The sequence below is a fragment of the Zingiber officinale genome, chromosome 7A (assembly GCF_018446385.1).
Source record: "Zingiber officinale cultivar Zhangliang chromosome 7A, Zo_v1.1, whole genome shotgun sequence".
NCBI classification, from domain to species: domain Eukaryota; kingdom Viridiplantae; phylum Streptophyta; class Magnoliopsida; order Zingiberales; family Zingiberaceae; genus Zingiber; species Zingiber officinale.
In genome coordinates, this window is record NC_055998.1 from 31941054 (window position 1) to 32085232 (window position 144179).

Genomic DNA, 144179 nt, shown 5'->3' on the forward strand with positions numbered 1-144179 from the left:
CAAGAGGTACCCGCCTCTAGTATAGATCGAGCTAAATGACCTCTGTGTCGAAGTGCTCGTCCCGCGTAAAAATCTGAAATAGATCCCTCGTCGAGACACCGTCTCGAATCAAAGTCCTGTACCAATCAATATATATTTTTATTTAGCTAAAATTCATAAGAATTTAAATAGCTAAATAAAATCGACGAGACTAAATTAGGGAAAACCCTAATCAACATAACCATTTGCTTACCTAAATTAAATTCAACAATTGACTAGGGTTAATTGTCTTAACCCTAATCGTTCCATTAGATTAATTTTTTACCAAACCAATCTACAACAAGGATCCATTACCTTACACCATACCTAAATCTCAAATCTCTGCTCTTGATCCGCAGCCAAAGAGGTGCTGTTGGAAGGCATGCTGCCGGAACCAAGACAACACCACAGAACCGAATCTCCCTGCTGAAATCCTTCATATTGATCAAATCAATTTGAGTTCAATAAATGAGATCACAAAACAAGCAACAACCCATCTTACAACCTAATCTTACCTCACTGTTAACCATCGGATCAAGCAGAAGGTCACTGATGTGATCGAGCGGCGCCCAACAGAAGCAAGGCAAATCACAACAATTGCCACGTTTGCTCAGATCAGATCGGAGAAGAAGAATAGGACACTCGACGGCAAGGTCAAGTCTGGGTTGAATCTACAGCCGAAAAAGGGCAAGAAGGCCTCGCGACTGCTGGGATGACGGCGGTGGCGGCATCAGGGACAGGCGACGCAAGAGGAACTAGGGCACAGAGAGAGGAAAGACTCGAGCACTCCCGTGATGGTCGGCGCCGTGTTGGCATTTTGTGCAATGGCGGCACGCTGCAGATCTAGGGCACCGCAGAGTGAAGAAAAGGGGTCGGCGTGTCGCATGCTCCGGGAGGAGAGGGAGTCGGCCGGCTCTTGCTCCGGTGTTGGCGAGGAGGGAGAGAGGAAATGCGTCGGGGAGAGGCAGCTCTCGGGGGAAGAAGAAGAATTGGGAAGAGGTGTGGCGCCGGTTAGAAAGAAGAAAGAAAAAAAAATAGTTAGGGCAGATCGGCGTGAATAAATAGAAAAGGAAATAAAAAGGAAAATAAAAAGAAAAGGAAAAATCTAACTTTTCCTCGTTAAAATGGGGTAGCTTAAACAGGCTTTTCCGGGGCCCATTTTTATCCCCATTAACTCGTCCGTACGAGCTCCGAAAAATTTCCGAAATTTTTTCAAAAATTTCGAAAAATTCCCCTTATTATTTTCTCTATTTTTTTCGGTATTTTACAAATAATCTCTCCCTTTTTTATTATGGCAACCTGGTTCAAAGTTAAGTAAAACATAACAATAATGTAAAGAACTTAAGCATGAGCATAAGTAAAGCAATTGAGATAATTATGAAATACAATTGATACAATTTAAAAAAAAACTCCCCCTTATGCTCCCCTTTAAAATTATGCTTCATGTTTAACGCTTAACATTACCTTTTATCTTTCTCTCCCCCTTTGATATATATCAAAAACAAGTACGAACTTAAAGAGAAAATTAATTTGTAAAGATAGTGAAAATTCTAATCTCTTTCATAATTATAACATTAAGCTCCCCCTGAATTAAAAAAATTTAGTTTTGAAAGAGATTTAAAACACTTACTTAAGTATTTAGCAAAAAAACTTTGTAAAAACATTAAGTACTTAATTAGCTTTAAAAAGATTTTATAAAATTTTCAAAAACTTTAAAGCTTAAGCAGTGTAATTATCTTTAAAAAGATTTTGATAAAAGCCTTTTAAAAAATTTAACTAAATACTTTAGCTTTTGAAAGGATTTTAAAAAAAAAATAGCTTAACTTTTAAAAGGATTTTCTTAAAATGTTTAACTAAATACTTATCTTTTAAAAGGATTTTTAAAAAATTTAAATACTTAGCTTTTGAAAGATTTTCTTAAAAAAATTTAACTAAATACTTAGCTATATCAAAACTTAGTTAAGTACTTAGCTTTTTGAAAAAAACTTAATTAAGTCCATAAAAACTTAGTAAAAATTGTGTTTTTCAAGATACAAATATTTGAACTTCCTTTTTCAAATAAAATATTTAAAGCTACTTTTCAAAAATAGTTTAAACTTTCTTTTCAAAAATTGTTAAATTTTCTTTTCAAAAATAGTTAAAATTTTAAAACTTAATTTCCAAAAAAACTTGAAAGGATATTTGAGACTTAAAAAAAACTTTGAAAAAATATTTAATCCAAATAAAATTTAGTACCTTAACTCCTTTCACTCCCCCTTGAATAATGCCCCCAAAAAATAATTAAGTGCTTTAGGGTCCTAGAGTCCAAGCATGAGAGTTCAAAGTAAAAGAAAAAAATCTTTAAAATAGATATCTACTTTCCTTAAACAAGTGTCTAACCTTTAGCTACTAGTTGTTTACCATGAGATAAAGCTTTCACTTGGTTAGTCAAGTTAAGCAAGTATTCTAGTTAGATTGACTAAAGTGGATAACTTAACTTGACTAATTTAATTTGATATTTGTTGTCTAGACTTATGTTGATGCACAGACATAAGTATACTGAAGTCCAGGCAGTACCCTATGTATCTCACTCCATTCTAAGTTTTTTTCATATACAAGCAAGGTATTCCTAGTATGCTTGTGAGATGCTCTAGCTGAAACCTATGGGTACATGCTTTCTAGGGGTAGATACCTATGCTATGTCCAATCTTTTAAAAATACTAGTAAAATTGAGAATTTTGAATAAAGTAATTTTTCCTAGAATTTTAAAACCAAGATGATTAAAAAAATCATAACTTTTGGAAAAGTAATACTATAAAAGAAATAATTTTGAATTTTTTTAGAATCTATTCTACTAAGCACATACCTAATTGTCTTTTAAGTGCACTGAACTCAAGTTCAGGTAAGGGTTTTATGAAAATGTCAGCTAGGTTTGACTTAGATTCAACATAATCAAGTACAATATCACCCTTAGCTATAAAATGATCCCTTACAAAGTGATGTTTGACTTCTATGTATTTAGTCCTTGAGTGGTGGATTGAATTTTTAGTTAAATTGATGGAGCTTATGTTATCAATTGAAATTTTTATATTTTTATATTCTAATTGATAATCTTTTAAAGTGTGCATCATCCGTAGTAATTAAGATGCACATTCTCCCATGGATATGTACTCTGCTTCAGTAGTGGATAAGATAACATAATGTTGCTTTCTACTTGACTAGCTTATTAGACACTGACCTAGAAATTGACAGCTTCCACTTGTACTTTTTTTTTTTTTATCTAGTTTGCACCTAATATAGTTTGAGTCAGAGTACCCAACTAAGTAAAACGTGCTAGTCCTAGGGTACCAAAGTCCTACACTTAGGGTTCCCTTAATGTATCTAAGTATTCTTTTTTACATTAGTTAAATGTGATTCTTTTGCATAAGATTAGTACCTAGCACACATACCTACTGCAAATAAAATATCAAGTCAACTTACAGTTAGGTATAATAGACTTTCTATTGCACTTCTATAATATTTTAAGTCTACTGATTTTTCTTCTAAATCATAGTCAATTTTAACATTAGTTGTCATTGGGGGTATTTATATTTTTAAAATTTTCCATTCCAAATTTTTTAATTAATTCCTTAATATATTTTGTTTGAAAGACATAAATTTCTTCTTCTTTTTTTGTTTTATTTGTAAGCCTAAGAAAAAAAATTAAGTTCTCCTACTAGGCTCATTTCAAATTCACTTTCCATTAATTTGGTAAATTCTTTTAAAAATTTAGTATTGGTTTGTAAAGCCCGAAAAAAAATTCCCAAATTTATTTTAGAAATATTCTAGGATTTTTCTGGAATTTTTAGATATTTTTCCGGAATTTTCCGAGTAGCGGAAGTAGCAAAAAGAAATATAAGCGTAAAACGGCCTAGGCGGGGATTGAACCCGAGACCTATGATTTAGAGGGACAATGTCATAACCAGTTGACCCAGCAGGGCTGTGCTGAAAGAGGAGGGGAACGATTATATTTAAGTTGGGTTTAGCCGAATTAACCACTTAATATAAATAGAAGGTTTAAGTGGGTTTGGTTTATTTTTGCTTGGTTCGACAACCTTCTCCCTCTCCAAACCCTCAACGCCGACGCCACCCTCTCCTCTCCCTCACGCACGGCACACCAAGCCCCAAGGTCCCTAGGGCCATCTTCCGGCGACGACTCCTACACGAAAGAGGCTCTCCTCCGCGAGAGGAACGCGAAGACGTGAGCGGATCGTCGAGAGGACCACCTCCACCGGAGTTCTAGCGAATAGAATCGTAAGAAATTACGATTAGAAGGTAAGAAACCCCTCACCTGCGGTATAATAGCTCCGTTCGTTTATATGCATTAGTTATTAGCTATATGTGTAGTTTCCGGCACCTAGGATGTGTTTTAACCCTTCTCGAAGATTAGGAATTTAGTTAGCACCTTTAGATGGGCCGGACACGTTTATTCTCCTTCAGTTGGAGATCATAGACGCGGTTGGGTGCCTAGAGGTGTCTTTCCTAATGCAGAGAGGGGTTGAAGCACACCAAGTGTTCGAAAAAGGGGTTAGTTTAGCTAATTACCCTTCAGTTATGTTTATTAGCCCAGTTAAATGCATTAGTAGCATTTAAATTAGTAACTTTGCTCACTACAGCTTATATGGGACTATGGTCCAATGGGTAGGCTCCCACAGTCGCCTCTAGGTTCAGATAACCTAGCTCTAGGTTCAGATAACCTAGAATCAGCATGTTATATCAGTTAGCTAAAGATATTAGTATTTTATTTTCAGTGGCACTGTACTGGATTAGATATCCATTGGGTGGACTCCCACAGTCGTCCCTAGGTTCAGACAACCTAGTAAACCCCGCTAAATTCGGGACTTGCAACCCCGGGTCTAGTAGGGATGCGCGCACAGCAAGTACAGTTGCCGGGCCCAACAACATGTTTATTATTTTCACTTATTATGTATTAGTTTCAAACTCAAAATCAGATATGCTAGTGGAGTTTGTTTCAGCTACAACTTTAGTTCCAGTTAGCTTAACTTATGATTAGCTTAGTGTTATTACTTGCTATGCCATGATTCCAGTGTATATGCCATGCTTATATGTTATGCCATTAGATTTCAAGATGCCATGGTTTAGCTTTTCAGTGCATGTTTTCAAATAGCATGATTTAAATCCATGATTGCATCGTTGCATGTTTTGTGAGGTAGATGGTTTCTTACTAAGCTTTAAGCTTACAGATTCTATTTTTCCTTATACTGCAGATAAGGGTAAAGGAAAGATGGACTAGCGGAGGCTGGAGGGCAATGCGAAGATGGTGTGTGTGGCAGAACTGGAATGAAAGATCTTAGGGATCTAACGAGCTTCATTTATACATTAGAACTCTTTAGCATTTACTTTCAGCACTTTCAGTTTATTAGTTTGATACTGTCGTTTTCATGCACGTTAAGTTGTTAAAATGTGTTTTAGTGAGTGAAATGCCATGAACCAGTTTAGAATTGCCACTACCTGTTATTAGAATAGTTTATTATGCAGTAGGTAGTTGTTGGATTGTATTTTGGCACACCGAGTCCGAAATCGAGTTCGGCGAAATCGAGACCGATCGGTCTCGGACCGATCGGTGCGATGGATCGGTCGGTAGGCCGACCGATCCGAGATCTGATATCAGATCTTCCTCACGGATCGGTCGACCGACCGATCCAAAGACGATAAGCCTCAAGAGATTTTGAGTACCGGATCGGTCACCGGCCGATCCGGCTATACTGGATCGGCGCCGATCCGACCTCGCTGGATCGGTGCCGGCCGATCCGACGCAAGATGCGAACCCAGATTACGCGGGTTTAAGGATCGGTCGGCCGACCGATCCAAACGATGGCAAAAGCCAAGCGATCGGTCTCGGCCGTCGGGCACTCTGGATCGATGCGTCAGACCGATCCGGCCAGAATGTAAGCAATGAAGCTTGAGGATCGGACGCAGACCGATCCGGGTCTTGTGACCGTACAAGATGTCGATGATCGATGCGTAGGCGATTAGTGTATAAGAATCAATTAGTTAGCAAAATTTTAATTAGCCCGACTTTCCGCGATATAGCTTAGCGATTGTAGCGATTCGCCTTACGACTTAGTACCCGTAAGGCGGTCGTTCTGAGTGGTATCGAGCCGTGTTCCATACTTCCTACACACACATCAGCATTGTACCTGCAGCTCCCAAGTAAGGATACCTCTACTCTCCTTAATGTTCTTGTTTATAGCTACAGTTCATGTTATATGTTTCTTGCTTATAATTACAGTTCATGTTATATGCTTGTGCTTGTTAGTACATGGTAGTTTAATCATGATATCGTAAATTTTATAACTGTGATAGTATTAGTTATACATATGTTCTCTATGTCATTAGAAATGGCACGAGGACGCCCAAAAAAAGGGCACTAGCCGATGAGCCCCAAAGAAGAGGCGGGCGGTTCGGTGCCTCCTCCGGATCTTCTGACGATTAGTGGCTCGATTCTGAATGAGCAATGACAGAAATAGCCACCTTAAAGGCTAATCGGTGAGAATACCCCCACCACCGGAGCCAAACCCGGCGACTCCAGAGTTTTAGAGGTTCCACCACCGACTGCGGCACCGGCCCAGCAGCGGTGAGCCAAGGAAGGAAGCCTATCGATCCAATGGCTGAAGCCAGAGAACTTCTCGGGCACTAGTGAACCATGGGATGCACAAGCATGGTTCAAAACACTGGAGAGCACGATGGAGCTTCTGGATGGCCAGAACACGAGAAGGTGAAGTGTGCCTCCTTATGCCTGACAGGAGACGCACGCATGTGGTGGGAAAGAATCAGAGCGCCCAGTGAACCAGATGTCATGGGGGACTTGAGAAGGAATTCTTTGAGGAGTTCTTTCACATGCGGGTTACAAACCGCCACTACGACGAGTTCACGGAGTTTCGTCAGGGCAACCTTTCGGTGGAGGAAGCCGTGAAGAAATTCAACAGGTTGGCTCGTCTATGTCCAGAGTTAGTCAGCACAGAGAAGGAACGAGTCCGGTTGATGCTCAAGATGCTGAGGCCCGAGATCGCAGTGAACGTGGCTGGTGGCATCCATAGGCCACAAACCACGGAGGAGCTAGTGAGCAGTGCCTTGACCACAGAGCATTACCAGAACAGCATGAAGCAACAGAAGCAAGTCTCCTCAGAGTTCAAAGGCCAAGGAAGCTCTCACACTCAGAAACAGCAGGGCCACAGCTCCAACTGGAAAGGGAACTCCAACAACAAGCGCAAATCAGGGAGTGACTCAAAAGGAGGACCATCTAGCAAGCGACCCAGTTATCCAAAGTGTGTCACTTGTGGGAAATTCCACCCAGGGGTTTGTCGCAAGGGCACACGAGGATGCTTTGAATGTGGACAAGAAGGGCACATGGCCAAGCAGTGCCCGAGCAAGACCAGTCTTCCTCAGCCACAGCAGATTCCGTATGCAGGCCAGCCAGCTCAGTTACATCAGATGCAGGCCGCTCTAGAAGGTCCACTTATCAGCCAGGGCAGATTAGAAGCCCCTCCAGCTTTAGCGAATGCGAGGATCTACGCACTCACCAGAGAGGACGTAGCCAATGCCTCGACGGTTGTCACAGGTCAGATTAGCATTTTTCAGTATAGTGCTACTGTTCTATTTGATACTGGGGCAACCCATTCATATATAGCCAGGATGTTCTCCGAAAAATTAGAGGTACCTCCAGAGATACTCAGCGGTCAGTTTTTGACGACGCTACCTTCAGGAGAGATCATGGCGTCCACGCACTGGCTCAGAGCAGTGTCGGTCATTATAGCAGACAGGGAGCTCTTTTGCGATCTGATAGTGCTAGAAATGACCGACTATGACATTATCTTCGGAATGGACTTTTTGGTCAAATACGGTGCCTCTATCGAGTGCCGTAAACAGAAAGTCACGTTCCAACCTGAAGCGGAAGCACAGTTCGAATTCGTCGGGGAACCAAGGAGAAAGGCCAAGAGGTTTCTCTCAGCTATGAAGGCACAGAAGTTACTGGATTCAGGATGCACGGGATTCCTAGCACACGTAGTCAGCACCAGTCGGGACAGGGACCAACAGCTAGCAGAGGTCCGAGTCGTTTGTGACTACCCAGCAGTCTTCCCTGAAGAGCTACCAGGCTTAGCACCAGACAGGGAGATGGAATTTGAGATAGAGCTTATTCCCGGCACAAATCCAATTTCCAAGGCACCATACCGCATGGCTCCAGCAGAACTGAAGGAACTTCAGGAGCAATTACAGGAGCTGCTTGACAAGGGTTTCATACGCCCGAGTCACTCACCATGGGGAGCGCCTGTGTTGTTCGTGAAGAAGAAGGATGGAAGCATGCGACTGTGCATAGACTACAGATCACTGAACCAGGTCACAATCAAAAACAGGTATCCTCTTCCCAGAATAGATGACCTATTCGATCAGCTGAAGGGGGCATCAGTGTTCTCTAAGGTAGATCTCAGATCAGGTTATCATCAAGTAAAGGTTAAAGAAGGGGATATACCAAAGACAGCATTCAGAACCAGATACGGACACTACGAGTTCGTGGTCATGCCCTTTGGCGTGACCAATGCTCCAGCTACATTCATGGATCTCATGAACAGAGTATTCAGGGAGTATTTAGATAAGTTTGTTATTGTGTTTATCGATGACATTCTTATCTACTCAGGAACTCAGGAAGAACATGCAGAGCACCTGAAACTAGTATTGCAGACACTTCAGCAGAACCAGCTTTACGCCAAGTTCACGAAATGCGAATTTTGGCTAGAAGGTGTCCTTTCCGGGTCACATCATCTCAAAGGATGGTATTATGGTGGATCCCAAGATAGAAGCGATAAATCGAAGTACCAAGAACGCGGTGAAATCGGGAGCTTTACGGGATTAGCGAGGATATTACAGAAGTTTGTAGAGGATTTCTCCAGGTAGCCTCCCCACCGATGACTCTTACCGTAAAGAACAGAAATTCCGGTGGGACGGAGGATTGAGAAGCGGCTTCAATGAGCTAAAAAGGAGATTGACCAGTGCTCTATTTTGGCTCGCGGTGACACCAGCTTTGACATCTATAGTGATGCCTCTAAGTTGGGACTAGGAGCAGTACTGATGCAAAACGGCAAGGTGATCGCCTATGCCTCCAGACAACTCAAGGATTATGAGAAGAATTACCCTACTCATGACCTTGAGCTTGCAGCAGTCGTCTTCTCTCTCAAAATTTGGAGACATTACTTATATGGAACTCAGTGCAGAGTGTATACAGATCATCAGAGTCTGAAGTACTTCTTCACTCAGAAGGATCTGAATATGCGACAGCGCAGATGGCTTGAGCTGGTCAAGGACTACGATATAGACATCCTCTACCATCCAGGGAAAGCCAATAAGGTAGCAGATGCACTTAGCAGGAAATCCAGTGCTACCTTATTGTCTCTTCAGCCATGTCGCCGCCCCTCAGAAGGAGATCGTGGATTTCGGTCTCGAGCTCATCGTGGGACAGCTCTCTACTATGACCTTAGAGTCTACCTTGCTTGGTGATATTCAGTCAGCTCAGGATCAGGACCCTGAAATTCAGAAAATCAAGCAAGGGCTAGCAGAATCAGAAAGTGGAGAGTTCAGAGTGTCCGATAGCGGGGTGTTGTATTTTGGCGACAGACTCTGTGTTCCAGATCGGGAGGAGCTACGGAGACAGATTTTAGATGAGGCTCACAGGACTCCCTATGCGATGCATCCAGGCTCCACCAAAATGTATCAAGACCTGAAGAAGCGTTTTTGGTGGCCCGGGATGAAGCGAGACATCGCCAGATATGTTAGCATCTGCCTCACCTGTCAGAGGGTCAAGGCAGAACATCAGCGACCAGGAGTTCTGCAGCCTATACAGATTCCAGAATGGAAGTGGGAGGATATCTCCATGGATTTCATAGTGGGACTACCCAGAACCACGAATGGTTTTGACGCCATCTGGGTAATAGTTGACAGGTTGACTAAATCAGCCCACTTTCTAGCTATCAAGATATCCTACTCCATGGAGAAGCTAGCTCAGTTGTATCTCCAGGAGATCGTCAGACTACATGGAGTCCCACGAACCATCATTTCAGACAGAGACAGCAGATTTACATCACACTTCTGGAAGTGTGTTCAGTCAGCTATGGGCACCCAGTTAAAATTCAGCACAGCTTTCCATCCTCAGACAGATGGTCAGACGGAGCGAGTAAATCAGGTACTCGAAGATATGCTCCGAGCTTGTGCCCTAGATTTCAAGGGAAGTTGGTGCAAATATCTGAGTCTAGCAGAATTTGCATACAACAACAGTTATCAGGCCACTATCGGCATGGCACCTTATGAGGCACTCTATGGGCGGAGGTGCAGATCACCAATCTGCTAGTATGAGAGTGGTGAACAGAAGGAACTAGAACTTCAGACAGATCTAGTAGCAGACACCATACAGCAGATTCGCCAGAGGATAGAGACAGCACAGAGCCGTCAGAAGAGCTATGCTGATACACGACGCAGACCCCTAGAGTTCTCAGTTGGGGATACAGTTTTCCTCAGAGTAGCTCCCATGAAGGGAGTCATGCGTTTCGGGAAGAAGGGCAAGCTAGCTCCCAGATATGTGGGACCATACCTTATCACGAAGAGAGTGGGCAAGGTAGCATATGAGCTAGAGCTACCTCAGGAGATGTCAGCGGTCCACAACGTATTCCATGTCTCCATGCTGAAGAAGCATATTCCAGACGCCACCCAGGTGATTGAGCCCCAGTTGGTGATGATCTTAGCTATGACAGTCGGCCTATTCAGATAATAGACCGAGCAGTAAAGAAATTACGGAACAAGGAAGTACCATTAGTTAAAGTCAGCTGGCAAAATCACACAGCAGCAGAGGCGACTTGGGAGACAGAGGCCAGCATGAGACAGAAGTACCCAGAATTGTTTTAAGTTCGGGGACGAACTTTTTATAAGGTATGGGGGATTGTAAAGCCCGAAAAAATTCCCAAATTTATTTTAGAAATATTCTAGGATTTTTCTGGAATTTTTAGATATTTTTCCGGAATTTTCCGAGTAGCGGAAGTAGCAAAAAGAAATATAAGCGTAAAACGGCCTAGGCGGGGATTGAACCCGAGACCTATGATTTAGAGGGACAATGTCATAACCAGTTGACCCAGCAGGGCTGTGCTGAAAGAGGAGGGGAACGATTATATTTAAGTTGGGTTTAGCTGAATTAACCACTTAATATAAATAGAAGGTTTAAGTGGGTTTGGTTTATTTTTGCTTGGTTCGACAACCTTCTCCCTCTCCAAACCCTCAACGCCGACGCCACCCTCTCCTCTCCCTCACGCACGGCACACCAAGCCCCAAGGTCCCTAGGGCCATCTTCCGGCGACGACTCCTACACGAAAGAGGCTCTCCTCCGCGAGAGGAACGCGAAGACGTGAGCGGATCGTCGAGAGGACCACCTCCACCGGAGTTCTAGCGAATAGAATCGTAAGAAATTACGATTAGAAGGTAAGAAACCCCTCACCTGCGGTATAATAGCTCCGTTCGTTTATATGCATTAGTTATTAGCTATATGTGTAGTTTCCGGCACCTAGGATGTGTTTTAACCCTTCTCGAAGATTAGGAATTTAGTTAGCACCTTTAGATGGGCCGGACACGTTTATTCTCCTTCAGTTGGAGATCATAGACGCGGTTGGGTGCCTAGAGGTGTCTTTCCTAATGCAGAGAGGGGTTGAAGCACACCAAGTGTTCGAAAAAGGGGTTAGTTTAGCTAATTACCCTTCAGTTATGTTTATTAGCCCAGTTAAATGCATTAGTAGCATTTAAATTAGTAACTTTGCTCACTACAGCTTATATGGGACTATGGTCCAATGGGTAGGCTCCCACATCGCCTCTAGGTTCAGATAACCTAGCTCTAGGTTCGGATAACCTAGAATCAGCATGTTATATCGGTTAGCTAAAGATATTAGTATTTTATTTTCAGTGTATCGGATTAGATATCCATTGGGTTGGACTCCCATCGTCGTCCCTAGGTTCGACCTAGTAAACCTCCTAAATTCGGGACTTGCAACCGGGTCTAGTAGGGATGCGCACACAGCACCAAAGCAAGATGTTTATTATTTTCACTTATTATGTATTAGTTTCAAACTCAAAATCAGATATGCTAGTGGAGTTTGTTTTCGTTACAACTTTAGTTCAGTTAGCTTAACTTATGATTAGCTTAGTGTTATTACTTGCTATGCCATGATTCCAGTGTATATGCCATGCTTATATGTTATGCCATTAGATTTCAAGATGCCATGGTTTAGCTTTTCAGTGCATGTTTTCAAATAGCATGATTTAAATCCATGATTGCATCGTTGCATGTTTTTGTGAGGTAGATGGTTTCTTACTAAGCTTTAAGCTTACAGATTCTATTTTCCTTATACTGCAGATAAGGGTAAAGGAAAGATGGACTAGCAGAGGAAGCTGGAGGGCAATGCGAAGATGGTGTGTGTGGCAGAACTGGAATGAAAGATCTTAGGGATCTAACGAGCTTCATTTATACATTAGAACTCTTTAGCATTTACTTTCAGCACTTTCAGTTTATTAGTTTGATACTGTCGTTTTCATGCACGTTAAGTTGTTAAAATGTGTTTTAGTGAGTGAAATGCCATGAACCAGTTTAGAATTGCCACTACCTGTTATTAGAATAGTTTATTATGCAGTAGGTAGTTGTTGGATTGTATTTTGGCACACCGAGTCCTCAAATCGTAGTTCCCGGCGAATCGAGACATCGGTCTCGGACCGCATCGATCGCTGCTCGATGCCCTTGGATCGGTCCACCGACCGATCCGAGATGAATCTGATAACAGATCCTCCGGATCGATCGGTAGACCGATCCGACGATCTGATAAGCCTCGAAGAGATTAGGTACCGGATCGGTCGTGACCGATCCGATCCAGTGGATCGGTCTGCCGACCGATCCAGCCGCTGGATCGGTCCGCCGACCGATCCAGGACAACGATGGCGAACCCGATCAGGTTTAATGGATCGGTCACCGACCGATCCAGTGCAACAAGATAGCACGAAGCCCGATCGGTCTGACCGATCAGGCACTCTGGATCGATCAGACCGATCCACCAGAATGTACAATGAAGCCAGATCGGACGCAGACCGATCCGGTCTTGTGACCGTACATGTCAGATGAGATCGATGCCTGTAAGGCGATTAGTGTATAAGAATCAATTAGTTAGCAAAAATTTTAATTAGCCCAGCTTTCCGCGCAGTATAGCTTAGCAGTATTGTAGCGATTCGCCTTACAGCTTAGTACCCAGAAGGCGGGTCGTTACATGGTTAAGCCAAAAATTATGTCATCTATATAAATTTGAGCTATAAAAATATCTTTTTCTAAGATTTTAATAAATAAAGTTTGATCTATTTAACTTTGGTTAAACCCCTTGGATGTTAGGTAGGTTGATAGTCATTCATACTAGACCCTAGGTACTTATTTTAGTCCATATAAGAATTTTTTTTAACCTAAAGACATAGTTTGGGTGGTCTAAATCCTCAAATCCTTGGGGTTGATTCACATAAACTTATTCTTCGATGAACACATTTAGGAATACGGATTTTACATCCATTTGGTATAACTTGAATTTTTTATGTGTTGCATAGGCTAGCAGCATTCTGATGGATTCAAGTCTAGCCACATGTACATATGTTTCATCATAATCTAACCCTGCTACTTGGCTGAACCCTTTTGCTACTAGTCTAGCCTTGTTTCCTACTATTTCTCCCTTATCATCTAGTTTATTTTTAAATACCCACTTAGTATCAATTATGGATTTACTTGTGGGTTTAGGTACAAATTCCCAGATTTGGTTTCTTTTAAATTTAGCTAGTTCCTCTTACATCGCAATTATCCAGTCTGGGTCAGGTAGAGCTTCTTCTATAGTCTTGGGTTTAATTTTAGAAATTAGAGCTATTTGACTTAGGTTTCTATATGATGATAGAGTTTGAACTCCTAGGGTTGGATCACCCAAATTTGGTCAGATGGGTGATTGAAACTTATTCTAGAAGGTCTTATCTTAGGATCAACAATTGGTTCTTATGATTTTCTTGGTTCAGGTCTAATTTCATCATCTTCTATATTTCTTATAACTAGATTATTTTCTTTGATTAAGTCAGGTAGGTTATTTTCTTCATTAAAAATTACATTCATTATTTCTTCAACTTTTAGGGTATTTTTGTTATAAATTCCATAGGCCTTACTTGTTGTAGAGTACCTTAAAAAGATTCCTGTTGTTGATTTTGATGTAAATTTATCTAAATAATCTTTAGTGTTTAGTATGCGTACTTTACACCCAAAAAATTTTAGATAATCTAAGTTAGGAATTTTCCGATAGAGGTATGGAAGTGCTTAGGGAAACAAGGTATTGAATGACTTACAAAATTATTTAACATGATATTGAAAACGAAAAGAATGCCTGATCAATGGAGGATAAGTACTCTAGTTCCTTTATATAAGAACAAGGGATACATACAAAATTGTGCAAACTATAGGGGTATTAAACTAATGAGTCATACTATGAAACTTTGGGAAAAAATAATATAAAAAAGATTAAGGAAGGAAACCATAGTGACAGAAAATCAATTTGGGTTCATGCCTGCAAGGTCGACAATAGAAGCTATACATCTCCTTAGACAATTAATTGAAAAATATCAGGAGCAAAAATAAGATCTACACATGGTATTCATTGACTTAGAAAAAGCTTATGATAGAGTCCCAAGAGAAATTATATGGAGAATTTTAGAAAAGAGAGGTGTTAGCGTAACATATATTGAACTAATTAAGGATATGTATGAGGATGTAACGACCAGAGTAAAGACTTCAGGCGGAGTAACTGAAGCATTTCCAATAAAGATAGGGTTGCATCAAGGATCAACCCTAAGTCCCTATCTTTTTACACTAATTATGGACGAACTCACTGCGCACATTCAAGACACAGTACCGTGGTGCATGTTGTTTGCAGATGATATTATTTTGGTAGATGAGACACATGAAGGAGTAAATGCTAAGCTAGAATCTTGGAGGGAAACACTAGAAGGGAAAGGTTTTAAACTTAGTAGATTAAAGACAGAATATATGGAATTTAAGTTTAGCAATATTAGAAGTAATGAAACAATTGTTAAGATAGGAGAGGACGAGTTGCTCGGAACCGAGAGATTTAAATATTTAGGATCATTTTTACAAAATGATGGAGGGATTGAGAGAGACGTCTTACATAGAATACAAGCAGGATGGGTGAAATGGAGGGGAGCGTCGGGTGTTTTATGTGACCGTAAAGTACCTCTTAAACTTAAAGTTAAGTTCTATAAAATCGTTGTTAGACCTGCTATGTTATATGGAGCTGAATGTTGGGCTATGACTCGAGCACATGAGCATAAGATGAGAGTTGCAGAGATGAGGATGTTAAGGTAGATGTGTGGACATACGAAGATGGACAAAATAAGGAATGAGAGCATTAGAGAGAAAGTCGGAGTTGCATTTATTGAGGACAAACTCCGAGAGACACGTTTAAGATGGTACGGACATATACTTAGACAACCAATAAATGCTCCAGTCAGGCGATGTGAAACTATGATAAACATGCATATCATACGAGGAAGAGGAAGACCAAAAAAGATTTGGTTAGCAACAATAAAACAAGATAAAATTTATTTAAATATAGATGATGATATAATAGGAGATAGAGCTCAATGGCGTAAAAGGATTCATACAGCCGACCCCACCTAGTGGGAAAAGGCTTGGTTGTTGTTGTTGTTGTTGTAAGTTAGGAATTTTATTGTAGTATATTTCATATACAGTTTTATTTTGAAATTTATTGATTAATATTCTATTTTGAATATAACATGTCGTATTTATTGCTTCAACCCAGAATTGGTTACTTAGGTTATATTCATTTAACATGATTCTAGTGGCCTCTTGTAAAGTTCTATTTTTTCGTTCTACTAGACCATTTTGTTGAGGTGTTCTAGGATATAAAAATTTATGATTGTATCCATTAGTTTGACAAAATTCGTTAAACCTATGATTTTCAAATTCCCCTCTATGGTCACTTCTAATTCTTTTGATTTTGATATCTTTTTCATTTTCTATTAACTTGCAAAAAGTCTTAAAGATCTCAAGAGTTTCATCTTTGGTTTTTAGAAATTTTACCCAAGTAAATCTTGAGTAATCATCAATTATGACTAAGCAGTATTAATTTTTGCTTAGTGACTAGGCTTCATGTGAATTATATAGGTCTAAGTGTAGGAGCTCAAGTATTGAGTTAGTTCGATTCAGGTTTGTTGACTTGTGGGTTGACTTAATTTGTTTACCATATTGACAAGCATTATAGATTGTATTTTCTAAATTTTTTTAATTTGGGTAGACCTCTAACTAAACTATTTTGATTCATTTTTGAAATGAGTCTGATATAAGTGTGACCCAATTTTTTGTGCCACAATTTAGTCTTCTCTTATTATGTTAAAAGACACTTGAGTGTGGAGGTTGGTAGGTTTATTGTGTAGATATTCTTTTTCCTAATTTCCTTAAGTGTAATTTTAGGATTTTCAATATTTTTAATTAAGAACTCAAAATTTGAAAACGTTACTAAGAATCCAAAGTCACACAGTTGACTTATGTTAAGTAAGTTAAAATTAAATTTATCAACCAATAGAATTTTTTGAATAACAAAATCAGAATTTAGTTCGATATTACCTGTTCTGATTACCTTAAGGGTGCGTTTAGTTCAAGTTATCATGTATAATCTTGGTTATGTGATTATTAGGTAATCACATAACCAAGGTTATGGGGAATAAAATATAACCAATTGTTGTTTGGTTCAATTTAGGTAATGCAACAAAAACTTGTTTGTTTGAAGGTTTTAATAAATACCTAGTTTAATATTTTACTATATTACCTTCAGTTACACAACTAACTATACATAATAATAATAATAATAATAATAATTATTATTATTATTTAAACTCTACATTTTTTTTCACTTTTTCTTTAGTTTTATATATTTTTTTATTTTGTCTTTTTTTATGTTTTGTATTTTTTATTTTTTTAAAGTTTTTTTACTTTTTTTATTTTAAAGGTTTTTTATATTTTTTACGTGTTTTTTGTTTTTTAGAATTGTTTATGTTTTTTACATTTTTTATATTTAATGTTTTTTTAACATTTTTATTATTATTTTTTTACTTTTTTTTAAAAAAATTTTAAATATTTTTTTACGTTTTTTCCTATTTTTTTATTTTTTTTAATTTTTTTTCTCATTTTTAAAATGTTTTTTTTCCATTTTTTAATTTTTTTATATTTTAAAGTTTTTTTACATTTTTTTTATTTTTTAATGTTTTTTTTATATTTTTCATTTTTTTCTTTACGTTTCTCATTTTTGTCACATTTTTCTCTTATTAGAGGGTATTTTGGGTAAAAAAATTCATTAACCCCGGAATCAAGGAAAACCTCAGTTTTCTGAGATTTTTCGATTCCTAGTTGTATGCCCCTTTTGCTGACGTGTCGGACATGGACATTACTCGGGAATCATCGATTACCTAAATCAAACAGGGTTTTTGTTGATAACCTTGGATGGATAACCAAGGTTATCAAGAATAACCCCCAACCAAACGCACCCTAAGTGTTCCATCGTTACCGAACTCAACTGACCCTAGGTTTTTGAATTTTAGCTTGGTGAACTTCAATCGGTCTCCAATCATGTGTCTAGAGCATCCATTGGTCCAAATCATTATATTCCTACACATAAAGTATCGAGTTGGACCAATTTAAAAGGATTGTAAGATAGATTGATTGAGTTTAACCCCTTAGTCTTCATCTCACCCAATCTAGATTGTCAATCATGTTATATCTATGAGTGATAATGAGATGGTTGATTGAGTTTCACTTAAGTTCGATTTAATTTTAATTTTAGTTAATTTTAAGTTTGATTAATTGATTGATTTTGATTGAGTTAATTGATTGAGTTTGATTTAGGTTAATTGATTAATTTTAATTTAAGTTAATTGATTAAGTTTGAATTAGGTTAATTGATTAATTTTAGTTTACGTTAATTGATTAATTTTAAATTAGTTTTATTGATTAATTGATTAAGTTTGAATTATGTTAATTGATTAAGTTTGAATTAGGTTAATTGATTAATTTTAGTTTAAGTTAATTGATTAAGTTTGAATTAGGTTTATTGATTAATTTTAGTTTAAGTTAATTGATTAAGTTTGAATTAGGTTAATTGATTAGTGTATAACTATTTTTTACCTAAGTCCATCTCACCCTTTTCTAGATTGTCAATCAGGGAACTTTATAGATTTTTGTGAGATAGTTAATTTTATCTTCAATTTAGATTAACATCTAAGGATTGATTTACATTTGAGTTAGACTAAGGTTTAACAGTTAGTCAATTAAATATTTATTTTAATAATTGACTTCCAGAATATGGCGAGGCATTAGATTTTCTTGGGTATTGGATCATCAACCACTCCTAGACAAAGCCTTTTAAAGAAATTTTCCTTTCTGAAAATCTTAGGTATAACTAATCAAGTGTGAATCAAATCTAAGTCCTTTTCTACCCTAGTCAAAGCATATATAAAAGAGTAAAGAAAACATCAAACAAGTCTATCTAATGATAAAAATTATCTTCCTATTGGTCCCCCTTGGATCATAACCTCAATAAGGTCTATCAAGGTAGTGGATTTGATCCTTGGAGATCCAATATTGACTAAGTCCAACTTAATTAATTAGGTTAAGACTTGGGGACCCATGGTTGGACTATTCTTCTATTTATTCGATTAATAAGAGATAAATACGATTTAAATTTGTGTTTAGCCTTATACCCAAGTCCGGATTGATTGTATACGACTCTTTGTTTTCCAAGAATCGGATCAAGATTCTTGGAACCCAATGTGAACCGTTCCAATGTATCATTCAGTTCCTTGACTTGACTTTTCAGACTGAAATTTTCTTCCTCAAGTTATTGGACTTGAGTTGAAGTTCCAGTTTGAATGGATTCAGTCAAGGAGCTTGGGTTAGTCATTTCCTTAAGGGTTGTTACCTGCTTTAGGAGTGACTTGACTCAAATGTTGGATTTGGCTAACTTGCGCATGAGATAATTTATTAAGTTATGTAGTTTATCTATTTGAGAAGAACTTACAATGTGGTTAAGCCCTTCAAAAGTATATATGGATCCGTGGCTTCTCTCGGATTCGATTTCTGACTCGCTCTCGATTTCAGATTCGTCGACTTGTTCTTAGGCCGTAAGTGCGAGGAAGCTCATTTGTTCGACATCTTCATTAGAATCTTTTGAAGAGGATTCATCCCACGTCGCCTGCAGTGCCTTCTTCTTCTTCCGATGCTTCTTCATTTCTTTCTAGTTTAGACAGTTAGCTTTGATGTGTTCCTTTTTGTTGCAGCCGTAGCAAGTTACTTCAGTCTTAGCTTTTGAACTCGGTTGCACTATTTTTGACCGGATCACCTTCTTGATCCCCTTTTTGGTGAATCCTTTCTTCTTCTTGTAGAGTTTTCATACAAGGTTGACGAGCTCGACAGTGATCTCGTCGTCGTCATCTTCTGAGTCCAGTTCATCTTCGGACTCTGGTTCGATCCAGTGCTTTACTCTTGGTTCCCGCATTTTAATTGTACTTGTGACCAAAGTAATACCTTTCTCAACCGGCAGTGCATTAGTCTGTTCGTGAAGTTCAAATTTGAAAAATAATTCGTCTAATTTAATTTGTGAAAGACCCTTAGATATTTTGTAAGGATCTATCATGGATGCCCACAAAGTATTCCTCGAAAAAGTATTCAGCGCGTACCTGATTACGTCGCGATTCTCCATTCTTTGTCCGATCTTATGGAGGCCGTTTAGCAGATCTTGGATTCGGACATGGAGTTGGCTTACTTATTCACCTTCCTACATTTTTATATTATATAGTTTATTTAATATCAAATCACGCTTACTTACCTTGGTGTCGGAAGTGTTGGAGGATCTTGCGGCCGGCTTGAAGGGGGGTTGGATAGACGGCGCCCCCAAATCACTCGCTTTCTACGTATTTGTTAGTTGCGCAGCGGAATACAAATAATACAAACACAAATACGAAAGCTAAATAGAAATACAAAGAACAAGAAAGAGCAAGCAAACCAACACACGTCGATTTACGTGGTTCGGAGATAAAGCTCGTACTCCACGGCATGTCCGTAAGGTGGACGATCCCTATCCGTCGGTGGATTACTCCCCGGAAGACCTCCGGCTAGCTCAAACCTCCTTGTGGGTGGAGAAACCTCACCACAAACTCACCAAGACCTCTTGGACACAAGGGAAACTCTTGAGCACTTAGTGACTACTAATTAGGCTTTAACCAAGTCTAATTTCGTCACCTTGGCCGACCATACCAAACTCCTTCTTATAGAGCTTGGAACAAATCAGCAACCTGATTTGCCAGTTACCAGTCGACTGGTCCATGCACCAGTCGACTGGTGCCAGCCCAACGGCTCTCTCAACGGCTCTTTGCTACAGTGCATCAGTCGACTGGTCCATGCACCAGTCGACTGCTACAGTACCGCTACAGTAAAACCCTAAAACTAGGATTTTACTCCGAGTAGAATCTCTCATGCACTCGTACCCTCACGACTCATTTTACTCTTCTTTGCAACTTTGACCTCTTGCCTTCAAGGTTACTTCCTTTGGCTCTCGTCCCTCAGATGCATCCAAGCCCGCGGCTCGTCCCCAATGCCATCCTTTGCGTATGCCTCGAAGTTGCTTCCCTCGGCCCTTGTCCTCGCTGCCTTGTCCACGGTCCCACGGATGCTCCATCCTTCACCGGACCCGAAGACGTCAACCTGAGTCACATGTGTCACCTGCAGTCCTGCACAACTCAAGTACACATATCAAATAACGAGGGCGATCCTAACTTAAACTCTTTGCCCAAACACCAAAACACATGGTCCCACGGACCATTGGGATTGCTCCAACAATCTCCCCCTTTTTGGTGTTTGACAATACGTTTAAGTTAGGGAAAACAAATAGCAAATAAACATGCTAATACAATGGACTTACGATGTCAAGGCTACACACTTGGACTTACAACGCCGAATGTACTTACGTTGCCAAGACTACACACTTGGACTTACACCGCCGAATGGAATTACGATGGTAAGACTATACACTTGGACTTACAACGCCGAATGGACTTACGTTGCTAAGGCTACACACTTGGCAACCACCGAAACAAAATGTAAACATGCATTGGAACCTATCCCAAGGCTCCCCCTACACCTAAGCTCCCCAATGAGCTAGGATTTTCCCACAGGAATTTTTAAGAACCTATCACAAGGCTCCCCCTACGCAAAGGCACTTAAGGTTTTCCCAACTAAACTTTACTTCTCCCCCTTTGCCTAACATCCAAAAAAAATTCTCTAACAATATCCCAATTGTTGAAAACTTATCATCCAAACTGACCCTAAACTCATGTATTTATCCCCCATGGATCCCATACATCTAAACGAGTTGACATGGTCAAGAACAGCACTGAAAAACAACATCAGGCTGGTATCAGTTGACTTCCCAAAGTACCAGTCGACTGCCCCCTTCGATGTAACCTTACAGAACCATTCTGTGATCGAAAAACACTGTTACCAGTCGACTGATGTTGGTACCAGTCGACTGGTGTCATCAAAATGAGCTTACAGAAACATTCTGTGCTCAAAAATACTGTTACCAGTCGACTGGTATCTGCACCAGTCGACTGGCACCATATTTCTGTAAAAATCAACCTTTTCAGGCCAACTTCAGAAATGTACCAGAAATTCCCTAGACCTCCAAAAATTCTCAAATTTTGTGGAGAGGTCTATTATACCCTTATCTACTTGGGAAAAATATATTACAAAATGTATCTATTACCAATCCCAAGATTAACACAAAATTCAAAACTAGCTAAATGGTTCAATTGAACCTTGACCTAAAGTCCTAGTTTTGGCTTCCTTTTGATGTATTTGCCCATACCAACCCACAATACATCCCTAGCATTGGTTTATATGGCATCTATACATCCAAAACCAAATATCATGTAATATGACCCCAAATGTCATATTTCTTGCATGAAACATAACCCAATTGTGCCAAAATCCTAGGTTTGAGACTCAAGTCCGTCTCCAAACCATTTGGCACACTCCATGGCTCCTCTAGACTCCCAAGTAGTACCCACCTGAGATCTATTTGTCATGGATCCCAATTTGACTCTTTGAGCTCCCCCTAGAGTTCTTAACCTTAGCCACCTCCTTAGGTGACTCATCTATTGTGGCTAAACCACAATGATGACCCTTAGAAGATCTCCTTATCTTCTTGACCTTGGACACATCATCCTTGCCATAATCATATAGAACCCTAGCATATTTCTTTTTATTGGCCTTGGATGACTCTCCCTTGCCCTTATCACATGTCACCCTAGTACATGGTCTCCTTTTGACCTTGGAGGGACTATATCGGTATCCCACGCCCGATCTATCATTGTTGGGTCTTTGACTACCCAACACCATATTTAATCCTTTAGATCCAATAGTGAATCTCTTAAGAAATTTCTCCAAATTATCAAGCTTTGACTTCAAAGCTTGATTCTCTCTCTAGGTTCCTAACCCCTGAGTCAACATGTACACCTTGGACATTCCTAGACCTACCCTTTCTAGGCATGTGTCTCCCCTTCTTGGGATTAATGCCTTGGTTCTCTATTACCTTCTTCTCCTTAGGTAATGAGAATTTAACTTGACTAGGTCTATCATGCATAGGTCTCCTAGGGTTTTGATCGACATTTACCCTATTCCTATCAAGATATCTAAAACCAAAATTTTTCATTGCTACATAATGATAATCATTATCTTTTCTAGCATGCATGGGAACATAAGAATTTGAATTTGAATTACGATTCAAATTAGGGTATACCTCCCTTACCCTTGAAGCTCCCCTTTGACTCAAGCTCCTCTTCTTCTTCTCCTCCCATTTCTTTAAATGTGCAAGCTTCTTGATTTCCATCTTCTTGGGGCATTTGGTGTGGTAGTGTCCCTTCTCCCTGGCAATTGTAGCAAATGATCTTCCTTGTCCTACTTTTGCTTCTTGAGCTTTTCCTAGCATGGGATTTGTTAGATGAAAATTTTTTAAAAGCTCTTCTCATTTTTCTTACCATATACGCCTCTTGGTCGCTATCCATTGAGGCGCTTGATTCTTCGGAGTCGGAGGATGGTGGGGATGAAGACTTCTTCTTCTTACCCTTTCCCTTATTTGCCACAAGGGCTACTCCTCTTGATCTATTTGCTTCTCCTTCTAAACCTTCAACCCTTGTTTCGTGAAGCTCCATTGTTGAGAATAATTCATCTAGAGAACTCTTCTCTAGATCCTTTGAAATGTAGAATGAATCTACAATGGAGCTCCATGTCGAGTTTCTTGGGAAAGCATTGATGGCTTTCATTATGATGTCTCGGTTGGAGAGTTTCTCACCTACACTTGTTAGTCCACTTAAAATTTCTTTAATTTTAGCATGAAGTGTAGATACCTTATCTCTCTTCTCAAGCTTTACATTGTTGAGTTGAGTTCGGAGAAGATCTCTTCTTGCCAATTTAGCCTCGGATGTGCCTTCATGAAGCTCCACTAGCTTTTCCCATAACTCCTTGGCGCTTGAGTAGGTTCCCACCCTTGTTACTTCTTGTTGGGGAAGAACATTTAGTAGATGATGGATGACTTTCGAATTCGCTAAATGTTCTTCCCTTTGCTTCTTGCTCCACCTTGTTTTCTCAAGTATTTTATTGTCTTGATCCCTAGGCACTTCGAAACCATTTTCCATGATTAGCATAATATCAAAATCGATTTCGAAGAATACCTCCATTCTCTTCTTCCACCAAGAGAAGTCCCCTTCAAATTTGGGCGGATGAATGTTTGAGCCGGCCATTTGATGATGTTGTTCTTCTTGGTGATTAGTCCGTTGAAGAGCGTCCTTGCTCTGATACCACTTGTTGGAGGATCTTGCGGCCGACTTGAAGGGGGGTTGGATAGACGGCGCCCCCAAATCACTCGCTTTCTACGTATTTGTTAGTTGCGCAGCGGAATACAAATAATACAAACACAAATACGAAAGCTAAATATAAATACAAAGAACAAGAAAGAGCAAGCAAACTAACACGCGCCGATTTATGTGGTTCAGAGATAAAGCTCCTACTCCACAGCGCGTCCGTAAGGTGGACGATCCCTATCCGTCGGTGGATTACTCCCCGGAAGACCTCCGGCTAGCTCAAACCTCCTTGTGGGTGGAGAAACCTCACCACAAACTCACCAAGACCTCTTGGACACAAGGGAAACTCTTGAGTACTTAGTGACTACTAATTAGGCTTTAACCAAGTCTAATTTCGTCACCTTGGCCGGCCATACCAAACTCCTTCTTATAGAGTTTGGAACAAATCAGCAACCTGATTTGCCCGTTACCAGTCGACTGGCCCATGCACCAATCGACTGGTGCCAGCCCAACGACTCTCTCAACGACTCTTTGCTACAGTGCATCAGTAGACTGGTCCATGCACCAGTCGACTGCTACAGTACCGCTACAGTAAAACCCTAAAACTAGGATTTTACTCCGAGTACAATCTCTCATGCACTCGTACCCTCACGACTCATTTGACTCTTCTTTGCAGCTTTGACCTCTTGCCTTCAAGCTTACTTCCTTTGGCTCTCGTCTCTCAGATGCATCCAAGCTCGTGGCTCGTCCCCAATGCCATCCTTCGTGTATGCCTCGAAGTTGCTTCCCTCGGCCCTTGTCCTCGTTGCCTTGTCCATGGTCCCTCGGATGCTCCATCCTTCACCGGACCCGAAGCCGTCAACCTGAGTCACATGTGTCACCTGCAGTCCTGCACAACTCAAGTACACATATCAAATAACGAGGGCGATCCTAACTTAAACTCTTTGCCCAAACACCAAAATACATGGTCCCACGGACCATTGGGATTGCTCCAACAGGAAGTACCTTCATGCAGTTCGATTAGCTTCTCCCATAAGTCCTTGACGCTTGTAAATGGGTCAACTCGGTTCAGCTCTTCTTTGGTTAGTCCGCGTTATAGAGTGCATGTTGCTTTGGCGTCGACCTTGATCTTCTTCATCAGATTTGTATCCCAGTTCTCGCATGATACTAATTTTTCAGTGCCGTTAAGTGGGAGCACGAGGCCTGTTTGGATGATCATCCATATCTCAACTTGTGTCTTGAGGTGGTACTCCATTCGACCCTTCCAGTAGCTGAAATCTTCGCTGGATAAAAGTGGAGGGCGTGTAGTGCTATGTTGGTGTAGTTAGTACTAATGGGCTAACTCAAGTTTTGATGAATGACAAAGTAAGTTAAGTTAGGTTTATTGTGATCTAACAATCTGACTGAGTGTGCAGGAGAAATCCAACTAGGTCAACGAGCCGACCAGATAGCTGATACGAAGTCCAGCTAGGTCGATGGATCGACCGGATAGCTGGCACGAAGTCTAGCTAGGTCGACGGGCAACCCGGATAGCTGGCATGAAGTCCAGCTAGGTTGATGGGTCGATTGGATAGCTGGCACGAAGTCCAACTAGGTCGACGGGCTGACCAGATAGCAGACATGAAGTCCATATTGGTCGATGGGCTGACCGGATGTTTGGCAAAAGTTAAATAAAGGTAAGTCACTGGAGGAGAGTGACTCTGTGAGGACGAGGGACAGTAAGCGTCGATCCAGTTTAAGTCCATTTGGGATCCCTACACTGAGACCTTGACTAGTTTCTGGTCCTGGGAGGACAGGACTAATTATTACTATTCATATTTATGCTAACACTTGTCTTGTTAGTTATTTTGACTAACACATGTTTGCAGGGCAAGGAAGTAAGCAAGAAAGCAATATTGCCTTTGGGTGAGTAGTACATGAAGGTGCCTTCCATGGCTATGAAAGACACCTCAGTACTGTTCATAGAAGACGCCTTCCATGGCTATGAAAGGCACCCTCAATAGGATAATTTTTAGAATTGATCACAGATAAGTACCGGTTTGATCGGGATAGAGTTTGCCTTATTGAAGGCGCCTTCCATGCTTATGGGAGGTGCCCTTCAAGCCCTTTATAAGGCAGTCTCAAGTAGGCACTTGATCATCAAGTACATACGAGCTACTACACGTGCATTGAAGCTTCCGATTGCTTCCAGTTCCTGCTGCGACTCTACTATGAAGCAGTAAGCCCGACGACTGCTCCAAGGAGTTCTGATCGCGCTTGGCAGACAGACATCAAGTGCCTCATTCCAATTCCTAAAAAGTGTTGGTAATATCTGTGTTTATACTTAATAACTATAAAAGGACAAGTGCAGTATATTGCACTTGACCTAACTTCTCTTGTACTCGATTCTTTCTTTCGGGGTTATCAAAAGAGGTTTTTTAGTGGATTGCCCATCGATAGGTCTCCGGGACCTGAGTCTTGTAGTAGGAGTCGCCGAAGGCTTCGAACCAAGTAAAAACCGCTTGTGTTCTTCTCGTGTTTCTTTTCTTTTATTTCTTACTTTCCGCTGCATACTCGTGTTTTCAAAAGTCGAAAAAGAAGTATTTTTGAAAATCACGTGATTCACCCCCCCTCCCCCTCTCACGTATGTCACGATCCAACATGCTATACCCTTCTTGGTGGGCCATTTAAGAAATAAATCTTGCACACAAAAAAATAATGAAACTTATTCTAAAACTTAGTCTTAGATTAATAGTGTGGGAGATAAAGAAATTACTCGAGTAATATTGCACAAGTTTTAAGGAAAATATTAAAATAATAATAAAAAATATTATGACAAAATTTTGTTAAATGCAAAATTTCACAAATTCTAACTAATGATGAAAAAATAAAAGTGAATTTTTTGAAAAAGAAATTTAGAGGGAAAAGCGTAAAAATATTTTTTTTTAAACAAACACGATATATAATTTTCTTTTTCAAAAAAGGACTCCCTACTCGATTGGTGGTTTCACCAATTCAGAGCGACCTAACTTTGATACCAATTATAAGATCGATGTGCGCTAGATGAGAGGGGGGGGGGGGTGAATAGCGCTCGTGGTTTTTTCACGTTTCAGAAAACTCGATCGCGTAAGAGTTCGTGCAGCGGAAATGAAAGGAAGCGAACAGTAAGCAACTAGAAAGAAAATCAAGCTAACATCTTTGGTTTTACTTGGTTCGGAGCTTATACCGACTCTTACTCCAAGGCCTGCGATCGTTGATCGCTTTTGTTGGGCAATTACTATAAGTTCAGAAACACTTTACAAAGACAACAAATACAAGTACTGAAATTAATAATAAAGTTTATCGACAATAAAGAATTAGCAGTTCGTCAATTATCAGAGTAGCATTTGGATGTCGTCATTTATCTCGATGCAGCACATAAGGAAGCAGAAGATGTTCCTTGTGTGTTGTACCGAGACAAACGACGACGTCCAAACGCAGCTCTGACAATCGACGAACTGCTAATTCTTTGTTGTCGGTAAACTTTATTGTTAATTTCAGTACTTGTATTTGTTGTCTTTGTAAAGTGTTTCCAAACTTATAGTGATTGCCCAACGAAAGCGATCAACGATCGCAGACCTTGGAGTATGAGTTCTCACAGGCTCCGAACCAAGTAAAACCAAAGGTGTTAGTTTGGTTTTCTTTCTGGTTGCTTACTATTTGCTTCCTTTCATTTCCGCTGCATGAACTCTTACGCGATCGAGTTTTTTGAAATGCGAAAAATCCACAAACGCTTTTCACCCCTTCTAGCGCACATCGATCCTACATCTTCCACTAGGAAGAAGAAGAGATGTGATACCACTGGCAGCCACGTTTAACACAATTTCTCCCTTCGATTTCAAGGCTACTGATAGTGTCTTCCATATGAACAATTTTCGAGTTCCTCTATAATCGTAAACAAAGAACATTCCACCTTTATTTGAATTTACTTGGTTCAGAGCTTATGACGACTCCTACTCCAAGGCCTGCGATCGTTGATTGCTTTCGTTGGGCAATCACTATAAGTTCGGAAACACTTTACAAAGACAGCAAATACAAGTACTGAAATTAACAATAAAATTTACCGACAACAAAGAATTAGTAGTTGGTCAATTGGTAGAGTAGCATTTGGATGTCGTCATTTATCTCGGTGCAGCACACAAGGAAGCAGAAGATGTTCAGTTTCAGTGTTTGTATGTTTGTACCAAAGCTGTTGGTCAAACCCCATTTTATAGCCGAGGTAGACCTAATCTAGATCCACTGATCTCGGGATCAGTCTTTGACTCGACTATGATTAATCGACCAATCCAGGTGTTTGGTCGACCTGAACCTTCTGAACCTACCTAGCTTCGACACAGACATACAGACATCGAAACTGAACATCTTCTGCTTCCTTGTGTGCTGCACCGAGACAAACGACGACGTCCAAACGCTGCTCTGACAATCGACGAACTGCTAATTCTTTGTTGTCGGTAAACTTTATTGTTAATTTTAGTACTTGTATTTGCTGTCTTTGTAAAGTGTTTCCGAGCTTATAGTGATTGTCCAACGAAAGTGATCAACGATTGCGAGCCTTGGAGTATGAGTCATCACAGGCTCCAAACCAAGTAAAACCAAAGGTGTTAGTTTGGTTTTCTTTCTGGTTGCTTACTGTTCACTTCCTTTCATTTCCGCTGCACGAACTCTTACACGATTAAGTTTTTTGAAACATGAAAAAGTCACAAGCGCTATTCACCCCCTCTAGTGCACATCGATCTTACATCTTCCACCAGGAAGAAAAAGAGATGTGATACCACTGGCAGCCATGTTTAACACAATTTCTCCCTTCGATTTCAAGGCTGCTGATAGTGTATTCCATATGAATGTTTTTCCAGTACCTCCATAATCGTAAACAAAGAACATTCCACCCTTATTTGAATCAACTACACCCATCACCATGTCATATACACGACGTTGCTCAAAGTTTAAATTTTTCAATAGATAATCATATTCTTCTAATAAAACTCTTCTATCAAAACACAACTAATCTTCATGAAGACTGCAAATATTGATCACTGGGAAATGACATTGATTGGAAATCATGTAGACTCTTTCCACAACTACGCAAAAGTTTTTCGATTTCCACCAATGCATAATTCTTAATTTCCTCATCATTTAATTGTAATTCTGTGAAAGAAACAATGACGTTAACATTTTTTTTAAAAACTTCTATAAAATAAAAGTTAGATTAATACCTAGTTATTATCTTGGTGTTTCAAAAAGTTTTGTTGTCGGTATAAAATATCATTTAATAAGTATGTCCAGCAGGACTCCCAAACTAATTCGGGTCGTCGATTGATGCAGTCCGAAGACAATAGCCTAGTAAAAAGCACTCTCTTTGATTGTGTTGAAACCCATTGACTTGCCTCGACAATGCCATCAATGTACTCCTTGTCATCGTTTAACAATCCTAATCCATAGCAAGCATTACGAAAGGACTACTGATACTGAATACTATTTACGAAAGATATGTCATCGTAGCATTTTGCACCACAGATAATGTTTAATAAACATCTTAGATAGTATAAATTCCCACATCCAAGAGGAACTAAAAAAATATGTCCAATTGAAAATCTTCATTTCCATAGAACCCATTCACGTATATCTTATTTCCAGACAAATTTCATTGGAAATTGAGCATATGTCAATTCTCTTGTCTTGGGATATTTTTTTATTGGCTTCAAACCAAGATAAAAACATGCTTTGATTATTAGTAGGACGATTAGGAACATTATTAACCTGATCCAAATTAGAAAATATAACATTTTGTTCGTTCAGAAGATGAAAGCTCAATCGCTCAACTGGTGGATCTCTGCATTGAATATCAAATCCAAAATTCTCCAAGAACCCTCACACGAGGAAATATATCTACAATCATAATACATATTAACTTTGTCAACATGCTTTATCCGAGTTCTCTTTATTATCACTCTGATAAAATGATGCAGTCACATAGTTGTGCCCCTTATTTATATACTTGAACAAATACTTGATGGCTCGAGATTGGTTACACCATTCAACATTCATATGAGCGCCATAAGGAATTAATAAATAATGATTATGGGGAACGACATATCTATTGTCCAGATTAATACTATTTTTAAGAATAGTTACCCCATTCTCTCTATACTTATAGATTGTGTATTCATCCTCATCTATTGATGTGACGTCAATATATTTTCTTGGAAAATACTTTGTGCAAGGATCATTTGACATGTATGGAGAATGCTTTCTTGCTTCACCACATGGGCCATGAATCATGAAGTGATGCATAGCGGTATAATAAACTGGATCCTCCTTCTCATTGGGAATTTCAGTCGAAATAATATCATCTATTACCTCTGCTCCTAGAAATTTGTCTTCTTTATGGAGAAAAAAATAGAATGTGTGCATGAGGCAATTCCTTCTAAAATTCTACTATATATAACTAAAATAAAATTAATAAATAATTTTTGAAATTATTATAAAAAATAGTCATCTATAAATCAAGATAAAAAATATTTATAATTTGATGCATGAAAATCAAAATTATTACCTACTTGAACATTACCAAAAATTTTATTCATACGAATATCTTTGATCAAGCCATCCCGTTTAACTTTGAATATTCTGCACACAATATCAGGACGATATTCAGGCTTCAAACCCCTAAACTCGACAAATCTTACAATTTCAGATCATTTGGGGTTACATGTAAAAGTTGTAAACAAATCTGGATATCTAAACCATTTACATATAACCATCGCATCTTGATTGTGAATCATGTATCTAGAGCCCTTGTAGTAAAAGAAGATGACAATATAATTCATTTTCCTTGTGTAGATGTATCGATCTGTTTCCCCATGCAAAAGAGCATCATGAAGGCCTTTGTACATTTTATATCGTAGTTTCTTTCGATGCATCTTGATATACGTCAACCTTATAGATTCAATCATTGTGTATGCATCAACAACAAATTTCTAGAAAAGTCTTCTGGAACACAGAATTGTCGATGACTCATGTGTTAGATCCTGTGGTAGTTTTGATGTGATCAACCAAGTTGGTTAGGTCCTGCTTTGTGTTTGATCCCTGTGTCTGAATGTGCAGGAGCTTAGGAGCACAGGAAGTCGAGCGGAAGACGCAGCTAGTGAAAAGGACGACACAGGAAGGGAGCCGACGGGCTCGGTGCGTCCGAAGGACGAGAGAGCTATGGAAGAGTACTCCGGTGGGCGTGAAGAGCGTGCGCGACGTTCGAGGGACGTTAAGTCAGGACAGAAGGCTGCTCGAGGAGAAGACCGGGAATTGGGTTCGGGTGAGCCCTATTCCGGTTGGCCACAATCACCCAAAAGATCGGAGCGTCGGAAGCTGAAGAAAGCAAGCTGAAATTTGAGCTGCTAGCTTGGAGGCGCCTTTAGGCTTGTTGAAGGTGCCTCCAGCTTGAAGGCGCCTTCAGCCTTGTTGAAGGCGCCTTCAATGGGACAAACTGACCATTTCGAGCTGCGGATAAAGTTTTATCCGCTCACCCCTTGGAGGCGCCTTGGACCCCTATTGGAGGCGCCTTGGGCCTTCGAGATCAGATTTCCAGAGGCTATTTAAAGGCCCCTGGAGCTAGGAATTTAGAACAAACTTCTACATTCAACTCTGTAAGCATTTCCTAGCAGTAGTTCTGAGCCATTAGAGTGTAAAAGACTTCTCCGCCTTCAGCAACGGAATATTTTCTTAGTGCGCTTTCTTACTGCCCTGGATTAACAACCCTCTTGGTTGTAACCAGGTTAAATTCGGTTTCTGTTTTAATTTCTGCCTTTATTTTATTTACTATTGCATTAATTGAGTTGAAAGAACGAGGAGGGTAGTTTTATTTTTGTTTTCAGCAATTCACCCCCCTCTTGCCGGCCTCCGCTGCACCTACAATTGGTATCAGAGTCTGATCGCCTTAGAAGGACTAATCGCCAACTGAAGCACTACGATCAAGACGATGGCCGGAGCGAACATCCATCCCCCGAAGTTCGACAAAGATTTCGCTAAATGGAAGAGAAAAATGGAGGTATTCTTTAAAACAGACTTTGATATTTTAATTGTTATGAAATATGGTTTTGCAGCTCCTAAAGACAAAGAAGAAAACACGTGGAGTAAGAAGGAGCGAGCCGATTTCGTCGCCAACGAAAAAGCTGAATTCCACCTCCTCAGTGTTCTGTCACCTCAGGAGATAAGTCGGATCGGAAGCTACGACTCAGCGAAAGATCTCTGGGAGAAATTCCTGGAGCTTCACAAAGGTACTTCTGAAGCGAAGCTAGCGCGACGCGACATCCTCCGGACACAACTAACAAACCTCCGGATGAACAATGGCGAGAAGGTAGCGCAACTCCAAGCGAGAATCAAGGAGTTGATAACGCAACTAACGAACCTTGGAGAAGAAGTAACCAACCGGGATTCCATCCGATACGCGCTCAATGCATTCCCGAGGACTTCAGAATGGGTGTCCTTAGTAGATGCTTACTACATCTCTAAGGACTTTGAGGTAAGTAGTTTAGAAAACTTGTTTTCAACTTTCGAACTTCACGAGTCTCGACTTGCAGAAAAACCAGTAGAGAAGTCGAACCTCAACGTTACCCTACGAGCTGAAAAGGACGATCCCGACTCCGAAGCGTCAATCGACGAAAACGAAGCTGCGTTAATGGTAAGACGTTTTAATAAGTTTTTTAAATCTAACAAGTTTAGATCGCAGTCAAGTAAACGTCATCAAAAAGGAAGGACAGTGCGATGCTACAATTGCAACGAAGAAGGGCACATCAAGGATGATTGCCCAAAGTTGAAGAGCAAACAGAAAGATAAGGAAAGAAGCAAGAAGCCAGCTCGATCCAAGCACAAAAATCTGAAGGCGACATGGGACGACTCTTCATCCTCCGAGTCAGAAGTCGAAGAATTCTCAGGAGTAGCTCTACTAGCTAACCATCAGCTAGATGAAACGTCTAGCTCAGAGATGAGCATCGATGAAGGGGGAGGAACATCAGAAGAAGAAAGCAGCAGTGAAGGGGGAGCGTCACCAGATAAGGTAAGTGAGGTACGCAATCTAACCCCGTCTCAATCTTTTCGATTTATTAAATCGCTTTCTAAAGACTTATGCGAATTAGAAAAAGAAAATAAAGAATTAAAAATGAAATTAGCAAAAGCATGTCCACTTGAAATGTACGATAGAATAAAATCCGAAAATGACAAATTAAAATTAGAAATTGAAAAATTACAATCTGATGCATGCTTAAATAAATTTCCTAAATCAAAATTAAGAATTTATGGAAAATTAAATTGGTACATTAGAAAACACCAGGGTCAACTTAGAAATGTGCCCAAAAATCATGTACCCTTAAGTTTTTGACCAACCCTGTAGGAAGGAACCTTTATTGGGTTCCAAAATCACTGCTAGCTTAAATTTCTCTTTTAGTTAAAAGCTTACAGTGAGAAAATTAAACATTGAAATTCTTTATGGAAGCTTTGTCTAAGGAAGTGGTTGTTGCTTCAATAACCAAGAAGGCCTAGTGCCTCGCCACGACCTGGAAGCTAAAATATTGAAAGAAAATGTTTAGTTAACTTTCTGAAAGAGCGTTAAAAATAAGAATTAAATAATGTCTTGAAAGTTTATCAAACATTTTTTTTTCTTAGATTTTTTTTTAAAATTCTAACTTCGAAATTTTTATTAGAAATTTTTTTTTCTGGAGAAATTCTAAATAACTTCATTTGACTTAAAATTTTTTGGGAAACATTCAAAAATTTAGTTTGCTTAGATTTTTTTTATTGACTTAGAAATTTTTTTAAAATTCAGTTTAACTTAGATATTTTTTTTGAAAAATTCTAAAAATTCATTTTTGCTTAGATAATTTTTCTGAAAATTCAATTTCACTTAGAAATTTTTTTTACCTTAATAATTTGCTTGATATTCTTTTATTGGTATCCCGTTTTTGCTGTGATCAAAGGGAGAGAGAAAGGTACAAGTTTAGAGGGAGTTAGGGGGTTTAGGAAAATTAAAAAATTAAAATATTTTTTAAACATTTTTTACTAAAAGTTGTTGCAATTTCATTTATTGTAAATTTATGCTTAAATATGTTAGTTTACTAATTTCCTTTAAAATTACTATTTATGTCTATTTAACCTTAACTTGAACTTGGGTTGATGCACATCAAAAAGGGGGAGATTGTTAGACCCTGTGGTAGTTTTGATGTGATCAACCAAGTTGGTTAGGTCCTGCTTTGTGTTTGATCCCTGTGTCTGAGTGTGCAGGAGCTTAGGAGCACAGAAAGTCGAGCGAAAGACGCAGCTAGCGAGAAGGACGGCACGGGAAGGGAGCCGACGAGCTCGGTGCGTCCGAAGGACGAGAGAGCTGCGGAAGAGTACTCCGATGGGTGTGAAGAGCGTGCGCGGCATTCGAGGGACGTTAAGCCGGGACGGAAGACTGCTCGAGGAGAAGACCGGGAATTGGGTTCGGGTGAGCCCTATTCCGGTTGGCCACAATCACCCAAAAGATCGGAGCGTCGGAAGCTGAAGAAAGCAAGCTGGAATTTGAGCTGCTAGCTTGGAGGCGCCTTTAGGCTTGTTGAAGGCGCCTCCAGCTTGAAGGCGCCTTCAACGGGTCAAATTGACCATTTCGAGCTGCGGATAAAGTTTTATCTGCTCACCCCTTGGAGGCGCCTTGGACCCCTATTGGAGGCGCCTTGGACCTTCGAAATCAGATTTCCAGAGGCTATTTAAAGGCCCCTGGAGCTAGGAATTTAGAACAAACTTCTACATTCAACTCTGTAAGCATTTTCTAGCAGTAGTTCTCAGCCATTAGAGTGTAAAAGGCTTCTCCGCCTTCAGCAAAGGAGAATTTTCTTAGTGCGCTTTCTTACTGTCCTGGATTAACAACCCTCTTGGTTGAGGTTAAATTCGGTTTCTGTTTTAATTTCTGCCTTTATTTTATTTACTATTGCATTAATTGAGTTGAAAGAACGAGGAGGGTAGTTTTATTTTTATTTTCAGCAATTCACCTCCCCACTTACCAGCCTTCGCTGCACCTACATCATGAGTCCAATCATGTAGTTGATATACAAAAAATTCTCTCATATTGACATTTTTTCTTCCCCCAACACTTGAGTGAGAAGTAGAAAAAATGATATCTTTTATGTAGTCGTCCTCACCATATGAGAAAAGTGAAGGATATTGAAGACCCAGATATAAATAATTCAATTCATTGATACGTTTAAATTGTCCTGTTTGCATTTCTACTAAAATATATCTATCGCCCAACGATTGATCAAAATCTACGACGATCAATTTAACAACTTTAGAAGTAGAAGTAAGATTATTATATCTTCTTGCGTCCTGATCTCTTCTACCAATTAACTTTAATTTCACGTTAGATCATCCTTTATATGTCATCTTTTCCTTGGCCATCCTAAAAGACTTGACCAAAATATTATTGTCATCTAACATTGATTAAATCATGTACTATTCCAGAATAAAGGGCATTCTGGTCCTTGTTTACCTGTGTAGCATATAAGTTAAACAACTACATATGTTTATAGTATGGATCAATTTAATAAAAGATGTGGATATAGAAAAATATTCTATTTGAAATTTCATTATCCATGTCACAGATGTATAATTCAGAGAACATGAGCCTTCGTAGACCTCTAATTAGATGATAATTCTAGTCATGTAGTTTAAAAATTGGAGGGGAGCTGCCACTATTTAAACTTGAGTCTATTTTTACTCCCATAGATGTGCAGCAAAATATGTTGTAAGATTGAATATTATTGCAAAAATATTTGCTTTTATCGCTAACTCCATGCAACAAATCATGTAATATTTGAGAGGTTTTCAAAAGTATAAGTTGGCTTGTATGACAAAATATTGCTCCACAAAATTTGCACAGATACGTTGGATCGCCAATATCTCAATAATCTACGTATAAAGAAAGAAAATTGTTAATTTAGAAATATATGTTAAAAGAGAAAATTTAACATATATTAAAGTTATTAAAATTAAATGTATTCTAAACTATTTTTAAGTAATATTTAGTTACTGAAGTAGACAAAAAAAACTAATATTAATGAATATTCAAAATTTTCTATACTTATTGAATATTACTTTATTAAACATAAGAAAAATAAAATAGAATAAAATAGTACCAATTGATTTTGCATGACTATGACAAACACGATGGTAAAAAGATGAATATGTTCGCCCCTAGTATTCCTGTCAATTCATCCCAGGGTCAACACGAAGGAGATAAATCACGGACGACTGCTAACCTTTGGAATAGTGATGAATGCATTCTAATTTTTTTTGAGATTTTGAACAGAAGAGTCAATTGTAAAAAAAAAAACTCAAATATAATTGATAAAAATCAATGAAAACATTATGGAAAAAGTATATGTAAGATAAATAATTAAGATGATCCACGAATACCATTTGGGGCACATCCTGAAAGAAGTTGTTGGGCATTACAGGAGATGAAGGGGGCCGTCTCTCTCGTTGCTGCAAACGGCAAGGAGACGAAGCAGCGCCCTTTCTCCTTCGTCTTCCTCAACCTTCCTATAAAGGAGCGTCCAAGCAATGCATCAGAGGGCGGCAGAAGGTGATGCGAAGGTGATCAAAGAGGGGCAAGCGAAGTTGTGAGGTGATTTGGTTGAGCAAAGGAGAACGTTCAGAGGTTGGGATTTGGCTCGTGAATCTTGAAACTGTTGGGGTTACAAGATTGCAAATATAGTCCCACATTGAAAATACATGGGAAAGATCATGGCTTTATAAGAGAAAAGATATCTCTATTAGAATGAGGTCTTTTGGATAGAGCCCAAGAGTAAAACCATGAGGGCTTAGACCTAAAGTGGACAATATCATACCATTGTGGAGATATCTAAATTTTTTTTGATCCAACAATTGGTATCAGAGCCCGGATTGCCAGAAGGTTTAACCATCGACTGTGCACAAGAGCTATGGTCTGATTGAGCCATGTGGGTACAATATTAACCTCGAACAAAGAATGTGGGGGCTCCTATGTTCGGATCAAGAGGACCAGATGCCAGGCAGGAAGTCCTAGTTGCGGCTAGGCAAGGAAGTCCTAGTAGGTCGGGTGGACCGAGGGGCAGGAAGACCTGGTGGGTCGAGGATCGGACGTGGGAAGCCTGTTGTCCTTTGTTTGAGGGGGGATGTTGGAATGTATACTAAAAGTCTATCTTTTGTAACCATGTATACTAAAACTTTCCTTTTTTAACCATGTTCATGATTTAAAAGAGAGTTTAAAAATTAAATATTTCTTTTATAAGTTTCTACAAAAGATTAAGAAAAGATTTGATATCTTTCCTTATTTGTAGATTGAAAGGAGATTTTAATTTTTAAAGATAACTTTCTTTTTTGGAAATCATCCACATGTTTAAAAGAAAGATTTTAATTTATAAAATTTCTTTTTTACAAACCACCATGAAGGTAAAAATTATTGGAGAAATTTTTATAAATTTTCAGAAATAAATTAGGAAGTTTTAATTCTTGTGTTAATTAAAACTCTCCTTGTTTTGGAGATTAAGGTGGCCGGCCATGTTATGTGAGAAAAGATTTAAATTTTAATTAATTAAATTTTACCTTTTCATGGAAAAAGAATTAAGGAAGTTTTTATTTAAATTTCCTTATTTGCCAAGGCCAAAGATTATAAAAGAGGGGGTAGAGGTGCCTTCAAGAAGCTAACTCTATTTTTTTTCTTCCTCTCTTTTCCTCCTTTGTGTGGCCGGCCCTAGAGGTTCTCCCTCTCCTCTTCTCTTCTTCTTTAGTAGCCGGTTTCATCTTTCTTTTGGAGTTGGTGATGGTGGCCGGTTCTAGCTAGGAGAAGGAGAGAAAGGAGGCTTTGTTTTTAGCATCCCTTGGAGCTTGGTGGTGGTGGCCGGACCTCTACTTCTCTTGGAGAATTGATGGTGGCCGAATCTAGCTTGGAGAAGAAGGAGCTTGGTGGTTTTCATATCGGAAGATCGTTGCCCACACAACGTCCGAGATTAGAAGAGGAATACGGTAGAAGATCAAGAGGTTATTTGCTTACAAAGAAAGGTATAACTAGTAATTGTTTTCCGCATCATACTAGTTTTCTTTGTATAGTTATTTTTGGAAATACCAAACATAAGAGGCATATGATTCTAGAGTTTTCGGATTTGTTTCAAATTTGTGTTTTTTTTTGTTTTATTTTTTAAATTTGTGATTCGATTGTTCTTTTTGGTTAAACCTAGAGTTATATAAGGAACTTAAATATTAGCTTTTCTTAAAAGGCTTTGTCTAGGAAGTGGTGGTTGCTCCCATATCCAAGAAGGCCTAGTGCCTCGCCATGTTTAACTTGGAAGTCAATTTTGGAAATTAATATTTAATTGAATTTATAACATAGGTGGATTTGGATCAATAGTGTTAAGTTCTGCTTGCGATCCAAGTCTAAACCATTAAGAACAGATAAGTTAAATTTGGAATCAATAATGTTAAGTTCCGTTTGCATTTCCTAATTTAATTTCTAAAGAACACAATAGGTTATTTAGGAAAGGTTCGACATTTGTATAAAATTTTTGTACAGTGGAACCGGTACGATCTTCCTAGGACCAACCAACAGGGGATTGTTGGGGTTGCAAGGTTGCAAACATAGTCCGACATTGAAAACACATGGGAAAGATCATGGCTTTTTAAGAGAAAAGATATCTCCATTGGAATGAGGTCTTTTAGGTAGAGCCCAAGAGCAAAACCATGAGAGCTTAGGCCCAAAGTGGACAATATCATACCATTGTGGAGATATCTAAATTCTTTTCGATCCAACAGAAACACTTTCTGGTTACTCGTGATCGTGTTTCCGACAGCAACGACGTTCGACGGTTCTTCTGTGATTTCTTCGGGAGATCACTATGAGTGGTTACCATTTTAATTTCGGGTTTATTTCATGCTCTCAAAGAACCAACAATGGTATCAGAGCAATCCCGAGCAAAATGACCCTTTTTGCCCCAGTTGGAGCAGGTCAACTTGCTCATAGGTCTTTGTCCATATCTCTTTCCTTTCTTCTTGATTTGGTTTTTAACAGCAATAGCACTAGCCTCCTTTTCTTTTCCCTTTCCTTTCTTAAACCATCTTTTCTTATTCTTGGAACCAGAACCTTCAGCTACAAAAGCTTAACAAGAAATTCTTGCGGATTCAATCCTCTCTGCCTCAAGTTCAACATGGCGTGAGACATCGGTGAAAGTCTTGATACTCTCATTGTGGGTCAGATTCTGTTTCATCGTTTCCCAAGAATCAGGAAGGGAATGGATAACTGCCTGAACCTGTTGTTCATCAGTTAATACATAACCAGTAGTCTTAAGCTCTCGAATCATGTTACCCATCTCCCTGAGATGTTGGGTCATGGTAACATTCAAGCGCTTTTTACAGCTATCAAACTTGATAGTTAGCTGACGGAGCTTACTCAAACTTACTCCATTGTACTTCTTTCTAAGGGCTGCCCAGACAGCATGAGCCGATGGTAATGACTCATACTCAAATACCAGGTCATCCACCATTGAACTAATCAATATTTCCTTAGCAATGAAGTCCTTCCTTTTCCACGCCTTATAGGCATCAAGGTCACGTTTGTGCTGTGCTGTGCTGTAGAACCTGTTAGGACCGAAAAGTAGCTAGAGGGGGGGGGGGTGAATAGCTCTTCGCGTGCTCGTTGCTCAGCGTTGCTTGTTTCTTCAAGGATGCGCAGCGGAAATACAAAGAAACAAATACAAACACGCTAACACTTGGATTTTACTTGGTATCCACCTCCAAGGGAGGTGACTAATCCAAGGATCCACACAACGCACGCACCCTCCACTAATGAAACTCTCCTTTATGGTAACTACCAAGGGCGGAGAAGCCCTACAAGACTCAATACAAGAAGAAGAAAGGGTAGTAAAGAAATACAAGCTTACAAGCTTACAATGAGTGCACAAACCCTAACCCTAGTTTCTTCTTCTTGCTTTGATCCGCCTCTTGACTTGGAAGAGCCTCCAAGAACCTTCAAGAACTGGCGATCTCGAGCTTGAGAAGAGTTGTGGAGGAGCTGGTGAAGATCTGAAATGAATCTGTGAAGTGATAATGAAGACAACGCTCGCCTGCGGCTCAAATACGACGCAACGGTCGGATCCCAATCGATTCGATTATTCCCAATCGATCGGGGAGGCTTTGGATCGATCCACGGATCGATCCAGAGCGCCTCTGTGCTCTGGAAAAATGCTTGGATCGATCCACGGATCGATCCAGAGCGCCTCTGTGCTCTGGAAAAACGCCTGGATCGATCCACGGATCGATCCAGCGCTTATCGCGCGAAGCAGCAGCGTCCCAATCGATCCACTGATCGATTGGGACCTCTGGATCGATCCACTGATCGATCCAGAGGCTTTCTGTTCGCTGGGAAAGGTCTGGATCGATCCACTGATCGATCCAGAGCCTGGTTTTTGCCCAAAACCAAGTCCCAAACCTCCCAAACCAACATTCGGTCAAACTTAACCTGTTGGTACATCATGCCTAGCATCTAGTCACTCCCTTGACGTGCTAGGACTCCCTCACCAAGTGTCCGGTCAATCCCTTTGACCCACTTGGACTTTTCTTTCATGCCAAGTATCCGGTCACTCTTTTGACCTACTTGGACTTTCACCTAGCTTCACTCACTAGGGTTTTCAATCTGCCTAGCTTCACTCACTAGGTCTTTCACCTGGCTTCACTCACCAGGATTTTCATACTGCCTAGCTTCACTCACTAGGACTTTCACCTGGCTTCACTCACCAGGATTTCCATCTGCCTAGCTTCACTCACTAAGACTTTCACCTGGCTTCACTCACCAGGATTTCCATCCAGTTAGGTATACCTACTTGACTCTTCTTCATTCACACTGATCAGTCCCTGATCAGAATCTCCCCATATGAACAACTGCACCTGCATTGTCCATGTGTCTACATGTATTGTCAAACATCGAAACTATGACCAAGACTCAAGCTTGGTCAAACCAGTCAACCTTGACCTAAGGGATATTGCACCAACAATCTCCCCCTTTTTGATGTTTGACAATACCTTTAAGTTTGGACCATTCTGAGTTAAGCTAATCCCATAGCCTTAACTCCATTCATGCCAAGGTATGAATGTTGGTTCCCTTCATTCTCCCCCTATGACCTCCCCCATAGGTAATGAAGGTCTAACTTAAACCACACATTCTCCCCTATTGGCACACATCAACCCATCTTTGAGCACACATCAACCCGTGCCTCAATTTTGGGCACTCTTCAACAAATGCCCCATTGTTGAAAACTCTCCCCCTGAAGAGTTGCTCATCGTTGTTCACAACTTCACTCGTTGTGACCAACACGATAATGAAGGACCCATTCCATTCATTTTCAAATAATGCTCGCTCTGGAGCATTAACATGGTCTAATGACCCAAATGAAGGTTCCATACCCTTAATTTATCCTTAACCCTACATTCTTCCTCAATGTAGACAAATGCTCATCCTTGAGCATTATCCACTTAACGGAAGGTTAACCACCTTCCAAGGTTTATGAAAAATAATTTTCATGCCTTTAAAGAGTCCCTCCCCCTAAAAACATGGTGGTAACTTCTGTCATTGCACCAACAATGACCTGGATTCCCTAAAACTTTAGGAAACCCTATTGTAGAAGTTTTGAGGTTCAAATATTCAAAATCTGAAACAAACCTCAACCTAAACTTCAACTTAGCCTTCCTTAACCAATCCATCCTTGTTTTCACATGAAAACACTCTTTTTATGTATACACATGTATTTTTAGGGGTTTGGAAAGGTTATCTAGACTAAATTAGGTTTAAAGATGCTGAAATCAGGCTTTCCCAGCCAAAATCAGCAGCTTGGATCGATTGGAGTTGGGTTCCAATCGATTGAACCTTTCTGAATCGATCCACTGATCGATTCAGACTTCCTGGATCGATCGGCTGATCGATCCAGCGAGCTTCTACTCGCGGGAGACTTGCCTTCTGAATCGATCCACGGATCGATTTAGGCACTCCAATCGATCCCTGGATTGATTGGAGCTATGATAGTAGCTGAATTTCAAAATCAGCCAACTTCAGAAACCCCTAGAAAATTCTACAAAAATCCAAAAATCATGAAATTTCGTGTAGGCATTATTTAGGGCATATACTATCAAGGAAAAATAGTTTGCTATGAAAATACTTCATATTTTCAAAGATTGACACAAACTTGCAAAAACTTTAGTGTTTTCTTCAAGATTGTGTCTAACTATTCTATGGTGATTAATATCAAAAGATAGCCTTCACCAAGGTTTTTCAAAATCATTTTGAAAATATTTTCAAACCAATATCCCACCATGTTCCTTGGGCTTAATGCACATGACTTGTACATTAGCTTTCCCAATGATAGAAAAATACATAACTATGTGTTTTGATGAACTTAAAAACTCAAACGAATGCACTAAATCAACATCTTGAGTTTTGTTCATCATCCTAACATCTCACTTGTATTTAATGTACACTAAAACACATACATGTCACCTTATCGTCCTTGTGAGATGTGAGATTTTGGTTTTGCCCTATTCTAGATATCATGCATATCTATCTAGGCATTTTAGAGATATTAGACATCCACCTAGGATGTCACTTGTTAATAAGTGTTGTTAAATGCCATTTATCCTTAATTACAAGGAATTAAACTTAATGCATGATTATGTTATGGCATACATCAAAAGGAAATAATTTTTCAAAAGAAAATATCCTATAGCTACATGATGTATGAATGTCATGACATGGTATTTTTTTTTTTCATAATAAAAACATGAATGCAAAAATAGACATGATGTCATGGCATATGATGGGCAAACAATCATGGCAAGGTTTAGCATAAATAAAATATACCTAGATTACCTATCTAAGTATCCTTAACCACTTAGCTAAATCAAAAAGCATAAACCCTAGATCGCCCAATTTCCTTAAGAAAATGCCAAAACCCAACTTGACATTTCTTTAATCTCTTGATTTGTTTATGCCACTTAAAAATTAAGCATATCCTCAAATGTTGGCATATTCCATTTTTCCTCAAGAGTAAAAACGTAAATCAAGGCCCGGATTGCCTTAAATTTCTAAGAGAATACCAAAATCCCAACTTGGTATTTCTCTAGGTTCTCTCAATTTATGCCATTTAAGATAAAATCAATTTTTCCACCATTAGGCACATTTTACTCTTCCAAAGAGTAAATGATAATTCCATTTCATTTTCAAAGGTTAACAAAAACCTTGAAAATGCTCCTTGAGTGTCAATTTCTTCAAAGTTAGGTTAACTGCCATTCTTCTTAGAGTTGACACTCTCTAACCCATCTATGGGGTAGAGAAGATGCTCCTAGGAACCCAACACCTATTGGTGCTCCTTGGATGCTCTAGGTACTCACTAGGGATAACTTCCCTAGATACCTTCCTAATGATCTTGTTGGGCTTCTTAGAAGCCTTGGTCACATTTTCTAGGTCAACTCTAGGGATAGCCTCCCTTGTGACCTTGTTAGTGACTTTCTTAGACTTCTTAGAAGTCTTAGTCACATTTTTCGCAAAAATACTCTTAGGGATAACTTCCCTAGTATTCTTGGCTTGACCACTGGACCTAAGGTTTGTTCCATAACTATATGGAACTCTATGGTACGAGGGCACATCCTTCTTAGCCTTTGGTTTGTATCCCAACCCTCTATGGCCATTGGATGGCTTTGATTTTCCTAGCCCTAGGTATTTCTCATTTTGCCCTTGTAGGATATTTTCCATCCTCTTTAGGATCTTTTCCATTTTATCAAGTCTTGACCTCAAGACTTGATTTTCTATCATTAAATCCTTAGGTTTTGGTCCATGAGCATTTTTGTTCTTGGGCATGTATCTATTATCCTTAGTGTTCCCGCCCAAGTGCCTATCTACCTTCCTAACCTTAGTTGGGTAGTTTTGGCATGTAGGGCCACATGCTTTTCCTTAAAGCCCTCATGCTTTTTATTCTTATGGTAAATTGCATTAAAATGATAAAAATTTGAACTATCATGCTTTTTACCATAATGTAAAGGGGTAGGCTCAATAAATGTTACCTTCTTCTTAACCTTGGAGGCTTCCCCTTGACTAATGCCTCCTTGAGCCTTGACCATCTTCTTCCCCTTGGGACATTGACTTCGGTAATGCCCCTTTTGGTTGCACAGGAAACACACAATGTGCTCCTTGCTCCTTTTTGTTCTGGGGATGGTCTCCTTGAGCTTCTCCTTGCCTTTTTGTGCCATTTGGCCCTTTTTCTTGGCCAATTTGGGGCACTTGCTCTTGTAGTGCCCATGTTCCCTACATTCAAAGCATATAATATGATTTTTATTATTAATTGAAATATTTATACCTTTGCTTGTAAGGGTGGCATCTTTTCCTCCATTTGATATGAATGTAGAGGCTTCCTCTTGATCCGAAATCGATTTCCCTCCAATTGATTCATCTTGACTTGTGGAGGTGGAAGCTTCTTCATCCTCTTCTTCTCTTGACCCGGATGTGGAGGATTCTCCTTCTTCTTGATCCGGTGTCACCAAGAGTTGCTCCCCCTCAATCCTAGAGGTGGAGGCTTCATCATCTTGAATATGAAACAAGGAGTATGCTCCCTCCTTGTTCCCTTCGATGCATTCCCTTGAGGATGAAACTTCTTCTTCGGAGGTTGAGCATCTCTCAACCTTAGAGTCCTCCTCTTGGTCTTGCTCCAAAGAGTCACCCTCTCTGGATACTTCTTGCTCTTGTACAGTGGAGGGGATCTCTTCATGAAGCTTGGCCAATTTGCTCCATAAATCCTTTGCATCTTCAAATTCTCCAATTTTACAAAGGATGGTGCTTGGCAATAAATTTACCAAAAGCTTGGTCACTTTGTCATTAGCCTCGCACCTTTGGACTTGCTCCGAGCTCCATTTGCTTTTCTTGAGAAGCTTGCCCTTGGAGTTTGTTGGAGCTTCAAATCCTTCCATTAGAGCAAACCATTGCTTTATCTCCATCATAAGAAAGTTTTTGATTCTTGATTTCCAAGAATCAAAGCTCGTGGAAGTGTATGGTGGAGCCACCCTCGTGTCGAATCCGAGCCCATCTCGGAATTCCATTGTAGAAGTTGAGCTTTTGAATTTCTTTGACTTTGACAATTTTGCTTCAACTTCTTGTTATGCTTGACCCTTCCGGCGATGATTCCGGTGAAGAGCGGCCTTGCTCTGATACCACTTGTTAGGACCGAAAAGTAGCTAGAGGGGGGGGGTGAATAGCTCTTCGCGTGCTTATTGCTCAGCGTTGCTTGTTTCTTCAAGGATGCGCAGCGGAAATACAAAGAAACAAATACAAACACGCTAACACTTGGATTTTACTTGGTATCCACCTCTAAGGGAGGTGACTAATCCAAGGATCCACACAACGCACGCACCCTCCACTAATGAAACTCTCCTTTATGGTAACTACCAAGGGCGGAGAAGCCCTACAAGACTCAATACAAGAAGAAGAAAGGGTAGTAAAGAAATACAAGCTTATAAGCTTACAATGAGTGCACAAACCCTAACCCTAGTTTCTTCTTCTTGCTTTGATCCGCCTCTTGACTTGGAAGAGCCTCCAAGAACCTTCAAGAACTGGCGATCTCGAGCTTGAGAAGAGTTATGGAGGAGCTGGTGAAGATCTGAAATGAATCTGTGAAGTGATAATGAAGACAACACTCGCCTGCGGCTTAAATACGACGCAACGGTCGGATCCCAATCGATTCGATTATTCCCAATCGATCGGGGAGGCTTTGGATCGATCCACGGATCGATCCAGAGCGCCTCTATGCTCTGGAAAAACGCCTGGATCGATCCACGGATCGATCCAGCGCTTATCGCGCGAAGCAGCAGCATCCCAATCGATCCACTGATCGATTGGGACCTCTGGATCGATCCAGAGGCTTTCTGTTCGCTGGGAAAGGTCTGGATCGATCCACTGATCGATCCAGAGCTTGGTTTTTGCCCAAAACCAAGTCCCAAACCAACATTCGGTCAAACTTAACCTGTTGGTACGTCATGCCTGGCATCTAGTCACTCCCTTGACCTGCTAGAACTCCCTCACCAAGTGTCCGGTCAATCCCTTTGACCCACTTGGACTTTTCTTTCATGCCAAGTATCCGGTCACTCTCTTGACCTACTTGGACTTTCACCTAGCTTCACTCACTAGGGTTTTCAATCTGCCTAGCTTCACTCACTAGGTCTTTCACTTGGCTTCACTCACCAGGATTTTCATACTGCCTAGCTTCACTCACTAGGACTTTCACCTGGCTTCACTCACCAGGATTTCCATCTGCCTAGCTTCACTCACTAGGACTTTCACCTGGCTTCACTCACCAGGATTTCCATCCATTCAGGTATACCTACTTGACTCTTCTTCATTCACACTGATCAGTCCCTGATCATAATCTCCCCATATGAACAACTGCACCTGCATTGTCCATGTGTCTACATGTATTGTCAAACATCGAAACTATGACCAAGACTCAAGCTTGGTCAAACCAGTCAACCTTGACCTAAGGGATATTGCACCAACAGAACCATCAATCGGTTCCTCCATGAATTAATTTATAGCCTCTAGAACTTCTTGTTCCTCAAGAACGTATTGTATCTCGAGGTGCCAGATTTTGTAGTTATCCCCATATAATTTCTCACCCTTATTGAGTTCAGCTATGATGTTTTTAGTTGCCATGATTTACATAAATAAACACATTATTTATTATTTCAGTGTAATTCATATATGTGCAATTATTTATTGACTCAGTGTAAATTAGAGTTAGTTTACAAAATTAAATGAAAACATTGTTTCCACTCATCATTTGTATGTTCTAATTTAATCAATATTGATCAATCATATTACACATATCTCATCTAATGAACGAATTATTATTAAAATGAACTAATCATTTTTCATATGAACTAATCATATCATGAAATGAACTAATCATTTTCAAGTCTGTTAACATATAACATAATTTTTCATTATATAATTCTGTTCGTATATAACGACAGAAATTATTACATGACTCAAAAACTAGATGAGCTAACACTGTTCATACATAACGACAGTAAACAGAACACTAGTAACATAGATAAGGTAGCACTACTCCCACTAGGATAAATGCTAGAGCAGTGGGTAATTGCATCCCGTTTATCCCGGATTCTATGATGGGTGGTTCAGCCTCAGATGTATCCATCAGATCCATTTCTAGATCTTCTACACACTCTTGAGGATCCTCCTCTGATTTTTCGGGATCCATCTCTAGATCCTCCTCGGGATCCATCTCTGGATCCTCCTCAAAATCTTCAAGATTCATTTATGGATCATCTTTAAATTCTTCTAGGTTCATCTCCGGATCATCCTCAGATTCTGCGAGATTTGGATCCTCCTCTAAATCTTCAGAATCCATTTCTGGATTCTCAGATTCTTCGAGGTCCATTTCTTTGGGATCTAGATCCTCTTCAGATTCTTCAGGACTCTATTCCAAATCAAGTAACTCCCTACATATCTCTGAATATGAGATGTGCCCATCAGAATCATCCCAAAGTTGGAATGTTATATGCCTTAGATGTTCTGATAATGAATAAACCAGAGACCATCTTCTTTCTTTTTCCTGGACTGGATACCCTTCTTGCTCGAGATTCTAGAACAACCAATCAAGTTGACCAATAAGTCTACCGACTCCGTGATCCGGGTCATATTCCAGCTTCTTGATCTCCTCCCATAGCTCATGTTGTCGTTCATAGTGACCAGTCATCGTGTATATTGTTCTTTGTATCTGGAATTGAAAATCAAGATGTTAGTACAAAACCGACAGACCAGTAACAAAAAATGGTAAAATTCAATTCCCACATATAGAACAAAATATACAGAATGCACAAGCAATTAAGAAAAATAAATTTCCTTATTTTGGGGAGTCTCATGTGACTGACACATTGGATCGGATGATCAGGAATCTGGATCTTAAGCTTAATCTATTGTCCTCATTAGAACTAATCTAATTAGATAGAGATTTCTGACCTATGTTATGTTATTGTTTAAGCTCATTTGAGTCAATTTCTGACTTATTGATCAAACTTAGGTCAGTTTAATTCATCCAATTGCCCATTGGATTAAGTCTGACCCATTAGAACAAATCTAATCTTTTTGATCAAATCTGACACAACAGAACTAATCTGGTCATATTTGATCAGTCTAGCTTCTGTAATCAAGATTACCTCAATTAATTCAATAATGAACTAAACTGATTAAACCAATAAATAATTTGAACTAGATCTTGGTATCATTGAATCAAACTGGTTTGCTTAAATCAACTAATAATTTAAACCAGACCTGGGTTTGATTGGACAAGTTGGTCTAGTTCAATTTTCAGTAAATTAAACCATAAATTAATTAAATATTTTTTTAAATTATTTAAATACATATAGATATGTATTATTAATTAATTAATAAATATTTAATTAAATTTTAGGCTACTGTTCATGCATGTTAATTAAACTTTAAACATGTAAGTGATTTATATACGCGAAGAGGGAAAAAATTTTCATGCACTGTGCTTCGTCAAAAATAGTACCGTTCATCTCCTTTTTTTCTCTTCAATCGATTCATGAATCGATTAAGTCATTTTTTTCAATCGATTCATGAATCGATTTAGTGCACGCGTTTTTTATTTATTCACCGTGCTTCGTCAAAACGAAGCACTGTTCATTTTTTTCAATCGATTCCTGAATCGATTCAGTGCACTGTTCGTGTTTTTTGAATCGATTGAAATGAAACTTCAATCGATTCAATTCAATTGAATTGATTGGTTAATCAATTCAATTGATGAACAATGCTCACTGTTCATCTTCTTCGCGACAGAAAAAAAACGCGAGAGTGATCTCACGCCGCAGGGATTTTCATGCTTTCAAAACTATGCTCCAATATGTGAGCAATGAGACATATATGACAAGAACGAATGAATAGATTAGCTAAGGAGGTCCTTTTAGGCACTCATGCTAAGATTAACTTGTCTATATGTGAGCCTTGTCTTACTGGAAAGACGACTAGGAAACCATTTGGTAAGGCTATTAGGGCTGAATCACCATTGCAATTAATTCATTCGGATATTTGTGGCCCAATGAATTGAAGGCTAGAAATGGAAGTTCTTATTTCATTACATTTATTGATGACTTCGCGCGTTTTGGTCATGTGTATTTGATTTCTCACAAATCTGAAGCATTGGATTGCATTATTCGTTACTCGAATGAAGTTGAGAATCAATTGGAATGTAAGGTACTCTTTGATCACCTTGCGCACTGACCGTGGAGGTGAATATTTGTCTGATCAGTTCAAGACAATGTGTAATGAGAAATGGATTATTAGACAGCTAACTATCTCTGGAACTCCACAACAAAATGGGGTTGCTGAAAGAAGAAATAGGATTCTTCTTGAAATGGTTAGGTCTATGATGACGCAGGCTAATTTGCCAATCTTCTATTGGGGAAATGTATTATTAGTTGTGGCCTATATACTTAATAAAGTGCCTTCAAAGTCAGTTCCATCTACTCCACATGAACGTTGGACAGGAAGAAAGCCGGATTTAAGTAATCTGAGACCTTGGAGGTCTGCTGCCTACGTTCATCATAAGACTCACGAACATGGAAAATTAGGACCCAGAGGTAAGAAGTGTATCTTTATAAGGTACTCTGGGACTTCTAAGGGTTATGTTTTTATTGGTGAGCGACAAGATGGAACCATATTTGAAATAGAGTCAAGAGATGCTACTTTTCTTGAAACTGAGTTCCCAACATGAGGTGAAGTTAATAAGACAATTCCTCTATATAAGATAGAGGAGGAGGATAGTATTCCTTTATCCACAGATCAGGAGATGCCTGAATCTAGTCAACCTAGTGGGAGTAATTTGCCACTGAATGAGTTAGTTTCTCAACAGTCTAACCTTCGGAGAAGTAGTCGTCAGATTATTCCTCGGAGAAGATTTGATATTGAGAATGAGGCATTGGTGATTCTCCTGGTTGATGATGAGGAACCTCGAACAGTTGAGGAAGCTTTGAGAAGCTCAGTTAGAAAATAATGGAAAATTGCAATGGATGAAGAAATGGAGTCAATGAGAAAGAATCAAGTTTGAGATTTAGTCGATCTTCCTCCAGGCCGAAGGGCTATTGGGAATAAGTGGATTCTCAAAGTAAAGAGGAAAGTAGATGAATCGATTAATCGAGACAAAACTCGATTAGTTGCAAAAGGATATACCCAAATAGAGGGTATTGACTTTGAAGAGATATTCTCCCCAGTTGTGAAGTTTGTATCAATACATGTCATCCTAGCTATAGTAGCACAAGATGACATGGAATTACATCAAATGGATGTAAAAATGACTTTCCTTAATGGTAATCTTGACGAAGAAATCTATATGGTACAACCAGAAGGTTATGTTGCTGAAGGCCAAGAAAAAAGAGTATGTAGACTTAGGAAGTTTATATATGGGCTAAAGCAAGCGTCAAGACAATGGAATATAAGATTCAATGAAGTCATTTTGTCTTATGGTTTCGAAATGATCAATGAGGATCATTATGTTTACCTAAGAAAGGAAAAAGGAAAATTTGTCATTTTATCATTATATGTTGATGATATGCTAATAGCTGGAAGCGATAAAAAGTGTGTGATAGAAGTCAAAAGTTGGCTTTCATTACAATTTGACATAATAGATATGGGAGAAGCAGAGTACATCTTAGGAGTGAAGATCGTTAGAGACCAATCAAAAAGGCTTTTGGGATTGTCTCAAGAAGCTTATATCACTAAGATGCTACAATACTTCAATATGTCAGATTGCAACATTGAATAGACGCCTATAGCGAAAGGTACTATTTTGAGCAAAAGTATGTATCCCAAGACTCCTAATGAAATAGTCAAAATGAAGAAGAAGCCATATGCCAGTGCTATTGGTAGTTTGATATACATTATGTTGTGTACTTGTCCTGATATAAGCTATGCTGTTGGCTTAGTTAGTTGTTTCCAGTCAAACCCAGGATCGAGACACTGGAAAGCGGTGAAGAGGATATTCAGATATCTCAAAGGAACAACGGATTATTGCCTCTGCTTCCAAGGATCAGATATGAGCCTAAGTGGCTACACAGATGTAGATTGGGCAGGAGACCTTGATGACAGAAAATCCACATCTGGCTATTGTTTCTTGCTGAATGGTGGCACCATCTCATGGAACAACAAGAAGTAGGCTTGTATAGCCTTGTCGACAATGGAAGCTGAGTATGTGGCTTGTGCAATGACTGTGTAAGAGGCTGTCTGGCTAAGAAGGTTCCTGAAGCATCTGAAGATTGCTGAGGACAGTAGGAGTTCTGTTATAGTGTACTATGACAGTCAAGCTGTGATAGCTTTTTCCAAGGATCCCAAATATCACAACAAAGGCAAACATATAGAAATTAAGTATAATTTTGTAAGAGATATTGTTGACAAGAAAAAGATTATTCTTGAGTACATCCCTACACGGAATATGCTTGCTGATCCTTTTACTAAGCCATTGACTAAAGAGTTATTTCATGGACATGTGAAGTCTTTGGGACTTCGAAGAATGTAACTAATTGTAAAGACATTTCGATAAATGAAAAATGCCATGATCTATTCAGTGTACATGTCTTTGTTACATTTGAATAAAAGTCTCGATAAACATGTTGACAGATTGAGATTGGTCTACTCACATGGACAATCATCTCTATTTGTTAAGTACAAATAGAGGTAAGACCGTTGCTTATGGGACAACTTATGTAGCTGTGAATAGAGACATACCCATAAGTTAAAGTTGCTTTGATAATTGTGTCAAGATGAGATCATTTGTGTAATGATTGGAGTAAATGCACAAACCGTTTACTGAATCTGCTTAAAGGCCAGATTAGCATGTGATTCATACCACATGTGCTATGGCGACAAGAAGAGTAGTAGGAGAATGGATCCCTGTTTCTCTACTATGTGAGACCCTTGAGATTATAAGTTAATCTCAATCTTACCTTAAGTGACTATTTAGCTGTCTGCTTGAAGTTTTGATCAGTGTTTGCTACTTTAGCATGTTTCATATTGGCTATGGATGATTCGGTCTATGGAGCATAACTAGGAAAGTGACTGATTAAAATGAATAAATTCTAGTTAAAAATGAAGATTAAGATTGATTTACATCTGTGACATTTATTCACTGGTACCAATTACATTTTTAGTTCAGTACATAAAATATAATTGTGAATAATTTATTTGATTAGAGATGTTGAACATGCTCTTGACATATAGTCAATATGAGGGATTAGAGATGTTCATAATGATGTAAATAATTTAATCTGGAGTAAAGACAAGTCATTTATGTCTCTGATTTGTTCTATGGACATTTATGTCTCTGATTCGTTCTATGGAGCAGCTAAGTAAGGTGTGACAATCTTTTTAGCAGTTGAATGCTCAATGTGCTTGTTGTCGCACGAACCATTTTCCCTAATGTATGGAATGGATATTCTTATTTGGTCTTTGTGACTAATTAATTTTGCTATGGTCTTCGTAACTTGATCCTCATAAAGTCTACGTGACTTATTTGGTCTTTGTGACTAATTTTGCTCTGGTCTTCGTGACATGATCACCTTGTAGTCTATGTGACTGACATGGTCTATGTGACCATATAACCTTATAAATTGACTTGGACGAGTGGGAGATGTTGAGCGTTACAGGAGACGAAGGGAGTCATCTCTTTTATTGATGCAAACGTCTTGTTGCTGCAAACGCCAAGGAGACGAAGGGGCGTCCTTTCCCCTTCGTCTTTCTCAACCTCCCTATAAAAGGAGAGTCCAAGCAATGCATCAGAGGGCAGCAGAAGGTGATGCGAAGGTGATCAAAGAGGGGCAAGCAAAGCTGTGAGGTGATTTGGTCGAGCAAAGGAGAACGTCCAGAGGCTGAGATTTGGCTCGTGAACTTTGAAACACTTTCCGGTTACTCGTGATCGTGTTTCCAACAGCAGCGACGTCCGACGGTTCTTCTGCGATTTCTTCGGAAAATCACTGAAAATGATTACCATTTTAATTTCGATTTTATTGCATGCTCTCAAAGAACCAACAGAAGTTCCATCTCACTTTCTAACAAATTGATTTCGGTCTCATTACGATTAATGACATTCAAAATACAAGCATCTCTGGAAAACTCACTTCTATTTGAGAATTACTTTCACGGCACTTTCCATTTAAAATTGTTGATTTCGTCAGTGGCTTCATTCTTTTGATTCGGTCCGGCAATGACACACTTGCTTTGAATGCTTGGATCCAAATGTTTTTGTTTTCTTGCTTCTCTAATGGTTGGATGTATGTTTTCGATCTGTTATTTGGTTTTGAAAGAATGATAAAGAAAGCCCGATAGTTTATTTTTTAAAAATATAATGTGAGCGCATTCCTATAATGTATAGGAAGCTTTGTTTTGAAAATTGTAAAAATATTTAATAATCTCCTTGGAATTTGCAAATATTTGTAGAATACTTCCCATTAAATATGATTTGGAATTCATTTTTATGCTATCTATGCATTAAATTAAATGGGTTTTAATTTTATGTTGAGATTTAGATCAACATATACAATTTTTTATTAATCATATCCCTTGTGTTATTAGCTTAGCAATTTTAATACGTTTTAACTTGAACGTATATACCTATAGTTTCTTAAGGTTTTTTTTTTTTGTTTATCGATAATCGATTCGTTAGGTTTTCATATTTTTGAAAATTATATATGTAAGCCAATTACTTAATGAGTTTGGATTATTAAGACAATCGAATATCTATTCTCTGAGGTTTCTGTTATGTTTTTCTTATAAAGTAATCTTTTGTTATGAAATTATTACTATGTAAATAAAATTATGTAATAATTTTATATGTAGGAAGATACAATCAAAAGTTTATCATGTTTTAAGTGGCTATGATTTAAAAAATAATTTAATTTGACATGATGGCCACTAAAAACTTGTAATTTTTTTTTTCACGGCTTGATTGTAAATATCAAGTATTTCTGTTATGAAACTATTCATTATTATGCACTTTAGTATTAGAGTATTACAGAAAAGTTTATGTAGCTATGCTGGCTATTTTTAGGGTATGGAGTATTTCGCTTCAAATTGATTATCCTAGTAATATTTAATTTGATTGATTATGTATTTAGATTAAAGTACCAAAATAGGGGAAAATGGACGACATTCCACACTTAAATAAGACCAGATTATGAAATTAAACTCCAATTCCAGAATTTTCAGTACCATAATAGAGAAAAATGGAGGACATTCAATGCACAAATAAAACCTTAATCTGAAATTCAACAAAACAAATTAAAGTCTGTCAAATGAAAATGCCATAATAAAATTGTTAGGAACATTTTAATCCTTCTCATGCTTGATCATAAAATGTCTGATTAATGAAGGATAAATATTCTAATTTTTTTATATAAGAATAAAGGAGATGTATAAAATTGTATAAACTATAAGAGGTATTAAACTAATGAGTCATACTATGAAATTTTAAAAAAAGTAATAGAAAAAAAGATTAAGGAAGGAGACCACAGTGATAGAAAATTAATTTGAGGTTATACCTAGAAGGTTGATAATAGAAGCTATACATCTTCTTAGATAATTAATTGAAAAATATCGGGAGCAAAAACAAGATCTACACATGGTATTCATTGACTTAGAAAAAGTTTATGATAGAATCCCACGAGAAATTATATGGAGAATTTTAGAAAAGAGAGGTGCTAATGTAACATATATTGAACTAATTAAGAATATGTATGAGGATGTAACGATTAGAGTGAAGACTTCAGGTAGAGTAACTGAAGCATTTCCAATAAAGATAGGGTTACATCAAGGATCAACTCTAAGTCCCTATCTTTTTACACTAATCATGGACGAACTCACTACACACATTCAAGACATAGCACCGTGGTGTATGTTATTTGCAGATGATATTATTTTGGTAGATGAAACACGTGAAGGAGTAAATGCTAAACTAGAATCTTGGAGGGAAACACTAGAAGGGAAAGATTTTAAGCTTAGTAGATTAAAGACAAAATATATGAAATTTAAGTTTAACAATATTATAAGTAATGAAATAATTGTTAAGATAGGAGAGGACGAGTTGCCCAAAACCGATAGATCTAAATATTTAGGATCATTTTTGCAAAACGATGGAGAGATTGAGAAAGATGTCTTACATCGAATTTAAGCATGATGAGTGAAATGGAGGGGAGCATCGAGTGCTTTATGTGACCATAAAATATCTCTTAAACTTAAAGGTAAGTTATATAAAATCGTAGTTAAACCTGCTATGTTATATGGAACTGAATGTTCGGTTATGACTCGAGCACATGAGTAGAAGATGAGAGTTGCAGAGATGAGGATATTAAGGTGGATGTGTGGATATACGAGGATGGACAAAATAAGAAATGAGAGCATTAGAGAGAAAGTCGGAGTTGCATCTATTGAGGAAAAACTTCGAGAGACACGTTTAAGATGGTCCAGACATGTACTTTGACGACCAATAAATGTTCCAGTTAGGCGATGTAAAACTATGATAAATATGCATATCAAACGAGGAAGAGGAAGACCAAAAAAGATTTGGTTAGCAACAATAAAATAAGATAAAATTTATTTAAATATAGATGATAATATAATAGGAGATAGAATTCAATGACGTAAAAGGATCCATACAGCCGACTCCATCTAATAGAAAAAGGCTTAATTGTTATTATTATTGAAACGGTAGAAAAAAATTCATCAATAAGAGATCTGTCTGATCTCTTTAAATTAGAGTCGTTCATCACATAATCTTCCACGACAACCTTGGTGGTTGTTTTGAAAGGAGTAGTCACCTTGTCCCCGGACGAACAAATCTACCACAAAATTACAAGAATTAAAGAAAAATTCAAGAATAAAATAAAATTTTCAAAATGAGTTTTTTTTGAATACCTCATTCATTTCTCCATGTTCAGGACTCTTCAACTTGGACAAAATATCAAATTCCTATGTTAGCCAAAAAAAAAAAAAAATGCATTGTATAAATTATTAGATAATCTATTTGTATTCAGTTCAATTTATTTACTAAGCATAATAATTTTAGTGTACCTGACTTTCTAAAGTTTCTCCACAGAACGTGTCACTAATATTAGAATCGCATGTAAGTTTCATGACAGTATAAGAGCCATTGAATCCGAGTGTTTGACCTGGCTTAACCTGAACTTTGAATAGAACCTTACCTTTCGATCCACCAAATCATTGTTAGGACACTTTTGAGCTCCAAACTCTTCGTCGATGATAATTTATAGTAGATATCTTGAAACAAAAACTCATCAATGTTAACATTTAAATTTTACTTGGTATTTATCTCTTTGAGATGATTAATCTAAGGATCTACGCAGTACACATACTCCACTATGAAAATCACTCCTAAAAAATAATCCGGAAGCGGAGAAACCACATGCACGCTCAAATACAAGAAATATAAATAAGAAACACAAACATGACGATAAAGAAATCGAAAACAAGTTTACAACATGAACCCTTGCTTAACTTACTTTCTTCTTTCTTGGAATACCCTCTTGGTAGTAGAAAATACAGTAGCACTTGTTCTCCCAAACACCCAAGAATCAGTAACTAAGATATGTATGAGTGTTACCTTAAAACCTTCGTGAAAACCCTTTTCTAGGGTTTACTCGACGCGTCTAATCGATTAAGCTTTTCCCTAATCGATTGCCGCGTCTGTCGACCGTTCGAACACTTATAGAACAACTCTTTTTTCGAACCCTAATCGATTGGTGAACTATCCCAATCAATTCAAAGAGTCTTAATTGAATACCCAATCGATTCAACAACTCTCTGTTTGCTCATGCAAAGGCCTTAATCGATTAGCCCAATCGATTAAACCTTCTTAATTGATTTCCTTAATCGATCTTTTCTCCTTGCAACAAAATAATTTCTAATTGATTGACCCAATCGATTAGCAGTGGTTGAATTGATTAGGCCAATATATTTATCCCTTGTTTATGCTCTCGCAATAAGTGCACCCTAATCGATTAGGCAACCTGGCTAATCGATTCAAGCAAGCCCTAATCGATCCCCCTAAGCGATTAGGCTTGGCTTAATCGATTGATATAATTGATTACCAATCCTAACTTACTAGATCCAAGTCTAGGATTTTTCTTACCCAATATCTGATCAACCGTGACCCATTGAGACTTCCCCACCAAGTGTTTGGTCAACCTTGATCCACTTGGACTTTGACAACTTTTCGTTGGACCTCCGATCACTAAGTGTGGTTCTCCTTGACGTATTTGGATTTGCCTCTTGCCTATCTGTAGTTAGGACTTTTCTCTTGCCAACCTGCGGTCCTTTTTTATCCATTTAGACTTTTCCTTTGCCTAACCCTTGAGTTAGGACTTGCCTTTCTAACGTGTGGACCTCCTTTACCCACTTGGACATCCTTTTGCCTAACTGCAGTTAGGATTTTTCTTTGCCAACGTGCGGTCCTCGTTGATCTACTTGGACTTTACTTTGCTTAACCTCCAATTAGAACATTACTCTTTCCTAACCCTTGAGTTAGGCATTTACCTTACCTGACCTCCAGTTAAGACTTTACTAGTCAAGTATCCGGTCCTCCATGACCTATTTGACTTTCTTCCTACATATTGCCAAGTATTCGGTCAACCTTGACCTACTTGACATCTTTTAGATATTTTTCAAATATATTGTCAAAAAATTAAAACTTAAGCTCGAACTTACTTGAGCTTAGTCAAATTGGTCACCCTTGACTCGAGGACGATTGCACCAACAATCTCCTAAGAATCTCCCCATTTTTGATGTTGACAATATGTTTAAGTTAGGCTAACCCATTATTAGCCTAATTCCCATGCCAAATGCATGAATGTGGATTTCTAATTTAAAACCCACATTTTCTCCCCTTTTAATACACATAAAAAACTCTTTACCCTAAGAGTCAATTTTATCAAAGGAGCTCAATGAAAGTCCTATACATTTCATTGTATCCTATGCTCAACCTTGAGCATAACTCCATCACAATGAAGGTTTCCAATCTTCCATTGTTTCCAATGCTTATCCTCGAACATTCATAACAATGAAGGTTGTTAGAATCCGTACGAGCTAGAGGGGGGGCGTGAATAGCTTCGTTTGATTCTTCAATGATGATTTGTAGCGGATACTTGAAGCGAAGACTCCACAATGCTAACATCTCCGATTTACTTGGTCTCCATCTTCTTGAGATGACTAATCCAAGGATCCACATTGTGCACACTTCTCTATTATAAACACACTCCTTCTTGAAAATAATCTGGAGGCAGAGAAGCCTTGCACAAGCTCACAACAAGAAATACAAACTAGGTTACACAAGAAATTGAAAATGATTATAATTATAAACCTTATTTTGTTTGCTCTTTTCTTGCTTGGAATACCCCCTTGTAGACTTAGAAATGTAGCGACACTTCACTCTGAATTGTCCAAGAATTGGTTCCAAAAAACTCCTTGAAACCCCTCCTTTAAAGCCATTAGGTCAGGGCTTATTTTTACTTATTAGTCAACTGATCCATCAGTCGATTGATGTGGTTTCTGACTGTTGAATGATCTTTGATGCTTCTAAAGCTTGTCTGGTTTTGTCTCAAGTTGAAGATCAGTTGACTGATGAAAATATCAATCGACTGATCACAGTAGTTGAATGGAGCATGTGAGCCCCACTCACTTATGTGCTCTTTAATTCTACATCAGTCGGTTGTTCTCATCAATTGACCGATCTTATTAGTTGAACACAAGAAGCGAGTCTCACTTGCTTTTGTTCTCTTTCTAAGGTTATCAGTTAGCTGATCTTATCCATCAGTTGAGTCTAACAACTAAATTAACTTGCTTTTGTTTGGTTGCTAAAGCCATCAATTGATTAATCAAACCTATCAGTCGACTGATACATGAAAACATAGATCTCTGAATGAGCTTCATTTTACAAAAAAAAAAATCACCTCATTCTAATATTTGAGTCAAAAGTTATGTCCTTCAGAAGTTTACTATATTAAAACTTCCTCGTTGCATGCCAACTCCATGTTGGACTTCCGACCGCCAAGTGTCTAATAAAGTTGTGACTCACTTGGACTTTTCAATTTGCTTAGCCCTCTAGGATTTCTTTACCTAACGTTTGGTCCACCTTTGACCCATTTGAACTTTTCCATTGCCTAGCCCCGCTAGGACTTCCATCGCCAAGTTCCCAACTAGCTAGGTCTTCAACCTCCTAGCCCCGCTAGAACTTCCATCACCTAGTTCCCAACTAGGCCTTAAACGGCCTAGCCCTGCTAGGACTTCCATCGCCTAGTTTCCAACTAGGTATTTAACCTCCTAGCCCCACTAGGACTTCCATTGCCTAGTTCCCAACTAGGCCTTCAATGGCCTAGCCCCACTAGGACTTCCATCGCCTAGTTCCCAACTAGGCCTTCAATGGCCTAGCCCCACTAGGACTTCCATCGCCTAGTTCCCAACTTTATGCTCGATACAATCTCAAGTAAAATGACCTTTCTTGCCACAGTTATAGCAAGTCAACTTGCTCTTAGGTCTTTGCCCATATTTTTTTTCTTCTTGATTTAGTTTTTCGCTGCAATAACATTAGCCTCCTTTCCTTTCTTAAACCATTTTTTCTTATTCTTGGAACCAGAACCTTTAGTTACAAAAGCTTGACTAAAAATCCTTATAGATTCAATCCTCTCCGCCTTAAGTTCAACATGGCGTAAGACATCAATGAAAATCTTGATACTCTCACTCTGGGTAAGGTTCTGTTTCATTGTTTACCAAGAATTAGGAAGGGAATAGATAACTGCTTGAACCTATTATTTATCGATCAACACATAACCAATAGTCTTAAGCTCTTGAATCATGTTACCCATCTCCCTTAGATGTTGGGCCATGGTAACATTTGAGTATTTTTACAACTATCAAACTTAATTGTTGGCTGATGGAGCTTACTGAGACTTACTCTATTATACTTCTCTCTAAGGGCTGCCTAGATAACATGAGTCGATGGTAATGACTCATACTCAAATACTGGGTCATCCACCATTGAACTAATCAATATTCCCTTAGTAGTATAGTCCTTCCTTTTCCATGTCTTATAGGTATTAATGCCACGTATGTGCTATGTTGTAGAACCATCAACCGGTTCTTCCATGAATTGATTTACAACCTCTAGAATTTCTTATTTCTCAAGAACGTATTGTATCTTGAGGTGCCAGATTTTGTAGTTATCCCCATATAATTTCACTCTTTTATTAAGTTCAGCTATGATGTTTTTAGTTGCCATAATCTACATAAATAAACACATTATTTATAATTTTATTGTAATTCACATGTATGTAATTAATTATTGACTTAGTGTAAATTAGAATTGGTTTATAAAATCAAGTGATAATTATGTTTCCACTCATTATTTGTATGTGTCAATCCAATCAACATTGATCAATTATATTACACGCATCTCATCTAATGAACTAATCATTTTTATATGAACTAATTATATATATATATGAACTAATCATAAATAAAATGAACTAATCATTTTCACATGAACTAATCATTGTATATGAATGAATCATAAGCAAATTAGTTAACACATAATATAACTATTTTTCTTTTCGTAGAATATAGCACTGTTTGTACAAAATAACAGTTTCCACTATATTATTTTTATAAAAACAAAATGAGCTAAAATTGTTCATACATAACGATAGTAAATAGAATACTAATAACATAGGTAAGCTAGCACCACTCCCACAAGGAAAAATACTAGTCAAGTGGGCAATTCTATCCCGTTCATCCTAGACTCGACAATGGCAAGATCAACCTCAGAATCATCCTTCAGATCCATGTTTAGATCCATTTATGGATTTTCTACACACTCTTCTGGATCTTCTTCCGATTCTTCATGATCTTCCTCCTCAAATTCTTCAAGGTCTATTTTTGGATCCTCCTCAAATTCTTCGGGGTTTATCTCTAGATCCTCTGCGGGATCCATTTCTGGATCCTCCTCAAATTCCTCGAGGTCAATTTTTTCTGATTCTTTAGGATCCCATGCCAAATGAAGTATATCCCTACACATCTCTGAATATGAGATGCACCCTTTAGAACGATCCAGTAGCTAATATGCTATATCGAGAAGATGTTTCGACAGTGACTCAAGTAGAGCCCATCTTCTGTGTTCATCCAGGACTGGATACCCTTCTCACTCAAGTTTCCAAAATATCCAATCGATCCAACCAATAAGGCATCCGACTCCGTGATACGGGTCATATTCTAGATTCTTGATCTCCTCCCAAAGCTCATGTTGTCATTTATAGCTACTTGTCATCATGTATATTGTTCGTGGTATTTGGAATTGAAAATAATACAAAACCAATAAGCCAGTAACAAAATCGATCAAATTCAATTCTCACATATACATGGAACAAATATATACAGAATACAATAAACAAATAAGAAAAATAAATTTTCTTTATTTGGGGAATCTCATTTGACTGACACATTGGATATGTTGACTAGCTCCTATGTTTAGTCTATTTTTCAATTAGAAATAATATAATTGGACAGAGATGTCTTATCTATGTTTATTCTAATTTATATCTAACCCATTTTATCAAATCTTGACCCATTAGGTAATTTGACTCATATGATCAAATCCAGCTAGCCTATCAGAATGAATCTGGTCTAATTTGGTTATCCTGACTGACTCATGTAATCAAACCAACTCAATTAATTTAATAATAAATTGATCTGGATAAACTAACTAATGGTCTGAACTAGACCTTAGTATTATTAAATCAAATTGGTATACTTAAATCAACTAATAATTTGAATCATTAGACTAAGCTAGTCTAGTTCCATAATTAATTGAATCATAAATTAATCAAATATTTATTAATTAACAAATGCATTTAATTAAATCTAACCAAATATTTTCATGCAAAACACTGTTTGGTTTTTTTTAATTGAGTGCTTGGAAAACAAAGCTTTGCCTTGAATCGATTAAATTATGTGTAATCAATTAGTTTAGTTGATTAAACATCACAGATTTACTATGTTTTATTAGTTTAATCGATTAAATAGATTTTTTAATCGATTAAAATATATTTTAATCAATTAGTTTAATCGATTAAATTTCTTCTTCTCTTTCTTGTTACGATCGTGACTTTCTTGTTGCGATCGTGACGCTCTCTTCTTCTGCGGTGACGAACGCGATTGTCATTACTGTTGATCGTCGGCCTCCCCGACATGGTCGTCAGCACTTTCTGACCTCAGAGGTCGATAGCCAGGAATCTCTCGGGGCTCAACAACTGTGGCAGATCGTGATTAGATCACGATCTTACCTGACAACGACGGAAGAGACATTTTTCCAACGAAGAGATAGGTTTCATGCTTAGGCATGACTCTGATCCATTGTTATTTCTAATAGCATGAAACATAAAATAGAACTCACAATAATCTCAGTGATAATTAGAGATGATCTTGATCTATGCTTGATATCGGAAGCACGATGATGGATGAAATTCGAAAACTCTTCAAATTTCACTAGTTAAATCCCTTTCCACATGGCGTTCTCCTTTGCCTTCGATCACCTCAAATCCATCTCGTTTTTCTCTATGGATCTCCCTAGCTTGGATGCCCATGTATAAGATGACTGAGGAAGATCAAGGTGTGGGGGCACCCTTTCATCTCCTTGACATTTATATCAATGAGGAAAATGAAGGGAAAGAGGCACCCCTTCGTCTCCTCAACCCCTAACAATAATATCAAAAGTTTATAAGTGACTATGATTTAAAACATAATTTCATTTGATATGATAAATAAATATATGTATTGGAATATGTATGGAATGGTTGTTCAAAAACTAAATGAAGGTTTCAAATTTATTCTCTGATTTGATTTTTCATTTCACATTATTTAAGTTAATTGATTTGATTGTGATTGAATTTGTAAAAGCATTTTAAATTGTTTTAAAATTCCGATATAATGTATGCAGTAATCAAGAGAAATTCAAAGTTAATTGACCTTTTAAGATGAAGACATAATGATTTATCTATAGGTAGAATTCGAGGCATTTCCAAGTTCGGTAGTTACTATTTTTAAAAAACTTTTCTATTATCTATAGGTAGAATATGAGGGAGCAGATCCTTGATTCATCAAAAAGTGGATTAGAGAATGAGCTACTTATAATTATGGTTGGATCATGATCACGATCTGATCACAATTGATTGTGGTCCCTCCATAGGTTTATTGTCCTCACCAGATTATAGTTTGGGACGAAACAGGCGGCCAGAGGCTGTCTCCTACTCAGTGCCCGACAACCTGACCACTTGCCCACTTACGGCGGCCTCCGGCTGCCCGCCCTTACCTAAACTAACCTGGGGAACGGTGAATGTAGGGAGAGATCACAATCAATTACGATTGGATCATGATCCCGATTTAATCGTAATTATGAGTGATCTATCTTAATTTATTTTTTTTATGGACTAGGAGATCATCTTAGAATTTGAGCCATTTTCATTGATTAAACTTTCTATTTATGAAGATGTTATTTAGGCGGGAAGTTTGATACTTACTATTTTTAAAAAAACTTTTATATTTTTATAGGTAGAATTTGAGGCATTTTCATTGACTAGGTTTTTATCCATGAAGATGTTATTTAGGTGGGAAGTTTGGTAGTTACTATTTGTATAAAACTTTTTTTATATAAAATGTCACATAAAATTGAAAAAAAATGAACCCCACTTTTTGTTTTACGAATAAAGTCTAAAATGATATTTATTGTATCAATTTTATAATCGATGTTGATCATCATGTATTATTTCATAATCAATAATCACCGAAGTAATAAATGACGAAGTCTATCAACAAAATTTAGGGACAAATTTATAACCATAAATATATTTAAATAAAAGTTTAACTTAATGACTAAAATGATAAAGGTATCTAGCTTACTATTATTAAAAAATAATAAAATTCTTAATTCCAATTGAACACAATACGAACAAATGCATCAGCATTTTAACTTAATCAAATAAGGAGCATAGTAGTACCAACCAGATCAGCATGATAACATTAGGTGCAGTTTTTCTTCCCTAATTTGAATAAGTGAGAGAAGCATAAAAAGGGAGAGTTGGAAAAGGAGAAGAGGGGGAATTCGAAAAAAAAAACTAGTATTTTTTATTTTGCATTATTTAGATAAAAAAAAAATTAATTCATGTTTTTACAAATCAAAAGAGAAAGAGTCACCAATAAAGGAGAAACATAACAAGCAAAGGGTACGGTTGAGAGATATTAATAAAATAGATCTTATAAAATAATATACATAATTAAAAATAAATTTAAAATGTTAAAAAACCAGCGAGCTATTTTTTGATTCTATCATTAGAATCATAATGAGATGACGAAAATTGTTAAAAAAAAAATTATATAAGGAATGAAACTAATAAATTGATACTATAAAACAAGAAATGAAAATGAATAATAATACCATTTTCAAAATGATAAAAACACAAGTAAATTAAGTAAATTTTGATTCCTATGTATGCAAGGAGATACAGAGTTAACTTAAATGATTATAATTTTAAACATCGAATCCTAATTAATATGAAGTCATATTTTTTAAACTATCGAACTATTCCGAACCGTCCACGTCGAAGCTAGCTGTTCTACTCCTGCTCTAAATAGAAGTAGCGATCTCCCACACGAATCTTAAAGCACAAGAAGTCGCGACCCACCCCACCATCTGAGAGATCTTGCTGCGCGAATCTTAACCGAATTATTGATCGCATCTTGGACGGATTCGAATTCAATGAGCCTCCGCGTAGATCCGATCCGATCCGATCCGATCCGATCCGATCAATCACAAAACAAATAAAGATACAAAAAGATCTCGATGAGAAGACCAACACATGCAAGCCCTGCTATTCCGCAAGACACCAACCATCACATAAATAGCTAGCTGGACCAAGACACCATCACATGCATATATTACGGCAAAACATGATAATTCTCACTCCTGTCAAAGGTAAATCACAGGAAGATTAGTCAGTGACACCCTCTGCATGCATGAGGAGGTCAGATAACTCGTGATTCATTTCATATATATTAGGAATCGATTCTTGATCTATTACAGCAATATTGCATGTAAATATCAACTATACGTCAGCCTGTGGAACCTACCATCACATGCATATATGCTTGCCTAATAATTATATGCCATCCATCCCTCCTACAATAATGAAGGAACCTCCTTCAATTTTCTTTCAACTTGGTGTCATTGCTGATGCAATGGTAGAAAACATACACGTTATAGTTATATCCCTGGTCCAATAATTGTCCATCTAATCTGACAGTAGACATTACAACCTTCTTGCTTGACTATGGCACCTGCATATCCAATGTAATATAACAACATAATCTTCCTAGAGATTCACTCAAATCATCAAATATCATGAATTCTGTCTCTTTATTCAATTTCAAGTTTCCCATCTCAATGTATTTGTGTAGGTGTGCACATCAACTTTTTGAAGGAATATCACATCAGTTTCATTTCGAATATGTGCATGATCTTTTTGATACATCAAGTTCAGGCGTACGTTTTACTAAAAGGTGTACTTAATTTTCTAAATTTTTGGTATGGCATGTTATACTTTGATTTTTATATTTAATTTTTAAAATATTCTTTTCCCCTATTTCAAAGATTTGATTGTTTTAATTGAATTGAACCAGATTAAAAAAATTATGATTTTTCTTTGGTTAGGAGTTAGGACGATGGATGTTTTGAGAATTAAATGCGTTAATTCTTTGTCAAAAATTAAAGTGTAACGCACCTTTTTAAAAATTGAGAAAAAATTGGGTGCGCCTTTTAGCAAAACGCCATAATGTGTTTGATCGAACATGGAGAATCTCACACCAAATCTATAAACTATTGGAGTGTCTTCTCTTACGTCACAGTAATATATATACATAAGCATCAACAGATCATGTAACAAGATCCTCCTCGTAACAGAATCCACACATGCATCATGCATGGTGTGCATGAATGTCATGAGATATATTTGGAAAACGAAAGGTAAACTGAATGGTCGATTCAAGATAAACCGTATCTTTTCTCAGAGATTTTTGACGAGAAATGTGATCACACGGTGCATTTTGAATGGCCATCGGTAACGTTGTCCATGGAAGATGACTATATATCATGGTCACATAATTGTCCAAGATGCGTATCCAAATCTTTTACAATAAGTCATGATAAATTGTTAGGTAATTAATCGAGTAAAGGTCGTGATTGCGTTTTGTTAGATCTCGTCGTGGCTGACCAAATCTTGGATGAGTTTCCTTACCTTGCCTTGTGAGACTTTGTTGCCCATGCTTTTATGTCAAAATTAGAGCAATCTATTTGGACCATATATATTAATTATTGAGGTAGATATGATTATGATAGATCATCCGTATATGAAGATTTGTCAATAATCAATTGGTTTAATTTCAACCCTTTTTTTACTTGTTTTTTTGGAATCCAAAATTTAATTTTTAGTTCAGAAAGTGAAAGGCGAGATGTCTTTTGATGCGCGACAGCGATAAGCATGCGGCTTTTTTAAAAAATAAATAAATTAAACGAGTTTTTTGACTTGCAAGTTTGGTTCGACTAACCGAATCAAGTGTGAAGAAAGACTAACACGATGTGATCAAGCATTTAAATTCAAATGACAAAGAATAATTTTTTTTTTACTTTTAAATTAATTCCTATTTCAAAAAATAAACTATCTCATTGTTTAATTATATATAGTACGAATGAGTAATTTTGTCTAAATATATATATATATATATATATATATAATTTTTCATGGCAGCCAACCCAACAGCTGGTCGAAAGCAACTTTTTACTACTTTAATAGTATAGTATAATAAAATAAAATAAAATCAAATCTAATGCCCCCCCTCAAAAACAGGAAACTGAAGATTCTGAGAAAATCGACTGAGAATTGACGTATGGCCAGTTCGGCATTGACAAATCTTTGGTCTCTTCAGTCATCACTCATGATGATCTTCCTGACTTCTCTACTAAATCTAGGTGATGCCAACAATAATACCACTGTTCTGTTTCTGTAGTCCAACACCCACACCAATTAAACCACATAAGATCCACAGTAATTTCTCAAAGTAGATAATTAACACTGCAGCTGCAGCTACCTCATTCCCATACATGATGGCCCATACATATATATTTTATATATATAAATATATATATAACCTAATTAATTATTGTCAAAATTAGTAATTAATAATTAATTTACAGTGAGATGATCAATGATATTCAGGTCCTGACCATCAGCATGATCTGGTGTGAAAATCTGTTGGCCAGGTGATAAGATAGCTTTGGGATCGTATCTCTTCTTCAACTCGACAAACTTGTCCCATTTGTGGCCGAAGTGCCTGGCCCAGTCACTCTGCTCAGTGTAATGCGGCAAGTATTGCTTGAGCTCAATCCCTACTTCATGGCAGAATCCCAAGATCTCCTCGTTTTGCCTCTCCAGCTCCTGCCACTCGCCTGACGTGGCGGACCTCAGCAGCCCTATCGAGTAGAAGATCTCTTCGTTTGGGGTCACAGCCGACATCCTCTCGTCCCACCTGCACAGACACGCCAACGTGCACGCATGCATTAGAATTTTACGTGGATGGATGCATGCACGGTATTAATTAGTGCGTGCTAGCTATAGGGTACGGTAGGTATACTGCCAATCGATATATCGATCGAGGATTTACTTGTTCTTGTTCATGGGGTAGATCAAGACTGGTCCTGGCGAATTATTGGTCTTCAGGATCCCCTTAAATACTCCGGATTCGAACACGTGCATGGCCGACTTGGGCACGAAGAGGTTGAGCCAGGGGTGGGGCACGTCCCACAGCCCCACCTCCCGCAGCCGGAGCTCGCCCTCTCGGACCCGGTCGAGGAAGGCGAGGTAGGTGGCGTCGACGGCGAAGGCGAAGCCGGAGACGAAGCGCAGCTTTCTCAGCAACGAAGCGAGTTTCTGCGTAGAGAAATTAATTAACGCGTGCGTCAAATTAAATCGCTTTCACCTTTGTTTTCTCCGTCATGGACCGTTGAGCTAACAGTACTGTGCCAAGGTCAAACAAACTCGAGGTGTGACAGTCGTGGAAATTATTATCGTGCGTGATAGTTTAGTTTGCTGCCCCATTAATTAATGTGAATCTCGGACGAGATGATCAGTTGGATTTATTGAAATGAATTACTGCATCTACGTACGTACCTCATCCACTGCGTCCGTCACCGGTTCGTCGTAGTAAACAGCTGCTTCCAGGCAGTAGATCGCGCCGCCGAACTGGGAGGCCAGTTTCTTTATCTTCTCCGAGTCGTCGCCAGAGAAGAAGGAAGAACGCCAGTTGTTGATCAGGGTCGTCGTCTGGTCCATCAGAAGAGATCCCTCGACGTAGTCGAACCCCGTCCCGTCGGTGATCGAGATCAGGCCTTCCTGGTCGTCGATGAATGCCGTGAAGTCGGTGTAGATGAGGCGCACCCATCGGACCCGAGTCGGAGCCGGCTCGACCGCGATCCGAGCCCGAGTTATGATCCCGAGCTGACCGAGTCCGCCGAGAACGCCGTAGAAGAGATCCGAGTTCACGTCGCGCGAGCACGTCACCATCTCGCCTCTTCCTGTGTTTTATTTCACCAAATATTTTTGGTCTTAATTGAGTGGATGCATGTGTTCTTGATGATTTATGGAACGGTTTTGCTAGCTTGATGTTTACCGGTGATTATATCTACTTCGTGGACGTTGGAAATTTGTGGGCCGTGGCGGAAGGCTTGGCCGCTGACGCCGGCGTTAGAGAGCGTCCCGCCAACAGTGAGGTGGAGATAGTCGGTCCACGAGCGCGGCGTGAGGCCGTGCTCGAGCGTCGCGAGCAGGACATCGATCCACAATTGCTCGCCGCCGGCGTCGACGTACGCCGGCGAGGCGGACACGTTGATCCGGCTGTGGCCGCCTCGGCCGAGGGCGGCCATGTCGACGACCACGCCGCCGGGGACGAGGGCCTGGCCGCGGATGGAGTGCCCGTGGCCTCGCGCGGCCACTGCGAAAGGGCGCGAGGAGGAGGAAGCGAGGCGGAGCAAGTCCGCGATGTCATCGGGGGAGGAGGGGCGCAGGACGGCGGCGGGAGGGGCGGGGGGCGCGAGGCGGCCGAAGTCGGAGGAAAATTGAAGCGCGGTCTCGTCGTCCACGGCAAGAAGGGCCGAAGCGAAGGCCTCCGCCTCCGGCCATGGATGAAGGCCGGTGGCTAAGAAAATGGCAAGTAGGAAAGGTGGCAGCATTGTGAGGTCCAAGCTGGTTCGATCGGAGCACACAACTGAGAAGAGAGGACTCCTATTTATAATTACAGTAAAATGGTAGAAAACTAATTATTATTTTTTTTATAAAACAAAAATATATAATTGAATTAAATAGAAAGCAGCAAGAAAAATCTTGTCAAAGATACGGGAGGACGAAGGACAGATAAATCTACGTGACCACAGCTTCTTGACTGACCTGTAAATTAAAATTTTTTGAAATAATAAAAAAAAAAATAAAAGGAAAAAAAGAATGAATTAATTAAGAAAAGGAAAGAAACATGTTTTCTTCCTTGACTTTGGAATTACTTGTATGGTTGGGGAATCGACGGTCTTACTTTCGTTGGTAGAATTCGGTGGCAGTCAAGTCATGAATGCTAATTGCCAAGAAGTAACCGGTTAGAAAGACATCATCTGAACATGGACATTTAAAGGTTTGCTTTTGGCCAAAAGAAAGCAGAAAAAGTTAGATATATAGGTTTTGAGCATAAAAATTCTTATCTCATAATTTAAACTTATGAAAGTTGATTAGGCAGTGTAAGATTAATTAAGTTACTTTTATTAATTTAATAATTACTTCAAAACTAGGGGATAATTACTTTAGATATCTCATAATTTTGAAGCTCTACACAAATTTATTACCCGTCATCAAGATTGAAAAGTGCAAAGGAGATTTACTAGACGACCCAACGCACAAAATTTTTAAATTCCCTACACGTAAATGCTCTCGATGAGATTTAAACTCATATTAAGTAAGAAATTCATCTCATCTCTTACCATGGCGTAATAGAGCGCGCGAGCTATAACTTTTTTTACTGTTTTCTATAAACCTGTGTGATAATCAAGATGGGTTATAATTTTTTCATTTATCTTATTATACAAAAAGTTGCTAATTACCTTCATGTATACTTTCAGACGGATTTCTTTTTTATTGAGGCAAATATCGAGTAGTAAGGATGATGCGAACGTCTGCTAACGAGATGGGTATTGAGGTGGCGGTGTAGTATGACCTATACAACATGGTTCAACTTGCACAGAATGACCTAATTTTCGCAAAACAGAGAGCACTGGAAGTTGGTTTCGACAAAACCTCTTTGGTTCTTGAGTCACTAAGGGTGCAGTGATAAGTAAGTATGAAATGTGTATGTAAGTTGATTCTATCTGAAATTGGAGAGATAAAATACTACATAGGTGGCTTTGATATTGACTATGAAAAGACTCACTCTAGAAACAAAAGATGTTGTACGATCCTGCATGACAAAAACAAAAAGTAGAGAAAAAAAATATCAACAATCGAGCCAGGGAGGGGTCCTTGATACAGACACTCCGACACTCAACTCAAACTGATATCTGAGGGGAAAATGAATACAAGAAACAGTAGTGAAGAATAATGAACTCTATATGTGTAATCTCACGTACCAGTGTCTATGGATGCAGACCTCTTTTATAGTGATTACTTTTTCTCCATACACGAATCTATTATTGTGATAACTTTTCAAAAATAGACACAATATTTCTGTGTTTCGCACTATAAAAGCTTCCTCATACAAATTGTATAGGAAAAATTTTCTTGATTCTTTGACAGAATGCCAAGAAAAAATATTAAGCTGTTGAATTTGTGGCCATGTATATGCTTAAAGGATAGACTGGCTGGTCGACCGAGTCTCCTTTGTAGTCCCATCGACTCTTGTTTGCAGGCACGATCGGGTCGGATAAAGGATCGATGTCACTCTTAAGGACTCGACCTTCACACTTATGTAAAGAGTTTAATTTAGTCGGGCCAAGTGTCCAGCATATTCGATCGGACCTCTGGTCCGTTCGGCCAGAGCACTTGACGGAGACATCTGAATCATCACTGAATGTTACTGCTACAACTTGAGGTTTCATCGACTCTTACAAGGACTCGGGGTCCAATATGCCGTCTGATCGATTAGACCACTTGACCGAACCAAATGACTCTGCTAACCCCGAGTATTGACTCATTCTTAATTTTAACCTCCATATCAATCCGTTTTCTTAACTTCGATCCCAATCTCAGGGCCCACGGCCCACCTTATTTACCATATCATCAGTATTTATAAATATAGGGTTCAAAATACCTGCTAACATTGTACCAAGATCTTTGAAAAATTCGGAAGTGTTTAGTCGTTTCAACCATTACTTAATTATTATTAATCATCACGTGATGATCACAGTTAATGTCAATTTTCCAGTCATTACTTGTAAAAAAAAAAAATTGATGATAAAGATGTTACGACGGTTGACGTCGCTAGATTGGAAGGTGAATATGATTTACAATTTCGATCAATTTTTGTTGCGGTTATCTATAAGAGGTTAACCCAGTGGAAATATAAATACACACAGAAAAAAATAAACACAAAAGTAAATTAATTTATGTATACGCAACCCTAATTTCAACTTCATAACTCAGTCATAACTATATTCCACTATGCTCTCTTCTTACTGGATATCTTTCAGGAGAAATATCTTATAACAATATTAATACACACATAATTTATTGAAAGATTATTAATGCAATTATTTTCCGGATAAGGGTGATCAATTTAATTAAGCTTGAGTGAATTTAAGTTTAAATTTCAATATTTGAATAATATGTTGTGGAATATATGAGAGAGAAGTTAAGTAAGTCATAGAGGATCGATACTTAACTGGTCCTAATTAGAGGTTAGTCAATGATAAAGTCCTAACTAAGGGTTAGGTAATGGTAAAGTCCTAACTAGGATTAGGCAAGGGTAAAGTCCTAACTCGAGGGTTAGGTAAAGGAAAGGTCAAGTGGGTCAAGGATGACTGCATGTTGGCAAGGAAACTCCAAGTGGGTCAAGGAGAATTTCATGTTGGCAAGCAAAGTCCTAACTGTGATTAGGCAAAGGAAATTCGAAGTGGGTCAAGGAAGACCATACATTGGTAAGGAAAGTTCTAACTGCAGTTAGACAAAAGAAAGTCTAAGTGAGTTAAGAAGGACCACATGTTGGCAATGAAAGTCCTAACTGTTGTTGGACAAATAAAGTCCAAGTGGATCAAGGAAGATCACACGTTGGCAAAGGAAAACCCTAACTGCGGTTAGGCAAAGCGAAATCCAAGTGGATCAAGGGGGACTATACATTGGTAAGGTAAAGTCGTAACTACGGTTATATAAGAGAAAAATCCAAGTGTGTTAAGGAGGACCATATTTGGTGATTGGAAGTCCAACGGGAAGTTAAAAAAGTCCAAGTGGTTCAAAAGGTTGACTGGACACTTGATGGCACTACAAAAAAATTCAGCATTAGAGACGGAATTTTCCGTCTCTATTCCGTCGCTAAATTTGATTAGCAACGGATTAGCGATGGATTCACTGCATCGCTACGAGTTTTGTCGCTGACTGTATTTAGAGACGGAATTTTAAATTCCGTCGCTAGTTAGAGACGGAATATATATTCCGTCTCTAAATTTAGCAACGGGATATATATTCCGTCTTTAAAATTTAGCGACTGTAATTTAATCATCAGTCGCTAACCATGAAATCCCGTCTCTAGTTAGATTAATATTCCGTCTCTAATTAGAGACGGAACTTTAATATTCCGTCTCTAATTAGAGACGGAGGTTTAATATTCCGTCTCTAATTAGAGACGGACTTTTTTATATTCCGTCGCAAGCTATCGATATTTCAGACAAATTCAGGTCACTCAGCGACGGAAAATTAAAGTTTCGTCGCTAAGTATCGATAATACAGTAATTTCCAAGGTGAAATTAGAGACGGAATATGAAAATTCCGTCTCTAATTAGAGACGGAATTTTAAAATTCCGTCTCTAATACCTGAAAATTTCACCAGCACCAATTTGTTTCTGCAGTCATCATTGTTTACATTTCATATCAATCTAAACCATCACATACGATGGTTTTCAAACAACACAATACATACACAATTAGACAATAACAATACAAAATAATATATGAATGTAAATATCAAGCCAAATATCCAATCCAAGCACAATACATTCCTACAACATCTCCAATAACAATAATCCAAGCACAAAACTAAAACTAAATATCCAATCAAACAACAAACATAAATATCCAAACATCTCTAACCATAAACACTGATTGTATAGTACTACAACATCTGAAATTTAAAAACACAATACAACACCTTCTAGCAAAGAAAATCCAATCCTAAGCTAGTGAGTAGTAATTAATCCTGCAAAAATGTTAATATGATAGATTACTAATAAAATAAAGAATAAACTAATACATAATTATGAGTAACATATTAAATATAATATTATGAATTTATTTGACATACCTGAGTGCTAGTTTGGATATATGATGATAGTGTTGTATAGATATCAACGTTCCTGAAAAGATATAATACAATGTTAGAAATAGTTTAAAATTGATAATTATGGCAATGTTGAACAAAAAAAAAATTAAAAAGTTAAACATCAATATACCTATGGCAATCTACGGATCAGGGGGATTATTAGGGTCTTGAGTCTCCTGAGAGGCAAAACGATGCGGCGTTGCACTCATTTGATCCAAAAACGCCTGCATATCCCGCCCAATTTTCTCAAGATCCAATCAGGATTGCCGCTCTGCTCGAAAATCTGCCTCCAAGCTTGATAGTCGGGTCTTCAAATCTGCGTTTTCTTGCTCTAAGGCGTCTACTCTAGCAGATGAATCAGATGCACTCGATGATGTGCTGGGACGACCCTTGGCCCTAGGAGCCATCGCCTGATCATATACAACTCTTGCTTGGGCTCCAAGACCATAGAGGGTGGAGGTCTTTTTCCTTCCACCAACCACATCATAATAAATTTCATTTATCTGGTCAGTAGATAAAGTCTGCTCCTCACCTCCCTCTAAACTAGGCTGAGACGCCTGTGCAACCCTAGCAGCAATTTCTTCCTATTTACATTAAAAAAAAGATTATTAGATATTTACTAAAATGATAGATAATCATTATTAATAGTTAAATATATTCAAGTGTAGATTCTTACGTCTAATGCCGACGATCGACGATCTATAAAGTTGCCATCTTTCGACTTGTGTGTCTTGGTAAATATCTCCCAACAAGTAGGAGGTCGCTGTAGATCATGTTCCTGAATATCAAAGAATGTAAATATTTCTAGCCGTATGTTCTAGGTACAAAACTCTTATAGAATTTTAAAATTGATAACTCACCAAGTCTAAGGTATGCTCAACGATCGATCGGGATCCAGCGGTATGTTTTGTCGCTCCGGTACTAGGGCTAGCCATCTCACTCTTTCTATTGGCTCGAGCTATCATTGCATTTTCCTGCCATCTATCTGCAGCCCAGATGGCTCGCCATGCATCCCAAATGTTCTCAGGTACATAGGATGGTTTTATTTCCTTTTGTCTTGCTTTGTATAACATGTCTTTGTATAGTTTAGCACAAGCTGCGTTCCAGGTAGCATAAAATTCTGCCTCGTGCCCTGTCTCCCAAGTATATCTTTTCTGCAATAATATGTTCACAAATTATTATAAAAAATATAATAAAATCATGATAATTAAAATGGCTTACCAAAAACTCATTGTAATAAAATTGTTTCATATCCGGGTCTACCCGCTTCCATGTAGTACCAGCGGGGCTAAATCGCTCTTTAAATTTTGAGGAGATGTATGCAGCTACTCTATGACCATCTGGGGTAAAACTGCATTTAACAAATAAAATTAAACAAATATGTTAAAAAAACACTATTAACACCAATACTTACCAACCCCCGATAATCCGTAGAACAATCTGGCCACCAGTGTCAGACATGTCTATATCTGTAGAATTACATTATAACACATACGCATGCACACTAGTTTTTATCAAAAAAATAATAATGACTAATAGAGTAAGACAAGTGATATAACCATGAATATTTAGATCTAAAATTTAGCTTAACAATGCTTAATCGGAAGATATAACAATTTTAATCATTAACATTTTGTAGATCCTCCTCACTAGATTATGTTAGTTCAATAAGCTCCTCACTGCTGGATATTTCTCCATCATCTATCTCCTCATAAGGTACATTAACATCTATAAGTAATTGAGATGTTGATTGAAGCTGATAATCTACTGAATATATCTCCATTGTATCATTTTGAAATGCATCATGGTTTTGGTTCACGATAGAGTTTGGCATTTCTATGGTAGAGCGTGGCTTTGTTCGGCAAATTGCTAACCATTCACTAGCTCTTCTCCTCTTCGTGGGATATTTAAGATAGAAAATCTGCCCCGCTTGTACCGTAAAAATTAAAGGTTCATACTTGTTGAAGCTTTTGTTTGCATTTACCTCAACTAAATTGTAGTTTGGATGTATTCTGGTACCTGTTCTTGGAGTCGGATCATACCAAGAACACTTAAATAACACACATCTTTTGATGGGTAAAGCAGGATATTCAACTTCTATGATTTCTTCAAGTCTCCCATAATAATCCAACTCAGAATTACTGTTGTTGATAGATCCTTTCACACAAACACCCGAATTGAAAATTAGTCTGCGTGAATCCCGTCGTGTCATGTGAAATTTAAAACCATTAACATAGTAGCTAGAGTACACTGTTATCTTACGGAGAGGTCCAGATGCAAGATTGATTATCCTGGAATCTTGCACATTAGATATTCTCCGATCGGACACCTATAACAATAGTAGAATATAAAACAAGCCTCTGGTAATTTAATGTGGATGTAAGAAAATAAAATTATCCTCTAACTTACATAAATTTGAAACCATAATGCAAATTCTGTCTCTAACTTTTTAGCTATCTCACTTGCACGAATTAATGGATTTTGTACTTGTAGTTGTTGTTCATACAAGATGAAAAATAAGGTAATTTTAAGAAAATTACACTATCGGGAAACAACTTATTTTTTTGAGAAATGTTTGATTCAAGAAGTCAACTTACTTTATGTACGGTTTGACTTCATCACAGTTTAAGAGTATGTATGTCCTCGCAGCATGATATTCTTGTGGAGTTAACCATCTAGAAACAGATGCTCCCATTGGCTTGCCAGGAAACTTGAAAATAGAAAGCATAGATGGGTCTATAGGCTGTGCATCATCTGGATTTCTAGGACACTTGCGATGTCTGGTTTTTACATTATCAGCAAAATAATAGGAACAGAATGAGGATGCTTCTTCAATCAGATAAGCATTACAGATTGACCCCTCAACTCTAGCTTTGTTACGAACATTATTCTTTAATTTCCTTAAAAACTGTTCGAATGGATACATCCATCTGTACTGAACAGGACCAGCTATTCGTGCCTCGTACGCTAAATATACTGGTAGATGTTCCATTGAGTTAAAAAAATTGGGTGGAAAAATACGTTCAAGCTTACATAGTATGAGAGGAATGTCTGTTTCTAGGCGAAACATATCATCCATCATAATACACCTCGCAGTCAAATCTCTAAAATATAGACTCAATTCTGTGAGTGCTTGCCAAACATTTTGAGGAAGTAAGTCATGAAAAGCTACTGGAATAAGTCTTTGCATGAATACATGATAGTCATGACTCTTCATTCCAAACATCTTTAACCTGTTCATATCCACGCATCGAGCCATATTCGAGGCATACCCATCTGGGAATTTGATTTCTTTCAACTAATTACATAAAACTTGTTTAGCGTCTTTGTCCAATGTATAACAAACCTTTGGGAATTTATTGGTTGTTTCATCCTGATGCAACTCTGGTCTACTAACTAGTTCTTTTAATTCCTCACGTGATTTTGCAGTGTCTTTAGTTTTTCCATGCACATTCATCACATTGTTAAAAATATTATCAAAGAAATTTTTCTCAACGTGCATTACATCTAAATTATGCCGAATAAGTAGATACTTTCAATATGGTAGCTCCCAAAAAATACTCCTTTTCTTCCAACCACACTTGCACTGCCTAACGATGTATTTATTTATCTCATCAGAATTAGTCTCAGCTACTGGTAGAAAACCATAGCTGTCTATTTGGTCAAGGATTTCTTCACCTGACTTGATTGTTGGAGGAAGTTTTCTGACTATAACATTCCTAATGAAATTTTTCTTATTTCGCCTGAAATGGTGATCAACTGGTAAAAATTTACGATGATTATCAAACCAAGATACCTTCCCACTGCAGGGTAATAAAAATGCATCAGATTCTGTCATACAGTGTGGGCATGCTAATTTACCAGCCGTGCTCCATCCTGACAACATTGAGTATGGTGGAAAATCACTGATCGTCCATAATAATGCAGCATGCAATCTAAAATTAGTTTTTCTTGCAACATCATAAGTCACTGACCCTACATTCCATAATTCATTCAACTCAGTAATCAAAGGTTGTAAGAAAATATCAATCTTCTCTTTTTGATTAGTCTGCCCTGGAATAAGTACAGTAAGGAACATAAATTCATCTTTCATACACATCCATGGTGGTAAGTTGTAAGGTGTTATTATAACTGGCCAAGATGAATATTGCTGTCCAGCCTGACCAAATGGTTGAAATCCATCTGCAGAAAGTCCGAGTCTCACATTACATGATTCCATTGCAAATGAAGAAAAAGTTGTATCAAGATGTTTCCATGCAGACGAGTCACAAGGATGACACATTATACCTTCTTCGTGCACATGCTCATGATGCCACCTCATGTAGCTTGCTGTTGTAGTAGATGCATACAAGCGTTGAAGTCTAGCAGTTAATGGGAAATAATACATAACTTTCCATGAAATCTTTTTTATTTTTCTTCCTTGGTATTCGACTATTATGCTTATAACGAGGGTGAGTACAGATTCTGCATTCAATCAGTTCACTGTCTTCTTTCCAAAATATCATGCAGTTATTAATGCAACAATCAATCTTCTCTACGGGCAAGCCTAAACCTCTCACCAATTTTTTTGTATTGTAGAAGCTATCAGGCATTATGTTATCAGCAGGAAGTAACTCAGACATCAATTGACAGATGTCATCGTAACATCTTTATGAAAAATGATGCTCTGCCTTTATGTTCAATAATCTTGCAGTAGCCGATAATTGGGAATGACCAGACGGAATCCCTTCCCACACTTCTCTTTCACTAGCCTTTAACATGTCATACATTTGCTGAACTTCATGTGTTGGTACATCATCTATATTTGAATGATCAACAGCATTCATAACATCATAAACCATTGATTGCATTGCATTCTCATTAGATGATGATTCCCCTAAAGGAGTTGTGCTTGATGATGAAGCAACCGAAGTTCCAATACGGTGAGACAAATAAGGCTCTCCATGACAGTACCAGTTGTAGTAATTTGGAACAAATCCTTTTTTACATAGATGTACTTTGATAGTATCCTCATCATGGAAAGCTTTATTTCTACATTTGGAATGATTACACGGACAATGTAACATGACACCATCCATACATTCTGGATGACTCTTCGCAAAGTTCACAAACTCTTCAACTCCAGTAAAATATTCATCTCGGATAAATCCATTTTCTAATCTATTGTACATCCAATCTTTGTTCAAGTACATTGTATCCTAATAAACATAAGATTGATTACTTAGTAAGCATGCAATTAAATATAATTGAGGTACTACACATATAATTCATTGTATTCAAAAATCATACCATGAATACAACATTTTGAGCAGTGGTGGTGTGTGCAGAGTTTAACAGTTTCTAACAATCCAATTTTGCAATAGTGACACAATGTAATATGTTTTGTGTAGTCATTTCAAGTCAATTCTGTTTGATGCCACAAGAATATCAAATATAATACTTTTCCTCAAAGGAAAAGATCATAGATTGACTAAGCTGTATGTGTTTAAGCAAGCTACATTTCCTGTATGCAGCATTCCTAATGAAATTGTATTTTTTTTAAATAGAAAATTGGATAGATTTAATGACGATCAGTAGATTCTATAAGCAAACAAGTTCATTTGAGTAGAATTTATGGTGGTTTAAAGTGTGAGGGATAGACCAAAGAAAATAATATTTAATATAATTATATTGATTTTGATATGTTTGTTTGCTCATATTTTTTTGACCACTCTAGTTGCAAATAGCAATTACTGAACTATTGCTATTCTGGTGTACTTAGGTAACCATCATTCACTTGCTGGATAAATTTGATTTATCCAACAACTTTACTATATAAAATATATAACAATTACTCTAGTTGCAACTGAATTACTTCATTTGTTTCCATTGGATTCTTATACATTTTAAAAGGCAAGTGTTCAGTACAAATGTGATCCATTGCATCTGCTTTGCTAGAACTATTACTTTTGCAAGGCATTGAAATTAAAGAGAGATCTGAGGTACTAAGTAAACTAGTAATCTAGCTTTAGAAACTAGCTTTTGAAATTGCAAAGAACAGGAATGAAAAGGAGATAAACCACAAAAAGCAAAGCCTGCTGATCATCAAGAAGTTGATCTACTTGGACTGTGGATCCAAATTCCAAGTCAAATAGTATCAAAGTATAACCATATAAATTACTAAATCCTTAATTTTATATTGCTTTCATTGAAACTGGTTTGCATAATTGTCAATACTGCCACTTGAGTGAACAACTGAGGGAAAAGATCCATGCAAACAATATCTAATGGATTATGTGTTTAAATTTAGCAAGACGATTTACCTGACTTTATGAAAGTGTTAAGGCAAAAATAAAACATACAAGTGAGGCGTTCCAAGAGTTAGCAGCAGAGATATGTTAGACGTCCCAAATTCTTCGAAGTACAGACAGTCAAGCCATCCGCCTGCAGAATGACCAATAAGTGAAATTTCCCTCCTGCATCAAGATAAATATCCAATTTTCACTTCTTATTGTTGAATAAATTATCAAGCAAAAGGTTCAGGCGAAATAGATCTATAGAACATTGAACTAGAGAGGTCTTTACACTGTGACACGAAATTTTTTAATGACTTGAAACTTTTGAGTTCAGAAGCAGATTATGAGGAGAACGAAGTCCGAAAGAGAAAAATTACCTAGGGTTCCTCTTGAGTTCTCAATTCACAAAATTCAATAATAGAAAATTATAAATAAAAACATCTACTGAAGCATAACAAAATCTGTGAAGATGGATCATGCTTCACGCTTCACCGGATAGTAATTCCTTGTCAAAGTTGAAAGTTAAAAGAAAGTTGTGAACTTGTGAAGAAGATCAGGGCGGAAGGAGCTACAAAATGACACCAAATCCGTCTAACTAGTAAACTCAATTCAATAGATTACCGAGAAGGAAGGAGGCGAGCTGCGGGATGGATGCCATATAACAAAAGGATGGACAGATGAAAAACATACATTATTTCTGAATTCCATTGAGTCTTCTTTTGTTAATGAGCTACACAATGGGGAATACAATTCTAAGGCATTTTATGGTGGGATATCGAGGATGAACACACATAGAGGTTCTAGTGGACAATATGAAAAAAATGAAACTGATATGAAATCTGGTCAGGTTGTAAAAAATTTTATTTTCATTGAACCTAAATCCCTTTCCATTTTGTATTTTTTAATGTTCATCATTTTGATAAAGCACGACCTTTTAACTCTGCAGTTCAAGGTATTATATAAGGAGAGCCTTGTCTACAATAAGGGCAAGAAGAATGCACAGCTTGAGATTGGTTCTAAAATATCGATAGAAAAACACCTATATAAAGTGTTTCATAAAATATTTATGTTTTATCAATCTTTCTTTCTCAAAAAAGTAAAAAAAAAAACAGGAAGCTCACGAAGATCAGCATATTTGAGCACATCAAATAGAATACCAAAAAAGAAAGAAAACATTGGCCCTAAATCAAAAGCTAGCAAAAAAAAAGACTAAAAACTTTAATCACTCGCCTCGAGGGAAGGAGGCGAGCCGTTGTGAGGGAAGGAGGCGAGATAGAACTTACCGAGACACAACTTGGAAGGAGCCGCTGTGGAGAGGAGATGAAAGGGCTGCGGTATGTGGAGATGCGCTGCGGTCTACAGAGAGGAGAAGGAGATGAGCGAGGGAGCACAGAGGAGAAGAAGAGGAGAAGAGTGTTCTGCCCTAAATCACGAGGAGAAGAGGGTTCTGCCCTAAATCGTGAACATAGCGACGGAACTATTAGTTCCGTCGCTATTTAGAGACGGAACTAATAGTTCCGTCTCTATTTAGAGACGGAACTAATAGTTCCATCTCTAATCCGTTTATGATGGGGCTTAATTCGCTACTAAATAGCGATATTTAGTCCCTAATTAGAGACGGAATCAAAATGCCCGTCTCTATTTAGAGACGGATAATTTATTTCCGTCGCTAAACTTTACGGATTCATTTTTTTTTAATTAAAAATGGCCAAAATAGAGACGGAATTATAGTTCTGTCTCTAATCAGAGACGAAACTATATTTCCGTCTCTAATCCTGTATTTTGTTGTAGTGTGGGGAAGCCTTAACAGGTCACGGTTAACCGAAATGTTGGACAAGAGAACTCTAGATTTAGATTAAGTGAGTTTGGGTTGGAGTAATCAATTGGGTAATCAATGGACACTAGTTCAATCGATCAGTGGATCGATTGGGAGTGCTGTTACAAAGAGGAGCGATGAATCGATCGGTTAATCGATTCAGCCGGAAGCCAATCGATTGAGGTGAGTTTTTTGCAAACTCCTCGTGAAAGTGGTGAATCAATTGGGAAGGCGCCCAATAAATTATGAGGCTGATCGCGAGAGGCTTAATTGATTGGCTAATCGATTAAGCTTGGTCACGAGCAAACAGAGAGCTACTAAATTAATCAGGTGATTAATTAAAGCTACTTGATCGATTGGGTAATCGATTAGGAGAAGCTCGTGAGAGAACAGAGGACTTTATAATAGATTGGGTGATCAATTAAGAAGGCTCATAATCAATTGACTAATCTATTAAGTGACAAAGAAAAAGGCTATTACAAGGTTTGGATGGTTGGATGCGTTCGGATTTGACTCGGCAATCAATTGAGGGTAAGATCAATCGATTGGGAGCCCTAATCCATGGGATATAAAGGCGACGATAAAGATTCAAATGCAACACTTCTTCTCTGATTCTTTTTGCCAGTGTCGAAGGTTCTTGGAGTAAAGTGCTGCTGCGTTTCCAAGTATCAAGAGGCGATCCACAACAACAAGAGATCAAGAGGAAAGGTCCTTCATTGTTATGTCTATTTCCTTGTTCTTGTTGTAATTCTTATTATATCTCGTATTTGCTTGTATGAGGCTTCTCCATCTCCTAAAAGGAGAATTTCATAGTGTACTATGAGTGAGAAGAGTGAACCCTGAGATTAGTGTAACAACCACCCTTCTTACTACTACTACTATTCTCTAAGAGTGACCGTTACTTAACTACTAACTCTACTTAACCGGTATAATTAAAAACCACGGGGAATCCCTACCGAAAAATTTCGGCAGAGTCTCCCCTGTCCCGGTGACCAAATCAACAATACAAACAAACTATACTCAGCCACAAGCGGCTGGAACATATATTTTCACAACCACGCAGTATAATATCACAAATAAAAGAAGAAAACTACTCTAGCAATATTAAACGACTATATCACTCCATCAATAGAACCCAACTACAAGTGCGGAATAAACTTAATTACAATCTTAACTCATAATAACATTTAAAGAAAACTAAAAGAACTCTAAAAAGAAAAGTCTTGACAATTCCTTAGCAAACTCTTGATCTCCCCATAGTCCAGCCATCACACACCTTCATCACCACCACCTTATCGCCTTCCTTGCTAAATCTTTTCCTTTCCTTTATCTGCAGTAGGAGGAAAATGCAGTCTATAAGCATAAAGCTTAGTGAGCGCTATCTACTCACAAAAACTCGATATGCATGTATATAAATAAAAACATGCTAAAACTGAATGCTAACATATAAAACTACTCATGCTCATAAATAGCAAAGGAATCATACTAACTGAAATATTAAACATGTATAGCTAATCATGCTCATAAACCAATAAAACTATAACTGCATACTGAAAGCAAATAAAGCTAAACATGCTGAATAATCTAATAGCAAGAAACAAATAAAACTACTACAGCATGCTTCAAATAACAAGAAACTAAACTTTCTAATTCTAAACATATTTGAAGCTTGTTTCATTTGTTTCAAAACTTATACTTTAATACTTCAAAATAATAATAAACTTCTTTTGGGCCCGGCATTGTACCAATTTGCGCGCATCCTTAATAAGAGTCGAGGTAGCTAATCCCGAAACTACTAAGGTAATTCTAGGCGATCTTGTGCCTAGGGGCGATCTAGGAGCCCACCCAATGGACCTTGTGTCCTGGACCTTGTGTCCGGTACATGCTATTAAAAAGTAAAATACTTATTTTCTTTTTAACTATTACTTCCTTATACTTGTTATTCTTTTAGCTCTTCTAATATAAAATGCCTTGGCACTTCTTCAAGCACCTTGCGTGCTGCTAAACCTCAAATGCTGGAATTTAGGATCAGGTTTAAGACCTTGGTATTTTCTTACTTATTACTTCTCATAATCTTCTAGAAGAGTTTAACATGCTTGTGTAGTAGCAAGAAAAAATCTAATTCTGCCTGCTTAACATTAAATCTAAAATTGAGGTTCATGGCAGCATAACAAAGAAATCTAAATCAAGAAATCTCTATCTGAAATGCTAACTATAAAGGCTGTTCAAACTTAAATCTAACAGCAATAAAGAAAACTAACTACATGCTCAAAATTTAATCAAGCTATCTTATGTTCATTGCTTATTTAAACCAACCCAAAATTGATAAAACTTGTAAAGGAAACATGAGCATTCTGAGCACAGTATCACCATCTCATCAACCTCTTTTAACTCTGATTAAGGCTTTAATATTGTTATCTACTAAAAAGTATGCTGCTGCTATCAAAAATTGATGCATGAACATTAGAGCATATAAGGAACCAAAACATAATTCAATGCAAAAATAATTCCTTAAACTACCCTTTTAATTCCAAGCTATCCTAATGTTGTTCAGGAAGAAAATCTAGAAGCAAGACAACAAGAAACACTTACTACTCTTACCTTTCTATTCATCCCAATGCTGTACAAAACTAAAGCAAGGAGACAAGCCATTAAAAAACCAACAGACCTCCCAAATAAGAGTTATCCACACCCATTGCATGGAACAAACCCAAATCCGAATTACACAACAATAAAATGATCCCATAATCAACCTAGCAAAATTCAGATTTAATGGTCATAGCAGCAACCACTACAAGCAACCCGAAACCACAACTCTTCCCTTGTTCCAGATCAGTTGCCCTATATCAAAAAGAACAAACATGCCTAATTCATACCATTAGTTCCCCTCTTTGAAGTACACGGCAGTAAACACACAAGCAAGTTCACAACATGCTTCAAAAAAATCAAAAGACATAAGGAACTTCAAACAAATCCGGAAGCAAGGAGAACAATTCGAAGCCCGGAACTACTCCTACTGCAGGTGAGTAGCAACTCACCTCGCTGTTCTTGGACTTACAACCAGAGAAGGAGAGATCTAGGGTTCGGGTAACTCAAATTCCAGCGGCTCCTTGCATCCTCCGTTCTCCCTTCGACGAGGGTTCGTGAAGACGGGAAGAACCTCTTGGATTAAACCCTTGGTCGGCCACCGAGACGAAACCCTAGCTTCGTTCTTCAATTCCGCCCGAGAGGAGCCGGCGCCGCGCAGCGTGAGGAAGAGAAGAGAGGTTCGGGTGAGAAACGTTTAGGGTTTGGGAAAAAAAAATTTAAGCCCTTTCTTATCACTAAGATTTTTATTAATTACCATACCTTAAATATTAATTAATCTTTCCTTAATTAACACCAACCGCTAGCCCAGTTGGTCGGTCGGCCTTTTACCGAAGCAAGGGGTCTCGGCTTCAATCCCTCAGCTGCGCACTTTTAATTCTAATTTATTTTAAACGTTCCAACTATAGCTTAAATATATTTCGCTCCGTATATATTCACAAAACAACTGCAGACCGGTTAGTTGGGCTGGGTTCGGCTGAGATTTGGCTCGGGTCGAGGACTTGGGTTCGAGTCTCACCTTCAACGTTTTTTATCAAAACTTCTTTCTTTTTGTAAACCTACTAAACGACCTCAAAAAATTACGTAAAAATACTCTAAAAATTCCTAAAAATCTCTAGAATATTTTAAAAGTATTTCCAAATATTTTTTTGGACTTTTAGAACTTGAAATAGGGAAAATTGGGTCGTTACAATTAGTCCCTCAAGGAGGTGGATACCAAGTAAAATTAAGGGTGTTAGCAATTGTTTTGAGTTTCCACTGCAACTCATACCAAGTAAAATGAAGCAATTGGAGCTAATCACCCCCTTCTAGCTTGTTGGAGTGTCCTAACAAGTGGTATCAGAGTGAGGTCGCTCTTCATTGGACTAATCACCGAGAGAAAAAGAGTTAGAGGAAGAAGAAGACATTGAAGCTTGAAGCGCTAATTTCAAAGTCAAGAAATTATCACCAAAAGAGCTCAAGTTCAAAAATGAAGTTTAGAGATGGATTCATTGTAACGACCCGCCTTCTACTACTAGGCTGTCAGGCGAATCGCTACGGTTTTTGCTGTGCTATACTGTGCGGAAAGCTGGGCTAATTAAAATTTTACTAATCATCTGATTAATGTTAACTCTGACACTAACATTCCGGGTGTACCTTGGAGTTGTACCCTTGCTAGGGGAGATAACCTATACCTCCCGAATGACCTGCTAGCTGTAATCAGGCATTTCAATCGATCCACAGATCGATTGGGCTGTCGGATCGATCACGGGATCGATCCAGCTTGATACTGGCACGGTAGAGGTCTCTGGATCGGTCGGCGGACCGATCCAAAAGTTTTCTCTTCTTCTTTAACATGCGCTTTGGATCGGTGCCGACCGATCCAGACCTCTAATCGGTCGGATGACCGATCGGCCTCCGTCGTCTGCTGCGTTGGCGCGGTGGATCGATCTGACCGATCGGCACCCGATCGGTCGATGACCGATCGGTTCACCTCAATGTTTACGTTGGCCTCGGATCGGTCGGTGGCCGATCCATGAGATCTGATAACATCTTGTCTGTCGGATCGGTCGGTGGCCGATCCATTGGCACTAACCGGTCCGATCGGTGCGAAGACCGATCGAGTTCGATTCGAATCGAACTCGATTTCAGCCACAGGTTGTGCCAAGACTCCTATCAACTATCCCATGCATACTAACTATTCTAACAACATGCAATAACAATTTTAAACTTAAGCTAGAGTAAGGTTCACTGGTTCATGGCATTTTAAGTCACTAAACACATCTAACAATTGAAAGTGTATGAAGATAAAAATTTTGCTAAGGTTCTAATTGGTTAAACTTGCTAAGTCTTCTAAGGACCTTTGATTCCGGTTCCTGCCACACACACCATCTTTGCATTGCCCTCCAGCTTCCTCTGTTAGTCCATCTTTCCTTTACCTTTTATCTGCAGTATAAGGAAAAGTAGAATCTGTAAGCTTAAAGCTTAGTAAGAAACCATCTACCTCACAAAATCATGCATTCGATGCAGTATGCTTTTAAATCATGCTATTTGAAAATATGCACTGAACTTACTAAGACATGGTATACTGAAATCATAAGGCATAACATATAAGCATGGCATAAGCACTGAATCATGGCAAAGCAACCAAATGAACACATAGGCTAAACTAACAAACTGAATCAGAACTCGAAACAAACTCAACTAGCATAACTGATTTTGAGTTTTGAAATCTAATACATAATAAGTGAAAATATTAAACATGCTGTTGGGCCCGGCAACTCTTTGCGCGCATCCCTACTAGACCCGGGGTTGCAAGTCCCGAATTTAGCAGGGTTGTCTAGGCTATCTGAACCTAGGGACGACTGTGGGAGTCCAACCCAATGGATATCTAATCCAGTACAGTGCCACTGAAAATAAAATACTGATATCTATAGCTAACTGATATAACATGTTGTTTCTAGGTTATCTGAACCTAGAGCTAGGTTGTCTGAACCTAGAGGCGACTGTGGGAGCCCACCCATTGGACCGTAGTCCCATACAGCTAAAATAAACTGATTTACTATTTTAAACGCTTCTAATGCATTTAACTGTAGTATTAAAATGCCTAAGTGCATTTTTACGGATCTAGTTATTTTATCGAACACTTAGTGTGCCCCAACTCTCCTCTTTATTAGGGAGACCACCTTTAGGCACCCGACAACGTCTACAACCCCAACTGAAGAGGGTAGGCATGTCCGGCCCATCTAAAGGTGCTCAACTAAATCCCTAAATCTGAGAGGAGGGTTAAAATACCCTACATGTCAACAAAAATCTGCATATTACTAATCTAATGCATAGAAAATCCCAAACGGAGCTATTATACTGCAGGTGAGGGGTTTCTTACCTCTTGATCGTAATTTCTTACGATTCTATTCTTTAGAGTTCCGATGGAGATGATCCTCTCGACGATCCGATCACGTCTTCGCGTTCCTCTCGCGGAGAAGAACCTCTTACGTGTTGGAGTCGTCGCCGGAAAGTGATCCGAGAGCCCTTGGGACTCGGGCGCCGAGAGAGGAAGAGGAGAAGGGGTGTTCGGCGTTGAGGGTTTGGAGAGGGAAAGTGGCGTGAGGTTTTCGTGAGGAGGAATTGCCGAACCAACTTGAAAATAAACCAAACCCCAACTTAAGTTCTTATTTATATTAAGTGGGTAACTAGGCCTAATTCTAATATAAATATAATTGATTCCTCTTTCTTTCAGCACGGCCCTGCTGGGTTCACCGGTTACTAAACTTACCTGTAAACCATAGGTCTCGGGTTCGATTCCCGCCTAAGCTATTTTACGGTTCTAATTATTTTTGCTACTTCCGCTACTCGGAAAATTCCAGAAAAATATCTAAAAATTCCAGAAAAATCATACTATATTTCTAAAACAGTTTTGAGAAATTTTCGGGCTTTACAATCCCCCATACCTTATAAAAAGTTCGTCCCCGAACTTAAAACAATTCTGGGTACTTCTGTCTCATGCTGGCCTCTGTCTCCCAAGTCGCCTCTGCTGCGGTGTGATTTTGCCAGCTGACTTTGACTAATGGTACTTCCTTGTTCCGTAATTTCTTTACTGCTCGGTCTATTATCTGAATAGGCCGACTGTCATAGCTGAGATCATCACGGACCTGTACCAACTGGGGCTCAATCACCTGGGTGGCGTCTGGAATATGCTTCTTCAGCATGGAGACATGAAATACGTTGTGGACGGCTGACATCTCCTGAGGTAGCTCTAGCTCATATGCTACCTTGCTCACTCTCTTCGTGATAGGGTATGGTCCCACATATCTGGGAGCTAGCTTGCCCTTCTTCCCAAAACGCATGACTCCCTTCATGGGAGCTACTCTGAGGAAAACTGTATCCCCAACTGAAAACTCTAGGGGTCTGCGTCGTGTATCGGCATAGCTCTTCTGACGGCTCTGTGCTGCCTCTATCCTCTGGCGAATCTGCTGTATGGCTGCTGTGGTATCTGCCACTAGATCTGTCTGAAGCTCTAGCTCCTTCTGTTCACCACTCTCATACCAACAGATTGGTGATCTGCACCTCCGCCCATAGAGTGCCTCATAAGGTGCCATGCCGATAGTGGCCTGATAACTGTTGTTGTATGCAAATTCTGCTAAGCTCAGATATTTGCACCAACTTCCCTTGAAGTCTAGGGCACACGCTCGGAGCATATCTTCGAGTACCTGATTTACTCGCTCCGTCTGACCATCTGTCTGAGGATGGAAGGCTGTGCTGAATTTCAATTTGGTGCCCAATGCTGACTGTACACACTCCCAGAAGTGTGATGTGAATCTGCTGTCTCTGTCTGAAATGATGGTTCGTGGGACTCCATGTAGTCTGACGATCTCCTGGAGATACAACTGAGCTAGCTTCTCCATGGAGTAGGATATCTTGATAGCTAAAAAGTGGGCTGATTTAGTCAACCTGTCGACTATTACCCAGATGGCATCAAAACCATTCGTGGTTCTGGGTAGCCCCACTATGAAGTCCATCGAGATATCCTCCCACTTCCATTCTGGAATCTGTATAGGCTGCAGAACTCCTCCTGGTCGCTGATGTTCTGCCTTGACCCTCTGACAGGTGAGGCAGGTGCTAACATATCTGGCGATGTCTCGCTTCATCCCGGGCCACCAAAAACGTTTCTTCAGGTCTTGATACATTTTGGTGGAGCCTGGATGCATCGCATAGGGAGTCCTGTGAGCCTCATCTAAAATCTGTCTCCGTAGCTCCTCCTGATCTGGAACACAGAGTCTATCACCAAAATACAACACCCCGCTATCGGACACTCTGAATTCTCTACTTTCTGATTCTGTTAGCCCTTGCTTGATTTTCTGAATTTCAGGGTCCTGGTCCTGAGCTGACTGAATATCACCAAGCAAGGTAGACTCTAAGGTCATAGTAGAGAGCTGTCCGACGATGAGTTCGAGACCAAAATCCGCGATCTCCTTCTGTAGGGGTGGTGACATGGCTGCTAGAGATAATAAGGTAGCGCTGGATTTCCTGCTAAGTGCATCTGCTACCCTATTGGCTTTCCCTGGGTGGTAGAGGATGTCTATGTCATAATCTTTGACTAGCTCTAGCCACCTGCGCTGTCGCATATTCAGATCCTTCTGAGTGAAGAAGTACTTCAGACTCTGATGATCTGTATACACTCTGCACTGAGCTCCATACAAGTAATGTCTCCAAATTTTGAGAGCGAACACTACTGCTGCAAGCTCAAGATCATGAGTAGGGTAGTTCTTCTCATAATCCTTGAGTTGTCTGGAGGCATAGGCGATTACCTTGCCATCTTGCATCAGCACTGCTCCTAATCCCAATTTAGAGGCGTCACTATATATATCGAAGCTGTCTGTATTTTCTGGCAGTGTCAGAATAGGTGCACTAGTCAATCTCCTCTTGAGTTCGCTGAAGCTGTTCTCACAGTCCTCTGTCCACTGAAATTTCTTGTTCTTCCTGGTGAGAGCTGTCAGTGGGGAGGCTATCCTGGAGAAGTCCTCTACAAACTTTCTGTAATATCCTGCTAATCCCAGAAAGCTCCTGATCTCGCTGGCGTTCCTAGGTCTCCTCCAGTTACTTACTGCTTCTATCTTGCTGGGATCTACCATAATACCATCCTTTGAGATTACGTGACCCAGGAAGGACACCTGATTTAGCCAAAACTCACATTTCGTGAACTTGGCGTATAGCTGGTTCTGCTGAAGGGTCTGCAATACTAGTTTCAGGTGCTCTGAGTGTTCTTCCTGAGTTCCTGAGTAGATAAGAATGTCATCGATAAACACAATAACAAACTTATCTAAATACTCCCTGAATACCCTGTTCATGAGATCCATGAATGTAGCTGGAGCATTTGTCACGCCAAAAGGCATGACTACGAACTCGTAATGTCCGTATCTGGTCCTGAATGTTGTCTTCGGTATATCACCCTCCTTGACTCTGACTTGGTGATATCCTGATCTGAGGTCAATCTTAGAGAACACTGCTGCTCCCTTTAACTGGTCGAACAGGTCATCTATTCTGGGAAGAGGATACCTGTTCTTGATCGTGACCTGATTCAGTGCTCTGTAGTCTATGCATAGCCGCATGCTTCCATCCTTCTTCTTCACGAACAGCACAGGCGCTCCCCATGGTGAGTGACTAGGGCGTATGAAGCCCTTGTCAAGTAGCTCCTGTAGCTGCTCATGAAGTTCCTTCAGTTCTGCTGGAGCCATGCGGTAGGGCGCTTTGGAAATAGGATTGGTGCCGGGAAAGAGCTCTATCTCAAATTCAATCTCCCTGACTGGTGCTAGGCCTGGTAACTCTTCAGGGAAGACTGCTGGGTAGTCACATACAACTCGGACCTCTGCTAGCTGTTGGTCCTCGTCATGGCTGGTATTGACTACATGTGCTAGGTACCCCGTACATCCCGAATCCATCAACTTCTGTGCCTTCATAGCTGAGAGAAATTTTCTGGCTTTTCTCTTTGGTTCTCCGATGTACTCAAACTGTGCTTCTGCTTCGGGTTGGAATACGACTTTCTGTTTACGGCACTCTATGGAAGAACCGTATTTAATCAGAAAGTCCATCCCAAGGATGACGTCGTAGTCAGTCATTTCCAGCAGGATCAGATCACAGAAGAGTTCCCTGTCTGCTATAATGACTGACACTGCTCTGAGCCAGTGCGTGGATGCCATGACCTCTCCTGAAGGTAGTGCCGTCAGAAACTGACCACTGAGTACCTCTGGGGGTATTTCTAATTTCTCGGAGAACACCCTGGCTATATATGAATGGGTTGCCCCAGTATCAAATAGAACAGTAGCACTATGCTGAAAAATTCTAATCTGACCTGTGACGACTGTCGAGGCATTTGCTACTTCCTCTCTGGTGAGTGAGTAGATCCTCGCATTCGCCGTAGCTGGAGGGGCTTCTAATCGGCCCTGGCTGATAAGTGGACCTTCTAGAGCGGCCTGCATCTGATGTAACTGAGCTGGCTGGCCTGCATACTGAATCTGCTGTGGCTGAGGAAGACCGGTCTTGTTCGGGCACTATTTGGCCATGTGCCCTTCTTGTCCACATTCAAAGCATCCTCGTGTCCCCTTGCGACAAACCCCTGGGTGGAATTTCCCACAAGTGGCACACTTTGGATAACTGGGTCGTTTGCTAGATGGTCCTCCTTTTGAGTCACTCCCTGATTTGCGCTTGCTGTTGGAGTTCCCCTTCCAGTTAGAGCTGTGGCCTTGCTGTTTTTGAGTGTGAGAGTTTCCTTGGCCCTTGGACTCTGAGGAGACTTGCCTCTGCTGCTTTATGCTGTTCTGGTAATGCTCTGTGGTCAAGGCACTGCTCACCAATTCCTCTGTGGTTTGTGGCCTATGTATGCCACCAGCCACGTTTACTGCTATTTCTGGCCTCAGCATCTTGAGCATCAACCTGATCCGTTCCTTTTCTGTGCTGACCAGCTCTGGGCACAGACGAGCCAACCTGTTGAATTTCTTCACGGCTTCCTCAACTGATAGGTTGCCCTGACGAAACTCAGTGAACTCGTCATAGTGGCGGTTTGTAACCCGCATATGAAAGAACTCCTCAAAGAATTCTTTCTCAAAGTCGGCCCATGTCATCTGGTTCACTGGGCGCTTCGTTCTGATTCTTTCCCACCACATGCGTGCGTCTCCTGTCAGGCAGAAGGAGGCACACTTCACCTTCTCGTGTTCTGGCCAGTCCAGAAGCTCCATCGTGCTCTCCAGTGTTTTGAACCAGGCTTGTGCATCCCATGGTTCACTAGCGCCTGAGAAGTTCTCTGGCTTGACTCGCTGCCACTGGATCAGATAGGCTTCCTTTCTTGGCTCAGCTGCTGGGATTGCTGGTGCTGATACTGGTGCTGGTGTTGACGCTGTAGGCTGAGCTGGGGGAACCTCTAAGACTTCTGGAGTCGTCAGGTTCGGTTCCGGGGTGACTGTGGGGGTACTCTGCTGATTAGCCTTTAAGGTGGCTATTTCCTGTTGCTGTTCAGCTAGTTGCTGCTGTAACTGAGCCACTAACGCTGTAAGGTCTGGAGGAGGCACTGAACTGCCTGCCTCTTGCTGGGGCTCAGTAGCTAGTGCCCTTCTCGCTGGGCATCCTCGTGCCATTTCTAAAGGCATAGAGAACATAGGTATAACTAACACTATCACAGTTATCTAACTACTGATATCATGTTTAAACTATCACATACTAACAAGCAGTAGGTATATAAACATGGACTGTAATAATAAACAAGAAGCATAAATAAGGTAGAGGTGTTCTTACTTGGAAGCTGCAGGTACAATGCTGATGTGTGTGTAGGAAGTATGGAACACTGCTCTGATACCACTCTGTAACGACCCGCCTTCTACTACTAGGCTGTCAGGCGAATCGCTACGGTTTTTGCTGTGCTATACTGTGCGGAAAGCTGGGCTAATTAAAATTTTACTAATCATCTGATTAATGTTAACTCTGACACTAACATTCCGGGTGTACCTTGGAGTTGTACCCTTGCTAGGGGAGATAACCTATGCCTCCCGAATGACCTGCTAGCTGTAATAAGGCATTTCAATCGATCCACAGATCGATTGGGCTGTCGGATCGATCACGGGATCGATCCAGCTTGATACTGGCACGGTAGAGGTCTCTGGATCGGTCGGCGGACCGATTCAAAAGCTTTCTCTTCTTCTTTCGCTTCTGTACGCACCTGGATCGGTCTGCCGACCGATCCAGGACCTTACTGATCGGTCGGATTGACCGATCAGCGAGCCTCCGTGCGTCTGCTGCGTTGGGCGCAGCTGGATCGGTCTACCGACCGATCCAGGGGCACCCTGATCGGTTGGTAGACCGATCAGTTCACCTCCGATGTTTCTGTTCGCCTCTGGATCGGTCGGCTGACCGATCCATGAGGATACAGTAGCATACTGTATCTGTCTGGATCGGTCGGCTGACCGATCCATTGGCACAACCAGGCCCTGATCGGTCTGAAGACCGATCAGAGTTCTGATTTCGAATCTGAACTCTGATTTCAGCCCCTGGGTTGTGCCAAGACTCCACCTATCAACTATCCCATGCATACTAACTATTCTAACAACATGCAATAACAATTTTAAACTTAAGCTAGAGTAAGGTTCACTGGTTCATGGCATTTTAAGTCACTAAACATATCTAACAATTGAAAGTGTATGAAGATAAAAATTTTGCTAAGGTTCTAATTGGTTAAACTTGCTAAGTCCCCTAAGGACCTTTGATTCCGGTTCCTGCCACACACACCATCTTTGCATTGCCCTCCAGCTTCCTCTGTTAGTCCATCTTTCCTTTACCTTTTATCTGCAGTATAAGGAAAAGTAGAATCTGTAAGCTTAAAGCTTATTAAGAAACCATCTACCTCACAAAATCATGCATTCGATGCAGTATGCTTTTAAATCATGCTATTTGAAAATATGCACTGAACTTACTAAGACATGGTATACTGAAATCATAAGGCATAACATATAAGCATGGCATAAGCACTGAATCATGGCAAAGCAACCAAATGAACACTGAACTGAATATAGGCTAAACTAACTGAAACTGAATCTGTAACTGGAAACAAACTCAACTAGCATAACTGATTTTGAGTTTTGAAATCTAATACATAATAAGTGAAAATACTAAACATGCTGTTGGGCCCGGCAACTGTACTTGCTGTGCGCGCATCCCTACTAGACCCGGGTTTAGTTATCTGAACCTAGGGACGACTGTGGGAGTCCAACCCAATGGATATCTAATCCAGTACAGTGCCACTGAAAATAAAATACTGATATCTATAGCTAACTGATATAACATGTTGTTTCTAGGTTATCTGAACCTAGAGCTAGGTTGTCTGAACCTAGAGGCGACTGTGGGAGCCCACCCATTGGACCGTAGTCCCATACAGCTAAAATAAACTGATTTACTATTTTAAACGCTTCTAATGCATTTAACTGTAGTATTAAAATGCCTAAGTGCATTTTTACGGATCTAGTTATTTTATCGAACACTTAGTGTGCCCCAACTCTCCTCTTTATTAGGGAGACCACCTTTAGGCACCCGACAATGTCTACAACCCCAACTGAAGAGGGTAGGCATGTCCGGCCCATCTAAAGGTGCTCAACTAAATCCCTAAATCTGAGAGGAGGGTTAAAACACCCTACATGTCAACAAAAATCTGCATATTACTAATCTAATGCATAGAAAATCCCAAACGGAGCTATTATACTGCAGGTGAGGGGTTTCTTACCTCTTGATCGTAATTTCTTATGATTCTATTCGCTAGAGTTCCGGTGGAGATGATCCTCTCGACGATCCGATCACGTCTTCGCGTTCCTCTCGCGGAGAAGAACCTCTTTCGTGTTGGAGTCGTCGCCGGAAAGTGATCCGAGAGCCCTTGGGACTTGGGCGCCGAGAGAGGAAGAGGAGAAGGGGTGTTCGGCGTTGAGGGTTTGGAGAGGGAAAGTGGCGTGAGGTTTTCGTGAGGAGGAATTGCCGAACCAACTTGAAAATAAACCAAACCCCAACTTAAGTTCTTATTTATATTAAGTGGGTAACTAGACCTAATTCTAATATAAATATAATTGATTCCTCTTTCTTTCAGCACGGCCATGCTGGGTTCACCGGTTACTAAACTTACCCGTAAACCATAGGTCTCGGGTTCGATTCCTGCCTAAGCTATTTTACGGTTCTAATTATTTTTGTTACTTCCGCTACTCGAAAAATTCCGGAAAAATGTCTAAAAATTCCAGAAAAATCATTCTATATTTCTAAAACAGTTTTGAGAAATTTTCGGGCTTTACATTCATATATGATATGCAAGCACCTCCACCATTTGACATTGGAAGCTTCGACCTTTGGAAATCAAAGGTTGAAATTTTCTCATAATGGAGATAGAGTAATGGTTCGCTCTAATGGAGGGATTTCAAACTCTAATTGATGGAAAAGGGAAACTCCTCAAGAAGAAGAAATGGACCGAGGAGCAAGTCAAGAGATGTGAGGCCGACAAGAAGGTAACCAAATTATTTGGTTAATTTAGTGCTAAGCACCATATTGTGTAAAATTGGAGAGTATAAAGATGCCAAGGAGTTATGAAGCAAATTGGTAAAACTTCATGAAGATCAATCCTCAATAGAAAGCAACAACAAAGGCAAAGAGGAAAATTCGTTATTTCATATACATGATGTTGAACCGTTGGTGGCCGGTAAGAGGGGGATGAATTGCCTATCAAAAGAAAATAACACCATTCCCGTTCTTTCAACTCCAATTAAAAGCAACAATAATAGTTAAGTAAATTAACAACTAAAAAGATGAGGCACAAGATTTACTTGGTTACAACCTAGGTGGTTGTTAATCCAAGGACAAAGAAAAAGCTCTAAAAGATCTCCTTCGGTGAAAGGGAGAAGCCTCTTATACTTGTTAATTGCTCAGACAGTTGCTAGGAAATGAATATTAGAGTTGATGTTTATTTCTTAGGTCTAGGGGTCATTTTATAGCCACTGAAAAATCTTATCCGGTGCTGGAAGACGCCTCCAGCGAGGTACCAAAGGATAAAGCTTTATCCTTTGGCAACAACAATATTTGCCTGGTCGAAGGAGCCTTCAAGTGCCTGAAGGCGCCTTCCATGGTGGGTTGAAGGTGCCTTCCCACTGAAAGGCGCAGAGGCACGCCTTTAACTCCTTTGAGGGCGCCTCCAGCAGCTCCGTAGCTCTCTTTTGGCTCTCTTGATGGTCCGATCGCTTGGGTGATTTCGGCCAACTGAAATAGAGCTCACTCGAACCCATTTTCTGGCATTCTCCTCAAGCAGACTTCCTCCCCAACTTCTCATCCTTTGGACCGCCGTGCGCGTCCTTCTTGTGCGTCGATGTAGTTTTCCACAGCATCTCGTCCCTCGGATGCACCGAGCCGGTCGACTCTCTTCCCATGTCATCCTTCTTGCTAGCTGCATCTTTTGCTCGACTTCCTGTGTTCCTAAGCTTCTGAACACTTAGACACAAAAATCAAATACTAACAGGACCTAACCTGATTTGGATCACATCAAAACTATCACGATATTCCAATAATCTCCCTATTTTTGATATGATCAAACTCAAGTTAAGTTAGGGTAAACTACAAAACAAAATAGTTTTAATTTTTGTAAAAAACAATTTTTGCAAGTAAAAAATTTTTCTAAGTAAAAATTTACAAGTAAGAAAAATTTTTCTAAGTAAAAATTTGCAAGTAAGAAAAATTTTTCTAAGTAAAAATTTGCAAGTAAGAAAAATTTTTCTAAGAAAAAACTTTGCAAGTACCCTCTTCCTAGACTTGTTCTTCACTTCTCCCCCTTTTGATCACATTAAAAAATGGGGTTCATTAAAAAATCTAAGGAAACATTTTAGAAAAAAAATATTAAGGTGTAAGCCTAAAAATTTGAGTCAAAAGAAAACACTTTGAAAAATTTTCTAGCTGTTTAAAAAAATATAAGTGAATGAAAAAATTTCTAAATAATTTCTAATAGAATTTTTGACAAACATTGAAAGCATTAGTTAATTTAAATACTTAATAGTTAGTCAATTAAACATTTATTTCATTAATTGGCTTCTAAACTGTGGTGAGGCACTATACCTTTTTGGTTATTGGAGCAACAACCACTTTCTAGACAAAGTCTCTTAAAGAAATTAAACATTTAATTTCCTCTCTTAAAGCTCAAAAGAAAATTCAATCCAAATACAATTTTGGAACCCAATATAGGTTCCTTCCTACTGGGTTAATTAAAAATTTGAGGGGTATATTACTTCTGGGGATTTTTCAAAGTTGACCCCTATGAAATCGTAAATACCAATTTAGTCTACTGATAGGTCTAACATTTGAATGATTATAGGTATTTGTGCATGCAAAATTTTGTTTGAATAATTCTATTTTTTATTTTAATTTTTTATTTTCTAACTTGAAACTATCAAATAATTCTAATGGGTATGCCTTGGCTAATTGTCTTTTCAAATCAATATTTTTATTTTCTAGTTTGCACAAATTTTTAGAAATCATTTTGATAAATTGGAAAGATTGTTTGGGTGAAAGAGCACATACCTCATTTACCTCATTAACTGATCCTCCCCCTTCATCGAAGCTTTCCTTTGATGATTCTCCCCCTTCATCGATGCTCATTTCTGAGCTACTTCCATCTTCTTCTCGGTGGTCAGCCAGTAGAGCTAGTCCGACATAAGCTTTGATCTCGGATTTGGAGGACGAAAATTCATACCATGTGGCCTTTAAATTCTTGTGCTTTGGTTTGTTTCCCTTGCCATTCTCCTTTTTCTTTAGTTTAGGGCAGTCACCCTTAATGTGCCCTTCTTCGTTGCAGTTGTAGCATCGAACCTTCCTTTTATTCCGATAGTTCCTTTTCTTCTATGACTTAAATTTATTAGATCGAATAAATTTATTAAATTTCCTTACCAATAGTGCCACTTCATTTGCGTCGATGGATGTTTCTGAGTCTGAATCTGGTTTGCCCTTTTGGTTGGCTTTTAGTGCTAAGTTGTGGGTTGTCTTTTCTCCTTTGTTTTGCAAGTCTGCACATCTTGATTGGTGAAGTTCAAAAGTGGAAAAAAAACTTTCTAATGAACTAACTTCAAGGTCTTTAGATATATAAAATGAATCGACTATAGATGTCCACTCGGGTGTCCTAGAAAATGTGTTTAAAGCATACCTTAATGAAACTCGGTTTGTTACCTTTTCTCCGAGATTCATAAGTCTGGTGATGAGTTCTTTGTTCCTCGAGTGCAGATGTGCAACTATTTTACTTTCTTCCATCCGGAGGTTTGTCAGTTGGTCCCGGAGCAGGTCCCGTCTTGCGAGTTTACTTCGAAAGTTCCTTCATGTAGCTCCAAGAACTTCTCCCAAAGTTCCTTTGCTGATTCGTAATCTCCAATCTTATTTACTTCCTGGGGTGGAAGTATGCTGAGTAGATGGAACTCGGCTCGTCCATTTGCTATGAAATCTGCTTGCTCCTTCTTGGTCCATTAGTACTATTCTTTTTCATTTCCTTGGGGGTCTTTGGGAGGTACAAAACTATATTTAATTATTAATAAAATTTTAAAATCAGTTTTGAAAAATATCTCCATGTGTTTCTTCCATAACGCAAATTCTCCCTTGAACTTCAGTAGGAGATTGTCAGTCCGACCATCATTTTGGTACTTCAGTTGGCGGTTAGACCTTCTGAGGCGGTTGAGCTCTGATACCAATTGTTGGACCGCTGGTGGCCGGTAAGAGGGGGTGAATTGCCTATCAAAATAAAATAATACCATTCCCGTTCTTTCAACTATAATTAAAAGCAACAATAATAGTTAAGAAAATTAACAACTAAAAAGATGAGGCACAAGATTTACTTGGTTACAACCTAGGTGGTTGTTAATCCAAGGATAATGAAAAAGCTCTAAAAGATCTCATTCGGTGAAGGGGAGAAGCCTCTTATACTCATTAATTGCTCAGACAGTTGCTAGGAAATGAATAATGGAGTTGATGTTTATTTCCTAGGTCTAGGGTGCTGGCGCTACTCGAAATTCTGTTCTATTTCCCCTGTACAAAAATTTGTACAAGCACAGAACTTTTCCTAGCAACCCATGTGCTTTTCAGAAGTTAAACTTGGATTGTAAACGAAACTTAACATTATTAATCCAAGTTCAACCCATGTGTTCATCAGAAGTTAAACCATATTACAGAAGTTGATTAAATATCTATTTCAAGGATTGACTTCTTGGTCGTTGGCGAGGCACTAGGCCTTCTTGGGTATGGGATCATCCACTACTTCCTACTCAAAGCTTTTCAAAGAAATTGAATATTTAAACTCCTTATAGTAAACCCTAGGTTAAACTACGAGACCTCAATCAAAGCACAAGATCGCAAGCATCTTGTGTTGGTACTTCAGGATCCATACAAAGGGAAAATAAACTAGTACACAGCGGAAACAATTAACTAGTTATACCTTTCTTTGTATCTTAAAGACCTCTTGATCTTCTGCTATATTCCTCTCCTCCTCTTGGACGTCATGTGGGCGACGATCTACCAAGACACAAAAACCGCCCAAGTCCTTCTTTCTTCTAAGAATTTTGGCTACCAAGGGATCAAAGCTAGAAACACCACCTCTTGTTCTTCTTTCTTCCTTGCATCCCGCCGGCCACAAGATGGTTGAAGCCTCTTGATGCCACCGACCTTAGGTGAGAAAGCAAGGAGAGAATAAGAATATGAGGGGGCCGACCACAAGGAGAATAGAAGAGGAATAGAAATTGTGTAGATGATTATTTCCTCTAAGGCACCATCTATCCTCTTTTATAATCCTTGGTAATGGCTAAAAAGGAAAGATTTTAACAACAATTAAAATCTCTGTTTTAAATTTCCTATTGTGGATGACTACAAAAGAAAAGTTTTAAAATTAAAAATCCCTCTTTTAAACATTGTAGATGACTACAAAAAGGAAAGATTTTTAAAATTAAAACCTCTCTTTTAAATCATGGTTACAAAAAAGGAAAGTTTTAACAAAAATAAAATCTCTCTTTTAAACCATTGTAGATGGCTATAAAAGGAAAGATTTTTTAAATTTAAAACTCTCTTTTAAAACCATGTGGATGATTTTAAAAAAGGAAATTTTTAAAATTTAAAATCTCTATTTTAAAACATTGTAGATGGCTACAAAAAGAAAGATTTAAAAAATAAAAAACCCACTTTTAAACCCATCTTGGCTGACCCCTTGCTTGGGCACCAAGCAAGGGGTGGCCGGCCCCTTGCTTGGGCACCAAGCAAGGATGTGACCGACCATAAGGATGACTTGGGTGGATGCGAGGCTTTATACATAGAGGCTACAACAGGGACCTAGAGGAGGAATTAATTTTGGCCTCTTGATGAGCTTGAGCTTCCTGTGTTTGACCCGAACACCCTACTCAAATTCATCAATAATAACTCATACAACTAAAGAGTTATTATTGAACTACCGTACCAATCCCATATTACATTATGGGCTCCTTCTTATCATGAGTACATTAATCTCCCTGTGTTTAAGATATCGAATGCCCATTAATTAAATAAGTTACCGACAACTCACTTAATTAACATCTACCTCCAAGAGTAGTACCACTCAACTTCATTGTCATGTCGGAACTAAGTCCACCTGCAGAGTTTACATGACAATCCTTATAAGCTCCTCAAGGGGACATCATCATCCTAATAAATAGGACACAGTTTTCTTCTATAATCAACAACACACCATATAAATAATATTATTTCTCAACTTATCGGACCTATTGATTTAATGAATAAATCTCACCCTTTGATAAATTAAAGAAATAAATATGAAGTACATGTGCTTGTTATTATATCGGGATTAAGAGTACGTACATTCATAATAACAGAGGTTCTATTCTTTTATGTAGTCAGTATAAAAGGAACAACTTCAAATGGTCCTGCTCTATACACACATAGTGTACTAGTGTAATTTTATAGTCAAGATAAACTAGTACCAAATTACACTACAACCATTCCAATGGTTTGTCCCAATCTATCTTGGTTGTGAGCTTCTATTTATAATCTATAAGGAACTGATAACATGATCTTCTGTGTGAGACCACACACTATGTTATCTACAATATAAATTAAATGGACAATTGCATTTAACTAAATGCAGACATTTGACCAATGTGATTCTCATTTCAAAATAAATGTTTATACAAAAAGCTAAGCTTTTAGTATACATTCTAACAATCTCCCACTTATAATAAAAGACTATGCTGCCATATATGCTGCCATACATCTAATCCCCATCCCCTCAACATGCCCATCAAAAGCTCTCGCCGGAAGAGCCTTAGTGAAAGGATCTGCCAGGTTATCTTCTGATGCAATCTTGGCGACAATAACTTCTACTCGTTTTACAATGTCTCGTATCTGGTGGTACTTGCACTCAATGTGTTTACTTGCCTTATGGGCTCATGGTTCCTTCAAGTTTGCTACTGCACCACTATTATCACAATAAATTATGATAATTTTGGGCAAACCAGGAATCACATCTAAGTCCATCAAGAAGTTTCTGAGCCATACAACTTCTTTGGCTACCTCAGAGGCTGCCACATACTCAGCTTCTATGGTGGAGTCCGAAACGCATTTCTGCTTAACACTCCTCTATGCTATGGCTCCACCTCCCAAAGTAAACACATACCCTGAGGTCGACTTACTATTGCCCCTATCTAATTGTAAGTCTGAATCCATGTAACCCATAGGGAGCAAATCATCTGCCTGGTAAACTAGCATATAATCTCTAGTCCTTTTCAGGTACTTCAATATAAGCTTTACGACACTCCAATGTCCTTGTCCTGGATTACTTTGATATCTGCTAACTATACCCACGACAAAACAAATATCTGGTCTCGTACATAGCATCACATACATTAGGCTTCCTATAACTGAAGCATAAGGAACTGGCTTCATGTCCTCTACTTCCTTTGATGTTTTAGGAGACATCTCTTTAGATAAAGGTACTCCATGCTGAAAAGGTAGAAAACCTTTCTTCGAGTTTTGCATGCTAAAACGAGCTAGAATAGTATCGATGTATGAAGCTTAGGATAAGCACAACATTCTTTTCTTGTGATCCCTTATTACTTTGATCCTAAGAATATGTCCACATTCTCCCAAATCCTTCATATCAAACTGCTTGGACAACTATACCCTTATGTCTGACAACACTTTGACATTGTTGCCAATGAGCAAAATGTCATCTACGTATAGTATAAGAAATACCACCATGTTTTCATCACTCTTCTTGTATACACAAGACTCATACGGATACTGAATAAATTCATAAGACTGGATCACTTCATTAAACCGGATGTTCCAAAATCTTGAAACTTGCTTTAGTCCATAGATAGATCGATTGAGCTTACATACAAGATGCTCTTTGCCCTTCGCAATGAATCCCTCTAGTTGCTTCATATGAATATTTTCTTCAAGACTTCCATTAAGGAAAGCTGTCTTAACATCCATTTGCCAAATCTCATAATCCATATGAGCGACAATAAATAAAAGAATCCGGATGGACTTAAGCATGACTATCAACGAAAAGGTTTCCTCATAATCGATTCCCTCTTTCTGAGTATATCCTTTTGCAACGAGCCTTACTTTGAAGGTTTCCACCTTCCTATCTGTCCCTCTTTTTCTTTTGTAGACCCATTTACATCCAATGGCTTTTACACCATTTGGTGGTTCTATAGGCTCCCAGACCTGATTAGAGTACATAGATTCTATTTTAGAGTTCATTGCACTTTGCCAAGATGCTACATCTTTATCTTAGAGTGCTTCATCATATGTCCAAGGATCAGGTTCATGTTCACTAGGGATCAAGTCCAAAGATTCTCCCAAAAATATAAATCTATCAGGTTACCTAACAACCCTCCCACTATGATGAGACACTACTTGTAATTGTGCATCATTTATGACACGTGTTGCAGTTTCTTGTGGTATCTCATCTTGTACTGTTGGTACTAAAGTAGACGTGTCTTCTCTTATTTCCTCAGGAACAATTTTACTCATGGGCTTGTGGTTCATTATATAGTCATCTTCTAAAAATTGGGCATTGATGCTAACAATGACCTTCTGATCTTTAGGACTATAAAATAAACCATCTTTCGTTCCTTTAGGATAACCCACAAACAAGCGAACTTCTGTACGTGATTCCAACGTATTAGTGTCTCCCTTCAGCACATGTGCTGGACTACCCCAAATCTGAATATGTTTCAGACTAGGCTTACGTCAATTCCATAATTCTGTGGGAGTAGAGGTTACTGACTTAGAAGGCACCAAGTTCAAAATGTACACTGCCGTTTCCAGAGCATATCCCCAAAATGAATTTGGTAATTCTAAATAACTCATCATTGACCTAACTATTTCCATAAGAGTCCTATTCCTTCATTCTGCCACACCATTCTGCTGGGGTGTACCAGGTGTAGACAGTTGAGATTGAATTCTGACCTCTGATAAGTAACTCCTAAACTCTCTTAAGAGGTACTTGCCACCACGATCAGACTGTAGTGTCTTGATACCTTTACCATGACGTTTCTCCACATCAGCCTTGTATTCTTTGAACTTATCAAAGCACTCAGAATTGCGGCACATCAAGTAAATGTATCCTTATCTCGAATAGTCATCTATAAAAGAGACAAAATATTCGAAACCACCTCTTGCCTGGATAGTCATAGGTCCAGACAAATCAGAATGAACCAATTCCAACACATCTTTGGCTCTATACCCCTTGACCTTAAAAGGTCTCTTGGTCATTTTTCTTTCCAAGCAAGATTCACAGGTTGGAAAATTTTCCACCACTAATGAACCCAAAGGTCCATCAGCTATTAGCCTTTGAATCCTACTCAAGTTAATATGACCAAGCCTTAGATGCCAAAGATATGTTTGGTTTATTTCCGAAGGTTGCTTTCTCTTATTAGAATTAGAAGATGTGTTATTAATTTCCATTTGTTATATCGTGGGAGTTATTGGATTTAAAGTATACAAATTGCCAACCAATGTACTAGAACAGAAAACTACCCTATTTTTTTTGACAACTACTTTATCATAAAAAGAAACAGAATATTCATCCATAAATAGTTTAGAAACTGAAATTAAGTTCTTTCTAAAACATGATATGTAAAGATAATTTCTCAAAATTAATGTTTTATTTCTATCAAAAGATAAATAAACATCTCCCACTGCAATAGCCGCCACTTTTGTAGCATTGCCCATGTAGACGGTAATCTTCTCTTCATGTAGTCGTTGAGTTTCCTAGAACCCCTGCAATGAATTGCAGACATGATCAGTGACTCCCGTATCTATACACTAGGTACCGGTAGATAACACCACTAAACATGTTTCAACCACTAGAGAATAAGATATACCTTTATTGTTCTCCTTTCTGCGAGGATAGTCCACTTTTCAATGTCCAGACTGCTTGCATGTGAAGCACTTGCCCTTCAGCTTCTTCACACCTGCAAGTGCCTGAGTCCCTAGAGATCGATTCACTTTCTTTGCTGAATTAACTTGTTTCTTTTTCTTCTTTCTACCTTTCGACTTAGAAGTAGAAACATTTTCAGCAATGTGAATTTGAGAACTTTGACGAAATAATCCTTCTACTGCTTGAAGTTCTATCAGAGGTTCCGCCAACGAATAAACCCTTTTGTTTATGTTGTAGTTCAGGCGGAACTACCCAAAACATTTAGGCAGCGTTTGGAGAATGATATCGACCTGGGTTTCCCCATCGATTTCTGCTCCAAGGATTTCCATCTCATTCAAAAGAGCCATCATTTTGAGGATATGATCGCTTATGGGTGCCCCCTCAATCATGGTGGTCGTCATCAAGTTTCTTATAGCCTCTTGCCTAGCAGCCTGATTCTGGTGTTCAAAGAGTTCCTTGAGATTACGCATCATGTCCTAAGTGGTAGGCATGACCTGATGTTGATGTTGCAACACATTTGACATAGAAGCCAAAATGTAACACCGCTCCATCTCATCTGCCCTGATCCATTTCTTATGATACTCAATCTTCTCTTCACTAGAATCACTATTAGGCAGGCTTGGACAGATCTCAAAAAGTATGAACTTGTATCCTTCAGCAGTTAAGACAATGTCCAAGTTTCATTTCCAATCAATGTAATTGGGACCAATAAGTTTTTTTTTCTTTCAATATAACAGTAAGAGGATTGAAAGCCATTTGAAATCCTAAGAATCACAAAATATTTGGTCAAAACTTTAGAATTTAAAATAATTTTGATTCCTCAAACAATATAATTTAAATTCATCAACACCTCAAAATACTATGAATTTTGTATGCCATGATAGTGTGGACGTATACAAATTCAAACATTTGTAAGAGGATTTTTTTTATATTAATTTTATTATCTTGTCAACCTAACTTTATGATAAATAAAATTCATAGTTGATTTTTCTTCGGTCACACAAATAATAGCAGTGACTCCAATGGAGAGGATACTATTAAATGCGCCTAAGTGTATATCATTACTTGATACTTAGTCCATTAAATAGGATTGTGCCCCTTCAGATGGAGAAGAACACACAAACCTAAATAATTTCCTATAATCATCCATAAAGGGAGTTTGATCTAGTGATCCGTAAACAAACTCATTCGATGTGGAGGAAGGCACTCAAAGCCAATGCGCAAGTTTGAATACATCACTTACAAACTAGTAATGGAGACTGTGGAATTTAAATAATTCCTCTCCCACTTAGTTATTTAAAATGAGGAATTTTAACATGCACACACACACACAACACATATAAATAGTATAAAATGCAATAAATATGAAAAATAATTTTTCAACTATTATGGCCTCATCCAAAGCTGCCCTCCGTGTGCCACCAACCCTAGCCGCCACCAATGGGTCATGTCATCGCGTCTATATTGCTTCCTTTTCTGCTACGCCTCTAGTCCTCAAATAGCACAATGCCTCGTAAGGATACGATCCGCGACAAAAATAAAATTTTACATTTATCGATCCTATATTCCACAAGGGAATGTACATGTAATCTAGATCGAACAGAATGTAAAATCCTAAAACTAATATAGCTCCTGTTGTATTTAATAATTACAATCATACACACACATAAAATGCCCTCTACATGCCCGAGGGTCCAAATTACACACAAACACAATAAGGCCATAATAGTTGGAACTAGGATGCCTACAACCACAGAGTTAATCTATTTGCACATCCTACTATTATCCTGTCTAAATTTATATATGAAAAGTGTATAATTTAACAGAAAACCAAACACACAGAGGCAGAAAACTAGCTTTGATACCAATTGTTGGCGCTACTCGGAATTCTATTTTGTTTCCCTTGTACAAAAATTTGTACAAGCACAGAACTTTTCCTAACAATCCATGTGTTTTTCATAAGTTAAACTTGGATTGTAAATGAAACTTAATATTATTAATCCAAGTTCAACCCATGTGTTCATCAGAAGTTAAACCATATTACAAAAGTTGATTAAATATCTATTTCAAGGATTGACTTCCAGGTCGTTGGCGAGGCACTCGACCTTCTTGGGTATGGGATCATCCACCACTTCCTAGCCAAAGCCTTTCAAAGAAATTAAATATTTAAACTCCTTACAGTAAACCCTAGGTTAAACTACAGACACCTCAATCAAAGCACAAAATTGCTAGCCTCTTGTGTTGGTACTTCAGGATCCATACAAAGGAAAAATAAACTAGTACACAGCGGAAACGATTAACTAGTTATACCTTTCTGTGTATCTTAAAGACCTCTTGATCTTTTGCTGTATTCATCTCCTCCTCTTGGACGTCATGTGGGTGACGATCTACCAAGACGCAAAAACCACCCAAGTCCTTCTTTCTTCCAAGACTTTCGGCCACCAAGGGATCAAAGCTAGGAGATCCACCTCTTGTTCTTCTTTCTTCCTTGCAACCTGCCGGCCACAAGATGGTTGAAGCCTCTTGATGCCGCCAGCCTTAGGTGAGAAAGCAAGAGGAGAATAAGAATATGAGGGGGCCGACCATAAGGAGAATAGAAGAGGAATAGAAATTGTGTAGATGATTATTTCCTCTAAGGCACCATCTATCCTCTTTTATAATCCTTGGTAATGGCTAAAAAAGAAAGATTTTAACAACAATTAAAATCTCTCTTTTAAATTTCCTATTGTGGATGGCTACAAAAGAAAAAGTTTTAAAATTAAAAATCCCTCTTTTAAACATTGTAGATGGCTACAAAACGGAAAGATTTTTAAAATTAAAAGCTCTCTTTTAAATCATGGTTACAAAAAAGGAAAGTTTTAACAAAAATAAAATCTCTCTTTTAAACCATTGCAGATAGCTACAAAAGGAAAGATTTTTTAAATTTAAAACTCTCTTTTAAAACCACGTGGATGATTTTAAAAAAGGAAAATTTTTAAAATTTAAAATCTCTCTTTTAAAACATTGTAGATGGCTACAAAAAGAAAGATTTAAAAAATAAAAAACCCACTTTTAAACCTGATCCGGTAGTAAGAGTGGGCCCCCCCTCCTGCAAAGTCAACGCCAAGTGGAAGTCACCGGAACAGCCGCTCACCCAGAGGAGAGTGTGGTCCGACCGGACAGACGGCCGTAGACGGCCGGTCCGATTGGACTGCCGGCCGGCCGATGGAATCGAGTACCCGGAGGGGTCCGGCCGGCTCGCACTTATAGTTGGGAGGCACCCTGTCAAATCGGGGTTCCGACGCTCAGTTAAAAAGGTCATGGACCGAGCTGACCTTTTGACCGACCACAGTCATAAAGCACCCCTGTTTGTTAGTCTCCACAAAGCACAAGTAAACCACTGCGGATGTCCGGTCGGATGTTTAGGTATCTGTCCGCTCGGACTACAAGTTTGGAGCAAGGGAAAAGGCCAGAGGATTTCTTTCTTTGACAACCTGTAGGTTTCACGTGTGTGCCATGCTCCAAATCTTGTGACAGGGGATTCTGCTGTCCCATCGAGGGCATGCTTTGACTGTATCGATATGGGTCAGGTAAACTTTCTGACAGCCGCGTACCTAGGAAAGGACAGGTAAGCTTTCTGACAGCCGCATACCTAGGATAAGACAGAGGACACTTATGCACCTTGGTACGCGTGCCCAAACCTTTCACAGCTCGATATAAAGAACTTCAGGTTTCACCGACAAAGGAGGATTCTGGGTACGTACTCTGAGACTTTGGGAGCCACCTTGTTCATCGTAATTTACCTAACTTGAGCGTCGGAGGGTCGTCGCCGGGAACCCCCTTTCCGGCCCGACTTCTGTGCAGGTTAGCCGGAGCATCGCGCCACCAGTTGGAGAGCTACATCAGCGAGTCAGGGAGCGCCACGTGCCCAGCGTCTGTTGATTTCTGGTTCGGACAGGATCAAAACCCATCTTGGGCGACCCCTTTCTTGGGCACCAAGCAAGGATGTGGCCGGCCATAAGGATGACTTTGGTGGATGTTGTAGGACCGTTAGATTCGATAGAGGGGGGGGGGGTGAATATCGATTCGAAAATCTTGAGTTAAAACGCAGCGGAAAAGTAAGGAAGTAAAGAGATGAACACGGTTGATTTTTACTTCGTTCGGAGCCTGTGACGACTCCTACTCGAAGGCCCGTACTCCTTGAGTACTTTCGTTGGGCAATTCACTAGCAATTCGGATAATTACAATTTACGTACAAATATTGCTAATGAAAGAAAAACAAAGCTATACCGACAAATAATGAATTAACAGAAGACCGGAGTGAGTCGTCGGAGCTTTGTGAACGTCGTTGGAGCGCAGAGTAGCAGAGTGATTGAACTCAGAGTTCTCAGAAAACAGATATCTTGAAGCTCCTGCCTGGGGCTTCTTTTATATGCTGCTCCGGGTGCCTGGATCCCTTCCGGGCGCCTGGAATGTGACGTAACACTCCCAACCAGCATGCTCCAAGTGTCAACGTCGCTCTGGGGATAAAACTTGCCTCCGGGCACCCAGAACCATCCCGGGCGCCCGGACCCTCACTGTTCCCTACCTGCAAAACAGTGTTAGTCCGAAGCAAATAAAACCTTGCAGCACAGATTGTAAGCACATTTTTATAGATACGCTAAGTAATAAAAATTAACAACAAGAGTATGACTTAGATTCCGTCTTTCCGAGACCGGAATCTAGTCACGATCTCGACTTAGATATCCGAAATGGATCTAAGCCGGATCGACGCCTAATGTCCCCTTCCCGGGAACGCGTCCTCACAGTCACTCCCCTCCAGTGACTTACCTCACTTCACCGTCACTCCCGTCCAGTGACTTACCTTTACTCACCTGCCAGCGTCCGGTCAGCCCGTCGACCCGTCTGGACTTCTCGCCAGCTATCCGGTCAGCCCGTCGACCTAGCTGGACTTCTCGCCAAGCGTCCGGTCAGCCCGTCGACCCGCTTGGACTTCTCGCCAGCTATCCGATCAGCCCGTCGACCTAGCTGGACTTTTCCTGCACACTTGATCAAAGTGTCAGACAACAACACGACTAACTTAACCTATTTGTCATTCATCAAAACCTGGGTTAGACCGTTTGTGCTACCCGCACCAACAATCTCCCCCTTTTTGATGGAATGACAACCTGGTTAAGTTAGTGAAAGCATATGTACGAAACAACATGCATTTGTGTGGTTTTAAAGTCAGTTTGTGTTTTCAAATTGGTTTAGCTAACTTAACCACCTAACCCTTCTCCCCCTTTGGCATTCATCAAAAAGTAAGCAGGGGTAAACAAGCATAGTGAAGTGTTACTGTGACAGGTAATCAAATTTTGAAAGATATCTAAGTTTGGTTCAAAATTTGAACGATAAAAGTGCAATTTTTAACACCAAGTCAAAAATTAGTCGAGTTGACTTGTGGGAGTTTAAGCTTTTGAAAATTTGTTTAAAGCATTTAGCTTTTAGCTTTTAGAAAGCTAGCTAAGTTTAGATAGTTTCATTTTCAAACATAAGTTTTCAAAAACCAAAATTCCAAAACTAAGTTTGAAAAATTTATTTTTCCAAAAACTTATTTATTTTTCAACACTAAGTTTGTAAACGATTTAATTTAAAACTTAAGTTTTGACAATGATTTAAGTTTGAAAATTCTAACTTTCATAATTTTCAACACTGAGTTTTTGCAAATCAAATTTCAGTTTGCAAATATTGATTTTGAACTTTACTTTTAGTTTTCAAAGGAGTTTGGTAGAACTAATTTCGATAAAGTAAAATAATTAAATTTAATTTTCAAAAAATCAAAATTTTAAAGTTCAAAAGTACTAGTGTCAAAACCATGGTTTAAAATACTTGAAAAGTTGAGTTTTCAAGAATAGGTTTAAGAAATTTTTAAGAAAACATTTTTCAAACAAAATTTAAAATATTTTATATAAAGGGAAATTTTTAATTAATTCCTCCCCCTGAACCTGACATAAAATTTGAAAATATTTGCTAAAAATATTCAAAGTAGATATATATTTATTTTTTAAATTGAGGTAGAATTTTCTAGAGAGATTTTAAAGAGAAGATTAAAAAATAACACTTCAGGAGACGATTGTTTATTCCTCCTTTAATTTATTAATCCTCCTTATTTATTACTTCCCCTTAAACTTCCCCCTTAATTTGATACTCCCTTAATTTATTAATCCTCCTTATTTATTACTTCCCCTTAATATAAAATTTTACAACCGTAACATATTTTTGTACCTAAGTGTTTTAGACGATTGTATAATCATCTTTATAAAATTGTTCATTTAAATTTGACTAATCGTAATTAATTAAAATAAATTAACCTTTAGTGTAATGTTAAGTCAGATAAGTTGTTATTAATTCAATAATTGATCAATATTAATAATTTATTGATTAAATTTTGCTATAATCTAAATTTTGTATTAATTGATGAAGGTGTTAGTTATAATTTAACTTTTCATTTACTTCCTTTTAAGTTGGATTGACTTAGTTTAAAGTTGGTGGTAATTTGAAGTTAAACTCGTTATTAAACAAGGTTAAGTAAGGTTCAATTTAAGTCAAACTTTAATTATGTTTTAATAAAAATAATTAATATTTTAAAGGTTGATTAAGAAAAATGACTTAGAGTAATTTTAATATTTTTACTAAGGTTAAACCTAGGTTCTAATCAAATCAAGCTTAGTTCTCAAATAAAGTTAAACATAAATAGTTAAGTTCTACTTATTAATTACATAATTAAGTTTAAAGTTGAAGTTAACGGATTTTAAGTTTTTAAGTTAGGTGTCTGAGTTTTAAATGAATTTAAAAGAATTATAATAATTATTATTTTTAAGGGATTTCTAACAGGAATTTAATGACACTTAATATACGTACAATTAATTTTAGATTAAAATTAATATCAGTGATTAATTTAGCTTTAAGTTTTAAGTTTAAGTTAGGTTTTAATTTTCAGTTAGGTTAAATTAAGTTGAAAAGTAATGTTTAAATTAAGTTTTAATGAGTTTTAATTTAAGATCTAATTTTCAGTTAAGTTAAATTAAAAAATAATTTTAAGGTTAAAATGATGTTTAAAAATAAAAATGAGTTTAAAGTCAAAATAATAATTTTTAAAGTGAAAATAGTCTATAGAAATAATTTATTATTATTACTATTTTTAAATTAAAAGAATTTTATTATAGTAAAAAAATAAGAAGAATTTTTCAAAATGATAATTTTTTAAAATAGTTTTTAAATGATTTTTAAAAATAATTTTTAAAATAATTTTTAAGTTAAAATAATTTAAAAATATGATTTTATATTAAAATAATTTTAAGTTAAAATAATTTTTAAGTTAAAATAATTTTTTAAGTTAAAATAATTTTTATGTTAAAATAATTCTTAAAATAACAATAATTTTTAAAAGGTTTTAAAAGAATTTTTAAAGTTTTTGAAAATGATTTTTAAAAGAATTTTTTTAAAAGTTTTTAAAATGATTTTTAAAATAGTTTTTGAAATAATTTTTAAAATAATTTTTAAAATGTTTTAAAAGAATTTTTTAAAGTTTTTAAAATGATTTTTAAAATAGTTTTTTTTTTAAAGAATTTTTAAAAGAATTTTTTAAAGTTTTTAAAATGATTTTTAAAATAGTTTTTAAAATAATTTTTAAAATAGTTTTTAAAATAATTTTTAAAATGTTTTAAAGGAATTTTTAAAAGAATTTTTTAAAGTTTTTAAAATTATTTTTAAAATAGTTGTTAAAATAATTTTTAAAATAATTTTTAAAATGTTTTAAAAGAATTTTTTAAAAGAATTTTTAAAAGTTTTTAAAATGATTTTTAAAATAGTTTTTAAAATAATTTGTAAAATAGTTTTTAAAATAATTTTTAAAATAGTTTTTAAAATAATTTTTAAAATGTTTTAAAAGAATTTTTAAAAGAATTTTTTAAAGTTTTTAAAATTATTTTTAAAATAGTTTTTAAAATAATTTTTAAAATAGTTGTTAAAATAATTTTTAAAATAGTTTTTAAAATAATTTTTAAAATGTTTTAAAAGAATTTTTTAAAAGAATTTTTAAAAGTTTTTAAAATGATTTTTAAAATAATTTGTAAAATAGTTTTTAAAATAATTTTTAAAATAGTTTTTAAAATAATTTTTAAAATGTTTTAAAAGAATTTTTAAAAGAATTTTTTAAAGTTTTTAAAATAATTTTTAAAATAGTTTTTAAAATAATTTTTAAAATGTTTTAAAAGAATTTTTAAAAGAATTTTTTAAAGTTTTTAAAATGATTTTTAAAATAGTTTTTAGAATAATTTTTTTTTTTTTTAAAAAAAATTTGGAAATAATTTTTAAGTTTAGAATAAAATTTTTAAGTTAAATATAAAATTTTTAAAGTTAAATTTAAAATTATTTTTTTTTAAAGTTGATTTTTGTTCTAAATAATTTTTTGAAGTTAATTTAATTTTGAAAATAATTTTTAAAGTTAATTTAATATATATATATATTTTAAAATTAATTTAGTTTTAATTCGAAATTTAATTTTTAATTAATTCAAAATTTTATTTTAATTTGAAATTCAAAATTTAATTTTAATTAATTTTAATTTAATTTGAAAATTAATTTGATCCTTATTCATCTCACCCGATCTAGATTATCAATCAGGGAATCCTATAATTTTGTGAGATGAATTAGATTTAATTACAGAGTTTGTTTTAACTTTTGTTAGATTCAGGTTTAGCTTTGGTCTCAACAAATATGCATTTTTCGGATAAACTTCTAAGCTTGGTGAGTCACTTGGACGTCATTAGAAGTAGCCAACCTTTCGAGGTTTTCCGAATAGTCCTATCCACGGAGCTTAGTATTAAACCTTGGTCTAACTAGTTAGGATCCATTTAAGGGTAGCTTCGGTCAGTTCCACTTGGCCAAATGCACCAGATCGAAGCCATATCTTTCTAGACATGCGATGCCCAAGCTTCCCTAACGTACTATCATCCAAAAACTTCACCAGTACCATGATTCAAGTTAAACTTGGTCTCTTTTTAACTAATCCTAATTATCCTGTCGGGTTAGTTTGTTTGGGTTACCCTGTCGGGTAAGTTAGTTTTGGAGGTACCAGCTATTCTGGAGCCTCCCCCTGAATTATTGGCCATTAATTTAAGATTTTTGTATAATTAGAGTTGGTTTTAGTTAAGTTTTAATGTTTAGTTTGTAATTTAAATTTAAGTTTTTAATTTTGAATTAATTAAATTGGTCAAATTATCTTTCTTTAAGAGAGTGTATTTAATAGTTGAATTTTCTTTCAATTTCAATTTTATTGAGTTAATTAAATTATCTTTCTTTAATAGCTTATTTTTAAAGTTTAAGTTTTTATTTATTTTTAAATTTGAATTAACTAAACTGTTTGAATTATATTTTCTTAACGGTTTATCTTTTAGCTTTTTATTAATTGTTAATTTTGAAATTTCTAGATTATTTTTGTTTAATTTGTTATCTTTAACATTTAATTTTAAGTTTGTTAACTTCCGTTTTGATTTTATCAAAGTGTTTGATTTTATCCTTATATTTTCTTTACCTTTTAAGTTGATATAATTAGTGGAATTTATTAAATAAGTCTTATCATTAAAATTTATTTTTTTGTTAATTAAATTATCTTGGGTTTGGATAGAATTTTCCAGATTGATATTATCTAGATTATTAAATAATTTATTAATTATGTCTAGATTAATATTGACCTTGTCATCCTTTTTGTTCGAATTTTCAAATTTGTTTAGGTTTAAATTCGAATTTTTAGATTTATTGATTATTTTTAGATTTTCTGTATTTTCTAAATTAATTATACTTATTTTATCAGAAAATATCCTAGGGGTATTTTCGCAAGTATTGTCATATATACTATTTTCACATATACTTTCAGACATATCCAAAATAACATGCACATATTTTAAACTACTACTAGCAAGGGTGTTTTGGTAATTATTATTAACCTTGAGCGCAACCCCTAATTCAGCAGGCTTCTCCGTTGGATCTGACTCGAGTCCGGATTCGACTTTAACTTGATCTTCTAGCTCCATTGGCGTCTCGTGAAGCTTGATCAACTGGGTCCATAGCTCATATGCATTCTTGTATTTTTCTAGTCTGCATATAATATTGTTAGGTAAAATATTATAAATAATTTTACTTACGTTTTTATTCAGCTCCGAGTTCTGAGAAGGTTTTTTCAATATTAGCATATAATCGATATCTACGCTTCCTAAGAAGCATTCCATTCTTCGCCTCCAGTAGTTGAAATCTTCATCGTACGGTGGTGGTTCATTGGGGTTCCATCCTTCTTGAAAAGACATTGTTCTTGCACACAATGAAACAAAGACAAAATCCCAAGACTTGGTCTTGGATTAGCAGTGCTGGAAAAAAATAATACTTCACTACAAATTTTTTTTTTAAAAAAATAATAAAATATTATTAAAATATTAATAAAAAATATTATCTCAAATTTTTGAAAATGTAATATTTTGTCGATACTAAATAATAGTGAAAATATGACGATGTATTTTTCAAAACCAGTTTTGGAGGGAAAAAACGAAAGGCGTAAGGTTTTATTTTAAAAACGAACGATATATAATTTTTCTTTAAAAAGACCCCCTCTTTGTCTGATTGGTGGTTGCACCAAATCAGAGCGGTACCTGCTCTGATACCACTTGTAGGACCGTTAGATTCGATAGAGGGGGGGGGTGAATATCGATTCGAAAATCTCGAGTTAAAACGCAGCGGAAAAGTAAGGAAGTAAAGAGATGAACACGGTTGATTTTTACTTCGTTCGGAGCCTGTGACGACTCCTACTCGAAGGCCCGTACTCCTTGAGTACTTTCGTTGGGTAATTCACTAGCAATTCGGATAATTACAATTTACGTACAAATATTGCTAATGAAAGAAAAACAAAGCTATACCGACAAATAATGAATTAACAGAAGACCGGAGTGAGTCATCGGAGCTTTGTGAACGTCGTTGGAGCGCAGAGTAGCAGAGTGATTGAACTCAGAGTTCTCAGAAAACAGATATCTTGAAGCTCCTGCCTGGGGCTTCTTTTATATGCTGCTCCGGGCGCCTGGATCCCTTCCGGGCACCTGGAATGTGACGTAACACTCCCAACCAGCATGCTCCAAGTGTCAACGTCGCTCTGGGGATAAAACTTGCCTCCGGGCGCCTGGATCCCTTCCAGGCGCCCGGACTTCCGGGCGCCCAGAACCATCCCGGGCGCCCGGACCCTCATTGTTCCCTACCTGCAAAACAGTGTTAGTCCGAGGCAAATAAAACCCTGCAGCACAGATTGTAAGCACATTTTTATAGATACGCTAAGTAATAAAAATTAACAACAAGAGTATGACTTAGATTCCGTCTTTCCGAGACCGGAATCTAGTCACGATCTCGACTTAGATATCCGAAATGGATCTAAGCCGGATCGACGCCTAATGTCCCCTTCCCGGGAACGCGTCCTCACAGTCACTCCCCTCCAGTGACTTACCTCACTTACCTGCCAGACGTCCAGTCAGCCCGTCGACCCGTCTGGACTTCTCGCCAAGCGTCCGGTCAGCCCGTCGACCCGCTTGGACTTCTCGCCAGCTATCCGGTCAGCCCGTCGACCTAGCTGGACTTCTCTCCAAGCATCCGGTCAGCCCGTCGACCCGCTTGGACTTCTCGCCAGCTATCCGGTCAGCCCGTCGACCTAGCTGGACTTTCCTGCACACTTGATCAAAGTGTCAGACAACAACACAACTAACTTAACCTATTTGTCATTCATCAAAACCTGGGTTAGACCGTTTGTGCTACCCGCACCAACAGATGTTAGGCTTTATATATAGAGGCTATAACAGGGATCTAGAGGAGGAATTGATTTTGGCGTCCTGATGAGTTTGAGCTTCCTGTGTTTGACCCGAACACCCAACTCAAATTTATCAATAATAACTCATATAACAAAAGAGTTATTATTGAACTACCACACTAATCCCATATTACATTATGAGCTCCTTCTTATCATGAGTGTGTTAATTTCCCTGTGTTTAAGATATCGAATGCCCATTAATTAAATGAGTTACTGACAACTCACTTAATTAACATCTAGCTCCAAGAGTAGTCCCACTCAACTTCATTGTCATGTCGGAACTAAGTCCACCTGCAGGGTTTACATGACAATCCTTATGAGCTCCTCAAGGGGGCATCATCATCCTAATAAATAGGACACAGTTTTCTTCTATAATCAACAACATACCATATAAATAATATTATTTCCCAACTTATCGGGCCTATTGATTTAATGAATAAATCTCACCCTTTGATAAATTAAAGTAATAAATACTAAGTACATGTGCTTATTATTATATCGGGATTAAGAGTACGCACATCCATAATAACAGAGGTTCTATTCTTTTATGTAGTCAGTATAAAAGGAACAACTTCAAATGGTCCTGCTCTATACACACATAGTGTACTAGTGTAATTTTATAGTCAAGATAAACTAGTACTAAATTACACTACAACCATTCCAATGTTTTGTTCCAATCCATCTTGGTTGTGAGCTTCTATTTATAATCTATAAGGAACTGATAACATGATTTTCTGCGTGACACCATACACTATGTTATCTACAATATAAATTAAATAGACAACTACATTTAACTAAATACAGATATTTGGCCAATGTGATTTTCATGTCAAAATAAATGTTTATACAAGAGCTAGACTTTTAGTATACATTCTAACATAGGGGTCTTTTTATAGCCCCTAGAAAATCTTATCTAGGGCTGGAAGGCTCCTCTAACAAGCTGGAAGGTGCCTCCTGCGAGGTGCCAAAGGATAAAACTTTATCCTTTGGCAACAACAATATTTGCCTGGTTGAAGGTGCCTTCAAGTGGTTGAAGGCTCCTTCCATAGTGGGTTGAAGGCGCCTTCAACCCTATTGAAGGTGCCTTCCTACTGAAAAGCGCAGAGACACTCTTTTAACTCCTTTAAGGGCGCCTCCAGTAGCTCCGTAGCTCCCTTTTGGCTCTCTTGCTGCTCCGATCGTTTGAGTGATTTCGGTCAACCAAAATAGGGCTCACCGTAACCCATTTTTTGGCTTTCTCCTCGAGCAGACTTCCTCCCCAGCTTCTTGTCCCTTAGACCGTCGCGCGCGTCCTTCTAGTTCACTAGTGTACTCTTCTGCAGCACCTCACCCCTCGGATGCATCTAGCTCGTCGACTCTCTTCTTGTGCCATCTTTCTTGCTAGCTGCGTCTTCCACTTGACTTCTTGTGTTTCTAAGTTCCTGCACACTTAAGACACAAAAATCAAATACTAACAGGACCTAACCTGACTTGGTTGATCATATCAAAAGTATCACGGGGTTTCAACACATGAGGATTCAGAGGTTGAGAGGTGCTTAACATTTGAGGATGAAGTTGAAGAGGCATCCACCTCAAAGATTGAGGGGGAGCATAATTTATTAACACTTGAGCAAGAAAAAGCCTCTACTTCCTGGTCAAATGAAGAAGGATCATGTGTCACCCCTACAAGCAAAGAAGGTATATTAAATTCAATTTGCGAGGTGTTGCAGAAGAGTACACTAGTGAACTAGAAGGATGCGCAAGATGGTCTAAGGGACAAGAAGCTGGGGAGGAAGTCTGCTCGAGGAGAAGACCGAAAAATGGGTTACGGTGAGCCCTATTTTGGTTGACCGAAATCACCCAAACGATCGGAGCAGCAAGAGAGCCAAAAATTGATCAAGAAGAAGGGTCATTTAGCACCAAAGGGAAATAAGAAGCCAAAGAAGGCTTTACTCATGGTGTGGAAAGGCAAGGATCATATTGTGTGCTTCATATGCAATCAAAATGAGCATTACCGCAATCAATGTCCAAAGGAAAGGCTTAACAAAGGAGGAAGCTTAAGCCAAGAGGGAGTTTCCAAAAGCAAGTTTAAGGCGCCATTAGTTAATGATACTTGCTTAAATTATGATAAAAAACATACTAGAAATAATTTTTATCATTTCAATATTATTTATCATAAAAATAAAAAGCATAAAAATCCTAGGGTCAATTATAAATCATTTCATGATAAGACTACCTCACCTAAAGTTAGAAAGGTAGATAACAATTTAGGCAAGAACTCTAAGGATTTTAGGTATATGCCTAAAATTAAAAATGCTCAAGGAAATCAAGAAAAATCTAAATTTAATTATTTAAGGAGATAAAATCAAGCCTTTAGGTCAAGGATTGATAAATTGGAGAGGACCTTAGAGAAAATGTCAAATAATGTTATAGGGTCAAAGAAGCAAAATCTAGGGGTAGATAGGCAATAATCATTCAATAACAAGAAAGGTTAGGGATACAAACCAAAAGCCAAGGAGAATGTGCCCTCATACCATTGAGTTCTATATAGCTTTGGAACTAACCCTAAGCTTAGGAAAGTCATTAAGAAGATCACAAGGGAGGTTATTCCTAGAGTTGACCATGAGGATGTTAGAGTATATACTAAAAGCCTAGCTTTCGGTATAAACATTTATCTAGAAATAAGAATCACATTGGTCAAATGTCTACATTTATGATAAATGTAGTTGCTCAATTAATTTATATTGTAGATAACATGGTGTGTGGTGCCACACACAGAAGATCATGTTATCAGTTCCTTATAAATTATAAACAGTAGCTCACGATCAAGATGGAAAGGAACAAACCATTGGAAGGTCGTAGTGTAATTAGATATTAGTTTATCTTAACTATATAATTACACTAGTACATTTAGAGTGTATTGAGTAGGACCATTTGAGGTCGTTACTTTTATACTGACTTTATAAAGGAACAAAGACCTCAGTTATTATGGAAGTGTGTGCTCTTAATCCTAATATAATAACAAGCACATATATTTGATATTTATTTCTTTAATTTGTCAATGGGTGAGATTTAGTTCGATAAATCAATAAGCCCGATAAGTTGGGAAATGATATCACTTATAGTGTGTGTTGTTGATTATAGAAGGAAACTGTGTCCTAGTGATCTAGGTTGAGAATGTCCCCAAGAGGAGCTCATAAGGATTGTCATGTTAAACCCTGCAGGTGGACTTAGTCCGACATGACAATGAAGTTGAGTGGTACTACTCTTGGAGCTAGATATTAATTAAGTGAGTTGTCAGTAACTTACTTAATTAGTGGACATTTGTTGTCTTAAACACAAGGAGACTAACACACTCATAATAAGAAGGAGCCCAAAATGTAATTTGGGATTGGTGCGGTAGTTCAATAATAGTTCTTTAGTGGAATGAATTATTATTGATGAAATTAAGTTGTGTGTTCGGGGCGAACACGGGATGCTTAATTTCATCGGGAGACTAAAACCAATTCCTCCTCTCGGTCCCTATCGTAGCCTCTAGTATATAGAGATTTATACCCACCGCATACCCACCTTCTTACCCATCCAATGGGGCCGGCCAAGATCAAGTGGATGAGTTATGTAGGTGGCCGGCCAAAGCTTGGGTCCCAAGCTTAGGTGGCCGGCCACTAGAATATTAAAAAGGATTTTTATTAAAATTATTTCTTATGTGGATATCATGATTTTAAAAGAGAGTTTAAAAATTAAAAATTTCCTTTTATAACTTTCTACAAAAGATTAAGAGAAGAGATTAATCTCTTTCCTTATTTGTAGTTTTAAAGGATGGTTTTAATTTTTTGGTAAAAACTTTCCTTATTTGTAAATCATCTACATGTTTAAAAGAGAGTTTAAAATTTGAAATCTTTCCTTATTTGTTGATTAAAGGAGGATTTTAAATTTTAAGAAAACTTTTCTTTTTTAACCATGTTCATGATTTAAAAGAGAGTTTAAAATTAAATAATCTCTTTTATAAGTTTCTACAAAAGATTAAGAAAAGATTTGATATCTTTCCTTATTTGTAGATTAAAAGAGATTTTAATTTTTAGAGATAACTTTCTTTTTATCCACATGTTTAAAAGAAAGATTTTAATTTATTAAATTTCCTTTTTATAAACCAATCATGAAGGGATAAAAATTATTGGAGAAATTTTATAAATTTCCGGAAGTAAATAAGGAAGTTTTAATTTGTGTTTAAAATTTTATTTGCTTGGAAATTTTATGGTGTGGCCGGCCAAATAAATTGGAGAAGAAAAATTATTTTTAATTAAATAAAATTTTCCTTTTCATGGCAAAAGAATTAAAGAAGTTTTTATTAAATTTTCCTTATTTGCCAAGACCAAGGATTATAAAAGAGGGGGTAGAGGAGGATTCAAGGGGAAGGACTCTATTCTATTTTTCTCCCTCTTTTCCTTGGTGGTGTGGTCGGCCCTTTCTTCTTCTCTTCTTCTTCTCTTTGTGGCCCAACCTCTTCATGCTCATGGAGTTTTAATTGGTTGCCGGCTCTAGCTTGAGGAAGAAGGAGAGAAAGCTTACATCCCTTGGAGCTTGGTTGGTGGAAAAGATCTTCATCTTTTGGAAGCTTTGTGCTTGGCCGAAATTTGAAGAAAGGAAAAGAAGGTGCTTTGGTGGTTTCTCTGTTAGAGTGTATACTAAAAGCCTAGCTTTTGGTATAAACATTTATCTAGAAATAAGAATCATATTGGTCAAATGTCTACATTTATGATAAATGTAGTTGTTCAATTAATTTATATTGTAGATAACATGGTGTGTGGTGTCACACACAGAGGATCATGTTATCAGTACCTTATAAATTATAAACAGTAGCTCACGACCATAATGGAAAGGAACAAACCATTGGAAGGTCGTTGTGTAATTAGGTATTAGTTTATCTTAACTATATAATTACACTAGTACACTTAGAGTGTATTGAGTAGGACCATTAGAGGTCGTTTCTTTTATACTGACTTTATAAAGAAACAAAGACCTCAGTTATTATGGAAGTGTGTGCTCTTAATCCTAATATAATAACAAGCACATATATTTGATATTTATTTCTTTAATTTATCAATGAGTGTGATTTAGTTCGATGAATCAATAAGCCCGATAAGTTGGGAAATGATATCACTTATAGTGTGTGTTGTTGATTATAGAAGGAAACTGTGTCCTAGTGATCTAGGTTGAGAATGTCCCCAAGAGGAGCTCATAAGGTTTGTCATGTTAAACCCTGCAAGTGGACTTAGTCCGACATGACAATGAAGTTGAGTGGTACTACTCTTGGAGCTAGATATTAATTAAGTGAGTTGTCAGTAACTTACTTAATTAGTGGACATTTGTTATCTTAAACACAGGGAGACTAACACACTCATAATAAGAAGGAGCCCAAAATGTAATTTGGGATTGGTGCGGTAGTTCAATAATAGTTCTTTAGTGGAATGAATTATTATTGATGAAATTAAGTTGTGTGTTCGGGGCGAACACGGGATGCTTAATCGGGAGACCAAAACCAATTCCTCCTCTCGGTCCCTATCGTAGCCTCTAGTATATAGAGATTTATACCCACCACATACCCACCTTCTTACCCATCCAATGGGGCCGGCCAAGCTAGCTTGGAACCCAAGCTAGGGCCGGCCAAGACCAAGTGGATGAGCCATGTAGGTGGCTGGCCAAAGCATGGGTCCCAAGCTTAGGTGGCCGGCCACTAGAATATTAAAAAGGATTTTTATTAAAATTATTTCTTATGTGGATATCATGGTTTTAAAAGAGTTTAAAATTAAAAATTTCCTTTTATAGCTTTCTACAAAAGATTAAGAGAAGAGATTAATCTCTTTCCTTATTTGTAGTTTAAAAGGATGGTTTTAATTTTTGGTAAAAACTTTCCTTATTTATAAATCATCTACATGTTTAAAAGAGAGTTTAAAATTTGAAATCTTTCCTTATTTGTTGATTAAAGGAGGATTTTAAATTTTAAGAAAACTTTCCTTTTAACCATGTTCATGATTTAAAGAAAGTTTAAAATTAATAATTCTCTTTTATTAGTTTCTACAAAGATTGAGAAAAGATTTGATATCTTTCCTTATTTGTAGATTAAAAGAGATTTTAATTTTTAGAGATGACTTTCTTTTTATCCACATGTTTAAAAGAAAGATTTTAATTTATTAAATTTCCTTTTTATAAACCAATCATGAAGGGATTAAATTATTGGAGAAATTTTATAAATTTCTGGAGACAAATTAGGAAGTTTTAATTAATTAAAACTCTCCTTGTTTGTAGCTTTGGTGTGGCTGGCCAAATAAAATTGAGAAAGAAAATTGTTTTTAATTAAATAATTTTTCCTTTTCAATGGAAAAAGAATTAAGGAAATTTTTATTAAATTTTCCTTATTCGCCAGGATCAAGGATTATAAAAGAGGGGGTAGAGGAGGCTTCAAGGCTAACGACTCTATTCTATTTTTCTCCCTCTTTTTTCCTTGGTGGTGTGGTGGCCCTATCTCTCCTCTCCTCTTGTTGGCCGAAACTTACCTCTTGGTGGAGCTTTTGTTAGTGGCCGGATCAAGGAAGGAGAAGAAGGAGAGAAAGCAAGCCTCGTTTCTAGCATCCCTTGGAGCATGGTGGTGGTGGCCGAACCTCTTCATCCTAGAAGATGTTTTGATGGCCGAAACTTGCAAGGAAGAAGAAGGTGCTTGGTGGTTCTCATCTCGGAAGATCGTTGCCCACACAACGTCCGAGGTTAGAAGAGGAATACGGTAGAAGATCAAGAGGTCTTTCTAAAAGGTATAACTAGTAATTTTTCTTTCCGCATCATACTAGTTATTTTTGGAAATAATACTAAATACAAGAGGCATACGATTCTAGAGTTTCGAATTTGTTTTCGATATAGTGTTCTTTTGTTTTTCTTTCCCTTGTGGTTTGATTGTTCTTTTCGGTTAACCTAAAGTTATTTTAGGAAATTAAATATTATCTTTCCATAAAAGGTTTTGTCTAGTCGGCGGTGGTTGCTCCCATATCCAAGAAGGCCATGTGCCTCGCCACGTCAGTACTGGGAACCAATTATGGAAATTAATATTTAATGGAATTAATAACTTAAGGAGATTTGGGTCGAACGTGTTAAGTTCCGCAGGAGATCCAAGTCAAAACCTAAAAGAACAAATAGATTAAGTTTTGGATCAAACGTGTTAAGTTCCGCAGGCGATCCAAAATTTAATTTAAAAGAACACATGGTAGCTAGGAAAAGGTTCAGACCTTTGCACAAAATTTTTGTACAGTGGAATCTCTAGGTTTTCCGAGTAGCAACCAACAATTGGTATCAGAGCTAGGGTTTTTCCTCTGTGTATTTGGTATTAGTTTAATTATGCACATGTCATACATAATTTAGGCAGGATAATAGTAGGATGTGCTAACTTTGTGGATGCAGGATCCAACTATTATGGCTTTTAGTTATTATGTGTGTGATTGGACCCTTGGACATGTCAAGGGCATTTATATGTGTGTGCATGATTGTATTATAAAATACAGCAGGAGCTGTATTTAGTTTTATTAGGATTTTATTTTTGATCTAGATACATGTACATTCCTTTTATGGAATATAGGATCAAAAATGTAAAATTCTATTTATGTCGCTGATCGAGTCTTGCAAGGCGTGGAACTTTTTAAGGGCGCAGCGGAACAAGGAGCAAGATGGATGCGACAACTAGACCCGGTGACAGTGGCCAAAGATGGCAGCAGCTAGGGTTGGTGACACACGGAGGACAGCAATGATAAAAGCCATAATAGTTGAAAATTAGTTTTTCTATTTATTGCTTTTTATGCTGTGTTGTGTGTGCTTGTTAGTATGCATATTTAGTAGGCTAGCATAGTTAAAATTCCTTATTTATAAATAACTAAGTGGGAGAGGGATTTTTAAGTAAATCCCATGGTCTCCATTACTGGTTTGTAAGTGATGCAAACAAGCTTGCGCGTTGGCTCTGAGTGCCTTCCTCCATAACGGATGAGCTTGTTTGTGGATCACTATGTAACGTCCCAACTCCTGGGTACTAGGCTGTGAGCCAGATCGCTACATTAACTACTGAAACTACTGTGCCGTACTGTGCGGAAAACTGGGTAAAATTAAAATTTCACTAACTGACTCTGTTAATCTGACAACTGATGCACTCATGCTGTTATAAGGAAGGATTCAAGACCCCTTTCCGGTTGGTATACATGTGCTAAGGAGGATTCTTGACCTCCCATCTGAGCTAGGAACTCAAACTAGCTTCCGAGCTAACTGCTGATCGATCCACGGATCGATCAAACTTACTTACGATTCTATGCCCTGCTGGATCGGTCTGCGGACCGATCCAGGCACCTGGAGGCGCTGGGATGCCCTCTGTTCGATGCTGGATCGGTCGGCTGACCGATCCAGGCACCTGGAAATCTCCTCCGAGGCTACTGTATCGAGCTGGATCGGTCGGCTGACCGATCCAGGAGGATACAGTAGCATACTGTATCTCGCTGGATCGGTCGGCTGACCGATCCAGTGGCACAGCTCAGACCCTGATCGGTCTGGGGACCGATCAGTGGCTGATTTCACTCGAGAGTTCTGATTTCAGCACTTTGGCGTGCCAAAACATCACACAACAGTTCTAAAACAATGGAAACACATATAAGCATATAGGTACTAATGTTCTAAACGTGATAAGCTAAACCAGACATAGTTACTAAGCTAGAACAATTAGTAACAAGACTAAATATGAAACTAGACATGTTAAGTGCTAAAACTGAAATAAAAGCGTATAGATCCCAAGGATCTTTATTCCAGACCCCTTGCACACACACATCATTGTAGCATCGCCCTTCAGCCTCCGCTAATCCACTTTTCTTTTACTGGTATCTGCAGTATAAGAAAAGTAGTATCTGTAAGCTAATAAACTTAGTAAGAAACCATCTACCTCACAAAAGCATGCATACGATGCATATATGATTTAAAATCATGCTATTTGAAAAATATACTGAATATGCAAGCATGGCATGGCATGGTATCACACAAAGCATGGCATAACATATAAACCGAACATGCTTTAAACTGCTCATGGCATACTTACAAACTAAGCATGAAACTGAACTAGTCAAGTATATATCTAAATCTGTACACAAACTCAAATCATGTAAACTGAACCTGAACTGAACTGAAAGCTAAATTAGTGTTCTCATCACTGGTTTCAAATTTGAAAACTATACATATAATAGATGAAAATACTAAACATGTTGTTGGGCCCTGTCAACTGTACTTATCCTCACGAGACCCGGATTGCAAGTTCAATCCAGTAGGTTACTAGGTTATCTGAACCTAGGGACGACGTGGGAGTCCAGCCCATGGATATCTGATCCAGTACAGTGCCACTGAATAAAAGTAAAATACTGAATACTGTTTTATTTTACTTTGCTGTTCTAGGTTATCTGAACCTAGAGCTAGGTTATCTGAACCTAGAGGCTACTGTGGGAGCCCGCCCAATGGATATCTGATCCATATAGCTGTAATAACTGATAATAAACTGAATAAAATATTTCTAATACATTTTACATGCTGTTAGGACGCCTACTAGTGCATCCTTCTGAACTGGGCATTCTACCGAATGCTTGGTGTGCACTGAAAGCACACCCTAAAACTAAAAACTGTAAAACTACTGAACTAACGCTAAAACTAACGAGGGGTTTCTTACCTCGTGTGCAAAGATTCTTACAAATCTAAGCGTTAGGTTTCCGGAGACGAAGACCTTCTCGACGAGCTGCTTGCGTCTACGCGTTCCTCTCGCGGAGGGGAACGTCCTTGTATCGAAGATCTTGCCGGAAGGTGCTCTCGTGACCCTTAGGGAAGGAACCCTAGGTTCCTTTTTGCTTGTGCTTGGGGCGCCGAGAGAAGAGAGGAACCGAGAGGAAGAGAGGCGTGAGGGCTTCGGTGGAGAGGGATTTTGCCGAACCAAACTTCTCAAATAAACCAAACCCTCTTTAAGTTTTTAATTTATATTAAGTGGTTTAATGAACCCAACTCTAATATAAATATATTTGGTTCTCCTTTCTTTCAGCACGGCCCTGCTGGGTACACCGGTTACTAAACTTATCCGTAAACCATAGGTCTCGGGTTCGATTCCCGCCTAAGCTATTTTACGGTTCCAATTATTTTTGCTACTTCCGCTACTCGGAAAATTCCGGAAAAATATCTAAAAATTCCAGAAAAATCATAGAATAATTCTAAAATAAATTCGGGAATTTTTTCGGGCTTTACAACTATACCTTTTTGTCCTCGAACTTAAAATAATTCTGGGTACTTCTGTCTCATGCTGGCCTCTGTCTCCCAAGTCGCCTCTGCTGCTGTGTGATTTTGCCAGCTGACTTTGACTAATGGTACTTCCTTGTTCCGTAATTTCTTTACTGCTCGGTCTATTATCTGAATAGGCCGACTGTCATAGCTGAGATCATCACGGACCTGTACCAACTGGGGCTCAATCACCTGGGTGGCGTCCGGAATATGCTTCTTCAGCATGGAGACATGAAAGACGTTGTGGACAGCTGACATCTCCCGAGGTAACTCTAGCTCATATGCTACCTTGCCCACTCTCTTCGTGATAAGGTATGGTCCCACATATCGGAGCTAGCTTGCCTTCTTCCCAAAACGCATGACTCCCTTCATGGGAGCTACTCTAAGGAAAATGTCCCTGAAAACTCTAGGGGTGCGTGTGTATCGGCATAGCTCTTGACTCTGTCTTGTCTCTATCCTCTGGCGAATCTGTTGTATGGCTGTGGTATCGGCTACTAGATCTGTCTGAAGCTTTCCTTCTGTTCACCACTCTCATACCAGCAGATTGGTGATCTGCACCTCCGCCCATAAAGTGCCTCATAAGGTGCCATGCCGATAGTGGCACGATAGCTGTTGTTGCAAATTTTGCTAGACTCGGATATTTGCACCAACTTCCCTTGAAATCTAGGTCACAAGCTCGGAGCATATCTTGAGTACAGTTCACTCGCTCCGTCGACCATCATCTAAGGATGGAAGGGCATCTTGAATTTGGTGCCCATAGGTGCACACACTTCGGAAGTGTGATGTAAATCACTGTCTCTGTCCGATATAATGGTTCGTGGGACTCCATGCAGCTGACTATCTCCTTGAGATACAACCGAGCTAGTTGCTCCATGGAATAGGATATTCGATAGCTAAGAATTAATCTGTCGACTATTACCCAAATGGCATCAAAACCATTCGTGGTTCGGTAACCCACTATGAAGTCCATAGAGATATCCTCCCACTTCCATTCGGAATCTGGATCACTGCAGAACTCCTCACAGTCGATGTTACTTAACCCTCGACGAGGTTAGAGATCTTTGACGTGTCTGGCGATATCTCTTCATCCGTGCCACCAAAATCGTTTCTTTAGATCTGATACATCTTGGTGGAACCGAGATGCATCGCATAGGGTCCTGTGAGCCTCGTCTAGAATCTGTTTGTAGTTCCTCCTTATCTGGAACACAAAATCATCACCCAGATACACTACCCTGGCGGACACTCGAACTCTCCATTTCGATTACGCTAACCCTTGCTTGATTTTCTGGATTTCGTGATCCTGCTCCTCAGCCGTCTGGATATCATCAAGCAAGGTAGATGCTAAGGACATAGTGGAAAGCTGTCCGACTATAAGCTCGAGACTAAAGGTTGTAATCTCCTTCCTTAGGGGTGGTGACATAGTTGCTAAAGATAATAAGGTAGAACTGGACTCTGAGTGCGTCTGCTACCTTATTAGCTTTCCCTGGATGGTAGAGGATATCTATGTCATAATCTTTGACCAGCTCTAACCATCTGCGCTGTCGCATATTCAGATCCTTCTGAGTAAAGAAATACTTCAGACTTTGATGATCTGTATACACTCTGCACTGAGCTCCATACAAATAATGTCTCCAAATCTTGAGAGCGAACACCACTGCTGCAAGCTCAAGGTCGTGAGTAGGATAGTTCCTCTCATAATCCTTGAGTTGTTTGGAGGCATAGGCGATCACCTTGCCCTGCTGCATCAGTACTGCTCCTAATCCCAATTTAGAGGCGTCACTGTAGATGTCAAAGCTGTCTGTGTTTTCTGGTATAGCTAAAATAGGAGCACTGGTCAATCTCCGTTTTAGTTCGCTGAAGCTGTTCTCGCAGTCCTCTGTCCACTGAAATTTCTTGTTCTTCCTGGTGAGAGCTGTCAGTGGGGAGGCTATCCCGAGAAGTCCTCTACGAATTTCCTGTAGTAGCCCGCTAATCCCGTAAAACTTGATTTCCGGCGTTCTTGGGTCTCTTCCAGTTACTAAGCCTATTTTTTGGGATCTACCATAACACCATCTTTGGAGATGATGTGACCGAGAAAGCTACTGGTCAGCCGAATTCACATTTCGTGAATTTGGCGTCTTTACGCTAAAGGATCAAAAGCGTCTTGGATGTGCATGGTCCTCCCGAGTGCATGAATAGATAAGAATGTCATCGATGAACACGATGACAAATTTGTCTAAGTATTCTCTGAATACCTTGTTCATGAGGTCCATGAAAGTAGTGGAGCATTTGTCACGCCGAAGGCATGACTACGAACTCATAATGTCCGTGTCTGGTCCCGAAAGATGTTTTAGGTATATCACCTTCCTTGACTCTAACTGGTGATATCCGATCGAGGTCAATTTTGAGAACACCGTGGCTCCTTTGGTGGTCAAGCAGTCATCTATCACGGGAGAGGGTACTTTTTAATTGTGACTCGTTCAAGGCACGGTAGTCTATGCATAGGCGCATGCTTCCATCCTTCTTCTTCACGAACAACACGGTGCTCCCATGGTGAGTGACTAGGCGATGAAACCCTTGTCAAGAAGTTCACTCTCTCAAGTTCCTTGATTCTGCTTTGGAGCCATGCGATGCAGTGCCTTGGAAATTGGATTTGTCCGGGAATGAGCTCTATCTCAAATTCAATCTCCCTGTCTGGTGCTAAGCCTAGTAATTCAGAAAACTGCTGGTAGTCACAAACGACTCGAACCTCTGATGGCTGTTGGTTCTTGTCTGGTGTTGACTACATTTGCTAAAATCCCATGCATCCACAATCCAATAATTTCAATCTTTGAGAGAAACTTCCGGCTTTTCTCTTTGGCTTCCCGTACTCAAACTCACTTCAGTTGGAATATGACTTCTTTCGACACTCTATAGAGCGCGTATCTGATCGTAAAATCCATTCCAAAGATGACATCGTAGTCGGTCATTTCTAGCACTATCGGATCACCAAAAGCTCCATGCGCTATAATGGTAGCACTTTCTGAGCAGTCGTAGGCATAATGTCTCCCGAGGGTAGCGTTGTCGGCGACTATTGAGTATACGGAGGTGTTGCTAGTTTCTCGGCAAATGCCCGGATACATAAGAGTGGGTTGCCCGATGTCGAATAAAACGGTTGCATTATCTTGTAAAATACTAATCGACTGTGACAGCCGAGGCATTTGCTACGTCCTCTCTAGTCGTGAGAAAATCACGGCATTTGGGATAGTGTGGGGCTTCTAATCTGGTGATCGTGGACCATCTAAGCGACATACATCGGTGTAATTGCGCTGAGCTCCATCTTGTATCGGTGAGGTGAGGAAGGATTCTTGTTCGAGCCTTTGCTTAGCCATGTGCCCTTCACATCCACATTCAAAACAACCTCACGTACCCTTGCGGCAAACTCTGGATGATGTTTCCCACAAGTAGCACACTTGGGATGTCTGGAATGTTTTCCAACTGGTCCTCCTTTTGGGTCATTGCTTGCCTTGCGTTTCCCCTTCCAGTTGGAGCTATGTCCTGTTTCTGCTGAGTACCGAGCTAGCTTGTCCCTTGGGCTCTGTGGAAACCTCACTGGGTGATATTGTGCCGATAGTGCTCGGTGATCGAGCACTACTCACTAGCTCCTCTGTGGTTTGTGGCCTATACCAGCCACATTCATTGCGATTTCTGGTCCGAGCATCTTCAGCATCAAGCGTACTCGTTCCTTCTCTGAGCTGACGAGTTCCGGACACAGACGGGCCAACCTGTTGAATTTCTTCACGGCCTCCTGAACTGATAGGTTGCCCTGACGAAATTCTGTAAACTCGTCATAGTGTCGGTTCGTGACTTGCATGTGAAAGAATTCCTCGAAGAATTCTTTCTCGAGTTGGCAGTCATCGGTTTCTTGGCCACTTCGATTTAATCCGCTCCCACCACATGCGTGCCTGTTAAAACGAAGGAGGCACACTTCACCTTCGCGTGCGCCGTCTAGAAGCTCCATCGTGCTTTCAGGTGTTTTAAACCATGCCCGAGCATCCCATGGTTCGTTGGTGCCACGAGAAGTTCTCGGGCTTTATTCTGCCACTGGATAAGGTAAGCTTCTCTCTTAGCCCCGCCACTGGGGCTACTGGGACCGGTATTGCAGGTTGAGCTGGTACAACCTCTGTGATTACCGGAGTCGTGAGGTTCGGCACTGGAGTGACTGGGGAGTAGTCTGCGGTTAGCCTTTAAGGAGGCTATCTCCTGCTGCTGTTGCTGGGGCTCAGCCGCTGCTGCTTTCTTAGCTGGACGTCCTCGTACCATTTTCTAAATAGCAGAGAACACATATATATAACTAGGCTATCATGTTATAGTTAACTACTGGTAACATGTTAAATACTATCACTGTAAACATAAATTAATTAACTACCAACATGAGAGCAAACATGAAAGCACATATAACTGATATGAAAGCTGAAAACAAAACTGAGTGAGAGATGTTCTTACTTGGAAGCTGTAGGCGCAATGCTGATGTGTGTGTAGGAAGTATGGAACACTGCTCTGATACCACTCTGTAACGTCCCAACTCCTGGGTACTAGGCTGTGAGCCAGATTGCTACATTAACTACTGAAACTACTGTGCCGTACTGTGCGGAAAACTGGGTAAAATTAAAATTTCACTAACTGACTCTGTTAATCTGACAACTGATGCACTCATGCTGTTATAAGGAAGGATTCAAGACCCCTTTCCGGTTGGTATACATGTGCTAAGGAGGATTCTTGACCTCCCATCTGAGCTAGGAACTCAAACTAGCTTCCCAGCTAACTGCTGATCGATCCACGGATCGATCAAACTTACTTACGATTCTATGCCCTGCTGGATCGGTCTGCGGACCGATCCAGCAGAGGCTGGATCGGTCGGAAGGACCGATCCAGGTGTGTCTGGCTCGGTCTGCGGACCGATCCAGGCACCTGGAGGCGCTGGGATGCCCTCTGTTCGATGCTGGATCGGTCGGCTGACCGATCCAGGCACCTAGAAATCTCCTCCGAGGCTACTGTATCGAGCTGGATCGGTCGGCTGACCGATCCAGGATCGGTCGGCTGACCGATCTAGTGGCACAGCTCAGACCCTGATCGGTCTGGGGACCGATCAGTGGCTGATTTCACTCGAGAGTTCTGATTTCAGCACTTTGGCGTGCCAAAACATCACACAACAGTTCTAAAACAATGGAAACACATATAAGCATATAGGTACTAATGTTCTAAACGTGATAAGCTAAACCAGACATAGTTACTAAGCTAGAACAATTAGTAACAAGACTAAATATGAAACTAGACATGTTAAGTGCTAAAACTGAAATAAAAGCGTATAGATCCCAAGGATCTTTATTCCAGACCCCTTGCACACACACATCATTGTAGCATCGCCCTTCAGCCTCCGCTAATCCACTTTTCTTTTACCGGTATCTGCAGTATAAGAAAAGTAGTATCTGTAAGCCAATAAGCTTAGTAAGAAACCATCTACCTCACAAAAGCATGCATACGATGCAGATATGATTTAAAATCATGCTATTTAAAAAATATACTGAATATGAAAGCATGGCATGGCATGGTATCACACAAAGCATGGCATAACATATAAACCGAACATGCTTTAAACTGCTCATGGCATACTTACAAACTAAGCATGAAACTGAACTAGTCAAGTATATATCTAAATCTGTACACAAACTCAAATCATGTAAACTGAACCTGAACTGAACTGAAAGCTAAATTAGTGTTCTCATCAATGGTTTCAAATTTGAAAACTATACATATAATAGATGAAAATACTAAACATGCTGCTGGGGCCCTGGCAACTGTACTTACTGTGCGCGCATCCCTACAAGTTCCGAATCCAGCAGGGTTACTAGGTTATCTGAACCTAGGGACGACTGTGGGAGTCCAGCCCATGGATATCTGATCCGAGTACAGTGCCAACTGAATAAAAGTAAAATACTGAATACTGTTTTATTTTACTTTGCTGTTCTAGGTTATCTGAACCTAGAGCTAGGTTATCTGAACCTAGAGGCTATTGTGGGAGCCCGCCCAATGGATATCTGATCCATATAGCTGTAATAACTGATAATAAACTGAATAAAATGTTTCTAATACATTTTACATGCTGTTAGGACGCCTACTAGTGCATCCTTCTGAACTGGGCATTCTACCGAATGCTTGGTGTGCACTGAAAGCACACCCTAAAACTGAAAACTGTAAAACTACTGAACTAACGCTAAAACTAACAAGCGAGAGCAATTATACTGCAGGTGAGGGGTTTCTTACCTCGTGTGCAAAGATTCTTACAAATCTAAGCGTTAGGTTTCCGGAGACGAAGACCTTCTCGACGAGCTGCTTGCGTCTACGCGTTCCTCTCGCGGAGGGGAACGTCCTTGTATCGAAGATCTTGCCGGAAGGTGCTCTCGTGACCCTTAGGGAAGGAACCCTAGGTTCCTTTTTGCTTGTGCTTGGGGGCGCCGAGAGAAGAGAGGAACCGAGAGGAAGAGAGGCGTGAGGGCTTCGGTGGAGAGGGATTTTGCCGAACCAAACTTCTCAAATAAACCAAACCCTCTTTAAGTTTTTAATTTATATTAAGTGGTTTAATGAACCCAACTCTAATATAGATATATTTGGTTCTCCTTTCTTTCAGCACGGCCCTGCTAGGTACACCGGTTACTAAACTTATCCGTAAACCATAGGTCTCGGGTTTGATTCCCGCCTAAGCTATTTTACGGTTCTATTTATTTTTGCTACTTCCGCTACTCGGAAAATTCCGGAAAAATATCTAAAAATTCCAGAAAAATCATAGAATAATTCTAAAATAAATTCGGGAATTTTTCGGGCTTTATACACTAGAACAGACTTCCATTTTTGGATGACTATAGGAAGTTAATTAAGAGCGTGTGATCTTCCCCAACGGAAGGGGCATAATCTTATTAATGGACTTAGTGTCAAGTAATGGTATACACTTAGACACATTTAAAAGTATCCTCCCCAACGGAGTCACTACTATCACTTGTGTGACCAAAAGGAAATCAACTATTGATTTGTCATAAAACTAGGTTGACAAGATAATAAAATTAAAGGGTTAAAACCCCTCTTACAAATGATTGATTTTGTATACGTCCACACTAATGTGGCATACAAGATTCATGGTGTTTGAGGTAATTTTATTTGTCAAAAAGTTATATTGACAAGATAGTCAATGGGTAAAACCCTCCTCTTACAAATGATGAATTTGTATACGTCCACACTAACGTGGCATGCAAAATTCACGGTGTTTGAGGTGTTGGTGAATTTAAATAATATTGTTTGAGGAATCAATGTTATTTTAAATTCAAAGAGTTTTGACCAAATATTTGGTCAAAGACAGATCAACTATTAATTTTATTCGTCATTAAGTAAAGTTGACGAGATAATAAAATTAATGAATAAAATCTCCTTTTCGATTTTGTATACGTTCACACTATCGTGGCATACAAAATTCATGGGGATTTTAAGAAGTTGATCTTGACCAAATATTTTTGTGATTCTTAGGATTTAAAATGTTTGTCAATCCCCTAGTAGTCATACTATAGAAAAGACTTAGTAGTCCTAATTGTAATGATTGGAAATAGGACTTGGACATTAAGGTAGACTGTCTTCTTAGAACTAAGAACAATTCAGGTGTATTTAATTCATTAGTTGAAACATGTCTAGTGGTGTTATCTACCAGAACCTGGAGTGTAGATACAAGATGCCATTAATCATGTCTGCAATTCATTGCAGGGTTCCAGGAAACCCGACAACTAAATGAAAGGTAAATCACCGTCCACATGGGCACTACTGTAAAAGTGGTAGCTATTGCGATGGGAGATGTTTATCCTTTGATAAGAATAAAATATGGATTTTAAGTAATTGTCTTTACGTACCAAGTTTAGAAAGAACCTGATTTCAGTTTCTAAACTATTATAGATATTGTGTCTATTTTGATAACAAAGTTGTTATCAAGAAAAATAGGGAAGTTATCTATTCTGGTATGATGGTTGATAATTTATAATCCAATAACTCCCACGATGCAACAAATGGAAATTAGTAACACATCTTCTAATTTTAAGAGAAAGCAACCTTCGGAAATGAACCAATTATATCTTTGGCACCTAAAGCTAGGTTATACTTAAGTAGGATTCATTGGTAGCTGATGAACTTTTGGGTTCATTGGTAGTGGAAATCTTTCCAACCTGCGAGTCTTACTTGGAAGGAAAATAACCAAGAAGCTTTTAAGTCCTAGGGGTATGGAGTCAAAGATATGTTGAAATTGGTTCATTCTGATTTGTGTGATCCTATGACTATCCAGACAAGAGGTAGTATTGAATATTTCATCTATTTTATAGACAACTATTCAAGATACAAATAAATTTACTTAATGTACCGCAAGACTAAGTACTTTGATTAGTTCAAAGAGTACAAGGCTGATGCGGAGAAATGTTAAAGTAAATATCACTATGGTAAGATGTGGCAAGTACCTCTTGGGAGAATTTAGGAGTCACTTATCAAAAGTAGGGATTCAATCCCAACTAACTGCACCTGGTACACCCCAACAGAATGGTGTAGTAGAAAGAAGGTAAAGGACTCTTATGAAATAATTAAGATGATGAGTTATTCAGAAAATTACCAAATTTGTTTTAAGGATAAACTCTGATAACGAAAGTGAACATAGTACCTTCCAAGTTAGAACTCTCTACTCATATAGAATTGCTGAATAGGTGAAAACCTATTTTGAAGCATATTCGGATTCGGGTAATCCAGCACATATGTTAAAGAGAGACAATGATAAGTTGGATAGGAGTTCACTTGTTTGTAAGTTATCCTAGATAAACAAAAGTAGGTTTATAGTCTTAAAAATCAGAAGGTCATTGTTAGCATCAATGACTGATTTTTTAGAAAAAGACTATATAATGAACCACGTGCTCATAAGTAAATTTGTTCTTAAGGAAATAATAAAAGACATGTCTAATCTAGTACCAATTGTACAAGATGAGATACCACAAGGAAACTGCAACACGTATCACAAATGATATACAATTACAGAAAGTGCCTTGTCATAGTGGGAGGGTTGTTAGGCAACCTAAAAAGATTTATGTTTTGGGAGAGTTTTTAGACTCGATCCCTGGAGGACATGAACCTGATCTTCGGACATATGACGAAGCACTCCAAGATAAAGATGCAATATCTTGGCAAAGAGTAATGAATAACAGAAATAGAATATATGTATTCTAATAAAATCTGGAAGCTTATAGAACCACCAAATGGTATAAAAGCCTTTGGGTGTAAAAAGGTCTATATAGGAAAAGAGGGATAGACAGGAAGGTAGAAACTTTCAAAGCAAGGCTAGATGATTTTGGAAACTTTTTCACTGGTAGTCATGCTTAAGTCTATCCGGATTCTTTTATCTATTTGGCAAGTGGATGTCAAGACAGCATTCCTTAATGGAAGTCTTGAAGAAAACATCCATATAAAGCAACCAGAAGGGTTCATTGCAAAGGGCTAAGAGCATCTTGTGTGTAAGCTCAATCAGTCTATGGACTGAGGCAAAGCTTCAAGGTCTTGGAACATCCGGTTTATCAAAGTAATCCAGATCTATGGATTTAGTAACCGGATAAGTCTTGTGTACACAAAAGATGTGATGAAAACGTGATGGTATTTCTTGTACTATACTTAGATAACATTTTTGGTAGTTGGAAACAATATCCAAATGTTGTCAGAATTAAGGGTATGGTTGTCCAAACAATTCGATATAAAGGACTTGGGAGAATGTATATATTCTTGAGATCAAAGTAATAAGGGATCGCAAGAAAAGAATATTTTACTTATCCCAAGCTTCATACATCGGAAAAATCCTTGCTTGTTTTAAGCATACAAAACTCCAAAACAGGTTTCTTACCTTTTAAGCATGGAGTGTCTTTATCTAAAGAGATGTCTCCGATGACATCAAAGGAGATTGAGGACATGCAGGCAGTTCTTTATGCTTCGGCAATTAGACAACCTAATGTATGCTATGCACGAGATCAGAAATCTGTTTTGCCAAGGGCATAGTTAGCAGATATCAAAGTAACCCTAGACAAGGACATTGGACTGCAGTAAAGCATATATTAAAGTACCTTAGAGGCGCTAGAGATTATATGCTAGCTTATAAGGCAGTTAATTTGGTCCCTGTGGGATTTTGACTTCCAATCGGATAGGGACAATAATAAGTCAACCTCGGGGTTTTGTGTTTACTTTAGGAGGTAAAGTCATAACTATGGAAGAGTGATAAGCATAGGTGTTTTTCTGGACTCTATCAGAGAAGCTTAGTATATGGCAAGCCTCTGAGGTAGCCATAAAAGCTGAAAGACTCAATATCCTCAAGATAGACTTAGATAAGATTTCTGGTTTGTCCAAAGATTATTACAATTTATTGTAATAATGTTGGTGCAGTAGCAAACTCGAAGAAACCATAAGTCTATAAGGCAAGTAAACACAATAGAGCGCAAGTACCACCCAATACGAGAAATCGTATAAACGAGGAGAAGTTGTTGCTGCCTAGAATGCATCAGATGATGACCTATAGATCTTTTCACTAAGGTCCTTAAGGCGAGAGCTTTTGATGGACATGTTGAAGAGTTGGGAATCAGATGTATGGCAGTCGATATGACAGCTTAGTCTTTTAGTATAAGTGGGAGATTGTTAGAGTGTATACTAAAAGCCTAGCTTTTGGTATAAACATTTATCTAGAAATAAGAATCACATTGGTCAAATGTCTACATTTATGATAAATGTAGTGGTTCAATTAATTTATATTGTAGATAACATGGTGCGTGGTGTCACACACAGAGGATCATGTTATCAGTACCTTATAAATTATAAACAGTAGCTCACGACCATAATGGAAAGGAACAAACCATTGGAAGGTCGTAGTGTAATTAGGTATTAGTTTATCTTAACTATATAATTACACTAGTACACTTAGAGTGTATTGAGTAGGACCATTAGAGGTCGTTTCTTTTATACTGACTTTATAAAGAAACAAAGACCTCAGTTATTATGGAAGTGTGTGCTCTTAATCCTAATATAATAACAAGCACATATATTTGATATTTATTTCTTTAATTTATCAATGGGTGAGATTTAGTTCGATGAATCAATAAGCCCGATAAGTTGGGAAATGATATCACTTATAGTGTGTGTTGTTGATTATAGAAGGAATCCTAGTGATCTAGGTTGAGAATGTCCCCAAGAGGAGCTCATAAGGATTGTCATGTTAAACCCTGCAGGTGGACTTAGTCCGACATGACAATGAAGTTGAGTGGTACTACTCTTGGAGCTAGATATTAATTAAGTGAGTTGTCAGTAACTTACTTAATTAGTGGACATTTGTTATCTTAAACACAGGGAGACTAACACACTCATAATAAGAAGGAGCCCAAAATGTAATTTGGGATTGGTGCGGTAGTTCAATAATAGTTCTTTAGTGGAATGAATTATTATTGATGAAATTAAGTTGTGTGTTCGGGGCGAACACGGGATGCTTAATTTCATCGGGAGACCAAAACCAATTCCTCCTCTCGGTCCCTATCGTAGCCTCTAGTATATAGAGATTTATACCCACCGCATACCCACCTTCTTACCCATCCAATGGGGTCGGCCAAGCTAGCTTGGAACCCAAGCTAGGGCCGGCCAAGACCAAGTGGATGAGCCATGTAGGTGGCCGGCCAAAGCATGGGTCCCAAGCTTAGGTGGCCGACCACTAGAATATTAAAAAGGATTTTTATTAAAATTATTTCTTATGTGGATATCATGATTTTAAAAGAGAGTTTAAAAATTAAAAATTTCCTTTTATAGCTTTCTACAAAAGATTAAGAGAAGAGATTAATCTCTTTCCTTATTTGTAGTTTAAAAGGATGGTTTTAATTTTTGGTAAAAACTTTCCTTATTTGTAAATCATCTACATGTTTAAAAGAGAGTTTAAAATTTGAAATCTTTCCTTATTTGTTGATTAAAGGAGGATTTTAAATTTTAAGAAAACTTTCCTTTTTAACCATGTTCATGATTTAAAAGAAAGTTTAAAAATTAATAATTCTCTTTTATTAGTTTCTACAAAAGATTGAGAAAAGATTTGATATCTTTCCTTATTTGTAGATTAAAAGAGATTTTAATTTTTAGAGATGACTTTCTTTTATCCACATGTTTAAAAGAAAGATTTTAATTTATTAAATTTCCTTTTTATAAACCAATCATGAAGGGATTAAATTATTGGAGAAATTTTATAAATTTCTGGAGACAAATTAGGAAGTTTTAATTAATTAAAACTCTCCTTGTTTGTAGATATGGTGTGACCGGCCAAATAAAATTGAGAAAGAAAATTATTTTTAATTAAATAATTTTTCCTTTTCAATGGAAAAAGAATTAAGGAAAGTTTTATTAAATTTTCCTTATTCGCCAGGATCAAGGATTATAAAAGAAGGGGTAGAGGAGGCTTCAAGGCTAACGACTCTATTCTATTTTTCTCCCTCTTTTTTCCTTGGTGGTGTGGCCGGCCTTATTTCTCTCCTCTCCTCTTGTTGGCCGAAACTTACCTCTTGGTGGAGCTTTTGTTAGTGGCCGGATCAAGGAAGGAGAAGAAGGAGAGAAAGCAAGCCTCGTTTCTAGCATCCCTTGGAGCATGGTGGTGGTGGCCGAACCTTTTCATCCTAGAAGATGTTTTGATGGCCGAAACTTGCAAGGAAGAAGAAGGTGCTTGGTGGTTCTCATCTCGGAAGATCGTTGCCCACACAATGTCCGAGGTTAGAAGAGGAATACGGTAGAAGATCAAGAGGTCTTTCTAAAAGGTATAACTAGTAATTTTTCTTTCCGCATCATACTAGTTATTTTTGGAAATAATACTAAATACAAGAGGCATACGATTCTAGAGTTTCGAATTTATTTTCGATATAGTGTTCTTTTGTTTTTCTTTCCCTTGTGGTTTGATTGTTCTTTTCAGTTAACCTAAAGTTATTTTAGGAAATTAAATATTATCTTTCCATAAAAGGTTTTGTCTAGTCAGTGGTGGTTGCTCCCATATCCAAGAAGGCCATGTGCCTCGCCACGTCAGTACTGGGAACCAATTATGGAAATTAATATTTAATGGAATTAATAACTTAAGGAGATTTGGGTCGAACGTGTTAAGTTTCGCAGGAGATCCAAGTCAAAACCTAAAAGAACAAATAGATTAAGTTTTGGATCAAACGTGTTAAGTTCTGCAGGCGATCCAAAATTTAATTTAAAAGAACACATGGTAGCTAGAAAAAGGTTCAGACCTTTGTACAAAATTTTTGTACAGTGGAACCTCTAGGTTTTCCAAGTAGCAACCAACATTCTCATCTCGGAAGATCGTTGCCCACATAACGTCCGAGGTTAGAAGAGGAATACGGTAGAAGATCAAGAGGTCTTTCTAAAAGGTATAACTAGTAATTTTTCTTTCCGCATCATACTAGTTATTTTTGGAAATAATACCAAATACAAGAGGCATGCGATTCTAGTATTTCGAATATGTTTTTCGATGTTGTGTTCTTTTATTTTTTTTTCTTGTGATTTGATTGTTCTTTTCGGTTAACCTAAAGTTATTTTAGGAAATTAAATATTAGCTTTCCATAAAAGGTGTTGTCTAGTCGGTGGTGGTTGCTCCCATATCCAAGAAGGCCATGTGCCTCGTCACGTCAGTACTGGGAACCAATTTTGGAAATTAATATTTAATGGAATTAATAACTTAAGGTGATTTGGGTCGAACGTGTTAAGCAGGAGACCCAAGTCAAACCTAAAGAACGAATAGATTAAGTTTTGGATCAAGCGTGTTAAGTTCAGATCCAAAATTTAATTTAAAAGAACACATGGTAGCTAGGAAAAGGTTCAGACCTTTGTACAAAATTTTTGTACAGTGGAACCTCTAGGTTTTCCGAGTAGCAACCAACAATTTGTATCAGAGCTAGGGTTTTGCCTCTGTGTATTTGGTATTAGTTTAATTATGCACATGTCATACATAATTTAGGCAGGATAATAGTAGGATGTGCTAACTTTGTGGATGCAGGATCCAACTATTATGGCTTATAGTTATTATGTGTGTGATTGGACCCTTGGACATGTCAAGGGCATTTTATTGTGTGTGCATGATTGTATTATAAAATACAGCAGGAGCTGTATTTAGTTTTATTAGGATTTTATTTTTTGATCTAGTTACATGTACATTCCTTTTATAGAATATAGGATCAATGGATGTAAATTTTATTTTATGTTCGATCTAGTTTACATGTACATTTCTTCGAGGAATATAGGATCAAAATGTAAAATTCTATTTATGTCGCGGATCGAATCTTGCAAAGCATGGAACCTTCTAAGGACCAGAGGCGCAGCGGAACTACTAGACCCGGTGGCAGTGGCCAAATATGACAGCAGCTTGGGATGACAACACATGGAGGACAACTAGAGATAAAAGCCATAATAGTTGAAAATTAGATTTTCTATTTATTGCTTTTATATTGTGCTGTGTGTGCATGTTAGTTTACATATTTAGTAGGCTAGCATAGTTAAAATTCCTCATTTATAAATAACTAAGTGGGAGAGGGATTTTTAAGTAAATCCCATGGTCTCCATTACTGGTTTGTAAGTGATGCAAACAAGCTTGTGCGTTGGCTCTGAGTGCCTTCCTCCATAACGGATGAGCTTGTTTGTGGATCACTAGAATAGACTTCCATTTTTGGATGACTATAGGAAGTTAATTAAGAGCGTGTGATCTTCCCCAACGGAAGGGGCATAATCTTATTAATGGACTTAGTGTCAAGTAATGGTATACACTTAGACACATCTAATAGTATCCTCCCCATCGGAGTCACTGCTATTATTTGTGTGACCAAATGATACCAACTATTAATTTTATTTGTTAAAAAGTTAGGTTGACAAGATAATAAAATTAATGGGTTAAAACCCTCCTTTTACAAATGTTAAATTTGTATATGTCCACACTAACGTGGCATGCAAAATTCACTGTGTTTGAGGTGTTGGTGAATTTAAATAATATTGTTTGAGGAATCAATATTTTTTAAATTCAAAAGTTTTTAACCAAATATTTGATCAAAGACAGATCAACTATTAATTTTATTCGTCATAAAGTAAAGTTGACAAGATAATAAAATTAATGAATAAAATCACCTCTTCGATTTTGTATACGTCCACACTATCGTGGCATACAAAATTCATGGGGATTTTTAAGGAGTTGATCTTGACCAAGTATTTTTATGATTTTTAGGATTTAAAATGTTTGTCAATCCCCTAGTAGTTATACTATAAGAAAGACTTAGTAATCCCAATTGTAATGATTGCTTGGACATTAAGGTAGACTGTCTTCTTAGAACTAAGAACAATATAGGTGTATTTAATTCATTAGTTGAAACATGTTTAGTGGTGTTATCTACCAAAACCTGGAGTGCAGATACAGATGCCATTAATCATGTCCGCAATTCATTGCAGGGTTCCAGGAAACCCAGCAACTAAATTAAAACACTGTCTACATGGGCACTACTGTAAAAATGGTAGCTGTTGCAGTGGGAGATGTTTATCTTTTGATAAGAACAAAACATGGATTTTTGAGTAATTATCTTTACGCACCAAGTTTAGAAAGAACTAGTTTTCAGTTTCTAAACTATTCAAAGAACTTGATATTCTGCCTCTTTTAATAACAAAGTTGTTATTAAGAAAAAGAGGGAAGTTATCTGTTCTGGTACGTTGGTTGGCAATTTATAAATCCAATAACTCTCACGATGCAACAAATGGAAATTAGTAACACATCTTCTAACTTTAAGAGAAAGTAACCTTCGAAAATGAACCAATTATATCTTTGGCTTCTAAGACTAGGTTATATTAACTTGAGTAGGATTCATTGGTAGCTGATGAACTTTTGGGTTCATTAGTAGTGGAAATCTTTCCAACCTACGAGTCTTACTTGGAAGGAAAAATAACCAAGAAGCTTTTAAGTCTAAGGGGTATGGAGTCAAAGATATATTGGAATTGGTTCATTCTGATTTGTGTGATCCTATGAGCATCCAGGCAAGAGGTTGTTTCAAATATTTCATCTATTTGAGATACGGATATATTTACTTGATGTGCCGCAAGTCTAAGTGCTTTGATTAGTTCAAAGAGTACGAGGCTGATGTGGAGAAACAACAAAGTAAAAGTATCAAGACACTACGGTAAGATCGTAGTGGCAAGTACCTCTTGGGAGAATTTAGGAGTCATTTATCAGAAGTAGGGATTGAATCCCAACTAACTGCACCTGGTACACCCCAACAGAATGGTGTAGGAAAAGGAAGGTATAGGACTCTTATGGAAATAAGTAGATAGATGAGTTATTAAGAATATTATCAAAATCATTTTAAGGATATACTCTGGAAACGAGAGTGAATATAGTACCTTCTAAAGTCAGAACTCTCTACTCATATAGAATTGCTGAATAGGCGTAAGCCTATTTCGAAGCATATTCGGATTCGGGTAGTCCAGCACATATGCAGAAGAGAGACAATGATAAGTTGGACAGGAATTCACTTGTTTGTGGGTTATCCTAGTGAAATGAAAGTAGGTTTAAAAATCAGAAGGTCATTGTTAGAATCAATGACCGATTTTTAGAAAAGGACTATGTAATAAACCATGTGCCCATAAGAAAATTTGTTCTTAAGGAAATAATAAAAGACATGTCTAATCTAGTACCAACTGTACAAGATGAGATACCACAAGGAAACTGCAACACGTATCACAAATGATACACAATTGCAGAAAGTGCCTTGTCGTAGTGGGAGGGTTGTTAGGCAACCTAAAAAGATTCATGTTTTGGGAGAGTTTTTGGACTCGATCCCTGGAGGACATGAACCTGATCTTCGGACATATGACGAAACACTCCAAGATAAAGATGCAACATCTTGGCAAAGAGTAATGAATAACAGAATTAGAATATATGTATTCTAATAAAATCTAGAAGCTTGTAGAACCACCAAATGATGTAAAAGCCTTTGGGTGTAAAAGGTCTA

The 144179-nt window shown here is 38.2% G+C and overlaps 1 protein-coding gene across 1 annotated transcript; it reads right to left on the bottom strand.

The window, feature by feature from the left end:
* Positions 1 to 67234: 67234 nt before the first annotated feature.
* LOC122001289 (cytokinin dehydrogenase 6-like) lies at positions 67235 to 69525 on the bottom strand. Its single transcript, XM_042555951.1, has 4 exons — positions 68939 to 69525; positions 68440 to 68843; positions 67934 to 68199; positions 67235 to 67798 (listed from the first exon to the last, which is right to left on the bottom strand). Exons 1-4 carry the CDS (start codon positions 69495 to 69497, stop codon positions 67456 to 67458), a joined length of 1572 nt encoding a protein of 523 aa, XP_042411885.1. The 5' UTR covers positions 69498 to 69525; the 3' UTR covers positions 67235 to 67455.
* Between the last annotated feature and the right edge of the window lie 74654 nt (positions 69526 to 144179).

Excerpts from the sequence above, each read along its gene's own strand:
- LOC122001289 (XM_042555951.1), bottom strand. The coding sequence starts at position 69,497 with ATGCTGCCACCTTTCCTACTTGCCATTTTCTTAGCCACCGGCCTTCAT. Across the intron at positions 68,844-68,938 it reads CGAAGTAGATATAATCACCG|GAAGAGGCGAGATGGTGACG; the intron begins GTAAACATCAAG and ends AATAAAACACAG. Across the intron at positions 67,799-67,933 it reads TACCCCATGAACAAGAACAA|GTGGGACGAGAGGATGTCGG; the intron begins GTAAATCCTCGA and ends GTGTCTGTGCAG.